A 144179-nucleotide genomic window follows, 5' to 3' on the forward strand; every position below is an offset into this window, starting at 1 on the left:
ATAACTGCTCGAGTGTGGGATATCGAGAATCAAGGAGATGACTATTTTGTGAACTATTCGATGGGAACTTTAGAACAATGGTTAATGATGGCTCGGGTATAGAATCTCGAGTAGCAAGGCATCTGAGGAGGACTTGTATCGGGTGTAGGATCCTGAAAGCCTTTGGGAAATGACTACTCAGATTGAAGATCAATGCTCGGGTGTAGAATCCTGAGGGCTAGACAACTCAATTTGGACCTGGGTTGGTGCCCTAGTTTTAAAGCAGATGTCTCACTTTGTTCTTGGGATCAGCTGCCCCAATTTCAAAGTAAATCAATTTATTCCTGAGGTTAGCTGCCCTAGTTCCAAAGTATGTTCATTTGAGTCTGGGGTGAGCTGCCCCAGTTTCAAATTTTTTTAACAACCAAGGACTGCTTAGGAAAAGGGAGTACAAAAACCTATACGAAGATAAGTATGAATGAATGATGCATATTGCTACATGTATGCATGTTGATGTATGCACTTTTCTTTTCTATGCAATGCATGGAATGCATGATAATGCATGAATTTTATTTTCCCTTTTTATGCTATGCATGATAATGTGAGAACTTTTCCAACGAGTTTGTAATCAACCAACCAAATTTTGATCTTGGCCATAATTAAGGACACCCCTGACTCGGCTCTAATGAAACTCAACACGAAATCTGCCCCAGTTACATTTATTTGTCACTGATCTTGGCTATGCTTTCAACTTGTACTCTGGCGTGAAGGCATCGGAACTGGCCACAATGACACTCAATATGGAATCTGTGTAAGAACCCGAAATATGAAAAATTGGTTTAATTATTAAAAGAGGGGCAAAATTGGAAATTTCCCTGGTCAAAGGGCTATAAAGGAAATTCTCATTCCTTCCAAGCTAAGCAAACTTAGATTTTTATCTCTCTCTCTCTCTCTCTCTCTCTCTTTCTAAACCTCTCCCTACTCCTTCTTTCTAGAATTCTTCACTGATTGTTGACGGAATCGAAAAATGGAAGCTACCACGAGGATTGTGGAAGGATTCTCTACAACTTCTACGGATCAGAATCTCGTTTCAAAGATTTTTGGGTTTCAGTGTAAAATCAAGGTAAGGCTCGATTTTCAATTTAGATCTGGTAGATTTGTAGGTAACTGTCTTGTGAACATATTATGTACTGTGATTTGTAGGTTTTGAAACTCAGTTCGCTATTTAGGGACCTTCGAGTTCGGAATTTGCTTACAGGGTTAAGGTAAGGGGAACTATGTTTATATTGGTTATTTTTGAAATCTGACTCGGTGGAACTGTGGTCCACGGCCCTGTGTGTGTTTTGGCTATTCATTTGGGGGGATCTAACAGGGAAAACTAGGCCTGGCAAAACGGGTCATGACCCGTCGGGTCACCCGGATCTGCCCATTTAAAACGGGTTCGGATTTAAAGAAGTTAACCCTTTTAATATTTGGGCGGGTCACGGGTTAACCCGTTTATAAACGGGTTCTCTGGGTTTTGGCGGGTCACTTGGCGGGTGACTCGTTATTTTGGATCCTTGCCACTACCAGGCACTAGCTTCATAGTCAAAACTCACTCACGCTATCACACACACCGCACATGCCTTCAGGCTTCACTGCTTCAGCAATTCTCAGAGTCTCAGACTCTTAATCAACCCAAAAAACCCCTAAGGGCTCTAACCCGGGCCGCGACTCTCAAGCTCTCAGCCTTTCCTCATCTCTGACCTCTCAACTCTCACTCTCTCAAATCTCATTCTCAATCCTTTCCTTTCCTGACTCCGAACTCTCCTCTCCTCTCGTCTAGATCTGGTGCGCCGCAACGTGCCAGACGGGAAAAAAAAAAAAGCCGTCTTCTTCTCCGGAAAAACCCCATGCGCACCATCACCCAACCTCGCTCGCAGACCAACACAGAAGAACAACCTTCGCCCTCTATCCCTATCAGCTCCCTCATCCCTTCATCTCCACTCAGCCATACACCCAGCAGCTTCACCCAAAACCCCGACAACCCAGCAGCCCCATGATCCTTTTTCTTCCTCACTCGCAACCCTGCTCCAGCCAGCATCACGTTTTTTTAGAGGTGTGTGTGTTTTTTTTTTTAATTTTATATTTTTTAAAAATTGAATTCATTAAAGGGAAGTATTGTTTTCACATTTTATTTTGTTTTATTTAGAAATTAAAAAATAAAATGCAGTTTTTTTTTAAAAAAAAAATGTCATTTTATATGAAATTTTAAAAAAATTTAAAATAAAAAAATTATATACTTTTAAACGGGTGACTTGTTACCCGCCCGCTTATTAAATGGGCGAGTTAGGGTTGGCATGTTTGTGATCCGTTTAACATCGACTCATTTATGACCCGGCCCATTAGTGACCCGCCCAAACCCGTCCCGCCCGCCCGTTTTGCCAGGCCTAAGGAAAACTATAGGATTTTCATTATTACAGTTTTGGGAAAAAGGGGGCAACGGGCTGAATCCCGGGTTTTGTTGAAAACCGAGTATATGTGTGATTTATACTGTGATATTGGGATGGTCGTGCCTTGACTTTGTTTAAATTGTATTTGTTTAGAAAACCATGATTTAGATTTCCAAATGAGTGTGGTTTGTTTGGTTATATGAGCATGCATGTGTGTGTGATATGTTGAAATGCTAGTAGGAACGTGGTTCCGAAATTGTCCTAGGTACTGAGAGTGTCTGACTTTATATCCTTGGGTATGAGCCTATTCCGGTAGATTAGGCTGAAGGGTATGGATCCACCATTTTAGCGCTGGTACGATGCCATGGGAGTCGAGGACTAGCCATGTGCCGATGGCGCCGTGTTCACGGGTTAGTTATGGGCCAACACCGTATGTCGCGGCCCGACTTTGGGCCAAAGAGTGTGACGACTCTGAGGATTACTGATCATGTGTATATATTGTGATGGGGCTGCGTATAAATGGCCCACGTATGTGTGCATGTATGCACTGTGTAAATTAGTACTGGAATGCATTTAACAGCGTATATGTTGTATCATGATAACACTAGAATGCCACACACCGATATAACCTCTGTTCTTCCTTACTGAGAGGTGTCTCACTCCTACTATACGTATATTTTTACAGGTCCTTCGGGTAACCGGAACTAGTGTCCTGGTGTAAGGAGCATAGTGGCCGGTGTACTGCGTTAGCGCTTGGGTAAGTGCTAGGACTGTAGTTTTGTTGGGTTGCCATTTTGAGTTGTATTTGGGCACACAATTTGTACGTTTTGTTAGAGCCATGTTTTGCTCTTGTATAGACTCTGGTAGGGTACTGCATATGTTGATATAGAATGACTTTTTTTGCTGTATATATGATTATGATTGGATGTGTTTAGGGTGCTTGGGAACCCCACGAGGTCGGACCCTCATCTTTTATACTGTATCTGTGATGATTTGTATGATACAGGGACAGATTAGATTATATTTTCACCCTCGGGTCCCATTTTTGGGTTCGAAGCGTGACAGCTTGGTATTAGAGCTAACCAGGTTACTAGATCTTGTAGACTTGATTAGGCTTAGTTATGAGTACATACCAGAGTATAGGATGTGGATATGGGTAGAGTTGGTTGAGGGTTGTTCGGTTGCTAGACCGAGAATTGTCGATGGTATTCCGTGTTTTTCCTGGTATGATGATTCCAGTAAAAGCAGGGCAAATCATTGATGACTTTCATATCGGTGTGATAGGACAGACCTAGACCTGGCAGGAAGTAGTTAACACGATTAGTGTAGATCATTATGTAACTGTATGTGTTATAGGGATACTGATAGATTCCTATTGTGTTGTGGAATGGAGCCCAAGGATAATAATCTGGGAAGTGGCTCCAAGGAGACTACGAGTGATGAGTCTCCTTCTGTGCCTCGGGGTTTGACGAGGCAAGTATTGCGGGAGATTGGGCGGAGTATGAGGAGACGTGAGCGCTCTCCTACTTCTGTGGGGTGCACCGTTGAGAGGTTCACACGTATGCATCCTACGACGTTCTCTGGAGGACCTAACCCGACGATAGTAGAGGATTTGATGGAAAAGACTGAGAGGATCTTGGAGGTCCTGCACTGCACGGATAGGCAGCAAGTTCTTTATGCTACCTTCCAGCTGTCTGGGGAAGCGGGTCGATGGTAGACTATGGTGAATCTGTTGGAGAAGCAGAGAGCTGGTCCTAAGGAGATGATGTGAATCCGATTCAAGGAGGTGTTCTTTGGCAGATACTTTCCGGTGTCCGTACGAGATGTAAAGGCAGATGAGTTTTTTGTGCTGACTTAGAGGAGTTTAACGGTGCAGGGGTATGCGGCTCGATACATAGAGCTGTCCCAATTTGCACCATCTATGATCTTGAGCAAGTATGAGAAGACTTGGAGGTTCGAAAAGGGTTTAAGGAAGGATATCCGCAGACCAGTGGATATGCTTTAGATCCATGAGTTCTTGGTGTTGGTGGATAAAGCCACGGTGATCGAGACTAGTATTCGAGAGGATGAGGTGGATCAGGAATCGAGGAAGAGGACGGTACCTTCTGGTTCTCAGACAGGATCTCATCAGGGATCGTGGAAGAAGAGGAGCAAGGGCTCGGGTTACCGCCAGAATACCGAGTGCCAAGATTCTCAGATGAGCCAGACCGATGGTCGTTGTACCAGATGTCACAGGTGGCACGAGGGAGAGTGCCGGTCATTTGGGGGTAGTTGCTACAACTGTGGCCAGCCATGCCACATGTCTCGTGATTTCGAGCACCGAGGCGAGACGTGCCTGTAGTTAGTGGGGACGGAGGGAGTAATGAGATACCTCGGGGAACCGCTCAGATGGATACAGCTCCGGCCAGAGTATACTCTCTCACTCCAGCGGACGCTAAGCATGCAGGTAACATGGTGACAGATACCTTATTATTGCTTTCAAATAAAGCTTCTATTCTGTTTGATTCGGGTGCAACCCATTCTTTTATATTTGTAAATTTTGTGGGACAGTGTGGGATTAAGACCTGAGACATGAATGAGGTATTAATTGTTACTACGCCATCTGGGAGTGTATCTTTCTATAGGAAGATGTTGATAGATTGCCTAGTGGAAATTCAGGGAAAGTTGTTACCGGTGAATCTTGTGGTATATGACATGTCAGGGTTCGACGTCATTCTGGGGATGGACTGGTTGTTCTCCAGTTATGCCGTGATCGACTGTTGTTGAAAGGTGGTAGTTTTCAGACCTCCTGGGGAGCAGAAGTACGAGTTCATGGGATCGCGTGTGCGTTCAGCGCCACAGATTCTGTCGGCACTACAGGCGAGGAGGCTACTCTTGGATGGATGTCATGGATACTTAGCTTGTGTGGAGGAACCGCCGCGGGATGAGTTGAGACTCGAGGTTATTTGGGTAGTCAGCGAATTCTCGGATGTGTTCCCAGATGATTTACCCAGTTTACCTCCGAATCGTGAGGTGGAGTTTGCGATAGAGCTGTTGCCTGGTAAAGCGCTGATCTCTAAAGCTCCGTACCGGATGGCTCCAGTAGAATTTCGGGAGTTGAAAGAGCAACTGCAGGAATTACTAGACAGGGGATTTGAAGAATCGTTATCCTTTACCTCGTATAGATGATCTCTTTGACCAGTTGCAGGGGACCCGGGTCTTTGCGAAGATCAATTTGCGGTCAGGATATCATCAGGTGAGGGTTAAAGAGGAGGATGTAGCGAAGATGGCTTTCCAAATCAAATATGGCCACTACGAGTTTTTAGTCATGCCTTTTGGGTTGACGAATGCTCTGGCGGTGCTCATGGATTTGATGAACAGGCTTTTCCATGAGTACCTAGATCGGTTCATGGTGGTATTCATTGATGACATTTTGGTGTACTCGAGGAGTACAGAAGAATATGTGGAACATTTGAGGTTACTGTTACAGATTCTGCGAGAGAAGAAGTTGTATGCTAAGTTGAAGAAATGTGAATTCTGGTTGAGTTAGATTGCGTTCTTAGGCCATATGATTAATGGGGAGGGAATATCAGTTGATCTTAGCAAGATTGAAGTTGTGGTCGACTAGGTAAGGTCGAAGAATGTGCAGGAGGTTCAGAGTTTTCTAGGACTGGCGGGATACTATCGTCGGTTCGTAGAGGGTTTCTCTAAAATGTCTAGACCTCTAACTCGATTGACCAGGAAGGGAGTCCAGTTTGAGTGGACCAATGATTGCGAACAGTGCTTTTAGGAGTTAAAGCACTGGCTGGTTACTGCTCCAGTGTTGACCATTCCTTCGGGGGATGGTGGATTTGTGATTTATAGCGACGCGTCTCTGAAGGGCTTAGGATGTGTGCTTATGCAGCAAGGTAAGGTTGTGGCGTATGCTTCTCGGCAACTGAAGGAGTATGAGAAGAATTACCCTACGCATGATCTGAAGTTAGCTGCTGTTGTGTATGCACTGAAGATTTGGCGATACTATTTGTACGGTGTGCAGTGTGAGATCTTTACTGACCATAAGAGCCTCAGGTATTTCTTCACGCAGAAGGAGTTGAATATGAGGCAGAGGCGGTGGCTAGAGTTGATCAAGGACTACGATTGCACGATCAGTTATCACCCGGGGATGGAAAATGTGGTGGCTGATGCGTTGAGTCGAAAGTTAGGACCTACAGCTGTATCTACGATTGTAACTCAGTGTCACATCAAACGGGATTTGGAGAGCTCAGGTATAGAGTTGGTGGTTGGTGATCATCAGGCTTATTTTGCTAGTTTGGTGGTCCAATTGACCCTATTTGAGCGTATAAAAGTCGCGCAGGCTAGTGATGCAGAGTTGGCAGAGGCTGTGGAAAAGGTACAGTAGTGATTGGCTACAAAGTTTAACATCTCTGAAGGAGGTGTGTTGAGGTTTGGGACCAGACTGTGTGTTCCGAACGACGATGAGATCAAAAGGACGATTCTAGAGGAGGCGCATCGTTCTATGTATACTGTACATCTTGGTAGTACAAAGATGTATCGAGACTTGCGCGAGACCTTCTGGTGGTCTGGTATAAAGAGGCAGATTGTTCGGTTCGTGGAGCAGTGTCTGACGTGTCAGCAAGTGAAAGCTGAACATCAGAGGCTGGCAGGGCCGTTGCAACCTTTGCCTATTCCGGTGTGGAAATGGGAGCATATTTCCATGGATTTTATGACCGGTTTGCCACCAGCGCTTCACGGGCAGAATGTTATTTGGGTGATCATGGATAAATTGACGAAATCTGCTTATTTCATACCGATGAAAGTTAGCTATCCTTTGAGTAGGCTAGCAAATTTGTATATGTATGAGATTGTAAGAATGCACGGGATACCGGTGTCTATAGTATCAGATCAGGACTCGAGGTTTACTTCCCGATTCTGGATGAGCTTGCAGAAGGCATTGGGGACGAAGCTTACTTTCAGTAAGCGTTCCACCCCCAGACTGATGGATAGTCGGAGAGGACGATACAAATATTGGAAGATATGTTACGAGCTTGTGTATTAGACTTCGGTGGTAGCTGGATACTGTTTATGCCACTTGTGGAGTTTGCTTATAACAACAGCTTCCAATCTAGTATCGGGATGGCATCGTTTGAGGCTTTGTATGGTTAGAGGTGTCGATCTCCTTTGTGTTGGGATGAGGTTGGTGAACGTCAGGTGTTAGAACCTGAACTTGTGCAGCTGGCGTCTGAGAAGGTGGGTTTGATTTGGGAGAGGATTAAATCGGCTCAGAGTCGGTAGAAGAGTTATGCAGATGTTCGCTGCAGTGAGTTAGAGTTTGAAGTGGGAGGTAAGGTATTTCTATGTATTGCTCCGATGAAAGGAGTGATGAGATTCGGCAGGAAGGGCAAGCTCAGCCCGAGATATATCGGACCATTCAAGATACTTGAGCGAGTGGGTCCGGTAGCCTACAGAGTTGCATTACCTCCAGCACTTTCGAGGGTTCATGATGTGTTTCACGTCTCCATGTTGAGGAGGTACGTGTTGGATCCTTCACATGTGATTAGTTATGATGAGTTGGAAATTGGGGATACTTTAGCGTATGAGGAGATACCTGTTCAGATTCTGGACCGTAAAGTTCAAAAGCTTCGTATCAAAGAGATACCGTTAGTGAAGGTATTGTAGCAAAACCACGAGGTTGAGGAAGTTTCTTGGGAACTGGAAATGGAAATACGCCGGAAGTATCCACAATTTTTTTTAGCACTTGTATATGATCCTATTGTGGGTTGGGATAGGTGGTTAGTCGTCGGGAGTGTGAATATTGTGAACTCCTGAGACTGTTGTATATGTAACCACGATATTCCTCCGCCATAAGTGAGGGTATATATGTGTATATGTAAGATGAGACTGCGCTGTGGTGATCTCCAATTCGCTCTTGAGTTGTGTCTATGTGTATGTGTATGATGGGACTGCGCTATGATGATCGCCAGTTTGCTCTTAAGTTGTGTCTATGTATTTGATTGTATGTATGAATCTGGGAATGAGAGATGGCAAATTTCAAGGACGAAATTTTTGTAAGGAGGGGAGTTTGTAAGAACCCAAAATATGAAAAATGCGTTTAAATATTAAGAGAGGGGCCAAATTGGAAATTGCCCGGGTCAAAGGGCTATAAAGGAAATTCTCATTTCTTACAAGCTAAGCAAACTTAGATTTTTATCTCTCTTTCTCTCTCTCTCTCTCTAAACCTCTCCCTACTCATTCTCTCTAGAATTCTTCACCGATCGTTGACGGAATCGAAAAACGAAAGCTACCACGAGGATTGTGGAAGGATTCTCTACAACTTCTACGGATCAAAATCTCGTTTAAGAGATTTTTGGGTTTCGACGAAAAATCAAGGTAAGGCTCGGTTTTCAATTCTGATCTGGTAGATTTGTAGGTAACTGTCTTGTGAGCATATTATGTACTGTGATTTGTAGGTTTTGGGACTCAGTTCGCTGTTTAGGGACCTTGGAGTTCGGGATTTGCTTACGGGGTTAAGGTAAAGGGAACTATGTTTATATTAGTTATTTTTGAAATCGAACTCGGTGGAACTGTGGTCCACGGTCCTATGTGTGTTTTGGCTACTCATTTGGGGGGATCTAACGGGGAAAACTATAGGTTTTTCATTATTATAGTTTTGGGAAAAAGGGGGCGACGGGCTGAATCCCGGGTTTTGTTGAAAACCGAGTATATGTGTGATTTATACTGTGATATTGGGATGGTCGTGCCTTGACTTTGTTTAAACTGTATTTGTTTGGAAAACCATGATTTAGATTACCAAATGAGTGTGGTTTGTTTGGTTATATGAGCATGCATGTGTGTGTGATATGTTGAAATGCTAGAAAGACCGCGGTTCTGAAATTGTCCTAGGTACTGAGAGTGTCCGGCTCTATATCCGAGGGCGTGTTATCGCCTGCCATGTAGGCAAGAGTGTCCGGCTCTATATCCGAGGGCGTGAGCCTATTTCGGTAGATCAGGCCGAAGGGTGTGGATCCACCAGTTTAGTGTCGGTACGATGCCATGAGAGTTGGGGACTAGCCATGTGCCGGTGGAGCCGTGTTCATGGGTTGGCTACGAGCCAACGCCTTATGTTGCGGGTCGGCTTCGGGCCGAAGAGTGTGATGACACTGAGGATTACTGATCATGTGTATATATTGTGACGGGGCTACGTATAAATGGCTGCCGTATGTGTGCGTGTATGCACTGTGTAAATTAGTACTGGAATGGATTTAACTATGTGTATGTTGTATCATGATAACACTCAAATGCCACACACCGATATAACCTGTATTCTTCCTTACTGAGAGGTGTCTCACCCCTACTGTACGTACATTTTTACAGGTCCTTCGGGTAACCGGAACTAACATCCTGGTGTAGGGAGTGTAGTGGCCGGTGTACTGCGTTAGTGCTTGGGTAAGTGCTAGGACTGTAGTTTTGTTGGGTTGCCATTTTGAGTTGTATTTGGGCACCTAGTTTGTACGTTTTGTTAGAGTCATGTTCTGCTCTTATATATACTATAGTATGGTACTGCATATATTGATATAGAATGACTTTTTCCGCTGCGTATATGATTATGATTGGATGTGTTTAGGGTGCCTGGGAACCCCACGGGGTCGGACCCTCATCCTTTGCACTGTATCTGTGATGATTTGTATGATACAAGGACAAGTTAGATTATATTTTCACCCTCGGGTCCCATTTTCGGGTTCGGGGTGTGACAATCTGCCCTAGTTACATTTATTTGTCACTGGTCTTGGCCAAGATTTCAACTTCTACTCTAATGTGGAGGCACCGAGACTGGCTACAATGACGCTCAATACGGAATCTGCCTTAGTTACATTTATTTGTCATTGATCTTGGCCAAGCTTTCAACTTCTACTTTGATGTGGAGGCATTGGAACTGGCTACAATGAAGCTCAACACGGAATTTGCTCCAATTAAATGCATCTGTAACTGCTCCTGGCCATGTTTTCAAATTCTACTTGAATAAGCAGAGGTTTAAGGACACAGGTTTTTAGAAGAAAAAGGGAGATTATGGCTTAAAAATCTCATCCCATAATGACGTTTTTTGGCCCAGTTTGTGGGGAGGCATTCACGAGATATTGACCAAACTTATCTTTTGAACAAGCTGCCTATGTACCTTTTCAGGATCAAGTGATTATGTAGTTCAGACTCAACATTAAGTCTGACAATTCATTTCAGACAACAATATGTGTATTAATCTGGTCAAGACTTTCATTTGGACCGTAATGTAGGCTTAGGGGTACAGGTCAGAGAAGAAAATGGTACAATAAGGCTCAAAATTTGCTGAACTTTAAAAGGGTAATCATTAATCAAAGATCACATATAAATTATGTCCCTTGTTTCTTTCTTCATGTTTTCTTCTTTTTACTACGTCTTTTGCTTTTCCTTTAGTGAAAAGAAAACCTCAAAAAGGAAACCCCAAGAGGAAAAGAAAACCCCAAAAAGTTTTTGAGAGTTAAAAGAAATAGTCCTTACAAATAGAATTTTAAATCCTCTTATAAATCACAAAGTTATGTCTCCTCAAGCAAAAATAGTGCAAATAAGTCAAAACCTTTATATACAAACAAAATTTGTTTATATTGTGAGAGAAAGGGCCATATTTAGTATTCTTACCCTTATAGAGGAGTTAAAGGCAAATAAAGGAAGTTTGAATGGGTACTGAAGAAGACAAATCCCTTGGCACCCAATGAAGAATGGCTACTAAAAGGAAACATATGATTTTTGAACTAGTGTTTCCTTAGAACCTAGAATTAGGAAATAGGATTTAGGTAGACCTAAGAAAAAATAAAAGGGGAATATGATGACTAAGTTTGTGCTCAAACTATAAAATCCCAAATTTTGCATTATAAATTGTTTGATTATTTTGCTGGGAACTTTAGAAGATCATGACAATATTGATGAGTTCAAATTATAAAACCGATATGATCTTTTAAATTATATATATCCTTGTTAATTGATTTATCTCTTTTAAAAAGTATTGGCTATTGCTTATGGGTTGAAATAGCATGCACTCAAACCTTATTATTTAGAAATAAATTTTATGGGTGAGAAATGGAAAAAAAACCTTTATTTTTCTCATGTGAATGTCTTAAATAAAGGATCAAAAGCATGCTATGATAGGTAAATCTATCTCTTATGGAAAAGAGATGTGTTCCTTAGTTACTTAATTCATTTTGATTATATATGCTCAAGTTTGAATACATAGTAAGATTATCTAAAGTATAGCATAACCTATCCCACACTGGAAGTTGAATTTTAGTAAAGTGAATCACACCAACAAGTCATATCACCACCATGGAAACTAATCTTAAGGGGGAGAAATTATATTAGATAAATGAATAGTACCTCTCTTTTTGATGATGATCAAAGGGGAAGAAGTTTTGTGGTGTTAGGGAGAAATGTATATGCGGGAAAAATGCATATGGTGATATGAAAGTTCAACTTGCTTATTGTTTTATCTTAAATTAACTTTCTACTATTGTTTGCATGTTGAAGCCCCAATGGATATGAAATATCTAGTTGAATGTTTTTATTATTCCTTATATGCATATAGTAAGGGGGGAGCAACTTTTAGTCTTATTTAACAATATGCATAAATTAAGGGGAGCTGTGAATTATATCCTATAAAGAACACCAATGGTTTGTCATCATAAAAAAGGGGAGATTGTTAGCCTTGGTGGCTACATGTTCTTAATATTGTCATGTTTTGATGATAACAATCCATTAGTGGTCTTAGGAAGACTAATCTTTGGTATCAAGCTATGATAAGTGCAAACTGAAATACAAAGATTAAGTAAAATATTAATAGGTTAGACATCATCAAAAAGGAGAGAGATTGTTAGTCATGGTGGTTACATAATTATATTTAATGTATTTTGATGATATCAACTTATTTGTTGTTTCAAGTGTAATCCATCTTTGCAGATCAAGTTAGTACAGGTACAAGTGACAAATATATGAAGATATTGGATCAAAGGCAAAGATTGGACCAAGTAGACGTTTGAGTAGGAAAGATCAAGATGGACACTCACTCTAAAGAATTCAAACACATCCAAGGAAGGTAATGTAGAATCATATGTAATGGGGAGTGTTTGAGGTAGTGTATATTATAACTTTTGCAGTTATGTTTCACGCATGATTTATGAGCAAGAGTTGAGCAAAATACATATGCATACTAGGACACAAGATTATATAGGATTTCACTAAGTCACAAACTCAATACTCATGGTTTTCAAAGATAAAACAAAGAGTTTGACAAAATATCCTATACTCAAATATGTTTTCAAATGGGACAGTGTTAAGTGGTATTTGTGTTATGATCTTTAATATACTTGGTACAAAACAAATTTATATCATAAAGTCTCAAGAAAATTAAGTCTATATTCATAAGGACAATTTTTAAATCATATTAGTGTTATAATCTTTTACAAACTTAGTCCTAGTTGGGTTTAAAAGATTAATTATGCACCTCTCAAATTTCCTGAATACCCTCTAGTATTTGGAGCATAACTTTTGCTAAATAATTCCAAAGAAGGCAATCTTTGTGTCTATGGAAAGTTAAGAAAAAATATCACAATTTTCATGTTGAATACTTTCAAGGAAAAATAGTCTACGGTTTCAAAAAACCGTCGATGATTTGAGACGGAAACAAAACACCAACGGGCGAAAAACGGCTAGTTTTCAAAATAGCTTTTTATATTAAACCCCCAACAGCCATAAAATAGCTAGTTCGCCCCTTTGCCTATATATACAAGTCCATATACTTGTATAGCAATGGTTTTGATGATTTTTACATGAGTTTGGTGATTAACATCTTTTAATACAAAACCTAAGTACTTTGCATTTTAGCTCTTCATATCAAGTGCTTAATTTCTCTCTTGCTCTTTAATCTTGTTTGATTCATTTCTTGAGAAAAAGGTGTGAGGTAGTATTGTAATTGATATCAGCTCAATTAAAGGAGCATTACTTTGTACTCCATCCTCTTATTGTAAGAGGTTCTTTGTGAACCAATTGGTGAAGGTTCTTGGTGAACCGATTTGCTTGCAAGGCTTCTTGGTGAACCTTGCGGCTCTTGATGAGCGTTGTGGGATTTGTTCCCATGTGAAGGCTCTGGGTGAGCGTTGAGGGATTTGTTCTCATGTTGTAAGGCTTCTCCGCCGGTGAAAGAGTTTGTTAGTAGATTGTGGAATCCTTGAGTTGATCTCAAGGCGTGGATGTAGGCTTGGTGTCAAATGACATTAAAATACCAGTTTGCTGACTTTTTGATTCCGATCCCTGGTTTTGATTATGAGAAACTGCATATTACTAATATGTGTGCCTAGTACTTGAACATGTCATTATTTCAGTACACACACATGAGAAAGGATTGTTGGAAGCCTGAAAGACTTAAAGATCATACTCCTGGCATACTCCATGGAGAATCTGAAGAGCAGAAGAAAGAAGAAGAAGATTCCTATTGTAAATGCGTTTACGTTTTAAATTTGGTCTGTAATAATCTATATCGGTCTGTAATAATCTTTGCATGTCATGCATGTAGGTAATTATAAGCTTAACATGACCATAATTTGACCATAGAGACCAAATGACCTTAGGGCACCCTTCGGTCAACCGACGTCGGATTTTTGGGACTATCTCAAAATGACTTCAGTAAGACCATAGTATGACTCTAGGTTCCAACATACACACACACACATATCATACAAAATACACGAGTGTTAAAAATGCACTAAATTGAATAATATTAGGGAATTTGAGATAGCTCGAGTGATTGAACCCCAAGAGTTCAAAGCTCCTCGGGCGACCGAACAAAATTGTGCACACCTTCCACAGGCGCTCGAACCACCTGAAAAGGACATTCCACCAACTCGGGCTACCAAGCTGTTTAGTTCAAATTGAGCCCCGGGCAACCGAACACACGAGTTCGGGCTACCGAACCTATGATTGGGCACCTGAATTTATGAAATGTTTTTTACTTTGATTTGGGCCACCGAAATGAAACTCGGGCTGCCGAACCTATTTAAAGACCTTTTATTATTGTGTCTATTCGGGCGACCGAATCACGGTAAAGCCACCCAAATTGCGCGCGGGTTAAAATTATTTAATTGTGATAAATACGGGTTATTTTGGGTTAATTTTATTTAAACATTTTGGAACTTTTCTAAGAATTCCCAACATGTCCCAAACGGTTATAATTTTACCCTAGCCTATAAATATAAGTTTATTTGTGTGGATTAAGGTGAGATTAAGAAAAATCATTAACCAAAATTCTGTTAAACCTAAAATCCCATTTTGCTTATAATATTTCCAAACACTCTCATACCTTCATTCCATTGATTATTTTTAACTTTGTGAGAGTTTTTGCTTGGGTTATTAATTAGTAGAGGTTGCTAATACTTTCATTGTTCTTGTTTGATTGATTTATTTATTTTTGGGGAGTTAGCAAAGTTTATCCCATAAATTTGAATATAATAAATCTTGTGTTGGGATAAACTAGTAAGCTTAGGATATTTGCATTGTTATTGCAAGTGTCCCATAACTTTGATTTTGTTGTGAAAAATATTTTCTACAAACTAAAATATTTTTCAAACTACTTGTGTGTTTATTTCATCGAATAAAATATTTTGAGTTAGTTTGAATATTTGATTAAGCATCTTTGAAACTTTAATTGAACATTGAGATTTGATATTAACGTGTTTCAAAGATTTAGCTTGTTTTGAATACTCTTGAGCATATTAGTGATGATACCTTGTTGAGTGTTGCTTGCACAACATCACATCACTGAACTTACATTTCCTATATTGTTGATGTGTGATTGATTGAGTATACTGTGCGTATTGTGGTACATATTTACTTTACATGAAAGTATAATCACTGTACCAGTCTTGTTGTGAAAAATACTGTTGTATTTCTAGGCGTGACCTAAGGGGACGGTAATCCAACTCGTAAGGATTGTTATAGCCTTCTCTGCCCCGCAAAGAGAATTTGTAAATATTGAAGTCAGTCCTATGCTAATTGACTTGGTTGCATTAGGTGCCGCTCCACCCGCTAGTGAAATTTTCGGGCTTGCGAGTTAGAGGCGGGCACGTAGGCACAGTTGGCCGAATCCTGATAACATTTCTTGTGCGTGCTTTTAATTTCCGCTTTTTAAATTCCAGTACATGAATGTTTATATTTTACTATTGTAAATGATTGAGTTTATAATTGCATAGACAGACGCTAGGTTGAATAATACTGCTATTAAACCGATTAACCTAGGAAGTAATTTTTTTATAACCAATTCACCCTCTTTCTTGGGAATACACCAAAACTAACAGAATGTTAAGCTTTTCTACTTTACTCTTTGTTTTACATCCTGTGCATGATTTATATTTTATATATTGTGATATAATTGTTTGTATCTTATAAAGATTTATATTTTGTAGAGAAAAACAAAAAATACGCAAAAGAATCCATTCACCCTCCTCTAGATTCTACTCTTGGGCCAACAATATATATAAAATACAAATAGTATAAAACATTTTTTGAACAAAACATATTCTTATTTTTTAAAGGTATGATCCTAGCACTATTATTTTTTATGTTGTATATAGAAGTAAGAATAATGTAAACTAATTTGTTGGCAAAATTATTCTAATCATTCAAAAGTAATACTATATATTCCTAGAAGAAATATATGTAAAAATAGAAAAATTTAAAATTATTGCATGCACAAAAAATATCTCTGTCTTTGTTAAAGTAAGACCAAAAAGGCACCAACTTCCTTCCCCTTGAAAGATTTTTTTTTACAAAATATAAAGGGAGGTTTGTGTCTTTTCGGTAAATCTCATGATAGGTTCATGAAATTCTTAAAACCTCTTAGGAGGTCTCTAGAATTTTTGAAACCGTAAGGGATGTCAGTGTCTCTTTGTCAAACTTTAGGGAAGGTCAATGACTTCTGTCCTAAATATTTTAGGTAGCAAATTAGAATTTAGAAATTGTAATAAATTTATTAATATTTTTATTAGCATACATAAATTATTTTTATGGAATAAAGATAGAAAATATATAATTTAAATTTTTATCTATAATGATATATAGATAGTAAATTTAATATTTTTCCTAATATTATTCGGAACATTCCCCATCATATTAAGTCCTATATCTTAAAGATTTTTCTCATGTATGCATCAACATAGTTTCATAATAGTATCTCTTGTTTATGCATATATTTTACAATTTTAACCAAGATATAAATTTATAGATAATTTTAAATATTCAAAATTTAATATTTTAAATCAAATTATGGCAATGTATTATTAATTTTAAAAAAAATATATATCTAAACTTTATTAAAATTCTGTTAAAAAATATTTACATAATTTTATTTATATGCAATTAACTAGTCTAATAAAATATCTTGAATAGTGTATTTAGGCATTTAATAATAAATAAGTAGCCTTCTCCTACTATCCTCATTTTGACATAAGAAACGTTTATTTATACTTAGTAATGAACTTATTAAAGTAGATTGGGTGAAATAATCTGAACAATTTAAACAAATTATTGGATAAAAAAATTAGAACTCATATTCAACTTAATTAGGTAGTGAATTTATGATTGTTTGAATCAGGTAATTTATGGCAAATGATGGATAATATTTCATTCTTATTTTAAGTTAAATTTTTTCTTTTTTTTTTACATCTGATAAATAATTGATTTCATAAAATAACTACGTTATTTTTAAAAATATAATTTGATAAAATGTTAAGTATTTAAAAAAACTATTACAAAAGTTTTATATATAATTTGATAAAATGTTAAGTATTTAAAAAAACTATTACAAAAGTTTTATATATTCTAACTTAAAATTAATTATAATTTGATTGAGATTAACAAATTTTTATTCGTATGATTTGATATAGGCTTTTAGTCTTGATTTAATGAGTAACTTTTTAATGGGAACCCCCTCGTCTCCACGCACAGCTGCGCCAACCTTCACGCACAGCCCAGTGCCAGTCCCACGCACAGCCCTCTCTTCTCTCTTCTCTCTTCTCTTCTGCGGTAAGCTACTTCTTCTTCTTCTTCTTCTTCTGGGCGGTCTGCGTTCTGTCCAGTGGCTATGTTTTATTATTATTATTATTATTATTATTATTATTATTATTTCAGATTGTGTCTCTCCACTCTGGTTTGTTATCTTCGTGCTCGCACAACGCCCTAGATCCAGTCCAGGTAGTTATTATCTTTTTCTTCTTCTTCTTCTTCAGATCTATGTTCCTCCCTTCTCCTCATCTCTCCGATATTTGCTCAACTATCACCATCATCATTATCTTCTCATTTTGTGATTCTACTACGGCAAAGATCCCTAAGCCATCGTTATCGTCGTCTCGTTTTGTGATTTCTTTACTGGTTTTCGTCAGTTCGTTAAGAGTTTTGATCACAAACACGTTAGAATTTCAACTTCATCCCTTAAACATCTGAGACGGGCGACATGAATTATTCGTGTCGTGTTTCCTTCAATTATCCAATTCAACAGTCTTTAATTGGAACATGTTTATAAGCGATTATCTGAAAGCAAGGAGCCCAATAAAGCATTATCAGTTTTATTGAAATGCTGCCAGTAGAGGTCTCACTCGACCATTAAACATGCCTTTTTTAATTCAGAATTCTTTAATTCACCTGCTTTTTTTTCATGGGGGCCATGGTGTATGCACATGAGTTCTTTGATAAAATTCCGAATGTGAACTTGGTTTCGTGGGTTGCCATGTTGGATGTGAATGCTAAGTATGGACGCCTAATTAAATTTGGTGCGGAAAGTAGTTGAATTGATCGGAGGGGATTTTCAGTCATGGAACTCCTTGATTTATGGGTATGTCATGGGGGCTGCGGATCATAGGAGGCATTGGCATTTAGAGAATGCAGGTTGTAGGATTGAGGGCAAATGAGGTGACAATGATTAGTGTGTTGTTTTATTGTGTAGGATGCTTATTCTGAAACTGATGAATGTTATTTGTATATCATGGGTAATGTTTGGGTTGCATTCTCTTCTGCTGGTTCAAATTCAAAATTTTCAATTTGCTTACCAAAAACATTTATTAAGATATTTATGCTATATATGCCTCAAAATATGAGGAGGATGTGCTCCTTGTTCTATTATTGTTTTTTATTTTTAATGTTCTGTTTTCCATAGTAAATTGCTTTTGGTAGCTGATCTATTAGTAAAAATGTGTTCCTTTTTTATTCCTGAAAATAGAGATATATTTTAGATTCACAAGGCAAGGGAAAGAATAGGAAATGGGGCTGAAGGTAGGATTTCCTTTGTAAAAGCTATGTGATGGGAATCAATTAAAGATAAGTAAACTATGTCAAGTTGTTTAATGTTTTTCTCTGCATTCTTATTGTTAAAGCTTAATATATATTGTTGGCCCACAACATAAAAACTTAAGCTTTTAGGTAAAGTGGTAATCTAATATAGTATCCAAGTTAGTTACCAGAAGGTCCTAGGTTCAACTCTTGTTGCCCGCTTTTTTTTTTTTGTTTGTTAAAAATTATCTTATTCGCTATAATGGATGTTGTTTATTGTTTGTTTATCTCTTCACATTCTGTTAGGCTGGCTTGCAAGGGAGTGTTTAGACTTGATAAATATTATTGGCCCTCAAACTAATAGCTTAAGCTTTTAGGTAAAGTGGTAATCTAACACTTATTAAGTTGTGGTCGGTTTTGAAAATGGGGCTGAAGGTAGGATTTCTTATGTCAAATATGTGTAGTGCAAAACAATTCTAATATGTAAAACTGTGTAGGGATTTTTTTTCTCTGCGTTCTTATGAAGTTATGGCTAGTTGTACCTTTTAAGAAGTTGCGTTTCTCAACATTATCTCTCTCTCTCTTTATTTTTATTTTTTTTTTCTCACTAGAATTTTGGGCAATGTGTCCCATATCATATGAAGATGAATTCTGTATACAACTTGCATTATTGATGCTCAGCCATATCATGCTACCCAAAAAAATGTCTGGAGTTGAAATGATTAGCATGGTAGAGCTCTCTATGCTTGACTTAATTTTTACATGTTTTATCAGGTAGGTAAATATTTTATCAAATCCTTTTCAAGAATATCTATGCCTCAACATGAATTTTTATTACTTTGAAGTAGGATCTGTTTTACAGACAAGCCTTAACATGATTATGCCAGATCTAGATTAGATTCAGAATTGTCGCTGTATGATGGCATAAAAGTGTGTAATTTAATGATTATTGAGCAAGCTTATTTGGAGCTCTTAGGTAGTGTTCAAATCCATGGGGAGATGTATGCCACCGTTCTTTGAACTTACAGAGCACTTCTTATTTAGTATCACTTGTCTTTGGTAAAATATATATTCTCAAATCTCAGAGGTTCTCATTTGTATTTTAGCTTTTTGGTGGTCGTTCTTTTTATTTTATGATTGTTGAATTGTTTCTTGAAGATGAAGACCTACCTCTTTATATGCATATAACAATAATCACATAAAACAATATAAAAAACACAACATTTAAGAGTTAACTTTTTCTGCTCTGGTATGTGCTGGTTGTGATATGTCACAAATATTTGAATGGTATTAATACTATATAAGTTGAGTTTCCAGCTCTTCACTTGAACCCTTCAACATCGACTAGTGCTGAACTGCTGATTCTGTAATTTGGTCGAAGCACAATTGTATTGAGAAAGCTTACACATGTTATGCATCAGTGATGTTATAATAACTCATATGTAACAATGTTTTAATCCCAAATACAAGAAACCAGCACTTGAGACCTTTTCTTTGTTTAGCTTTATAGACCCACCTGAAATCCCAAAGCAGGGTGTCTAAACCTTGAGATGTATTTTTAGACCAATTGATCAAAACTTGAGCCTATAAATAAATTTAGCTCATCTTTGGAAAAAGTTGGCAACGTGAACAATTTTAGCTTTTATTCATGCATACATTTCTAGTTATCACTATTGTTGTTGTTGTTGTTTTAAAACATGCATTTATAGTTCTGGTTATATGGATTATGGACTTGATGCAGTAATACGGAGCTATTCATTGAAACTGTATTTGATCATGATCTTTATGGCATGGTACAACAAATTATTTAAGTTCATTGGCTACGCAATGATTCTCTCTCTCGTGTGTGACTGTGATCAATTTATTGTACTTCACTAATTCAATGGTATAGTGCCTTAATATTCTTCTCACAGCATTTAGTTTTTTATTTCTTTTCAGACTGGTGCAGTAATGTTAGGAGTTATAAAAAAGTTTTTCATTGCATCAATGTTTATGTGGGTAGCTCCAGTTCTGATATTATATGGTTTTAACCACAACTTATTTCCTAGTAAGCTTATTTTAATTGCTCCCAATAGAATTGGATTCTATTTTCATTATTGCATCAATTTTACGCTGGTAGCTCCTATTGTGTTTTTTTAAGAGTTTAACCATTATATATTTCCCAGTATTCTTATTTAACCAATTTGAATACCCATTGATACAACTTCTTCCCCAATGACAGCTACTTCGTATGCAAGTGAAATTTTCACTTTTATTTGCCCAGTATGATGAAAATGCCCCTAAACGACAGTGCACCTCCATTGGTGATTTCACAGTCACTCAACCCATTGAAGCCTTGATGGATCATTTAGATTTTGTCACCCAAATCATATCTTGCCATTCCTTTGCACTTGGGTCTGTAATTTTTATTTTTATTTATTTATTTGTTAATTGATAGATGTATGTGTCTTTTCAGACATTTCCTGTGATGCCTTTTTTGGTCTTTCCCTTCTCTTTTTGGATGTGAAAAAATTGATTTAGTAGTTGGATTAAGGATCTTATGATCTTAGCCTTGACTTGACCTCCTACATAATGATGCCAACCAAAAACTTGGAGTTGTAATTTAGTAACATTAAATGATATTTTCATTGCATGAGCTAGCAATTAATGTGTCTGTGATCTTTCTTTGTTTGTTATCATGTATGGTTAAAAGTATTTTAGGTAATGCATCTTTTTTTGAAAAAAAATATTATATTAGGTACTGTTAAATATTATTATAAGTCAGATTAATAAGTAATTCAGGCTATGAACAAAAATTCCAAATAATGAAAATTTTTGGTTAGGAAGTAGCGGAGATTTCCTTTTCTCTCTCTCTCTCTCTCTCTCTCTCTCTCTCTCTCTCTCTCTCTCTCATCTGTCACTTGAGGTGGAACCTATCCATTCTTTTTGGGAGGGGGACCCGGGGGGGGGGGGGGGGGGGGGGGCGCACAAGAGGCAAGAAGCAAGAAGCAAATTGTGAGATAGCCTGGGACTAAACTAGGCTTATCAATTCTACAGCAATATTTTGAATAATGGAGTTGTCGTTGGGAGTAACTTGTTATATAGCAGCTTGTTTGTGGATAGCCAAGTGTGGTAGAGGGTAGTGTTCCAAGCTTGCTTGCAGAGGATTTCAGGTGTTAAGGAGCCCAGTGAAGCCAGCCATTGGGCGGATTGGGCCCAGTTAGAAAGTCTTTTGGGGATGTTGAGTGCAGGTTGGACCCATCATATAATCTAGGAGGTTAAAGTGCATTGAAAGAATAGGTGATCCCTGGTTTCAATCCCAATGCCGCAGAGTTTGCACATTGGATCTGAGGGTTTTCCCCCAAGCAACCATATTTACCTGTATTGTGGATCTGTCTCTTTTTGCAAGACAAGCTATAAATGAATGGCTGGGGATTCTTTTCTTGTGGAATGAAGTTAGCCCGGTCAACAGTAGCAAGATGGTCTCTGGTTGTCATAGGCAGAGGAGAGGTTGAATTTGCCAGATGGGTTAGGGGCCCAGTAGGTGAGATTCTTCTGGTTTATGGTTGGGCAGAATGTAGTGAGGTCTATTAGGTGCAGGATCTTGGTGGACAGTTTTCTTTGCCATTTCTACTGATTGATCTGAATAGTGGTCCCCAACTTTGAAGTTGGGGGGAGCTCAAGTTCAATTGGGAGGTGAGTCCCAAAGTGGTCCATGAGATGGCTAGGGGGTGCTAATCATCACAGAAGAGGACAATGTCAGATCCTTTACCAACTGTGTATTTAATGTGAGGGTAGGCAATTGCTCTTGCTTTGAGTAATCAATTGAAGGCCATCCAATTTATTTATCTCTAATTATGTATCATGACCTGTGGCTGGGATTTTGAAACCTAAATACCTAACTTGCCTCCTATATAAAAGGGTTGTCTTGTTTCTTCATGCTTTTGCAAGTTTCTAGTACGATTAGTGGTTAATTTTTTGATTGAGAATTCCATGTGATTAAGAATTACTTGTTTATAAAACTCAATTAATTACTCTCCTTCTGTGATCGATAAAAAAACTAGAATTTTTAGTTTGGCTATAGAGGAACAACTGATGGTGCAGACTCTGGTTAATGTTTTTGTTAATGGTTATTTTAGTCTTTTAGTATTATTATTAAGTGTGTTCATGCTATGTTGATTAGTGAGAGCTGGTAAGGGTATTATGGTCATTAGAATGTATTGATTTATATTATAAATAAAGGGAGAGACCTATAGTTGAGTAGGTCATTCATTTAGTCAAAAATATAAACATGGTATCAAGCATGATCCAACCTAAATCCTATCACCAATCCACTCTCAGCCACTGTCAGAAAACACCCTCCCGTCGCTGCCCTTCTCAGAACCACCACAACCCTTCATTATTTAACAAAACCAACCATATAGCCAAAAATAGAATCCTTTGAACAATCTCCCTGCAAAACCCTCACGACGGCGGCTCCAAGGAAGAGAGTTCCTTCTAGCTTCTACAACCACGCCTTCAGTTTCGTCATCTAATGATCATATTTCCCCTGATTGCTGTCCAAAAAGGTAAAGGACACGTACACAACATCCCATCTCCAACTATGTTTTCTATGACTTCTTATCACCTTCCTATTATTGTTTTGTTACTACTCTATCATCTGCTGCCATTACTAAATTTGTTTCATAAGCCTTAGCCCACTTTGGGTGGAGGAATGCCGTGGTTGAAGAGATGAATGCTTTACAGGACAATGATACTTGGGACTTGGTATTTCTTCCTCTTGACAAATTTGTGGTTGGTTGTCTCACGCATACACAGTGAAAGTCAACCTTGATAGTTCTTTGGCTTGTTTGAAGGCATGTCTTGTTGCTTAGGGGTATACTCAAGTGTATGGTTTGGGTAATTTCGACACTTTTCCCTGGTTGCCAAATTTACATCATACGTCTGTTCACCTCTTTGGCTATGACTTGTCACTGGCATCTGCATAAGTTAGATGTTAAAAATGCCTTCTTGCATGGTGATCTTGAGGAGGAGGTCTAAATAGAGCAACCACCTGGGTTTGTTGCTTAGGGAAACTTTGGCTTAGTGTCTCGGCTCAAGAAGGCACTACATGGTTTAAAACAATCTCCAGAGCATAGTTTGGTCGATTCAGTGTTGTAGTTTGTAGTACTTGAGTTTGGCCTTCAATGTTGTGCAGTGGATTACTCTGTGTTTTATTATCATACCTCATCGAGTAAGATCCTTCTTATTGTGTATGTGGATGATATTGTAATTATAGGTGATTATGATCGAGGTATCAAAGCCTTAAACATTTTTCACAAACTAAGTTTCAAACAAAGATTCGGGATTGTTGAAATACTTTTTGGGTATAAAAGTGTCTAGATCTCGTATGGAATTGTTTTGTTGCAGAGGAAGTATGTTCTTTATTTGTTACCTAATCCTGGACGATACTAGAGACTTGTTGGAAAGTTGAATTATCTCATAGTCACTAAGCCGAACATATCTTTTGCAACAAGTGTTGTGAATTAGTTTTTTTGGATTTTCTGTGGACAAGTCATTGGGATGCAGTAATTTGCATCTTGAGATATTTCAAAGGTGCACTTAGGAAAGATCTTTTATATCGAGGTTAGGGTGACACTTATATTCAGGGATATATATAGATGCAGATTGGACCAGGTTGCCTTCAACCGAAGATCCACGATTGGGTGTTGTATCTTGGTTGGTGGATAATTTGATTTCTTGGAAGAGTAAGAAACAAATTGTAGTGGCTAGGTCAAGTGCTTAGTCAGAGTATATAGCTATGACTTACACTATATGCAAACTTGTTTGGTTAAGAACATGTTGGAAGAATTGGGGTTTCCACATTCTCAGTCTGTGGAGTTGATGAGTTATAATCAAGTTGCTCTTCATATTGCCTCCCATCCGATCTTCCATGAGCGTACGAAAGACATTGAAGATGATTGCCATTTTGTTCAAGAGAAACTTGTACAGAAGCTCATTATTACAATACTACCACTTATGTGAAGTCTGACAAGCAGTTTGCTGATTTGTTTTCCAAAACTTTAGAGGGTGCTTGTGTTAAATTCCTTTGTAACAAGCTAGGAGCATATGATGTCTATGCTCCAACTTGAGGGGGAGTGTTGATCATCATTTTAGTCCTTTAGTATTATTATTAAGTGTGTTAGTGTTATGTTAATTAGTGAGAGTTAGTAAAGGTATTATGGTAATTAGAATGTATTTGATTTGTGTTATAAATAGAGGGAGAGACCTATCTCCGAGTTATGTCATTCATTTGATAAAAAATCTCTACAGTTTTTTGTAGGTAAGAGAAAAAAAATATTAATAGCCAGCGCAAAGCACAAAAATTTTGAGGACACGGTGTCCACATTGAACAATGAACAATGACTAAAAAGATTACAAAAGAGCTGCCCTCGAATTCCTTTCAAGATCAGATCAGGGAGTGATAATTCCCAAAAGAAACCTAGAGAATGATCCCAAAAGGAAGCCAAGAATATGAATTTATCTCATAATAGACGTGGAGAAGATGAACACCCCTAAAGTTATTGCATTCCTCTCAAGCCAAAGAGTCCAAATGATCAGAAAAACTGCCCCATTCCATAGAATGTATCCCTTTCTGCTTGAACCAAAACCCTATGGCTTGCTAGCAAAAGATTTGTCACATCTCAAGACACCACGCATCATGCACATGTTGGGACTCAGAGACACGTAGGGCTTTTTTATCTATAATGTCATGCATATTAATTCTATCGCACAACATAGTCCAAAGGGAGGTCCAAATCTTCAAGGGAACCTTAGCCTTCCAAATGATTTGGTTCCAAGGGAAAGAAATGGTGGAAGGGGCTTTTAGGAGATGTGAGAAAATTGATTTAGAGGAGAACAACTCAAGGAATCACCCTCCCAAATTCTCTAGTCCTCCTTATTGGAAGGATTGAAATGGTTTAACATGGAGAGCAGATTATGTGTAATGTTGGAATCATTATTCTAACTTCACATATACATGCTAGTGTTATGTTTTCTAATTTCATTGACATGCAGGGCTTTTTTATCTATAACATGTCATGCATATTAATTCTATCTAGCAACACAGTCCTGATGAAGGTCCCAATCTTCAAGGGCACCTTAGCTTCCAAATAATTTGATTTCGAGGGAAAGAAATAGGGGAAGGAGCTTTTAGGAGATTTGAGAAAAATGATTTAGAGGAGACCAACTCTGAGGAATCACCCTCCTAAATTTAGTCATTCTCCTTATTGGAATGAATGAAACGCTCCAGCATGGAAGGCAAATTATACGTAATGTTGGAATCATTATTCTAACTTTACATGTACATGCCAATGTTATGGTTTATTATTTCATCAATGGGTCTTCTCCCTCTTAACCAAACCACGACTTGAGAAACTAGTCTTTTGAAGATGTCAATTTTAGTGGTTCTGGGCCAAAAAATAGCAATGTTTTATAGCCAGTTTTTTTTTTTTTTTCCAAGTCCGCTTGTGATGCACTTAATATCCTAATATTTTCACACACAGCCGATCTCAAGCCCAAGTAAAGGAGGAGGGTTGCGTTAGGTAGCTAACAGCCACCATAAAACTTGTCAAATCGCTATGATATGAATCCTTACGAATTATTCTTTGGGGCGTTCCCTACAAGCGATATGTTACACTTATACCACCTGGGTGTAGTAAAAAGTAGGCAAGGATGGGCTAGGTCATTGCTCCGAAATGCACGCCATGTTGGCGCCTGGGTATGGTGTCAAGTATGTGAGGATTCCCCCATCATTCTCATGCCATGTTGGCGCCTGGGTATGGTGTCAAGTATGCGAGGGTTCCTCCATCATTCTGGACGTGGGCGAGTAAAGAAATTAGTTCAGGAGACTAGTATTAGATTAGCAACGTGAAATATAGGGACACTTATGGGTAAAAGCATGGAAATTATGGACAAAATGATTAGAAAAAAAACTAATCTAATCTGTCTTCTAGAAACTAAGTGGGTGGGGGAGAAAGTTAGAGAAATTGACAAATCAGGATTTAGACTTTGGTACACTAGTAAAGAAACATATAAGAATGGGGTAAGAATTATTGTTTGTAGATGTCAAAAGAGTAGGGGATAGAATTATAAAAATCAAGATGGTCTTAGGCCAAGAGATAATAAATATCATTAGTGTTAATGCTCCTCACATTGGCTTAACAGAAAACTTTAAGAGAAAATTTTGGAAAGATATGGATAGTTTTATACAAGGCATATTAGGGGCCGAGAAAAAATTCATAAGAGCAAATCTGAATGGACACATTGGAAGGGATAATAAAGGTTATGAAAGGATACATGGGTGATATGGATATGGAGACAAAAATAAGCCTGGGGAGATGATCTTAGACTTCGCTATGTCATATGATTTTATTACAATGAATATTTGCTTTAAGAAGAGTGAAGAACACTTAATAACCTTCGGAAGTGGACAAAATAAAAGTCAAATGGATTTTTTCTTAACTAGGAGGGTAAATCGTTTATCTTGTAAGAATTATAAAGTTATCCTAGGTGAAAGCTTAACCACATAACATTAAGTTCTAATGTTAGATATTTGTATTAAAAATGGAAGAGTGGATAAAATAAACCAATGTAAGAGAACTAGGTGGTGGAACCTAAAGGGAAAAATTAAATGATCAAAGATGGTGATTGAACTATAAATGATGGTGTAGAAACTAACACTCTTTGGAGTAGGATAGCTAGCTCTATCAGAAATATAGAAAAAGAGATTTTAGATGAATCAAATGGAAGATTCTCAAATAACAAAGAAAGTTGGTGGTGGGATCAAGATGTCCAAAAAACTGTAATGACAAAAAGAATTTGGTTTAAAACATGGCAAAAATGTAGAAACATGGATAACTTTAAAAATATAAAGAGGCGATAAAAGATGCAAAAAAGTTTGTTAATGAAGCTAAACGTAGGTCATTTAATAATATGTATGCTAGATTAGATACAAAGAAGGGGAAAGAGGTATATTTAAACTTGCTAGAGCTAGAGAATGAAAAAGTAAGGACTTAGTAATGTAAAATATATAAAAAGTGAGAATGATATTATCTTAGTTAAGTTAGAAGAGACATACGAAAGATGTCGAAGTTACTTTAGTAAGCGATTTAATGAAAACCAAGTAGAAGACTTAAACTTAGAATTGACAAATAAGGAAAAGACTAAAAATATGAGATTTATTTGCAAGATCATAGTTAAAGAAGTTAAGTTTGCAATAAAAAAGATGAAAAATAGAAAAGTTATGTGACTGGATAACATCCCAATTGAACTTTGGAAATGCTTAGGTGATAATGGAATTACATGTGTAACTAATTTATTTAACACAATTATAAAAAGTAAGAAAATGTCAGACTAATGGAGGAAAAACACTTCAATACCTATATGCAAAAATAAAGGAGATATTTAAAATTTTAATAACTATCGTGCAATTAAACTTATGAGTCATATAATGAAACTTTGGGAAAGGGTAGTTGAACAAAGATTAAGGCTAGAAACAAAGGTCTCAGAAAATCAATTTGGTTTGATGCTTAGGAGATCTACTACAGAAGTTATATTTTTTAAGAAGATTAATGGAAATGTTTAGGGAAAAGAAGAGGGACTTGTATATGGTATTTATTAACTTAGAGAAAGCATATGATAGGATACCTAGGGAAGTTCTACGGCGAGTTTTGGAAAAAAAAAAAAGTGTATGTAGTAGGTATATTGATGTTATTAAGGATATGTATATTGGAGTAATGACTAGTGTTAGGACTATAGGTGGAGAGACTAGAGAATTCCCAATCACAATAGGTGTACATTAAGGATCTGCTTTGAGCCCCTATCTTTTTGCATTAGTGATGGATGAACTGACTAGGAGTATCCCAAATGACGTTCCATGGTTTACGTTGTTTGTAGATGATATTGTCTTAATTGATGAAACTAGGGGTGAAGTAAAGTCTAAGTTAGAATTATGGAGAGAAGCTTTAGAATCTAAAGGCTTTTATGATAAGTAGAAATAAGATAAAATATATAAAATGTAGTTTTAGTAATAGTAGGAGGAATATTGGAGACAAAGTTAAACTTGATGATGAAGAAATCAATAGCACTAGTAGATTTCAATATCTTGTATCTATTATGCAAGCTGAAGGAGAAATTGAAGAGGATCTAATGCATAGAGTTAAAACAGGTTGGGTTGGAGAAGTGCTTCAAGTGTGCTTTGTGATCATAGAATACCCTTAAAATTAAAAAGGAAATTTTATTCGACGGCTATAAGACTAGCTTGGTTCCACTCCTCCGACTTCTTTAGCCACTTCCGCCTTTGTCGTATTTGGGAGAGATTGCTTTGTGGCAAAGCATTTAGCAATGCTAGCAGCCTAGAGGAAGGGCTTGTTGGGCTTGCTTCTCATGAGAGGGAATCGGAAAGGAGCTCATAAACTGGGTGGGGTGGGCTTTTGGGCACACGGAAAAGGGGAAGTGGATGGAAGGTGTTTATTAGCTAGAGTTGGTGGTGGGGTCGCTATAATGGATAAGGTGAGTCTTCTTACACGGCTGGATGCCCGGCTCTATATGGATCAGAATGTTGGGCGACTAAGAAACAGCATGGCCAATCTTCGTAGGTATGGTATCACACCAAACATATCAGGGTAAGTGCCTATTTGGATAGGAACCAAACATCTTTCATAAACATGTACAATAGAGTTATCAATCCAAGATATCACATAAGGATTTGGGTGAGGTTCCGGATGAAGCTGCATACTAATGACTCCATTCATGGAAACCACATACATTGGACATCTTCCATCAGTGATGATTTTGCAAACCTTTTCTCCGCATTTGATAAAGGTGTTGAAAAGCTTGAAATTACACCCAAAGTTTGGCAAATGGCATTCCCTTTTCCTATAATTTGACACAGTGTTGCTGAATTATGCATATGATGTAGCTATATATTACAACCCTTTAACACAATTTCCCACAAGCCTTTACTCCCAATTTCTCAAAAACTATCTTTAATCCACCTTGTTATTGATTGTCCTGCTGAAATGAAACAACTTCACGAAGAAAACTCTCAAATCACAGCAAAAAAAAACCAAATTTTTGATGCTGCTAGTGACAGTTTCTAGGGTTTCCTACCAAATTATTGTGCTTGCTTGAAATGCAGTGTCTCTACAATTAAAAGATCTCCTTGCAGCTCAAAATATTGCAAAAAAAAAAAAAAAATCAAAATATTGTGGCTTGGCAATTACTTGTGAGACTGGAACTCTCACTAGCAGTTGCCAGTGCGTGGGCTACCGTCAATGGTGCTTCAAAGTTGACTTTTTATGTGAGGGTAGATCAGGGGGTTGGGGAATAGATTGGTTATGGCTGTATGTCAAAAAAACTCCAGCAAGGGTGGATTTTGAAGAGGTCAGCGACTGGCGAAGTTTTGCCGGAGCGTGGAGCCACACTAATGGTTGGATGATATGATGAAATTTTGAGGGGAAGGGTTTTGGAGGGTTCTGTTTTTGGTGATGTGGGTGGTGTTGCAGGATGGTTGCTGGAAAGTAGTGTTCAAGATTTGAGGACACGTTAAAAATACTGAAATTTCAGAATAGAAATTAAGAGATGAGAGAGTAACAGAGAAGGAGAGCTCAATGGAGATAATGGAAGAAGAAGAAGAAGAAGAAGAAGGGAGAAAAGCATAACAGAGAAGGGAGGATTAATACAAAACAGAGGGTGAGAGAACAGAACAGAGAAAAGAAAGAAGAAGAAAGGAAGAAGAAGAGAAGAGGAGAAGAGTGAGGGAGAATGGGTGGACTGAAAGCTAGAGAACAAGAAGAGAAGAAAGATAAAGAAGCAGCAGATGGGGAGTGAAGTTACAGAGCAGAGGAGGAGAAGGAAAGAAAAAGAAGAAGCAGCAGCAGAGGGAGATAGAAGTTGCAGAACAGTGGTGGGGAAGGAAGAAGAGAAGAAGAGGGGGAAGAAGAGGATTGAAAGGAGAATATAGGGGAATTGAAATGGATGAAAGAAATTGTGGTTGGGCTCTGATACCAAATGATGCAGGGACAGCATCAAGGTTTTGCAGCCATGGAGAAATTAGAAGAAATAGGAGAGAGGAAGGAAAGGGAAGAGAAAGGAGATACTAGGGGGGAGCTAACATTCAATTCCAATTCAAATTCATCAAAAACTAACTACAACATGGCTTTCACATGCTATTTGTAAGAAAGCCTCTTTACATGAAATTACATATAAACTCCTAAAACTACATTATGTTACAAATATACCCCTACACAAATATTACAAACAACCCCCAAATACACATAATCCTCTTCTAATTAGTACTAAACAGACATAAACCTACTAATTAAACCCAACAATTATCAATCCAATTCTTCTTAAGTAGTCTCAAACATGGATCTTCCCAAGGTCTTGCTTCTTTTCTTACAAGAAGAAGAAGAAGAAATTAATACTAAACACATAGTGACCTACTAATTAAACCCAACAGTTATTAATCCAATTCTTCTTAAGTAGTCTCAAACATGGAACTTCCCAAGGTCTTGCTTCTTGTCTTACAAGAAGAAGAAGAAGAAGAAATTAATACTAAACACATAGTGACCTACTAATTAAACCCAACAATTATCAATCCAATTCTTCTTAAGTAGTCTCCAACATGGATCTTTCGGAGAAGAAGAAGAAGTCTCCAACACAACCCCCAAATACACATAATCCTCTTCTAATTAATACTAAACACACACAGAAGAAGTCTTCTTGTCTTTCCCAAGGTCTTGCTTCTTGTCTTCTTAGTAGTCTCTATCTTCCCAAGGTCTTGCTTCTTGTCTTACATGAGAGAGAGAGAGAGAGAGAGAGAGAGAGAGAGAGAGAGAGAGAGAGTTTGAATTATGAGAGAGAACATGAACAAGTAGGAGAGGAAGAAGAAGAAGAAGAAGATCCAATTCTTCTTAAGTAGTCTCCAACATGGATCTTCCCAAGGTCTTGCTTGAGAGAGAGAGAGAGAGAGAGAGAGAAGAAGTCTTCTTGTCTTACATTCGAGAGAGAGAGAGAGTTTGGATTATGAGAGGTGTAGACACCCTATTTTTGCCCTAACCAAATGGAACAAGGGGTCCCTTCTCATTATATTATTATTATTATTACCTTATTTTTATTTTTATTATTTTATTATTTTATTATTATTAGTACTTTTTTTTTTTTATCTTTATTTTATTATTACTTTCTTATAATTATTTGAATTATTATTTATTACTAGTAGTATTATTAGTATTACTTTACTATTATTATTTTGGATATATTTATTATTATTATTAGCACTATTTTTATCATTATTATTATTACTATTTTATTATTATTATTATTATTATTATTATTATTATTATTTTTAGCATTTTTTATAATCGGTGTTATTATTATTATTATTTACCACTATTATTATCATTATTATTATTATTTTCATATATTATTATTATTACTTTATTATTATTTCTATTATTTTGTTATTATTATTATTATTATTATTAATTATTGCTTTTAATATTTGTATTATTACTTTATTTACTAATTATTATTATTATTATCATCATTATTACTATATCTATTATTACCATAAAAGTATAAAAAAAATAAAAAAGAAAAAAGGAAAAGAAAAGAAGGATTTTTAGGGTTGGTGTTTTTATAAATAAGGAGGCGCTGCACACAGCCAAGGAGGGGAGGCGCAGCACAGCCAAAGTCAAGAAAAATAAAAAAAGTCTGCTGCTTCTTCTTCTTCTGCTTCTGCTTTTGCTTCTTCTTCTTCTTCTTCTTCTTCTTCTTCTTCTTCCTGGAGACACACACAACAGGCACCTCTCCTTCCATCTCCCTCATTCTCTCCATCCCACTCTCCCTGCTTCTTCAGCCGCCAGCAAAGTCATACTAGTTCCGAGCAATCCACAGCCACTGCTGCAACAGCACTCACGACCACCCACTAGCAGCCGCACCAGCCTTTGCAGCTCTCTCTGGCGATCACCAAGTACCAGCAAGCCCTGCTGAGAGCTTGCAAGACCACCGCACCACCGCCTTGCTGCCGAGAGTTCCCCTGCTTAGCCATCATCTCCGGCGGCCTATCACAGCAACCACAGCGTCTCTTCACTCGGCCACTGCTGCTCCGGCCAGACACCAAACTTCCTTCTCCACGGAGCCACCTGCCAGAGCCCCCTGCTGTTGTTCGTGAGCCATGAGTCCCGACGGCAAGATCTCTCCGGTAAGTCCCTCTACTCGTGCACACCGCAACACAGTCCGGTCACTTAAACACACACAAACACACGCACTCACTGCCAACACACATGCACGTTTTTTTTTTATTGTACATCTTTGTTTATTTTAATATATTCTGAGATATATAAATTGTTGTTTATTTTTGCAGGCATATATATATATGTATATATAGATACGGACATATATTTTCTGATCTTGTTTAGATGTTAATATCTAAGGGTAGTTTTTTTTATGGTTTGTGCTTGGTTGGCGTGTGATTTTGTGTATGGTTTTTATTATTGCTATTATATGTGTGTCTCCATATTATGTTCATGTTATATTCATTATAAAATTTCTAGTTTTATTGTATATTTATCTTGCAATATTATCAAAATGTGTATAAGTGGGTTCTAATATTTAAAGCTTAAGTTTTTTTTATTGTATGTGCGAGTGAACCGTGATATTGTATGTTATTAAATTTCTGTTTGTTCGTTCTTCCCGTATTGTCATATATTTATTGCTATTATAATGCGTGTTGATTGTTTTGCGCTTAGAGTTTTTGTCATAATTAAGGTTCATATGTGGGATTATTATTATTGTATATATTTAGTGTTTATTTCATATGTAGCATATTGATTCTTAGGATTGTACATTAATGATAGGGTTGATTTGTCTCCATAATTACATTAGTTGCTTCCATTATTTATTATTGCATTTTGTACGTTAATTTTAGGGCTTTATGTGTTTTCATGTTATAAATTTAGGGTTGGTTTTATTGATATTATTATTATGATATTATTGTGGTGTCTTATTATTATTAGTATCTGCTATTCAATTACTATGAAATTATTATTTGTGTAGTGTTATTAGGATATTGTTACTATGTGTTACTATTATAATATTGCATAATATTATTAATATGACATTATTATTATAGGGTTATTATTATAGTAATATGTTTTATATACGTGTTGTCATTAATGTGATATTTTATTGTTACTACTATTATTATTACTATTATTACATATTCTTAGTATTTTTGCTTTTGCTTATTTGATGTATTTATATTTTGTATTATGTATTGTGGTATTTATTTTCATTATTTATTTTCGTGTGAGTATCCCTATGACTTTAATGCTAGGGTGTGAGCTTTCGGGCTTCACGTACCCTAAGTTCTGAGAGAATATGTATATATTTATATATTACATATATTCTTGATTATTTATTTATTTATATTGCATGTATATTTGTAAATCCACTAATAGAGGAGTAATTTGAAAGACTTATTAGATTAACTTAGGGATATTCTAAATTAATTAGATACCGTTCGTAAGAACGGGTGTGTAGGGGGTGCTCGTACCTTCCCCTCGCGTAACCGAACTCCCGACCCCAACTCTGGTAACATAGACCCATTCTACCCTTAACGGGGTAGTAATCAAGTGTTCTAACTACACTAAAAGGTTAGTGGCGACTCGACATTCCTTATTTTTTTCCAAAAATTTAAATCACATTTTTTTATTTCGCCACCCCGGTGCACTCGCGCTCCGAGACGTCGCGACAGCCTGGTGACTCTATTAGGAACCTTTGGTAGTCAAGCCAATAATTAATTAGGAATTATCCAAATTTAAATTTATTAAGTCTTTTAATTACTCCACTTTATTTTGCAAATAAAATACCCCTATGTTTGAATAAAGTAATTTGTTAAAATTATAACCTGTTTGACTTAGTAAATATATATATTTCCATAGTTGTAGATATCTTGGAATTAATATGAATATTTAGTTTCCATACAGATGGATACCCTTAATTAATGTATATATTTGGTTTCCATATAGGTAGACATTCTTAATCAAAGTATATATTTAGTTTCCATATTGGTATGTATCCTTAATTATGTGAATATTTAGTTTCCATATAGGTATGTATCCTTAATTAGGTGAATATTTAGTTTTCATAAAGGTATGTATCTTTAATTATGTGAATACATAGTTTCCATATAGGTAGATATCTTTAATAAATGTGAATATTTACTTCCCATATAAGTATGTATCCTTAATTATATGAATATTTAGTTTCCATATAGGTATGTATCTTTAATTAATGTGAATATTTGGTTTCCATATAGGTAGATACCCTTAGTTAATGTGAATTGATGTTCTCATATATGTAGATATCCTTTATTAATGTAAATATTTTAGTTCCCATGTTTGAAAACATTTTTTTTTTAATTTGTTTCCATTAGTGTTAGAATAAGCATGTGACATGCATGTGGGGTAGCGGGATTAGGTTAAATATGAATTCACACTTTCACACTCTATACCCGAGCCTTCCTTGCTAAGTTTAGATAGGAGTGTAATAGCGCCAGTCCCTTCGTGGCAGAGCTTGATGAGACCCGCGAACCACTTCGCTCAGTTTAAACTTTGTCCAAACCCCTTTGGGCAAGGATGTAGGTTAGATTGGGAACCTTTTTATCAATAGGGATTAGAGCCTACCCACACATACTTGTATATAGTTTTCCTTAACTAGGATAGTGCCATGAAGAACCCTGTATATATGTACCTCCCCTGGGTCGGGACATCCTTCTCCCCATACCATCTATTGTATATATATTGTGAGATACCTGGTATTATACCATGCATTTTGCATCCATTTTAGATTTACATACTATTTAGCCAGTATTCTGAAAAAAGCTCAATAATGAGACCATAACCCATCCTTTCAAAGAATGAAGAACTTGGCCCAAGCATTTTAAAATATGGGTCGGCCCAACCCTTTTCAAATAACTCGGGCCCGACCTTTTCCTAAGCAAAAACTTGGCCCAGGCCTGATTTTCAAAAAGGGTCAAACCTAGATTTCAAAAGAAGGCTTCGACCCCATTGCCTAAAAATTTGGGCCAATATTTTTCAAATAATCCAACCTCAATTCCTTTTCAACTAGGGTCTTATCCCATCATGAAATAGTTCGAAACTCATATTTTAAAATACTTGAGGCCCAAGTGCACACTAAAGTCCACAAGTCCGCATTGAACGAATCCCACGGGTTGACTAGCCTGGGTCAACCCCAACCTCAGAACATAATCTGACCCTTCATAGAATCTGAGGTACATGGACCATCATCAAGGAAAGGAATGGTTGAAGGAGAAATTGAATTGAAATCGTGGCCCATCAATGATCGTTTTAATCTTGAAATGTTTCATTAGTAGAATTTTTCAAAAATTCTGGCAAAGTAGTCATTTTGGTTACATCGCATTCATGTACTTCATGCATAATTTCATGCATAGCCATACACGATAAGGTGCATACATGTTCATATCCCTATTGGTATATATCCGTGCACTAGTTGCATCCATGCATAAACGCCTATTGCATACCCTGATCATGCATCAAAACACTTTCATTCATGTAGTACATAATTGTGCATTCATAATTCTAAAAAGGAAATTTTTGGTTTACAGTTCCTAATCAAAGAGGTCGTTTGAGTAACATAAAGCAATAATTGAGACCACCACGCATCAGTACAATACCAGGCGAAGAGTAAGAGAAATGAGTGAATAATTGGAAAATAGGGTCCTGAGTCTGGAACAAGGACAAGAAGAGCTAAATGATAAGATAAGTAAGGTCCTAGAGTTACTGATGAACAAAGGAAAGGCGGTGCAAGTTGATGTCAGAGTAGATGTGGACCCCACTCATCCCCCAGGGTTCACCTCGGATCATGAACAAACATCAGTTCCACCACCTGGTGTCATGGGGGTCCACTGCCAAATATGTCTCCTTTTAGCCTTGCTGTGCCAGCATAGGGGTTCCCAGTGGCAGGAACTCCTCCGTTAGTACCTTCTGAGTTCTAATATGGGGATAGGCAAATCTGAGGCTGAGCGTCGCTGTGACGTATTGGAAGAGTGTTTGAAAACAATGGAAGGATCTAATACTTTCGATTTCGTTAATCCAAATGACCTTTGCTTGGTACCAAAAGTCACCCTGCAGCCAAAGTTCATATTGCCAGACTTTGAAAAGTTCGACGGGATCCGATGCCCTCGAACGCATTTAGTGATGTACTGCCAAGCAATGGTCGCTTACTCAGACGATGAAAAACTAATGTTGCATTGTTTTCAAAGAAGTTTGACCGGGTTCACTATCCGTTGGTACATTCAGCAAGATAAGGAACAGGTCCGCACCTGGAAGGACTTGGCCAATGCCTTTGTTACTCACTACCGCCATGTGATGGAAATGACGCCTGATCGAATGACTCTACAAGAAATGGAGAAAAAAACCTCCGAAACATTCAGAGAATATGCTTATAGGTGGAGAGATATGTCGATCCAGGTGGACCCCCCGGTGAGTGACCGAGAAGCCATCTCTTTGTTTGTAAGCACATTAAAAGACCCCTACCGCACGCATCTTCAGGGAGCAACTCCCCACGATTTTATGGATATTGTGGCTGCGGAAGGAAGAATTGAAGGCAATATCAAGGCGGACCTAGTCAGGGATAGTGGCGCAGAAATTGGTCCGGGCAAAAGGTGGACTAATTGGAAGAAGGAAGAAGAAACACAAATGATATAGGGACAATTTAACTGGAAGAATCAGTACCCAAAAGGTGGGAACCAATGGTCCAAGAGAAACTTTGTTTTTGAGCCCGCAGTAAATCAAATAGTGCATACGGGCATGAGGCCCCAATTCATGAATCCTAGGCTTACACCAATCCCGTCGAATCAGCAAACACATGACAGGAATGTGACTAGAAACTTCCAAAGGGTGGACCCTATTCACATGAATTATGCTGAATTATTTCCTCAGCTGCGGGAAAGGGGGATGGCATCTGCAATCCTTGGGATGCCCGTTACGAACCCTCCTCCATAGTGTTATGATCCTGAGGTTCGTTGTGAGTACCATGCTAACTCTCCCGGCCATACTATTGACTGATGTTGGGCCTTCAAGCATAAGATGCAATCATTAAAAGATACGAAATGGTTAGCGTTTGAAGACAAACAACCGGGAGTCTAGGAGAATCCTTTGTCCAAACACGAGGAAGAAAGTGGTTAACATATTAGAGAGGTTCCCAAATCAATGGTTTCAGTTGTTATCCATAGAGGCTAAAGTGCTGGAGTAGCAAGCTTTTGACTATCTAATCCTTTGATGTTCTTTTGTTTTCCCCATTGTTATTTGTCTTTTATAATCTGTGGACACCTGTGTTTCGGAAGATTTTCTATCTTTAATAAAATAAATTATGCATTTCGTTATCTCACTTGCATCATGAGTCCAGTTGCAAAATTTTGTTTGCTTATGTTTCATGCAAGAATAGGGAAAATAATATTGTCAGTATTCACAAGCCAGAAAGAGCCGTTAATTTTGAAAAATTTAACCCAAGAGGCGAAAGTAGAGAAGGATGAAACAATCATCAAATTCAAATGTTATGAAGAAGTATCTTACTTTCCAAGAAATTCAATGAAGGGGTTGCGCTGTTATGATAATTTCCTGTCAATTCGTCGCTCGTTTTTTGATCAAATGATGGATGACCCTCTTTGGCCGACTAGTTATTCCTAAAAAGAACCCAAACAATGATTTACCATTTGTTAATCAAGTTGAGGTTGAATGTTAAATCAGTTTTTTCTTAAAAGTCAGATTACTAGAAATCTAACTTAGGCATGGGTACCTTAGCGTTTGACGAATCATTTGAGACAATAATCATTACTAAAAGGATGACAGACCATTTTTTTGCTACCCAAAAGAAAGTCAAAGAAGAAATCTTTTGCAAACCCTTTTTGAGCCTGACAAATTTATTTCTTGATTAACCTATCAAAGGATCACACCCCACACTAGGGCAGTTTTAAAAAGATTGGTCCCAATTGAAGTTCAAATGAGAATAAAGTTTAAATTCCTTCATAAAAGGAAAAGTTAAAGTTGCAGTAAAAGAAAAAAAAAAAATGAAGAAAGAAAAAAAAAAAGGAAAGAGAAAGAAGAAGAAAAGGAAGAAGAAAGAAAAATATGGGACATACTACATATGTGATCTTTGACCAAATTACCCTTGATGAAATTGATAAATTTTGAGCCTTATTTAAATCTTTTTCCTACGACCAATACCCTTAGCCTACGTTATGGCTCAAATGAAAGTCCTGTTTAGATTGGTATACATTGTTGTCTTAGATGAATTGTCAGACTCAACATTGAGTTTGAATTATGTAATGACCTGATCGTAAAAAGGTACGTAGGCAGCTTGTTTAAATAACAAGTTCGGTCAATATCTTGCAAAGCACCTCAACTCTAACTTGGGGGCATAAAACATCATTTGGAGTGAGATTTTTTAGCCTTAGTTTTCCTTTTATTCTGAAAGCCTGCATCCCTAAGTCTACGTTTCGTCCTGAGTCTTAAAGACCATCTTGAGATCAAAACATGGGTTGATGAAACTGGGGCAGTTAAAGAGAAAGACAGTCGTCTAGTCTGGGAAATAAACGTTATACGACTTTTGAATACTGGTATGAATTTTTCCCTATGATTGCATTGAAACATGGTAAAACATTAATTTGGTGCGTGTGGCTTTTTGATATAGCAAGTTGATGTCATAGTAGCATAATCATTCCTTGTTCCAAAAAAAAAAAAAAAAACCCTTACTGTTTAGAGCGTTAAAAGAGGATGGATAATCAAAGAGTTTCAAAATCTCTAGTAGTTTTTACGAAGAAGATACTTATGGAGAAGGAGTAGCCTAACTGGGGCAAATGTTATGTCAGGTTTCAAACATTTGCCTATTCAACAAAAACCAACAATAGAGTCAAGATCAGTAGTTGAGTTTCAGTGGGACTCATTCAAGCGCTTTCTTATCAGATTGGAATACGAATATGGGGTCAAGATCAGCTATCGATCTATTCAATTGGGCAGATTTTGTGATTTTTATTTGAGCTGAGTCAATCACTTGCATGACCAGATGACTCAAGAAGATTGAACCAAGATCAGTTACAGACCCATTCAAATGCGGCGAGTTTTATGTAGAGATTAAAGATGAGGTCATTGATTACAAGCGCGTTGGGAGAAAAGATTAATGCATTGTCATGCATTACACAAATTTTACGCATTGCCATGCATTTCATGCATTACCTAAATTTCATATATTGCCATGCATTCCATGCATTACCATACACCTTATGCATTGCCATGTATTTCACGCATCACCTAAATTCCATGTATTGCCATGCATTCCATGCATTATCATATATTTCATGCATTGTCATGTATTTCATGCGTCACCTTACATTTCATGAAATACCATACATTTCACGCATTACCATAAGTTTCATGCACCATTATGCATTTCATGCACTGTACAAAAAATCTGCCCCAATTGAATGGATCGATAGTTGATCTTGACCATATATTCGTATTCCAATTTGATAAGAAAGCGCTTGAATGAGTCCCACTGAAACTCAACTACTGATCTTGACTCTATTGTTGGTTTTTTCTTTAATAGACAAATCTTTGAAACCTGACATAACATTTGCCCTAGTTAGGCTGTTCCTTCTACACAAGTATCTTCTTCGTAAAAACTAGTGAGGATTTTGAAATTCTTTGACTATCCATCATCTTTTAACTCTCTAAAGAGTAAGAAGAGTTTTTTTTTGTTTTTTTTTAGAATGAGGAATGATTATGCTACTATGATATCAACTTACTACATCGAAAGGTCACACGCACCAAATGAATGTTTTACCATGTTTCAATGCTATCATAGGGGAAAATTCATACCAGTATTCAAAAGTCGTATAACGTTTATTTCCCAGGCTAGACGACTATCTTTCTCTTTAACTGCCCTAGTTTCATCAACCCATGTTTTGATCTCAAGATGGTCTTTAAGACTCGGGACGAAACGTAGGCTTAGGGATCCAGACTTTCAGAATAAAAGGGAAACTAAGGCTAAAAAATTACACCCCAAATGATGTTTTATGCCCCTTAGTTAGAGTTGAGGTGCTTTGCAAGATATTGACTGAACTTGTTATTTAAACAAGCTGTCTATGTACCTTTTCAGGATCAGGTCATTACGTAGTTCAGACTCAATGTTGAGTCTAAAAATTCATCTGAGACAACAATGTATACCAATCTGGTCAGGACTTTCATTTGGACCGTAACGTAGGCTAAGGGTATGGGTTGAAGAAAAAATATTTAAATAAGGCTTAAAATTTATCAATTTCATCAAGGGTAATTTGGTCAAAGATCACATATGTAGTATGCCCCATATTTTTCTTTCTTCTTCTTTCTCTTTCCTTTTTTCTTTCATTCTTTATCTTTTTTTTTTTCTTTTACTGCAACTTTTACTTTTCCTTTTATGAAGGAATCTAAACTTCATTCTCATTTGAACTTTAATTGGGACCAATCTTTTTAAAACTGCCCTAGTGTGGGGCATGATCCTTTGATAGGTTAATCAAGAAATGAATTTGTTAGGCTAAAAAAGGGTTTGCAATGGATTTCTTCTTTGACTTCCTTTTGGGTAGCAGAAAAATGGCCTGCCATCCTTTTTGTAATGATTATTGTCTCAAATGATTTGTCAAACGCTAAGGTACCCATGCCCAAGTTAGATTTCTAGTAATCTGACTTTTAAGAAAAAGCTGGTTTAACATTCAGACTCAACTTGGTTAACAAATGGTAAATCATTGTTTGGGTTTTTTTTAGGAATAATTGGTCGGCCAAAGAGGGCCATCCATCATTTGATCAAAACATGAGCGATGAATTGACAGGAAATTATCAGAACAGCCGCTTCATTGAATTCCTTGGAAAGTAAGATACTTCTTCACAACATTTGAATTTGATGATTGTTTCATCCTTCTCTACTTTCGCCTCATGGGTTAAATTTTTCAAAATTATTGGCTTTTTCTGGCTTGTGAATACTGGCAATATTACTTTCCCTATTCCCGCATGAAACATAAGCAAACAAAATTTGGCAATTAGACTCATGATGCAAGTGAGATAACGAAATGGATAATTCATTTTATTAAAGATAAAAAATCTTCTGAAACACAGGTGTCCATGGATTACAAAAGGCAAATAACAGTGGGGAAAACAAAAGAACATCAAAAGATTAGATAGTCAAAAGCTTGCTACTCCAGCACTTTAGCCTCTATGGATAATAACTGAAACCATTGATTTGGGAACCTCCCTATATGTTAACCGCTTCCTTCCTCGTGTTTGGGCAAAGAATTCTTCTGGACTCCTAGTTGTTTGTCGTCAAATGCTAACCATCCCGCATCGCTTAATGATTGCACCTTATGCTTGAAAGCCCAACATCGGTCAATAGTATGGCCGGGAGAGTTAGCATGGTACTCACAACGAACCCCAGGATCATACCACTGTGGAGGAGGGTTTGTAACGGGCATCCCAGGGGTTGTAGATACCATCCCCCTTTCCCGCAGTTGAGGAAATAATTCGGCATATGTCATGGGAATGGGGTCCACCCTTCGGAAGTTTCTGGTCACATTCCTATCTTGTGCTTGCTGATTCGGCGGGATTGGCGTAAGCCTAGGATTCATGAATTGGGGCCTCATGCCTGTATGCACTGTTTGATTTACTGCAGGCTCAAAACCAAAGTTTCTCTTGGACCATTGGTTCCCACCTTTTGGGTACTGATTCTTCCAGTTAAATTGCCCCTGTATCATTTGTGCTTCTTCCTCCTTCTTCCTATTAGTCCACCTTTTGCCCAGACCAGTTTCTGCGCCACTATCCCTGACTAGGCCCGCCTTGATATCGCCTTCAATTCTTCCTCTCGCAGCCACAATATCCATAAAATCGTGGGGAGTCCTCCCCGAAGATGCGTGCAGTAGGGGTCTTTTAATGTGCTTACAAACAAAGAGATGACTTCTCGGTCACTCACCAGGGGGTACACCTGGATCGACATATCTCTCCACCTATAAGCATATTCTTTGAATGTTTTGGTGGATTTCTTCTCCATTTCTTGTAGAGTCATTCGATCAGGCGCCATTTCCGTCACATGGCGGTAGTGAGTAACAAAGACATTGGCCAAGTCCTTCCAGGTGCGGATTTGGGCCTTATCTTGCTGAATGTACCAACGGATAGCGAACCCGATCAAACTGCTTTGAAAACAATGCATCATTAGTTTTTCATCGTTTGAGTAAGCGACCATTGCTTGGCATTACATCACTAAATGCGTTCGAGGGCATCCGGTCCTGTCGAACTTTTCAAAGTCTGGCATTTTGAACTTTGGCGGCAGGGTGACTTTTGGTACCAAGCAAAGGTCATTTGGATTAACGGAATCGAAAGTATTAGATCTTTCCATTGCTTTCAAACGCTCTTCCAATACGTCACAGTGACGCTCAGCCTCAGATTTGCTTATTCCCATATCAGAAGGTACTAACGGAGGAATTCTTGCCACTGGGAACCCCTGTGCTGGCACAGCAGGGCTAAAAGGAGGCATATTTGGCAGTGGACCCCCATGACACCAGGTGGTGGAACTGATGTTTGTCCATGATCTGGGGTGAACCCTGGGGGATGAGTGGGGTCCACATCTACTTCGAGATCAAGCTGCACCGCATTTCCTTTGTTCGTTAGTAATTTCAGGACCTTACTTATCTTATCATTTATCTCTTCTTGTCCTTGTTCTAGACCCAGGACCTTGTTTTCCAATTGTTCACTCATTTCTCTCGCTCTTCGCCTAGTATTGTACTGATGCGTGGTGGTCTCAATTATTGCTCTATGTTACTCAAACGACCTCTTTGATTAGGAACTGTAAACCAAAAATTTCCTTTTTAGAATTATGAATGCACAACTATGTACTACATGAATGAATGAATGTGTTTTGATGCATGATCAGGGTATGCAATAGGTGTTTATGCATGGATGCAATTAGTGCACGGATATATACCAATAGGGATATGAACATGTGTGCACCTTATCGTATAAGGCTATGCATGAAATTATGCATGAAGTGCATGAATGCGATGTAACCTAAATGACTACTTTGCCAGAATTTTTGAAAAATTCCACTAATGAAACATTTCAAGATTAAAACGATCATTGATAGGCCACGATTTCAATTCAATTTCTCCCTCAACCATTCCTTTCCTTGATGATGGTCCATGTACCTTAGATTCTATGAATGATCAGATTATGTTCTGAGGTTGGGGTTGACCTAGGCTAGTCAACCTGTGGGATTTGTTCAATGCGGACTTGTGGACTTTAGTGTGCACTTGGGCTTGAGGAATTTTAAAATATTAGCTTTGAGCTATTTCATGATGGGATACGCCCCTAGTTGAAAAGGAATTGAGCTTAGATTGCTTGAAAAATGTTGGCCCAAATTATTAGGCAATGGGGTCAAAGCCCTCTTTTGAAATCTGGGTTTGTCCCTTTTTGAAAATCAGGTCTGGGCCGAGTTTTTGCTTAAGAAAATGTCGGGCCCAGGTTTGTTTTTAAAGAATTGGGCCCGAGTTATTGAAAAGGGTTGGGCCGACCCATATTTTAAAATGCTTGGGTCTAGTTCTTCATTCTTTTAAAGGATGGGCCATGGTCTCATTATTGAGTTTTTTCAAAATACTGGCTAAATAGTATGTAAGTCTAAAATGGATGCAAAATGTATGGTATAATGCAAGATATCTCACAACATATATACAACAGACGGTATGGGGAGAAGGATGTCCCGACCCAGGATAGGTACATATATACAGGGTTTTTCATGGCACTATCCTAGTTAAGGAAAACTATATACAAGTATGTGTGGGTAGACTCTAATTCCTATTGATAAAAAAGTTCCCAATCTAACCTCCATCCTCACGTAAAGGGGTTTGGACAAAGTTTAAACTGAGCGAAGTGGTTCGCGGGTCTCATCAAGCTCTGCCACGAAGGGACTGGCACTATTACACTCCTATCTAAACTTAGCAGGGAAGGCTCGGGTATAGAGCGTGAAAGTGTGTGAATTCATATTTAACCTAATCCCGCTACCCCACATGCATGTCACATGCTTATTCGAACACTCATGGGAACAAATTAAAGTAAGGATATTTTCAAACATGGGAACTAAATATTTACATTAATAAAGGGTATCTACATATATGAGAACATCAATTCACATTAACTAAGGGTATCACCTATATGGAAACCAAATATTCACATTAATTAAAGATACATACCTATATGGAAACTAAATATTCACCTAATTAAGGATACATACTTATATGAGAAGTAAATATTCACATTTATTAAAGATATCTACCTATATGGAAACTATGTATTCATATAATTAAAGATACATACCTATATGGAAACTAAGTATTCACCTAATTAAGGATACATACCTATATGGAAACTAAATATTCACATAATTAAGGATACATACCAATATGGAAACTAAATATATACTTTGATTAAGAATGTCTACCTATATGGAAACTAAATATATACATTAATTAAGGGTATGTATCTGTATGGAAACTAAATATTCATATTAACTCCAAGATATCTACAACTATGGAAATATAAATATTTACTAAGTCAAATAGGTTATAATTTTAACAAATTACTTTATTCAAATATAGGGGTATTTTATTTGCAAAATAAAGTGGAGTAATTAAAAGACTTAATAAATATAAATTGGGATAATTCCTAATTAATTATTGGCTTAACTCTCAAAAGTCCCTAGCGGAGTCGCTAGACTGTCGTGACGTCCCGGAGTGCGGGTGTCCCGGGGTGGCGAAATAAAAAAATGTGATTTAGATTTTCGAAAAAAAATAAGAAATGTCGGAGTCGCCACTAACCTTTTAGTGTGGTTAGAACACTTGATTACTACCTCGTTAAGGGTAGAATGAGTCTATGTTACCAGAGTTGGGGTCGGGAGTTCGGTTACACGAGGGGAAGGTACGAGCACCCCCTACGCGCCCGTTCTTACGAACGGTACCTGATTAATTTAGAATTATTCTTAAGTTAATCTAATAAGTCTTTCAAATTACTCCTCTATTAGTGGATTTATAAATATACATACAATATAAATAAATAAATAATACAAGAATATATGTAATATATAAATATATACATATTCCCTCAGAACTAAGGGTAAGTGAAGCCCGAAAGCTCACACCCTAGCATTAAAATCATAGGGATACTCACACGAAATTAAATAATAAAAATAAATACCGAAATACATAATACAAAATAGAAATACACCAAATAAGCAAAAATACTAAGAATATGTAATAATAGTAATAATAAAAAAGTAATAATAATAATAGTAACGATAATATATCACATTAATGACAACACGTATATAAAACATATTACTATAATAATAACCCTGTAATAATAATAATGTCATATTAATAATATAATGCAATATTATAATAGTAACACATAGTAACAATATCTAATAACACTACACAAATAATAATTTCATAGTAATTGTATAGCAGATACTAATAATAATAAGACATCACAATAATATCGTAATAATAATATCAATAAAACCAACCCTAAATTTATAACATGGAAACACGTAAAGCCCTAAAATTAATGTACACAATGCAATAATAAGTATGGAAGCAACTAATGTAATTATGGAGACAAATCAACCCTATCGTTAATGTACAATCCTAAGAATCAATATGCTACATATGAAATAAACACTAAATATATACAATAATAATAATCCCACATATGAACCTTAATCATGACAAAAACTCTAAGCGCAAAACAATCAACACACATTATAATAGCAATAAATATATGACAATACGGGAAGAACGAACAAACAGAACTTTAATAACATACAATATCACAGTTCACTCACACATTCAATTAAAAAAACTCAAGCTTTAAATATTAGAATCCACTTGTACACATTTTGATAATATTACAAGATAAATATACAATAAAACTAGAAATTTAATAATGAATATAACATGAACATAATATGGAGACACACATATAATAACAATAAGAAAAACCATACACAAAATCACACGCTAACCAAGCACAAACCATAAAAAAAACTACCCTTAGATATTAACATCTAAACAAGTTTAGAAAATATATGTCTGTATCTATATATACATATATATATATATATACATATATATATATATATATGCCTGCAAAAATAAACAACCATTTCAATATCTCAGAATATATTAAAATAAACAAAGATGTACAATAAAAAAACAAACGTGCATGTGTGTTGGCAGTGAGTGCGTGTGTTTGTGTGTGTTTAAGTGGACAGACTGTGTTGCGGTGTGCACAAGCAGAGGGATTTACCGGAGAGATCTTGCCATCGGGACTCGTGGCTCACGAATAGCAGCAGGGGGCTCTGGCAGGTGGCTCCGTGGAGAAGGAAGTCTGGTGTCTAGCCGGAGCAGCAGTGGCTGAGTGAAGAGGCGCTATGGTTGCTGTGATGGGCTGCCGGAGATGATAGCTGAGCAGGGGAACTCTCGGCAGCAAGGCGGTGGTGCGGTGGTCTTGCGGGCTCTTGGCAGGGCTTGCTGGTAGTTGGTGGTCGTCGGAGAGAGCTGCTGAGGCTGGTGCGGCTACTAGTGGGTGGTCGTGAGTGCTGTTGCAGCGGCGGCTCTGGATGGCTCGTAACTGCTATGACTCGGCTAGCGGCTGAAGAAGCAGGGAGAGTGGGATGGAGAGAATGAGGGAGATGGAAGGAGAGGTGCCTGTTGTGTGTGTCTCCGGGAAGAAGCAGCAGACGTATTTTTTTATTTTTCTTGGCTTTGGCTGTGTGCTGCGCCTCCCCTCCTTGGCTGTGTGCAGCGCTTCCTTATTTATAAAAACACCAACCCTAAAAATCCTTCTTTTCTTTTCCTTTTTTTTTTTTTATTCTTTTTATACTTTTATGGTAATAATGGATATAATAATAATAATAATAATAATAATAATAATAATAATAATAATAATAATTAGTAAAAAAAGTAATAATACAAATATTAAAAGCAATAATTAATAATAATAATAGTAATAATAGCAAAATAATAGAAATAATAATGAAATAATAATAATATATGAAAATAATAATAACAATAATAATAATTATAGTGGTAAATAATAATAATAATAATAATAATAATGATAAAAATAGTGCTAATAATAATAAATATATCCAAAATAATAATAGTAAAGTAATACTAATAATACTACTAGTAATAAATAATAATACAAATAATTATGAGAAAGTAATAATAAAATAAAGATAAAAAAAAGTACTAATAATAATAATAATAAAAAAATAATAATAATAAGAAAGATAAGGTAATAATAATAATAATAATATAATGAGAAGGGACTTTTTGTTCTATTTGGTTAGGGCAAAAATAGGGTGTCTACAAGAGGGAGCATGAACAAAGTAGGAGAGGAAGAAGAAGAAGAAGATCCAATTCTTCTTAAGTAGTCTCCAACATGGATCTTCCCAAGGTTTTTCTTCTTGTCTTCTTAGTAGTCTCTATCTTCCCAAGGTATTGCTTCTTGTCTTACATGAGAGAGAGAGAGAGAGAGAGAGCTTGAATTACGAGAGAGAACATGAACAAAGTAGGAGAGGGAAAAAATAAAGAAAGAAGATATGAAGATTAGGAATAGAGGGAGATAGAGAATGGAGATGAAGAAGAAATACACACAATCCTAGTACTAATTAAACTAAACATATGTGATTAATTAAACACAACAATTATCAATCCAATTCTTCTTAAGTAGTCTCCAACATGGATCTTCCCAAGGTAATTTCTTGTCTTACATGAGAGAGAGAGAGAGGAAATACGCACAATCCTATTACTAATTAAACTAAACATATGTGAGTAATTAAACACAGCCTAGAATTGAGAGAGAACATGAACAGAGGAAGAGGAGAGAGAAAAAAATTTGAGAAAGAAGATATGAAGATCAGGAATAGAATTTGAATTATGAGAGAGAACATGAACAAAGTAGGAGAGGGAAAAAATAGAGAAGGAAGATATGAAGATCAGGAATAGAGGGAGATATAGAATGAAGAGATGAAGAGGAAATGCACACAATCCTACTACTAATTAAACTAAATATAGCGATTAATTTAACACAACCCAGAATTGAGAGAGAACATGAACAGAGAAGGAGAGGGGAAAATTAGAAAAAACAAAGGAAGAGGCGAGATAGGAAATAAATAGAGAAAGAAGATATGAAAATCAGGAATATAGGGAGATTGAGAATGAAAAGATGAGGAGGAAATACACACAATCCTACTACTAATTAAACTAAACATTTGTAATAAACTAATTAATTAAACACGACCCTTGATCCTATTATTTTGAATTAGTCTCCATAAAGAACAGAGTAAGAGGAGAGGAATAGAAAAAAAAAAAATAGAGAAAGAATAGATGAAGATCAGGAATAGAGGGGGTTAGAGAATGAAGAGATGAAGAGGAAATACACACAATCCTACTACTAATTAAACTAAACATATGTAATAAACTAATTAATTAAACACAACCCTTGATCCTATTATTTTGAATTAGTCTCCAACAAGGGGTTTATTCATTGTTCAGCTTCTTGTCCTACATCAGGCAGCCACTTGTAATTCAAGCAGAGACGTGAAGAGTTTTAATAAATCAATTTTAGTATTTTACTTGAACTGCATTTAAATTTTTTTTTTTTGTGGAAAAACAAAATTGATTTTATCTTAAATTGAGTTTTAGAAACTTGATTATAAGAAATGCTGAATTTTTATTTTTAATACGAATTGAGTTTAAAATAATGAAGTCGAAAATATGTTGCTCCAGAATTTCTATGATGGTATCATGCCCAATGCACACACGAACACATTTCTGACACTATGAACACGAAAAATTTTAAGTGTATTTTTTAATGTTAATACATTTCATCGACACTTTTAGGCCCTCCTATTCTAACTTCTTAACATGTTTATACAAATGATGGCACATCGGAATAAGTTTTATTCTTCCATACTAGTTTTTGTCCTATTTCTTATGATAATTGTTTCAGCCTCTGAAAAAAAAAAAATGTACAATGGTTATATTTCTTTTCTTCCCCAAGTGTTGTAATGAGCATAATGACCCTATTTTAATTCATAGAAAATATAATTATGAAAGCATAACAATGAAATGTGTATTTTAAGAACGTTACAATAAATTGTCAAAATTTAGAATGAAACAAGTGAGAAATTAAGAATTTTATAAAATAAAAGAAATACAAAGATACATATGTATTTATATTTTATATTTTAAATACAAAATGTTATATAAATATTGGAAACTTACTATTTGCTATACATAATATATTTAACTATGATACTAAATAATTATTAATTAGCATCTCTTGTGTAGTGTCCTGTTTTTTTAGCATTCATCATGCCCTCATTTGTGTCATGTTTTGTCAATACCTGTGCTTCATAGAACAACTTTCTTAACTCAACTTCATGCAATTATCCTATTTTGTGAATTTCTCAATTGAAGTGATGTATTTTGTGGGGGGAAAAATTGTGTTCTTATGCACCTTTTTTTGGGCTAAATTGATATGGCGATTTGTGCGACATTGGAGGGGAAAGGAGATAGAAGAGAATTCATGGAAGATTAAGAGAAAAGAATTCTATGGTTCAAACCTCAAAGTTCCAATGGGCAATCAATAATTGAAGGTATCGATAAAAAAACAATGCAATATTTATTGGCAGAAGTGCGAAATCAATATCAAATATGAAAGCAACAACTTGAAATGTGAAAGTGCAAATACTTATAAATCAAAAGCGGTAGTTATGCCTATGAGTACTGTAAATACAAATTAGGTGATCTGCATAATGTGCAATCTAATCAATGCTTAAATGACTCTTGCAGGTTGCTTTAAATGAGCTTATTTGCCTTTTGCAATCTTTGTCTATTGCTTAGATTTGCTCTTGTTTTGTTTTTTAAGTTGACAAGTATTATACAAATTTGTGTAGTGCTGCATGTGTATGTGTATTTGTGTGGCTGTGTGTTTTCATAAGCATTGAAACTTTCTAGCTTGCTGGAATTTGATAGTGTTTCAGTTTTGGCAGATGCTAGTTCCTAATTTGGTGACTTTAATTTTCAATACTGTGCAGGGATATAGAGCCAAATTGCTCAAATACTTGGGTAGATTTTTCTAGTTTCAAAGTGAGTGAGAAATTTCATGTTAATCTGTTGGCAACCCAGATGAGTATTGTCAAAATGACAATGAGTGTTTTGAACGGAAACATATACCTTTTGTAGAGAAGTGGAATGGTAATGGAAACTAGTAGTAGCAATGAAAATCTGGCCCATCCCAAATGGAGAAAGGTGGCATATGGAGGAATGCAATTTGGATTTGATGACAACTACACAGATGAATCTTTTCTCGAAGATATGGTAATGAATGCCAATGTTGTTAAGCGGGACATGTTCAAGGTGATGCTAGACTCAGTTTCCATCTCTCAGTACATATGTATTGTTGCTCTTGTTGTCTTGGTATGGACATACACTCTTGGAACAACCATTAATGAAAGTCTCCTCTTGTTTCTTGATGTGAGTCTTTTTGTTTCAGGTTTCTTAGTTCTCCTCCTGACCGAAGAAATGTGTTCCCTAAATATTCTTTTCCGCTATTTTCTTAAATTTTCCTTTTTCACGACTGGGTTATATGTTCTGGCTCCAATCTATCAAACTCTCACACGGTCTTTTAGCTCTGACTCCATTTGGGCAGTAACTGTTTCACTTCTCATACTCCATCTCTTCTTGCATGACTATTCAGGATCTCCTGTAGGAGCAACAGGGGCACTACATAATCCAAACTTAACCAGCTTTATTTCCTTGAACGCCTCTATCGTGGCTTCAGTTTTCATTGCTTCCCGTCTCCCATCAAGACTACATGTTTTCGCTATCATGCTGTTCTCATTGCAGGTCTTCCTCTTCGCTCCACTGGTGACTTGTTGTATTAAGAAATACTCTTTTAGGTTGCACCTATGGTTCTCATATATGTTGATGATTGTGACTTTGGCTTTTGTATATATGTGGCATCAATTACTTTTTGTACTGTTGTTGGCTCTGTTGGTTTTTGTCATTGTTGTGTGTCCTTACTGGCTTATAAGAATTCAAGAGTACAAGTTTGAGATCAATGGTCCCTGGGACGAGGCTAAGCTCTGTTTTGATGTCACAGAGTGAGATACCAGTTGCATCTTTGTAAGTTCTGCGAACTTTAAAAATTAACAGTGTTATTTGGATTATTTATTTATTTATTTTGTAAGTTTTTGTCATCAAATCTAGTTAAATTCTATATTTACATTCTTGGCTCATTGCTGCCTATAGTATGATTAGTGATTGGCTTTTCATTTCTTCTTTTAGTTATAATTTTATTCATCAGGAAAATATTTGAGGTAGAGTTCAAGTTAAGATGATTGAAGTAAAGACCTGATATCATTGCCATTTGCACATATAATTTCATATTGTTTAAAGATGGTTGGCCAACAGAACTTGCACATATAATTTCATATTGTTTAAAGATGGCTGGCTTGCAGAACTTGCCTAACCCAAAAGGTTTTTTATGTGCTCAAGCTTTGGCCTTAGCTAGTGGCAGGTGAATAAATTGCTTTTTGATAAAAAACTTCGAATATATATAATTGATGGTAATACTTGTAATTGCTTGTTCTATGTTAATTTTGTGTTAATGTCATTGTTGGTTCTTCTTATTGTTTTGGTTGCGTTGAGAGCTTTATAGCTTGAGCCTTCACACAATCTTATGGCAATCAAATAAACAGGATCAATGGTCATAACATGTTTTTAGTCTCAGAGTAGAAAAAATAGAATGAAGTAGGGTATAAAAGAAATTTTGAAGTGACTATTGGTTAGAACAATGTTTAGTGAATGAATGTCTTTATATTGATAGAGGGAAGTAGTTTATATTTCTCTTGGAAGGAAATTAAGTGCATTAAATTGAGGCTTATATTAGGAAACTAAGCGTTAGTGATTGCAACTGTTCTTTATTTAAAATCATGTTTGTATAAGATAGATTATTGGTTAAAAGCATTTGGAGTTATTGTGGCTTTTTGCTTCTAAGATTGATTAATATTGAGAAGAGAATTTGCTTATCAAAAAAAATATTGAGGAGAAAATTCATTAGAGGAATTTAGTTGCCTTGTTTTATCATGCTCCAATGTCATTGTTTCTTTTGGTAACAAATATGTTTAGCTAAATATTCTTATTTTTGGTGCAAATAATCTGATATATTTGGCCCATAATTATGCTTCTATTTCAGATTTTTTTGGTTCCAGAGGGGGCTTTCAGTTCTTGGGATTTCATTTTAGGAGGAATTTGAGTGTGATAGAGTTGGCCCAACTCTTGCGGGTAATGGATACCTGTATTTGGTCTTCTCATTCTAATTGTAGAGTTTGGGCTTTGGATAGGTCAGGGGAGTTTTCTTGCATATATGTATATGTATCATTTAATTCATGATGCTAATGGTTCTTGGTTTCCTTTATATCCTGTGATATGGTAAGGTAAAGCTCCATCTAAAATGAGAGCTTTTATTGTCTCCTATTTGTGCCAAGATTAGCATTAATGATTTCTCTTTAGTACAGAACTTAGAAGACTATTGAAAGTGTTGAAGAATTGGGTAAAATTAAAGACCTAATAACAGGATAGGTCTCTCCCTCTAATTATGATATATGACAAGTACATACTAATGACTATTATACATTTACTAACTCACGCTTACCAATGTAAATTAGCACATACTAATAATTCTAAATGATTAAAATAACCATTAGTAACCTCCCAAGCTAGAGCATATATATCATGTGCTCTAGCTTGTCACAAATGAATTTAGCACGGGCATCCTCCAAGGCTTTAGTGAATAAATCAGCGAGTTGCAAATTGGACTGCACAATGAAGGGAAAATATCCCTGAATATAATTATTACCCCAATCTTTGTACAAGATACCTATCCTAGCTACACCTTTAAGATATCTCAAGATACGAATTACTACATCCCAGTGACTTGTTCTTGGAGAATCAAGAAATTGACTCACAACACTTGTTGGAGTTTTCAACAAGTCTTCAGTATTGTCCCATGTCAAGCAACAAATCACCCATATTTGACATTGATGTACTATTAGGATCCATGAGTGTATCAATAGGTTTGGACTCCAACAACCTAATCTCATCTTAAAGAACAAAAACGTACTTCCTCTATGATAAGACAACTTTCTATACAAGCTCTAGATACTTCTATACCTAAGACGAACTTTAATGGTCCCAAATCTTTGGTCTAAAACTTAGTCTATAGGAAATGCTATAGGCCTTGGATACCTTGATCATCAACATTAACAATCACAATATCATTCACATGCACAATAAGAAGAATTCTACTGGATGGAGCATGAAGGTAAAATATAGAGTGATTTACTACACACCGTTGGAGGTCAAACTAAAGTAATACAACATTGAATCAACCAAACCATGCTTTAGGACACTATTTTAAACCATATAGTGATTTCCTGAGCCAACATACTAAGCCTAACTTCCGTGAGCAATAAACCCAGGTGGTTGCTCTATATAGACTTCCTCGTGAGAATCACCATGTAGGAAAGCATTCTTCACATTTAACTGATGTGGCCAATGACAAGTGGTAGCTAAGGAGATGAACAAATGTAGGCAAGTTTGGCGACCAAGGAGAAGTGTTGAAATAATACAAATTATGAACCTAAGTATAACCTTTAGCAAGAAGGCTGGCCTTCAATATACGCAACAACCAACCACAAACTTTTCAAGAAGAATAGGTACTACGCCCAAATATCATTACCTTGTAGCGCATCTATGTCTTCAACTATATAGTCGATAAAGTACTAAGAGAACAATAATACGAGGGTGAAAAAATCATAACAAACAAAATTAGATATTGGATGTTGGGAACATGTGTGTTTGCCTTTTCAAATAGCAATAGGGATCGACATCTTTGGGAATAGAATCATCTGATGAGGGAACTAGAGGCATAGAAAGGGAAGTTGGAGGAAGCTCTCCTCCTTTGAGTAGCTGTGTGTACACTAACAAATTGAGACAATCCAAGTGATGAAGACTCAAATTGGATGAAAATGTTGGAATACTAGAAGGAGATAATATGTTAGGATCTGGAAGGCTAGGTAGAGGGAGAGATTCATCAAGGACTCAGAAAAGTATGGCGTGGACTGAAAATAGGTGTCATCAGTAGAGACTTAATTGGCATAAAGTAGGCTATAACATTGATATCCTTTTTGAGTATAGGAATAGCCCCAAAAAATACATTTGATAGCACAAGGATCCAACTTGTCCATTCTTGGACTTTAACTAGATGGACAAAAGGCTAACAACCAAATATATGAGGAGTAAAGTGAGAACAAAGGAGCTTTAGAGAATATAACTGAATGTGGGATTTTACCAATAAGAGGATGGCACTTTATTGATGAGAGAGCAAGCAATGAGCACAACATCACTCCAAAAAACTTTGGGAACATTCATTTGATACAATAGGGTTCAAGTGACATTGAGAATGTATGTTTTTTTGCTTTATAACATTTTGTTGTGGAGTGTAGGTACAGGATGACTGATGGAAGAGTTGGTCATATCAGTTTTGAATTGAGTACAAAAGTACTCCTTAGCTTTATCACTACAAAGTATCATGACTAGCATATCAACTTTAGTCCTTATTTGAGAATGTAAGGCATATTAAACAACTCAAAATGATCTTTCATTAAATACAACCAAACATTCTGGATTAGTCATTGACAAATGTAAAGTACTGAAACCCCAACTTTGACGTGACAGGACTAGGAAACCAAACTTCATAATGGTAGATGAAAGGGCTACCCACTCATTTATTGACTCAGGTTGAAAATGAAGCACGATTATACTTTCCTAATTGACGAGACTCACACTCAAGATAGACATAGAACTCAAAGTAGGTACTAGTTGTTTTAATTTCTCCAATGTTGGATGACCTGGACAACAATGGCTTTGATGTGGTGTAGCAGCAGTAGTACAAGCTATAGGAGGAAAGAGTGACTCAAAGTAGAAAAACCAACTAGCCTTACTTGGTTGGTTGTGCTTAATAAGATAAAATACTAATAAATTGTTGCAAAATAGGAGACCTTTGAAGGCTTTCTCTCCTGATTTATGTGTGCTTGGTTACAAGAACTCTGAGACAACTTCTCATCTTCTTTTGCACTGTGAATTTTCTTGGAGGATATAGAATATGCTTTTTGGCGTTATTGGGGAGAGCTAGGTATGTCCCTCGGTGGAAGACTTTTTAGATGTATCCTTCATAGGCATTGGTAGAAAGAAAGATAGGACAGCTTTATGGAAGTGTGGTTTTTTTTACGGTATTATGGGGAATATGGATTGAACATAATACTCCCATTTGTGGAAGAATTAAGTACTTGGCCTCATTGTGGTGTGTCGATTATGGATTTTTCAATGAGGCAAGCTTCTAGGAGTTTCAAAGAGATTGGAGGAACACGCTGACTTGATAATTTCCTCTCTTGGTTATTTTTATTTGTCTATTTCTGGATTGACCCAGTTTGTCTCTGGAGATATCTCATCCTCCTTTTTGTAAATTCTTTATCTATTAATGAAATCTTCTTTTGTGTTATCGAAAAAAAAAAAACCAGCCTCACTTTTGGTTCCAATGGTCTTCCTTGTTTTAAGATCTTGAATAACAAGACTCAGGGAAGACAGTTACAAAACAATTTAGTGACTTCGTAATTTTACTAATAGACATGAGATTGAATGGGGGGTTTAGGAATGTACAACACAAAAAAAGATAAGAGGGAATAGGATTTACTGTTCATATTCCTTTAACTACAATCCACTAGCAGGGTAACTTGAGGTAGATTTTTAGAATACTGGAGGGCAGAAAAGAAGTTGGTGACTCCTATTAAAGCAGTAAGATTAGATGACCTAGGGATTAGTGGGGGAGATAGCAAATGACATATAGACTATAGGATTACCTTTCTGAGCTACAATGTGATGAGATGCTTGTTGAGATGCCTGATACTACAGGAATCTCTCGGAGTCAATTATAGTATGTTGTTCACCTGAAGAAGTGATTGATGAGGAAAACATACTTTTGGGGTTTGGGGACCATCCCGACAAACACAACTTTGATATAGCAGCAATTAGATATACACATAAAATGACATGATTTTGGAATTCATGGACTCCATCCCAACACACACAACCTTTGACAACTGGAGCAAACAAAGCATATGACTGACGAATCACAAACACAAAAATGCCAATGTTTCAGGCCCCAGTGAACTCAATAAACATTGACAAACAGCTTCGGGAAGTATCAAACAATCATTCCTTTGGTGTCGCATATGAGCAACTAAAAACGTGAGATCTTTGGACAAAAAAAAATCACCAAAAAAATTCAACAATATGATATTTGAACACTATAGGAGTAATTTAGGCTAGAAACATGCTTGAAATAACCTTCGTGCGCCAATGTGTGGACTTGGCTTTGCCTGCCTTCAACTGATGCATGAGGGCACGTGGGAGGAGCTCTGGTGATGGGATTTCAGTGGGGGGCAGACTGGAAATGTCTATGGGTGTGTATGGTGTTGGTTTACAAAATCTATAGGGTTTTTGTGTTCTTGAACTGGCAGTGTCGTTTAGGAAATCTTTGGTGACTGCTGTGGCTTCTAGCAGCTGCTGGCTGTTTTTCAGGCCTATGATGGTGCTGGAAATTCTCCTATGACAGTAGACATGCAGCAGATTTAGGGTTTTAGGCTTCAATTTGATAGTGGCTATGGCAAATTAGTGTTTAGGTCTCAAAATCATGCTCTGATACCATGTTGAAGAATTGGGTAAAATGAAATACCTAATCACAATGATAGGTCTCTCGCTCTGTTTATAATATATGTCAAGTACATGACAATGACAATAACACCCTTACTAACTCATGCTTACCAACATAAAACTAGCTCATACTAAAAATATTAAATGACCAAAATAACCATGAACAGAAAGCTCTACCTCCAGTTTTGTGTTTTCTTTGTTTCTGAAACAGCGGGATGAATGCTCAAACTTTTGCATTGTGCTTTTTCTTGGAGCATTTGGATTAGGATTTTTGGAGTGTTTGGGGGATCTTGGGTGTGCTTGCCTCTTCGAATTTATTTATTTATTTATTTTAAAGATATTAGAGTTTTGGATCATTTGGAAAAAAAAAAAAAAAATACTTTGGACATGTGCTACTTTCGCTAATGCATGGAATGTTTGGTTGGTGTATGATTCTACAATTTTAAATGGGAGGGTGATGGGTCTAGATTTGGTGAGGACTAGGATCCTCTTGTTGGTTTCCTTCAAGTGCCCTGCTTTAGGTTTCTTTTTGGAGGTGGGGCTCATGAGCGTGTAACAAAATTCAAGGGCCTTGTTTTAAATTTTTCATTTTTAATTTCTATGTGGATTCAAGAGGATATCTTGTTCTTACGCCATCTGCTTGGTCTAGGGCAGTACCCTTCAAAGTTGGAGAGATGTCAAATCCTTACAATCTTGTTCCATTTTATTTTAGGTCTACCTGTCTGCCACCAACTGCCACTCACATAAACTAGCTCATGCCTTCTCACTTGTGCATTATTCATCTAATTTGCAACTATTTAAGCCATCTTAAGCCCCTCTTCTTACTACATAAATTTATTTCTTATTTTATCTTTTAGAGTTATACCTCTCATCCATCTTAACATTCTCATTTCATCGACTTTTTCTTTTTTGACATACTGCTTTATAGTTGCCCAATATTTTGATGCATAAAGCGTTGCTTGTTAGAACTTACTTATATGAGCCTGTTCAATTTTTTTTTTTTTTTGGGTGCTGCTTTTTGTCAAAATGCTTCCGCATTAGAAACAATGAACAAAATATCACAATTTCCAAAAAAAAAAAAAGTGACTAATCTCAATTAGTAGCATTTTGAAATCTGTTGGTAGTAGTACTGCTAATCATGGTTTTAAATAACAGACATTACGTAGCATAACGGCCATTATGTAATGGAAAATGAGGGGGCTGAAACCATGATTTTAAATAAAGGTCGCGACCGTTACGTGACGCTGTTATGTAACGGTTTTTTGGGTTACCAATACCATCACACACCGCAAAATAAGTGGGAAGAAAAGTCACGTTCGTAGTGGCCTTTACGGACTGCGATCGTTACGTAAAGGCCGCTACAGGACTGTTACACCAATTTTTTTTTTGTTTTTTTACTTTTTCTTCTCACTTTTTCCCTCTCTTTCATACATCATTCTCAACATACCTAGTGGCGAGAGGGGGAAAATATTATGAGGATGACAATGATACAAAAGTTACTATTTTTTTGAATACTCACAATAGATGCATTAATTAACAATTTGAATATACTAACTTGTTAGGAAAATATTTTATTTTGATAATATTAGTAATGTGATATTTATGTTTAATATTTTTCAACTTCAACCTTATTTCTTTTTTAGTTATATTATATTTGTATTATTCGTATGTCTTATGTGTCTAATAGATTATGGAGTGTATAATGTATTTTTTTTATTAATTAGTTTAGCACACATAAGAATTTATCACAGATAAGAACAATGAGAAGTATAAATATGGACGCACATAAGTCAGTTGATGCTTTTTATGTGCCAAGCTGAGTAGTTGAATATTTTTTTCAGGTAATTTTCTAATTTTGATTGTATATGCAAATATTATTATAAACTTATATGTTTTTAATTAAGTAGTAGTAATTATTAAATCTATAATTTCATTTCAGATTAATGGACAAGGTGTAATGACTTGCCTATTTTTTCATGCATATATATATATATATATTCCACATAATAACATACATAATAAATCTGCTAAGCTGTCATAGCCATGATCAACCTGGACCCATGTGTACCAGGGATATACTTGTCATACAACTCTAATACCTAAGCAGCGAGAAACATAAAATCACATACATGCCATGACACACCAGAAACTATACCAGAGTTCTATTAAATTGATCATAGACATATACATACAGTCATCCACAAAAGACCAAAAAGTACTCCTAGGGTCTCAACCTAAAAATTCATCCAACCCTAACTCATCCACTTACCCTATAGACAGGTTAACTCAAACCACTTCTACTGTTGCGGCGCTCCATTTGCCCTCCTATTTGGATTTCCTGAAATATTCGTAATGCTAGGGGTGAGACGCCTTTTAATAAGGGAGACAAATTAATATCAGTGTGTGACAACATAAGTATTTTTTGTGATATACATATAAATAGTACACATTTCATAACTGGTATAACAGTTGTATCATAATGCATAAAACATGGTATAACAGTGGGCACATAAAAATAGATTTAATAATTACTACTGGTATAACAGCGTTGTGCGGCCCGAAGGCGAGACCTAGCTATGGCTGGTCGACCATGCTAAATCAAACATAAGTTTGTAAGTACGATGAGCCTATTCCACTTGTGTTGGTCTACCAGGGGAACTACAACACTCCCACAAAGCCACATCGACTGCCATCTCTCACACTCTACATAAGATGTGTAGTAGCACTAGCATATTCATAATAATAAACATATAGTTATGGTACCGTACTTCACAAAACTAAACTAAGCTATCCGGGTTTTGATAACATATAATACATTCCATATTAAAACATAATTGTTTCGTAATTCAGAGTAATATCTGACATAAACATATTTCATAATTTCTTGCATATCGTACGTAATCACGGCATCAACGCCAGCATAATTCATAACGTAATATTCACGACATTTACGCCGGCATAATTCACAACATAATATTCACGACATTTACGCTAGCTTATTCCATAACATAAGGATTACAACATTTACGTCGACATATTTCATAATGTAATATTCACGGCATTTACGCTGGCTTATTTCATAGTATAAGGATCACGACATTTACGCCGATATATTTCATAATGTAATATTCATAATTTCTTGCATTTTCAATGTACTTTTAAAACCATAGTTCCTGTACTGTTTTTAGAGTTTTCCTAAATACTGCTATAACATACTTATCTGGGAAAACTCGTAATATTTCATTATGGCCTAATTTCATGAAAATATTGTACGCATGCCACACCAATATACATAACCTTATAAACTCATAATAAATTTTGAAATCATATTTCCATATAAAACATGCTTAAATAATTTCCCTGTTCAACAGAAGTATTTCCCAAACATAGTTATAAATCATACATATTTTCCTGAAAATAAATGCTGTATAATAATAAATAATTTCATGAAAATACTGACTTAATTTATCCCCTTACCTAACTTACTAAGAAGCCCACAAAATACTCCAAAACTACACCTGTGGTGTTTCCAGTTCAACATCTTGAAATTTTACATTTTCCTAGACAAAACTTCAGTATTATCTTACCATATATATTTCCTTAGTCCAGAAATACCAAAAATCTTATGAAACTTAAAATACCCAACTTACCCAAATTTTGGGATGGTGCCTAAATTGGCTTAACTAACAAATTACTCTAGCAGATTTGTAGAAAATCTTTCCAGGAGTAGCGTGATGGCTTCCGATCGTCGAATCAGCGAAAGACAAAGCCGTAAACTTAGAGAGAGTGTTTCTTGAAAAATCTTCATGTTGAATCCCGAACTTAGGATAGTTATAAAACATAGATTCGTCGACAAGACATATCACCTTATCGACGAGTCTATGAAGGGAGTTCGTCGATGAATACTTACTCCTTGTCGACGAGTTTTAGGCCCTGAAAACAATCCTTTGGGTAATTTCTCGTCGACGAGACAACGTCCACGTCGACGATCCCAAGAGGCCGATTCGTTGACGAGCACTCTGCGCTCGTCGGCGAGACCCTCCTGAAATCCCTTTTAAAAATTCATTTTCTCTCATTTCTTTTATTATTTAATTATAATAATTCTTCGGGTTTCTACACAAGGTGGTTGAAGAAATTGAAGAGGAAAATGTTGTCTAAGTAGTGACTGATAATGAAGTTGCAATGAAGGCAAGATGAAAATTATTAATGCAGAAAAGACCTAATCTCTATTGGACAGCATGTGTAGCTCATTGCATAGACCTTATGCTTAAAGATATTGGTAAGAAAAGTAACGTGAAGAAGATTTTAAAATATGCAAGAACGATAACCTTCTTTATTTAAAACCACACATGGACAATGAATTTAATGAAGAAATTAACAAATAATAGAGAGTTACTTTACCCTGCCATCACTTAATTTGCCATCAACTTTATTGCCTTGGAGACTATTGTTAGACATAAACAAGCATCGAAGGAAATGTTCACATCTGATGCTTTGAAAAACGTAAAGTTTGAGATGGTAAAATTAGGCCCAACATATGATGTTATAAAAATTATCTTAGGTAAAGAGTTTGAGCAAAAGGCCTCCGATATAATTAAAGTACAGGAACCCTTACTGAAAGTTCTTAAATTGGTTGAGGGTGATGAAAAACCAATCATGGATTTTCATATACAAGGCAATTGATAAGGCGAAGTTGGTCATTCAAAAAGATTGCCGGTTCTATAAAGACTATTGGAAAATTATCGACAATCGGTGGAGTTTTCAATTGTACCAAGATTTGCATGCCGCTGGTAAGTGTAAATCAAATACAATTTCTTATTATTTTAACTTTTAAATTATGCATAGTTGCATTTAAAAAACTATTATTGATTAATATGTTTGTAAATTTAATTTTAAGATATTTTTTGAACCTCTAATTTCTTTGTGGTGCCCCACTATTTCTTGAAGTTGCTAGAGAAGTCATGGATGGGGTTAAAAATGTGATAACCAAGTTGGTACTTGATATAGATACTCAAATTTCGGCTATTAATCAAGTAAGTATTGGTTCAATTAAATTGAATAATGAATTATTTTAGTATTCTATAATACTTTCTGAAATAATTATTAATATATCTAATTAATTAATTATATTTTACAATCATCCTTTTTTAGTTGTTGTTATATCGAGATAGGCAAGACATATTTGGAACCCCGTTGGCTCAAGGGGCGGTGAAACAAACAAATCTTAGTAAATATAACTAAATAATGGATGAATGAATCTATTTTCTCTCTTTATGTTCAAATTTGACTTTTGAAAAATACGCTATACTGATATAAAACTCTCTTTAATTATTCATGCAACTGAATGGTGGATTCATTATGGTATGTGTGCTCATGAGCTAATAAGTGTTCTTAGTTAGACCACATCAGTTTCGAACTATGAGCGTAATTGGAGCACCTTTAGTTTCATCCATATGAAAATTAGAATTAGATTAAAGTACATGAGACTACAAAAATTTGCTTTTATACATTATAACATGAGGTTAAAGTTAAAATATACAATGATAAAAAGTCAATAGGAAATTGAAGATAGTTTCAATCCTATCAATTTAGACTATATTTTCGAAGAAGAAGATCATTTGAGTCTATGGTTACAGGAGAGAGAGACATCATTACTCGACGGTCAAGACAACTCAAATTGGTTAGATGAAAAGGTTGGTAGTATTACAGAAGGAGGTGATCAATCACCAATAAACGTGCATGATTCAAGTTCAAGCCTTTTACATTCACAAAGTGATGACAATATTAGTTTGAGCCCATCAAGTGATGATGATGGTAATAGTGGTACTGAAGCTGGGTTGGGGGCAGCGGCGGCGGTGACAGTGTAGAATATGATTATGGGTATGACACAGAGACATCATTTATAAGAGATACATATCCTCCTAGTCATTATGGACTACATGATATACCCGAAAATTATGACTTGGGTATTCCTCCAAGGTACCAATCTTCACAACCCAGGAGGAGTGCTACTAGTGGTGACCCTAGTGAGAGTCATAGTGTACAAACTAGAAGAAGTCACCAATATCGTGATCATGATTCTGCTAAAGATTCATATGGTGTGATTCGTAGTTTTGGCGACTTTGGTTTAAATGATTCATTATCACAATCATATGAATTTCATCCAGCATATCCATCATCTCAAGATTCTCAACACTATGATCCATATTATGCGTCTCATCTTTATCCTAGTGGGTGAGGAATCTCAAGATCTAGTGAGTCTTCTTCTATACACTACCCAGCCCCAATTCCAACTTATGGATATTATTCAGGATATGGTCAAGTAGGAGATTATGCACCTCCTATATCAGTTGATTTTCACCACCAGCAAGTTTTCAGGAGTAACAACGAAATAATGTAAACATGAGTTTATTCAGCTATGTATTTCCACAAGGGTGGGGAGATAATTCCCAATCCCAATCTCAAGATGGAGATGCAGATTATGAAGACCCTCCACGTCATTCTTTTTGATGGTGACATGTGCTATGTTACAAATTTGTAATATTGTATTCATGTATTTAATTATTAATATTTGATACTAATCATTTTTCAAATTTATGTGTGTTTATATTGATTATTGACTTATTTTTAATAACTTTATGTCTTCAATTATTTGATTATTCATTTTAATTACATTTGTACATCTTTTTACCCATTAAAGTAATGCAAACTATAAAAAAAAATATGCTTTTTTTTTTTGTAAATAGCGCACTAAAATTAATATAAAAATAATATTGCCTATTAAAAAGCATTTGTAGGTTGAATAAAAGCCATCAACATTCATTAAAAATAATGTATTAATGGATTTTATGTTTATTTTTCAATTTTGGCATGGTTGTGCATGCGTGGAAAAAATTCACGACCGTTGCGCTCGCTTCCCATTACTTAACACCTGCGTCTCCCGCGTCTCGCAACCATTAAGCGATGTTACTCGTGACCGCGATTTAAAACCATGCTTCTAATAAATAATTAAGTACTTCAATCAACAATATCAAGGTGGCGTGTTTTGAATGCATGCATGATAGTTAAAAGAGGAAGCTATTGAGTCTAGATTGCTTGGGAAGCAATGGAGCTTTTGGAGCTTGTACTTCTTTTGATATCTTTCGTGGGTGATTAGTAGTATATTGATAATAGGCTTTGGGTCTAAATGGGATGTCCTGTAGTTTTGAGCCTTATTGGAAAATATAGAATATGTCCTAGGGAAGTCTCGTCTCAAAAAGCCCTTGGTAACATCTGATATGAGAAAATCCTTCTACCAGAAGGGATGGTTTGTTTTGCGGCATCTTTCAACATTCTCATGTTTGTTTGAGCATATGAATTTGACATGGGCATATCTACATACTTGGGAATGCAAGGATTTCCATGAAACATGGGCACATCCTATTCCCACGTCCTCTCATGCGTAAGTTTCATGAGAATTCTACTCTTTGAACCAAATTGCCCTTACTATTCGTCTTTTGGACGATAATGTCCTTATAATATGATATAATCACATGTTATTGTTAGATTTAAAATAATAAATTATTGATAAATTAAAAGAAAAAATTTTTGAATTAGCAAAAATATTAATTAGAAAAAAATATAAAATGTTCATGAAAATATTAATTATAAAATTTTAATTAATTATTAATAAGGAAATAATTTTAATTAGAAAATATTAAATTTAGAAGCTGTGCCTTGGTAAGATGGTAAGTGCCTCCGCTTCGGTACGGATGGTCTCGGGTTGGAGAGTTAGGAGCGGCCTCTCCAAAAATGGGGGTAAGGCTTGCCGACATCCACCTCTCCTAGACCCCACTCAAAGTGGGAGCCTTGTGCACTGGGTACGACCCCTTTTTTCTTTTATATAAAATATTAAATTAGCAATTAAAAATATTGATTAACATAAAATTTAGTTAGTTTTTTAATAGAAATAGTAAAAATGTCAATTACAAATATTAATTATAAAAATTTAATTAATATTTTAATTAGACATTTAAAATGTCTATTAGGAGTGTTAAAATTTATGTTAACGACATTGCAGTTGTCAAATTTTTTTTATTAAATGGAAATAATATTATTATTATTTTATAAAAATTTAATATAATAGTTAATATTTAGACACTAGTGCCCTCCATTATTTTGGTTAATCAATTATTAAGTGTTTAATATTTTAAATTTATAGTTGAAAAATTTTAGATATACATTTAATTAAAGTACACATTTTAGTAGGTTTTGTGTTGAAAAATATAATGTTCTTCATATATTCGTTACACGCATATCAAGGGTAAAATGGTCTTGAAATACCTACCAAGATTCCTATGTTGAACCAAACATTGACATGGAAATCCTCTATACATTCCTAAAAGTCGTACAATGGAAATCATCGTAGTCAAGATGCAAGGCGCACCGAGGTGCAAAGGGTAGTTGGAGCTGAGGTGCGAGGCATAGGCGCGCGCCTCACGAAGGTGAGAGACACAATTATTAAAATTGTGTACAATCCCTATTTGGTGGGTAATTGATATGAAAACACATCACTAGTTATTAGAATTTAAAATGCCAAAATATTCAATAGTAATTATGACAACCAAGTACCAAGTTCCAAGTGAAACATAGTTCAACATAAGTAATTACACATGCAAGATTTCAAGCTTCAAATTAGAAATTAAATAAAATTGCCGGGCTGAAAGCCCAAAAGTACCTTCAATATCAAAAGAAAATAGTACGATAGAACAGCAGCTAAATTCAGTAAAAAATGTTATATATTAATATATTTCAGAAAAATGTATAGTTTGTATACTGCATTTCCAAATAAGTTGCAAAACAGCAGCAAAATACAGTAAAAAATGTTACATATTAATTATAAAGTATGAACTTGCATTAAAAATCAGTGAAAAATGTTACATATTAAATATAAAGTATAAATTTGCATTAAACTATATAATTAATTACACATTATATAATATTAACTTAGAGGCTTAATGCAAGTAAATATTATAAGAAGCAGCCAGCAGGAGGCAGCTGAACTGAAGGATCGATTGGTCAAAGACGAACTTCTCCTGCTTGTTTCATGCTGCTTTGAAGGGTTGAAGAAGGGCTGGGGCCAGGAGCGGCTCTTCACAATATGGGGCCCTAGGTGAATAATTTAATTAGGAGTCCTTAATATTTTATTTAATTTTTATTTTTATTTAAAATTAATTTTTCTAAGTATATCAAATAATTTTAACTGCACTGCATCTGCACTCCACCCACCAAACACATGAATTCCATAAATAATGTTAATATTATTATATTAAAAAAATATTTAGGGGCCCCAAAATTTTTGGGACCCTAGGCAAGTACCTCAGTGGCCTAATGGAAGAGCCGGCCCTGGCTGGGGCTGGGGCTGGTTGCTGGTTGTTGGGGCTGGTTCTGGGGGTGCGCTTTTAACTACTAAGATGGGAATCAAATAAAAATATGCCCATAAGACAGACATCCTATACTTGATATTCTCGGGAATGTTCAATAAAAATATTCCCATAAGACGGACATCCTATTCTTAGAACTGATATTCTCAGGAATGTTCATTCTATGGGAATATTTTTGATGCCGTGAACAAAATGAGCCGTGAAAGGTTTTAGTTTCTGATGCTACAGTTGTGGACAAGTCCTCTTGTGAATCTCAAGAATCCACCTCTGCGAACTGTTCAAGAAGCTGTCACTGGTAGTTAAAGAGCAGGTCTGGGAAAAACCTAGTTTTAAAAAGGTCTCATTTAGTGTTTGGTTTGAGAAAATCATCTGCTGCAAAAGGTTTTGTTTTCAAATGGGTTTGTTTCTGATGGGCAAATCCTTAAGAGAATCAAAGGAATCAACATATATTTATAATATTTGTTTAGAGATACTTGATTATTTATTTTATCCTTTGGGAAACTGCTTGAATGGGGTGTGGACTAGGGACCATTTAATCTGGATGTTCCAGGAGTTTTGAGTTCTATAGGCACCAAATGTAATGAATTATGGATTTTCTAAGCCTTGCCATATGGCCTTTTTTCCAGTTGTGATGCTGTCTCCTTGAAAGTTTCCATTACATGGCTTATTTCAAGTCGATCATTTTATACGCTGAAAAATATTAATTCAATCCTTGGTAACTCTCGCCTGATAATTTTGTAATCCAATTATCTGATTTTGATTCTTGCTGGGGTTGTCCCATCTGTTTGCAGGTCCCCAGGACAGGAGGTTTTGAGCTACATCCAGTCCTCATGGCAGAATTTTTGGTGATGGGGGGACCATTCATGGTAAACATGGTTTTGTAGCGCCGCAGCAGCAGCTGTTGATTTTTCAACCCGGTAGAGGTTTTGCGTAAGTGGTAACATCTGTCTGGAATGGCCTTGAAACTTGAAGCTCTCTCTTGGAGGATTGGTTTTATTCTAGGTCCACAGGAAGCTCTTTTGTTCTTCAGGGGCTGAGCGTATGTCTTTGCTTTAGAACTGTAACCCCCGCATCCGTTAGATGAGCAGTTGGGGATTGCTTCATATTTGTTCTCTCTTACTCTTTGTTCCGCGAGGAGCTCTTTGTGCCCCACCTCCCTCCATCAGATTTTGTAGCCATTCTATTGTTTTCCCCTGTTAATGTCAGGCGGCTTTTTTTTTCAAAGAAAGATGATTAAAAAAGCAAACTTTTCTTTGATGAACAAACAAATAGGTGGAAGGCGGCGGAAAAGCATTTCAAATGGGGGAGATCAGCTCAAGGCTCTATATGATAGTTATTAACAGATTAGGCTTCACAGTCTGATCATATAAAATGTACTTCAAATGGTCCGTAGCTAACCTGTATTTTTACATGGATTTCCTTGAGTTGTGAAATTGTGACGCGTGCGCATTGGGTTCTCAGCTGGCGATCATTATTTTCTAACTGGTGCCGGGACCTACTAATTGGCTGCAAATGTATTACCATTTTAATTGCTACTGCTGTTTCTTTTTCAGTTCTTGCATTTCTATACTTATAATTTCAGTCGTGCAATGAAATGAGTGGACTCATTTTGTAGCTGTGCGCTTGTGAAAATAAACATTGGTTGAAAGATTTGCCCAAAATGCCAGACTAGCTTTTCATTATCATGCCCAAAAAACAAAAAAAATAATAATCAAGCTGATATTTCAGATGAGTTATTTTCATTGGCAATCCTTCATTCCTTTGCTAAACATTATAATGAAAAACATTGTATGAAAAATCTTTATGACAAAAGAAACAGCAATGTTTCTATACCAATCTGTTCTCTAAGAATTGGAGCCAATGATTTGGAGCCCTACCACAGAAAAATCAATAAATACACATCCCATATTTGAAAGCTTGAAATTTGAATTTAGATTTGTGTAGATTTGAATAAAATGTTCTACAGTATTATTCAAAGTTTCATCCAAATGCTTACAAATCCAAAGTAGGCGGCTCTCATGCTGAATACACACCCTACTCGTAATTATAGTGGGCTAAAAAATCATGCTGTACACTTTCAAATCATAGTACAATACAGGAACTTGTGGCTTTGAATTTGAAATTCAGCATGGTAAATGATAAAACTCCGTATGCATTAGTTTTCCCACTTTACATTGTTTCTTTCCAGCGACTGAAAATGCCATAAATTTGGTTGCATCTTACTCTCGTTTCTCACGGGACAGGGAAGAACCCTCCGCTTCACCTGGAGTAGAATGGTTTACACTAGCTTTTGCCACTGCAACAAGTGCAGGATTTGCTGGCTCATGTTTAGCAGCAGGTTCCTTCATTGCCATGTGTCACGGTCCGATTCTTTTCACACCATTGTGAAGGGCCGTGCGGCGCTAACTAAAGCACTCTTACTTAACTAGTCAGCCTATCGTTTACCAACATTCATCCACAAAGCACTTTCATTAACATTCATTCAGATAACAGCGGAAATAATAATCAATTCATGAAAGCCGTGGCAACCAAGCAGTAAATATTAAAGCAAACGTAATTCATTAACAAATCCTTCGTTGACATGTTGTACTTAGCGAGGGAGGCAAGTAGGCTAAGCACGTTGACAATTGCTAGTGAGTTTTACAATGACTGATGAACACTCACCCTCCCTTAAAGAGGTTTTTATGTAATTATCATCCTGATACTAGGAAACATCAAAGTGACCGAGGAGTCATACTGCCTTATTTGGCTTACAAACACTCTACTAGCAGAAAATAACCCTACACTAGTATTTACATGATGGAAATCCATCCCAAGCACACGAGATAAGCGGTCACAGGCAAGCATGATGCCCTGAACAAGCTTAACTCGTGACACCATGCATATGTAGGATGCAATTACCATATTCGCCGATACAACGACAAGGAAACCGTTCAACAATGCCAGAGAATGGTCAGACAAATGAGATGATCTTGTAGCAAAGAATTATGCTTATGTCCAACTTAAAAACGAAAAATAATAATCATCCAACTAAATCACTGGGTAGCTCCACCATCGACACCACATTATAAATTTTGCACCTCAAGGCATAGCTGATAATTTGATCAAAATATACCGCATGTGCAAAAAACTAAATGAAAAATGAAATAATAATCTGGAATCTGGAGAAACCCCCACCCCACCCCCCCCCTCCCCTCCCCTCCCCTCCCCATGGGCAATTAAAAAAAAAAAAAAAAAAAAATTCTAAGTAGAAGCACATGATGCAGCAGCCTTTAAAAGGTAGTCTGTGGAGAAAAAAGGTAAAAAGAATGGGAAGATCAGAACATGGGAAAGGATCTAATACAAGGGGGACTACCAATTTCAAGCGCTTTCATAAATTGCAAACCTACAGGCTATTTTTTTTTTGGCTTTGATCTTAAAATCTAATTATCTTGAATACCTGCTTCATAAAAAGGAGAACAAGAGTTGGCAAAATAAAAGCAAAGTAGGTTTCTTCTTGACTAGAAAAAGGGATTGGTCACTCAGCATAGAATCCTAGTAAATATACTAAAAATGGAAGTGAAAGAGTAACATAAATCAACACAAGAGAATTAGTTGGTGAAACTTGAAGGGAGAAAATATCGTAAAAATTCAAACATAAAATGATCAAATAGTGCGATTAGACAACAGAGGATAAGGTCGATGCGAATACTACTTGGAATAGAATGATTGAATTTATCATAAAGATAGCACAAGAGAATTTAGGTGAATTCAAAGGAAGATACCCGAGCAGTAAAAAAAGGTGGTGGTGGGATCAAGAAGTTCAAAAAGCTGTTAAAATAAAAATAAATTAGAATAAAACATAGTAAAGTTGTAGAAATATAGAAAACTTTTAAAAGTATAAAGAGATAAGAAAATATGCAAAATGTCATTAGTGAAATTAAACATAAAGCTTATGATACTTTATATACTAGACTAGATACAAAAAAAAGAGAGAGTTTTATGAACTAGCTAGAGCAGGCGAAAGAAAATGCAAAGATTCAAGTAATTTAAAATGAATAAACAACAATAATAATGTCTTAACTAAAGAAGAAGACGATAAAGAGACAAGCGGCGGAGATACTTTGATAAGCTAATTGATGAAAACCAAACTAAAAGTTTGAGCTTGGAAGTGATAATTAAGGAAAAGACTATAAATAGGAAATTTATTCGCAAAATTAAAGTCCTTGAAGTTAAGATAACTTTAAGAAAGATGAAAAGTGGGAAATATATAGGGTTAGATAACACACCAATTGAAGTTTGAAAATGTTTAGGTGGGGTAAAGAAAGTATATTGTTAACTAATATTTAACACTATTATAAAAACCAAGAAAATGTTGGAGGAATGGAGGAAAAACATGTTAATACCTTTACACAAAAACAAAGACACTATCATGATAACTATCGCGGAATTACGATTATGAGTCAAAAGATGAAGCTATGGAAACGGTAATTGAACAAAGAATAAGATGATAAACAAGGGTTTTAGAGAATCAATTTAGTTTTATGCCTGGGAGATCGACAACAAAAGCTATTTATCTTTTAAGATGATTAATGGAAAAGTTTAAGGAAAAGAGGAGGGACTTGCATATGATTTTAATTGACCAAGAGAAAGCTTATAATAGAATATCTAGAGAAGTACTTTGATGGGTTTAAGAAAATAAGGAAGTATACAATAGATATACTGAGGTTATTAAGGATATGTACAATAGAGAAATAACTAGCATTAGGACTATAGGAGGGGGAATCTAGAGATTTTCTAATCACAATAGGTGTACATCAAAGTTCTAGTTTGAGTCCATGTCTTTTTTACTTAAGTGATTGATGAACTCACTAAGAATATCTTAAACAAGATCCTTGGGTGTATGTTGTTTGTAGATGATATTGTCTTGATTGATGAAAGTAGGAGTGGAGTGGAATCTAAGTTAGAACTTTGGAAAACCACTTTAGAGTGTAAAAGTTTTTAGGATAAGTATGAATAAGATAGAATATATGAAATTTAATTTAAGTAATGTATGGAGGAGTATTGGAGAGAAGGCTGAACTTGATAATCAATAAATTAATGGCATTAATAGATTTTGATATACCCCACCTAGTGGGACTTAAGACTTGATTTTGTGTTGTTTAGTAGATTTCAACATCTTGGATCTATTATGCAAGCAAAGAGGGAAATTGAAGAGGATGTAATAATATATAGAGGTTAAGCAAGTTGGAGAAAATGGAGTGCATTGGGCCTATTGTACGATCGTGAAATATCCTTAAAAATAAAATTTCTATAAGACAACTGTAAGGCTAGCTATGCTTCATGGTTCAAAATGTTAGGCAACTAGGAAACAACATGTACAAAAGTAAAGTTGTCGAAATGCAAATGTTAAGTGTTAAAGTGGATGAGTGGTATAGTATTAACAAGAGCATATACACAATAAACAAGGCATATCACCAGTTAAAAAAAGATAAGGGAGGGGTGGCTTAGATGGTTTGGGCTCTTTTTATAGGTTTGTAATTTAGGATGACAAGAAGACCTATCTCTTAGCATCCTATAGTAACAAATCTATAAAGACAGGTGACACAAATTTTAGCCAAGCGTTATATTGCACAACCTAACAAAAGAGAATGTGTCGATTTATAAAGTTGCATGGAATCTAAGTCAACTTAATAAGCTTATAGTGTAAGATGTAAATTGTCTTAGTTTATGAAGAGATCACTACCTTGGATTTAGAAATATGTCATGCACCTCAAGGTAGACAAACCATCACAACTTAAAAATGATTACCTGTAACGACCCAAAAAAATAGTTATACTTGATTAGGGTTATGATCCTTAAAAAAAATTAAAATTAAAATTAAAATTAATTAATAATAATAAATGTTAATTAAATAATATAATATAATAATATATTAATGTAATATTATAATATATATAAGTAGCTGAAGGATCCTTCAGAATTCCTGAGAGCCCCCTATCTCATGCCTCTCTCTCTCTCTCTTCTCAATTTTCTAGGCAAAACGTGCACCGATTGAAAAATGAAAAATATCCTTGGGTTCCAATTTCTACCACGAACATTTTAACCGGAGTGGATTCGTTATTTGGGTATCATAGGCACCACTCCTGGGATAAGGTAATGTGACTAAATTATGTCAGCTGTTTTCAAAAATTAATCGTCTAAATTGAAAAATATAATTATATGGATATTATGTTGATTTTAATATGAGTATATGAGATTAATTAAAGTATGAATTATTGTTTAAAATGTGTGGCATGAGATTAATTCAATTTATTGTATTTTATTAAACTTGTTGGGATTTTCATGGTATGATATTAGTTATAGTAAGATTATGTGGAGTGGTATTTTATGACATATTTAAGAGATTATCTTTGGTGATATACTGGTTTTCTAGAAAGTGATGAAAAGAGATTGCAATATAACGTTGTTGATCTCATAGGTCACATCCGGTTTTGATAATGACAAATACTCAAGTATTTGATGGCTATCTAGTTTATGTGCAGGTTTATATTTGCAGATACTTTGATGGCACATTGAAATAGAGCATGAAGACCCTGAAGATCATTTTATATTGTAATTCATTATTATTCAATTTGGGTCTATAATAGTAAATATAGGAAAATGTTTGTAATAATCTCTGCATGTCATGCATATAGGTAATTGTAAGCTCAAAACCTTAGAAAGATCTTAGGGATCACTCTTCGGTCGACCGACACCGAATTTTTTCAATGTCCTCATAGACCCTAGAAGGACCTTAGGTCCTTACACAAATGCACAAAATAGTCCCCATAATCACTTATAATATTAGGGGAATTAGTTAAAGTGAAAAAGAACTAAATAGGCAACATTTGTGAGAGGTCGGGTGATCGAACCCGTTGTGTTCAAAATACTTCAGGCGACTGAACAGCTGAGAAGTCAGCGGGTTGACTTGGTTTCGGGCAACCGAACTAAATATGAACGTACCGTCTATGGGCGACCGAACCCCTAAACTGAATTTTTCCACTAGCTCAGCCAACCAAATGTTTACGTTCAAATTGGGCCTCGGGCGACCGAACACATGAGTTTGGTTAACCAAATTGTAGACTGGGTGATCGAAACGCAAAAAAAAAGATTTTCACCTTGGGTCAGCTAATCGAGCCCTGTTTCGGGCACCCGAACCTTCAAAAATGGTTTTTTTGACTAAGTCTGTTCGGGCGATCGAACCAAGGTTCGGCCACCCGAAAACTCTCGGGTTGCTTATTTTTTACCGAGGTTAAAAAGCTTAAACAGGGTTAACTTTGCTAAATTGTTTTACAACAATTCTAATAATTCCCTACAAGTCCTAAACGGTTATATTTTAGTCTTTGTCTATAAATATAAGTTCATTTGTGAGGATTAGCAAGAGATTAAGAAAAATCATTAGCCAAAATTCTCTCAAACTCAAAATCCTATTTTGCCTATAACACTTCCAAAAACTCTTATACATCCATTCTCTTGATTCATCTTAGCCTTGTGAGAGCTTCTTGTTGTGCTAGTGCGTATTATTATTGCTCATACTCCCATTACTTTGCTTGGTTGATTGGTATTGATTTTTGGGGAGTTAAGTAAGGTTTATCCCACATATTTTATTTGGTAAATCTTGTGTTGGGAAAAACCTAGTAGCTTAAGGATCTTTGCATTGTCGTTGCAAGATTCCTATAACTATATTTTGTTGTGCAAACATTTTTACAAGCTATATTATTCTTTCAAACAACTCTTGAGCATATTTTATTGAAGAAAATATTTTTGAGTTGATTCGAATATTGTTGCAGCATCTTTGAAACTCTAATTCATTATCGAGATTTGATATAACTTGTTTTAAAGAAATAGCTTGATTAGAACACACTTAAGCATTCTTACGATCATATCTTGTTGAGTGTGGCTTGCACAAAAATACACATCACCGAACTTACATTTACCTATATAGTTGATGTGCATTTGATTGATTACATTTGGTATATATCTACTTGACTGAGAAGCATAATCACTGTACCCTGTTATATTGAGAAATTTGTTGTATTCCAGGCCGTGGCCTGAGGGAGCGGTAATCCAGCCCAGTAAGGATTGGTTGTAAAGGTTGAGGTTAGCTTTGTGTTAATTGACCTTGTTGTAAAGGTTGAGGCCAGCCCTGTGCTAATTGACTTGGTTGTTTAGGTGCCACTCCACCTGTTAAGTGAGCTTATAGTGGTAATCCTTGTACTTGTTAGCCAAGGCGGGGACGTAGGTAGTTTGTTGAACCTCGATAACATTTCTGGCGTCGTCTCCTTTATTGCTTTATTGTGCATGCTTGGTTAAATTTCTATTGCAGTATAAATTCCGCTGTATATTTACATTGATTTATTTTATATGCATTAGATTGACCTTAGGTTTGTATAATACTGTTGTTAGTGGATTGACCTAGGGGATAAAACTTTTTTAAATGCCAATTCACCCCCCCTCTTGGGATTGCACCAAAGCTAACAAACGTTGACAGGAAATGGGGAGTTCGTTTATTGTCTATCCTGTAAATTGTAATATAATGTTGGTAGTGAAATGAAGAGGTCGTTGTATTGCTTTTTACGTAAACATGACCCAGTAAATGAGAAGATAGTTATACTATTTTTTATGTAAACATGACCCACATGATTAAATGTTATTTATATATGATACACTAAAACTCATTGGTCACACATTGATAATAATTTATTCCTGCTTACTGAGAGGAGTCTCACCCCATCTTGAACAATTATTTTTCGGATGCCATAATGAGTATAACAGTAATTAAAGTGCGCAGTGGAAGCGTTGGTGGGGTAGAAGGTCCTTGTTTAGAATTGTTATTATTTTATTTATGTTTTTGATGAGTTCAGAACTTTATTGTGATACTGAGATTTTTATTGTAATAAAGGATGGTTTTTAGTACTTTAGTAATTGTTATGAATATCTTCCGTTGTGTATTTATTTGGTATCAGATATTTATTTAGAATAACACTCTGAACCCCAGTTTCAGGTTCGAGGCGTTACACTACTTGGATTTGGAAATTAATGTCACATGCTTTCGAGGTAGACAAACCATCATAACTTGAAAATAACTAGTTGAATTTGGGAACTAATGCCATATGCCTCTGAGGTAGACAAACCATCACAACTTGAAAATGACTACTCAAATTTGGGAACTAATGCTACATGCCTGTAGATAAAACATCACAATTTGAAAACAACTACTTGAATTTGGGAACTAATGTCATATGCCTCCAAGGTAGACAAAACATCAAAACTTGAAAACAACTATCTGGATTTGGGAACTAATGTGACATGCCTCTGAGGCATACCAAACATTACAACTTGAAAATGACGGCTCGGATTTGAGAATTAATGTCACATTCCTCTGAGGTAGACAATTCATCATAACTTGAAAACAATTATTTGGATTAGGGAGAATCGACCCCTATACCCTAAGTAGGATGAAAACCATTCCAATCCATGGAAGACAACAAATTGAAGGTGTGAGAAGTGGAATGAATACTATTTATAAAATCTATGGAAAAAAATTGTATGATATGAACATTATGATGCATGATGTTAAGACACATCCTAACTCTACTCATGCAATGATGAAATTTTACACAGGATGCACATGAAATGTTTCCTGTTATTGATGATGACAAACAAAGTTCTGAAGCCAATCTTTGCGATATCTCCATTTTACTTTAATAGTCTTCAAATTCTAATATGTGGATAGGAGGGTTTATGCTTTGCCAGTGATGCCCCTATTAATGACTTCAAGGGAACTATGCTCTTGAGTAGAAGATATCATCAATGTCATCTAATTCGCTGCCTCTAACTCTTGGATTCTATAAATGTATCAAAATTTGGCGAAGCATTTGTCCCAAGCCACTTTAAACCAAATTACTCAAGTTTATAGCTTGACATGTTAGTCTCAATAATGTTGATTAACTAAAGCTTCATTGTACTTTTGTAATGATGACACCCTTTTAAAAACTGCACTCTTAAAGTTTAAATCATTTTGATACTCAATGAATAAACATGCAATAAAATAGCACAACCTCATTAGTGATATGAATAAAATGTTCAAACCTATCTATTTACATGGTGCATGTGCTTGCTTAGCAAGAAACGACTTACCAATACTCTGACAATACGCAACCTTGATGTCAACTTGGAGAATAAAATCAATGACCATAGACCTATGATATTCTCCGTACTTTATACTTACTAAGAATATCCTTTTTCTTCTTCGAAGAAAAAAAAAAAAGATTGACATTGCATACTTGCTGCACTTGCTTCTCCACTATTCCACTGTAAATTTAATGTCTACTTGCAGTAGTACCTTCTTGATCTATGTCCTAAAGCTCATTTTAGCCTTTCCATCCCGAATTGTAATTAGTGTCTTATCAGGTGTTTTAATCAGTATTCCAATATCTAGGTGGGCTTTAAGACACATGACAAAACATAAACTAAGAACACAAGTTTCTTCAAGAATAAGAAACTAAGGCTAAAAAACCTTTCCTTAAAATGACATTTTTGCCCTATAGTGGTGCAAAAAGTTAACCGAACTTGTTCCTCTAAACAAGCTGCCTACGTACTTTATTAGGATTAGGTCATATTGTAGTTCAAGCTTTATTGAGCTCGGTAATTCATTTGACATACTGACATATACTAATCAGGTAATAACTTTTCCTTTTGAAGTGTAATGTAGGTTGGGGGTATAGGCTAAAGAAGAAAAAGATTTAAGAAGGCCTAAAGTCATGAATTTTGTCAAGGTAGCATTTGTCAAGGATCACCAATGAAGTATGTGTTGTTTTTTGTCTCATATTGGTAGAAAAGTTTCACATTACTAGAAAAGTTGTTTTGAATTTTTTCTTTGTTTGTCCCACATTGGTGAGAAGTTTGTTTTTTGGACTTGAGGTTGAAACTATATAAAGAGTTCAACTCTCCATTTTAAAACGCACCTCAAAGTTTTACTTTGTCAAGAAGTAGTGGATTGATTGTTGGCACCTGAGGACGTAGGTAATTTTGTACCGAACCTCGTTAAATTCTTATCTTGTTCATTTTACTGTCTTTTATTATTAGTTTATGCATTGCTTTAGTTTTTTATATATTCAATAGCATTAGTTATAGTATTGGTGTTTGGCACAAGTGGGGTGCCCAACACAACAATTGGTATCAGACCTAGGTTGAATAGTGTCAATACAGAGGTGTTCCTTTGTTAGGATCCTTGATTCCACATTTGATGCCTAAGAAAGACCTTGTCTAAGCGAGTGCTTAGAGACCATTGCGGCTCAGTTGCTCATTGGAGGTTGACCCGATCAAAGTGGAATTTCATAGGATAAAACAGAGTAGACATAATTCGTTCGTACTATTCATCCTAGGCCTTTTGCTTTTTTGGTTGCTATAGCAGTAGAAGAAACTATGTCCACATGAACTCCAAACCCTTTAGCTTCGACATCATCACCAAAGACGATAGCTAATGCTCGGTTTAAGGTGGAGAAATTTGATGATACCAATAATTTTGGTTTGTGGCAATGTGAGGTGATGGACATCTTGTATCAGCAAGAATTGGATATTGCTTTGGATGATAAACTAGTGGATATGGGTGATAGAGATTGGGAAAAGATCAATCGTCAGGCATGTGGTATGATTCGTCTGTGTCTTGCTAAAAATAAAAAATATTGTGTTATGAGGGAGACATCTGCAAAGAAATTGTGGAAGACGTTGGAATATACATTTATGACTAAGAGTCTGGAAAATAGGCTTTATTTGAAAAAGAAATTGTTTCAGTTCCATTATCAACCAAGTATTTCAATTAATGACCACATAAATGCTTTAAATAAAAATTTGGCTGATTTGTTAAATTTGGGTGAAAAAGTGAAAGATGAGGATAAAGTCATATTGTTACTGAACTCTCTCCTTGATGATTATGAACATATGACCACTACTTTATTGTATGGGAGAGATAAAGTTACTTTTGATGTTGTTTGTACTACATTGATTTGTACTGAAAGAAGAAAAAAGGATCAGAGGGTCCATAGGGAAATAGCAGAAGCATTAACAATAAGGGGACGTTCTTTGAGTCATATACCTAGAAGGAGGAGTAAATCTCATAGGAGGAGTAAATCTCGTAGGAGACCTTCTAAATATGAATGTGCCTTTTGTCATGAGAAAGGACATTGGAATAAAGATAGCCCTAAATTACAGTATAAGAATAAGGGCAAAGCACATTCAAATGCCAATATAGCCAATGATGATGGAAGTGAGTCAGATTTTTCTCTTGTTGGAACATGTTTATCACATTATTTTGGTAAGTGGATTTTGGATTCTGGTTGTTCCTATCACATGTGTCTCAACAGGGAATGGTTTTCTAATTTTGAAGAATTATATGGTGGATTTGTTTGTATAGGAAATGATAATACCTGTAAAACAACTGGAATAGGATCAATACAGTTGAAATGTCAAGATGGAACTATTAAAACCTTGACTGATGTTTGGTATATTCCAAGCCTAAAAAAAAAAAAAAATCTGATTTCATTGGGTGCCTAAAAATTTAAAGGGTTCACTATCACTTTGAAAGATGGAACCTTAAATATTAAATTAGGTGCGCTGGTGGTGATGAAAGGAATAAGGAAAAATAACTTGTATTATTTACAAGGTAGTACAATTATTGGCTCAGCAGCTGTTGTTTCTGAGAAAGGCAGGTTCAGATACAACCAGGTTATGACATATGCGATTGGCACATGTAGGAGAAAAATCTTTGCAACAATTAGTTAAGCGAGGTTTGTTGAAGGGTGTAAAGGTGTGCAAACTTGAATTTTGTGAGCATTGCATTCTGGGAAAACAGATTAGAGGGAAATTTGGCACTACAATCCACTAGAATGAAGGTATTTTAGACCCCATCCATACAGATGTATGGGGGCCCACAAAAAAGGCTTCATTGGGTGGTATGCATTATTTTGTCACTTTTGTTGATAATTTTTTCAGAAGAGTTTGAGTGTATTCTATGAAACATAATAATGAAGTGAGTGATATTTTCCTTAAGTGGAAAAAATTAGTTAAAACTCAAACTGGTAGAAAGATTAAACGGCTCAAATCAGATAATGGTGGTGAATAATGTTCGCTTCAATGGTAGCTAAGGGCTACGCGCAGAAGGAAGACATTGATTATAATGAGGTGTTTTCTCCAGTTGTTAAACATTCTTCCATTCAAATTTTGTTGGCTTTGGTAGCACAATTTGATCTTGAACTAGTTCAGCTCGATGTAAAAACTGCATTTTTATATGGTGATTTGGAAGAGGAAATCTATATGACTCAGTCAAATGGATTTCAGGCTGTTGGAAAAAAAAATTGAATATGTAAACTGGGTAAATCATTGTATGATTTAAAATAGTCTCCAAGACAGTGGTACAAATGATTTCATCAGTTTATGATGGGTCACAAGTACATCAGAAATAAACATGATCAGTTTATTTTCGTAGACTACAAAATGGATCTTTTATCTATTTACTCTTGTATGTTGATGATATGTTGATAGCTTCAGAGAATAGGGAAGAAATCAACAGGTTGGAAAGTCAGTTAAATGAAGAGTTTTAGATGAAAAATCTTGGTGAAGCAAAGAAGATACTTGGCATGGAGATTCGCAGAGACAGAATGAAAGGAAGAGTTAGTTTATCTCATAAATAGTATTTGAAGAAGGTAGTATAGAGTTTTGGCATGTCTTAGTAGGCAAAACCAGCAAGCACTCATCTTACTCCTCATTTCAAACTTAGTGTAGCTTTATCTCTTAAATCAAACGAGAAATGTAAGTATATGTCACAGGTTCCTTATATAAGTGCTGTTGGAAGTCTGATGTATGTAATGGTTTGTACTAGACCTGATATTTCACAAGCTGTTGATATGGTGAACAGGTATATGCATGATTCGGGTAAATGACATTAGCAAGCTGTGAAATGGATTTTAAGATATATTATAAATACAATTGATGTTGGTATAGTATTTGAGAAAAATAATACTATTGATCAACGGGTTGTTGGATATGTGGATTCTCATTTTGCAGGAAATCTAGATAAATGTCGATCAACTACTGGATATGTTTTTACATTTGATAATGGTCTAGTGAGTTGGAGGTCTACCTTACAATCTACCTTTGCCTTGTCTACAATAGAAGCATAGTACATGGTAGTTTCAGAGGCTGTTAAGGAAGCTATTTGGTTGCAAGGTTTACTTGAAAATTTGGGAGTTATTCAGAAGCACATTGTTGTGTTATGTGATAGCCAGAGTGCTATTCATTTGGCAAAGAACCAAATCTACCATGCACGAATGAAGCACATCAACATTCAGTTTCATTTTATACGGGATATTATTGATGGAGGCAAGATACTTCCTTAGAAGATTGCTACAGCTGAAAATCTCACAGATATGTCGACCAAGATTGTAACAACAATCACGTTCAGACATTGTTTGGACTTGATCAATATCTTGCAAGTTTGAATATTTTTGGAACGCGCTGATGATGTGGAACTCTAGAGAATGTTGGTGACTGAAAAAATTGTTGAATTTATCATTAAAGTGGAGATTTGATGTTTTTTGTCCCACATTGGTAGAAAAGTTCCATATTGGTAGAAAAGTTGTTTTGAATTTTTTCTTTATTTGTCCCACATTGGTGGGAAGTGTTTTTTGGACTTGAGGTTGAAGCTATATAAAGAGCTCAACTCTCCATTTGTAAAAAGGCCTCAAAGTTGTACTTTGTCAAGAAGTAGTGGTTTGATCGTCGGCGCCCGAGGACGTAGGTAATTCTGTACCAAACCTCATTAAATTCTTGTCTTGTTCTTTTTAATGTCTTTTATTATTAGTTTCTGCATTACTTTAGTTTTTTATATATTCAATAGCATTAGTTGTAGTATTGGTGTTTGGCACAAGTGGGATGGCCAACACAACAGTAAGCCCCTGATCATTCCATCTTATTTTCTTTTTCCTTTTTTCCTTTTTTACTATATTTTTCCCTTTTTATTTTTGAAGGGATATTGGTTCCCTTTTTCACCTAGGCTTTCTTCATTTTCTTCCTTGAGATTATTCTGGGGCTTCATGTTAATATTCTTGCAATGGCCCCGATGTGAGGGGTGATCCTATGATGGTGTATTTAAGAAATAATTTTTAATAGGTCAACAGTGCTAGCAAGGGAATTTTCATTTGATTTTTTTTCTTTTGGGTAGCAGAAAGATGGTTTGTCATCCATTTGGAAGTAAGAACGCACCGTACCCAACTTTACTATTGAAGTGGGACCTTTACTAGACACCATTTGTTTTCCCTCAACATTCTTAATATTTTTAGAGGTAGGTCCACTTCTTCTTTTCAATGATTCTGCCTTATTATTTGGATTCTCCAAGCCATTCATCAATTCCAAGTCTTTCATATTGGTAAAATCATTTCTTTTATCCCTGCATGAAACATAAACAAAACAAGATAAGACTTGATGAAAGTGACAGGTAAAGGATGATGTAATGAGATGAGAAAAATGTACTGAAATGCATTTTATATCATTCAAATTCAAAATGATCTAAATAGGAGGAGTTTATGGGGCACCACCCTTTTATGAAAAAAATAATAAAGAGGAAATTTATAAACATTTTAGGGTTACATTGATCTTGCCACCACTAGATGCTTAAGTACATGCTAATTATTCAATTCAATATTTGCCAAAGTAGGGTAAACCCAATTTTCCACCATCAAGTCGATCCACCACTGAAATTGACAGCTGGTTGATCTTTCGACCCAACAAGGAACTTTACTAGCTGAGCATTCATTAAGTTTTGTAAAAAATTTCAGAACATACTACATTCCTGCACTAAAAAGTCTAGTCCTTCTTGGAAACACCATCAATGTGATCTTGTATTTGTAGAGTGCCCCTTCTTTCAACATTCCCTTGATTACGCATCAAAACTGCATAATTGGGCACTTTAACTCGGTTTTTACGGCTTATATTTTTAATTAAATATCCAAATTTGTCCCATATTTTAATAAAGTGTCAAAATTATTATTCTTGAGTTTTATTATGTAATTTACGAATTTTTGATAATTTTTTGTCACAGGAAAAATCCCGAGAACCAAAACCAATACCTGTTCGTATTTCATGTATAACTTTTCCGTTCGAGCTCTGATCGAAACGATTCAAATTTCTAGAGAAAGAGGAAATGATTATCTACAACTTTCGTATTTCATGTATAACTTTTCCGTTCGAGCTCTGATCGAAACGATTCAAATTTCTAGAGAAAGAGGAAATGATTATCTACAACTTTCGTATTTCAAGATTTGAGAGATACGGACGTTTACTAGGTCAAAATTGGCTTTGAAAATTCAGAATGGATTAGGTGTTAACAAAAAGAAGAAAGAAGAAAAAAATAAAATAAATAGATGAGTTGATTTGACCCGACCATGCAGCCGGGTCATTCTTTTGAGTGCTGGGCGCTGGTGTGTGGGTGAGTTTATGTTGTTTCTTTTTTTTTTTTCTTTTTTGCTTTGAAAAGTCAAAGAAAGGGGCTAGAAAGGAACTAGTTTTTAGGTTTTCTTTTGGGGGGAAGTCTTCAAAGGAACCGCGTGGGGGGTTGCTGCGGGCAGCGGATTGCTGCACAAGGAAGATCACAGCAGCAGCAGCCGCTGTGTTGGAGAGCTTCTCACGGCAACCTTCACTTTCTCTCTCTCTCTCTCTCTCTCTCTCTCTCTCTCTCTCTCTCTCTCTCTCTCTCCTGTTTAGATTTTTTTTTATGGTTGTTTCAATACTTTATTTGTCTAGTTTAATATTAGATTGAATATTTTTCTTCACTTTATTGTTTGAGTAGTTTATGGATTAATTAAATTCTTATTCTTTTTAGTTTGTTATTTTGAATGATTCAAAACTACTTTTAAGTTGTTTAATTTAGTATACATCGAAGCTAATGTTTGGAATGATTTTTGGTTAGATTAATTAATTCTTTAGTTTTAGTATGCAACTAGAATATTGTTCTTTTAATTCGTTTTTATTTTATTTTATTATTGCATTGGTTTATTGTGGAATTAATTTGACTCGAAAAATTGGGATTGCAAGCATGAGTGGCTAAGTTTGGTAACTCAGGTTGTGGGTCAACGTCGTTTACTTTTCATGGTTTGTTAGTTCTCCTATGATATTATTGATAAACTTTTATTTGGTTAAAACTGAAAATTGAAGGCATTGTTGATAAATCGCTGCTGGCTTTTATTTCTTGTTTTGTTGTTGACGTTAGGCACATCAAAACCTTAATTTAATCTAAGATTTTCATCAACTAATTTTTACATGACAATCGGTTGATGCTTAATGAGAGTTTTTATTTTCTTTTGTTTGGATGTGGCCAATTTACTCGAGCTTTAGTAATAAAATTTCATCTTATTAATGTCTTGATTGGATTAACAAGAAGAGGAGTAAGGCCTAGGGAATGAGTAAACGATGGAAGCAAGCAGACATTGAACCCGTAACCCGAGTATTTGGTAAATTATTTCAGTTAATCTGTTTAGTTTTTTTGCGTTAGTCGGTTTACATTTTTGGAAAATTGATAAAACTTCAGTCTCATTTTGATAGTTTTTTTCTCAAGAATCTCCCATTTTGTTTATTATTTTCAAAATCATAAAAAACCAAAATATTTTCAAACCACATTTTACAGCAACATGATTTCACTAAACTTTCACAAATACTTTGATACGTAGTGGTCCCTGTGGAATACGATCCTGGACTCATCCTTGATACAACTTGACACTTTTGCACTTGGAAGCACAACTCAGAACGAGTCATCCCTCTTGATGTAATTCTTTAAAGACCTCATCCAATGGGGTTCGGACTTGACCTATCCTTTCTCTCATATCTTCACTGTTTTTTCTTTCTATAACATTCATTACAACCCTTCCATGGTTGGGCAATGGATTACCATGCACGTTTGGCTCCTTTTCGTCATAAAAATACAACCACCTCACATCCCTCAAAGCTTGCATTTTTTATTTAAAGGGCCAACACTTTTCAATAAAATGGTCCGATGCCCCAATATGATATTCATATCAGGCATTAGGGTCGCACCCTTTTGAGTAAGGAGGTTGAAATGGTGCTCCTAGTATTGGTGCAACTAGTTGACTTTTAATTAGTTACAGGAACAATTTCACATAAGTAATTAGGATAAGCTGAATTTCCCTTCTTCTTCTCTCCTTTGGAAGTCTTCTTTCTGAGGCCTGAACGTTCTACTACCTGAGAGTTAACAACGAACCCAAAGAAATCATTTGCGATTTCACATTCTGCTGAACTACACTATTTACTATGGGGTTAAAAACTATGTTATCATTTATCCATCTAGCACTATTTTCTCTATAAAGGTGATCTTGTATTTCTTGTACTTCTCTATCCTTCTTTTTGCCCATTCTTTTCTTTTCAACCCTCTACTTAGTACCGGAGTTGCCCATCCTTCCCTTATTGAATGTTCCTTCGATTATTGCCCTAGTAGTTACCAAGTATGAAAAACTTTGGGGAGTACTTTCAATAAGATGACTAGAGTATGGATCCTTGAGAATGTTGACAAATAAAGAGATTGCCTCTTTATTCTCAAGCAGAGGATGCACTTGTGTTGCTGCTTCCCTTTATCAATAGGCATACTCTTTAAAAGAATCATTTGGTTTCTTCTCCATGTTTTGTAAAGTTAGCTTGTCTGAAACCATTTTGATTACATGTGTATACTAAACAATAAAGGCAAGAGCCAAATCATTCGACTTGCGAATCCTTGTACGATCTAGTTAGAGTCACCATCTTACGACTGCTCCAGTCAAGCTACTCTAGAAATAGTGGGTAAACAAATTATCATCATTTGAATATGCGACTATTTTTTGGCAATACATCTTCAAATGGGTAACTGGATTCCTAGACTTATTGAGCTTTTTGAAATCTAGGAATTTAAATTTCAGCGGTAGAACAACATTAGGCACCAAGCACAAATCAAATGCATCCACTGATCTAAAATACATTTGTACCTTCCACAGCTTATAGATGTTCTATTAATACCTCATATTTACAATTCACCTCAAAGCTAGAGGCTTGTTCTTCGGCAGTTTCTCTGGCTATCCCCCTTTCTTCAATGTTAAGAATTATGATTGGTGGTGATTGAGTATTTTCATTTCTAGTTTGTCAAGAACCTAGAGTTGCATGCAATCTTGACACCGCCATTACAAATGGGTGTGAACTTGGGCCCTGACCCATCATCACATTCATTGGTTGCGAGAGAGGGTGTCTATTAATTAGTGTGAACTCCAACAAAAATAAAGGATCATCCTACTTAGCTATTGGTTCTGGTGGCTATATAACTTTCCCTTTATTCATGATAGTGAGCATTTCCATTAATTTGTTCACTTGATCTTTTATCTCTTGGACATATTGACTGACTTCCTTGTAGCTTTGCTCAAGTCCCAACATTCGAATTTTTAGATGTTCCCCCATTATTTAGACTCTTAGTCGAGTATTATAAGGATGCAAGGAAATTGATTTGTTCTGCTGAAAGTTGAAACCCTAAAATTACAATTTAACTCAATGATCTTCCTAGCATTGTAACTCTGATACACTGATTCTACATACAACTGTATAATGTGAGCAGGATCCCACCAGCAATGGTTATGTATGATTATGCATGAAATACATGAATGTTTATAAATGCAATGCAACCTAAAACAACCAATTTGCCAAAACTCTTAGAGAAATCTCAACACTCCACATTTTTTTTTTATTACATCAGGTTTAAGAAAAGTACAAAGATGAATTCAAAAAGAAAGATTATTTTTTAATTATTTTTTAATTTTTTGCAACTAATTTCATTACAAAAATTAAAAAAAAAAAAAACAAACACATATTCTTAATGGAAGCATCTAAACCAACCCAACTCTTGGTGTACATCATGTATAATTTGCACTTTTAGAATCGAATTGTCTGGGATGCACTCCATGCTCAACTTGCTTCATTTTATCAGCCATGTTTCTCGCCCTATTAGCGGCTCTTTGTACTTGATGGTTCATCCCAAATGCTTGGTGATCTAGTGCCCAAAACTCGACCCCCTAATATTGTGTTTTTTCGGTATATAAGGCACTACTTCTTTTATGTTTGGCTTACAACTATTTATACTCAATGTCCCAACTTTGCAGTCGAACTTCAAATTCTTGTAGGACTTGAGACTTTCCTTTGTTCTTGGTCTCGGTGGTTCTTTATAACTCTCTGTTCATGTCTACTTATGCTTGGAGTTCCTTTCCCTTCTTTGAAAGCTACCATTTCTTCCTCAGCTTCTAGGAACATTTTTTTTTTTAATGTTCTGCTAGTACTTGAAGATTATTCCTTGAAACTTTTGTTTCATCTACTGAACATTTAATTTGACCCTTATGGCTCTTTCTTCAGCTAAGCAAAGTTTTCCCTACATGTCTACCTTTTCCTATAGCCATACTATTTCTTGAGATTCCCATCCCATCCAAAATTGAGGTGAGGCCCTAGCAACCAAAGACCCTTTCTAAAGGGTAAAAAGTACTTAAGATCGTGATGGTTAGAAGTTGGTGACTCAAAGATTAACCTGTTTAGTGCATCAACCTGACTAGATTACCCTAAACTCCTTCAAAAAATTTGATCAAATGTCAACTTTAATCCAAGTTGGCAACACCACATCAATTCCCTAAGTCAAATTGTCTCCTTTCCGACTCTGCTTGCCTTCTGAATGTTGTTGCACTTATGTTTCCTATTCTTTGTACACCACTAATAAGCCATCCATGGGGTAGTTTAGGATTAATCTATAATTTTGCCCAAGTAATGTGTACGTCTAGAATGAATGCAACAAAATTTGGTGAAATATTAACAATGTTGAATATACAATGAAAGGGAACTTAAAATAATATACAATAGAAGAATGGACTAAGTCTGCGAAGAAGGAAGAAACTCTTGTTGTAGAGACCCGAAAAATTAAATAATAAAAGAAATAGAAAAAAAATGTTTTTGGCTGAGAGAGGAGAAAATCAGCGACGGTTTTTCAGAGTGGATAGGAAACCGTCGATGGTTTAGGGGTTTTATTGCAGAGCGGTAACAGGTAAAAAGTAAAACGGGCCAATTAAATAGAAAATCGGCAATGATTTTCTGAGAGTTAGAGAAAATGGTCGACGGTTTTCTCTGCAGTGGGCGTATTAAGGAAGTCCCGCGAGCTTATTTAGTTTAACAAATAAAAATCACACACACATACACACACACACACACACACACACACTCTCTCTCTCTCTCTCTCTCTCTCTCTTCTAAACCCTACGAAGCTCCCTCCTTCTCTCTTCGATTTTGGCTCTATTAAAGCCTGAATTAACGATTAGGAACCACCACGAGGTTCCTGGGAAGATTCTCTGCAACCTACGTAGAGCAGATTTTCAATTTGGGGTTCCGAGACACCATCCCAAAACCAGGGTAAGTGGTGTATTTTAGAGTTTCTAAGATCATTTGGAGTATATGAAACCTAGGAAATGTTAAATGGAAATTATTTTTAAGTTGAGTTGAATAATTTGGGGAAAATGTGAATTTTAGGTTTTTGGGCTGCTAACGTCAAGGGATGTAGAAATTGGGTGCTTTAGCAAAATATTAGTAAGCTAGGTAAGGGGAATAAATTATTACAGTCAATTTGAGAAACACTGATTGAATTATTATGTGAAAATGGTATTATGATATTTTACCTGAAATTTATTATGGTATGAAATATCAGATAAATTTGTGTGGTATATGATTTATACTGAAATGTTTTGGAAATTGAGTTAACTGATTCATACTAAGAATATGAGATTATGAAATGTTAATTGAGATATGAGTTTTGAAATGGGGAAAAATGATGAAAGTGGGATGTACTAAAAAATGTATATCTTCTGAGAAATGATGAATATGAGATATGGAAATATTTCATTGAGAAATGTGCATTACGTGAAATGAGGTATGTATATGTATTTATGAGATGAAATGAGTTGTGAATATTGAATTGTGAAAGTTGAATTAAGAATATTGCAATGTTAATACCGCAATGAAAATAATGAAATGTGAATACTGAAATGAGAATAAGAGAATGCGAGTATTGTAATGTGAATACTACAATACAAATATTGAAATGTGAATGTGAGAAATGTGAATATGAGGAATATGAATATGAGAAATGTGAATATTGCAACGTTAATTTTGCAATATGAATATTGAATTGTGAGAATTGAAATGTGAAGTTCTGAAATATGAATATAGAAATGTGATTGATGAAGTACTAATACCGCATAATGTTTTCAGGTATGTGGTAGTAATAACCATGATGGATGGATATGGAAACCCTAATAATGGGTTGTGATATTGAGCACGATACCGTTGCTAGTGGTGTTAGTGCAGCCACACGGACTCGAGGAGCGTGTGGCATGACAGTTGACTGATCTGTATAGTAGAGTTGTTGTGCCCCCTAAGTCCGGATCAGGGCTATTGACTGGACAGTCATACTATAGATACAAGACATATGGTATGATAATTTGATCTAACTGGGTCGGCCAACCGCGGTTAGGTCCAGCCTTTAGGCCACACAACCCTATTCATGGGGGGAAGCATGACGTGAAGAGATATCCTTAGGGCAACCATGAGTACAGACACGGATGTATCGGTTACGATGACACTCATGAGCCAGATATGGAAATTGAAATGAAAAGGAAATGGAAATGGAAATGAAATGAGAATGGAAATGAGAAAGAAAATGAGAAATAAAATAGCATGAGTTAATAATATAAATAATTAAAGCGAAGTAAAACACACCGCCTGAGGACTTATTGAGTAAGGTGAGTGCTCTGATAAGTATCAGTTGTAGCTGAACCCAAGTAATCGGGCTAGGACACAAATGATATCAGGGTAGAGAAAAACTACTTATATGGGATGGTAAGCTTCCCTATTCTCGGGAACTTCGCTGGTAATTATGAGTTGCATATGTATGGTTTTAGAAATGTAAGTAAAAGCTTATAAAAGTTTGTGTTGTATATCTATATGATTGTAAGTGTGGAAATGGTATATTTTCTGAGAAGATATTATCACTAACATGGATATCTATATATATATATATATATATATATATATATATATATATATATATATGTTATGATATAATGAATCTCATACTGCCACACACAGTAGATAATTTATTCCATATTATTGAGATGTGTCTCACCCAATTATTTAAATATTTCAGGAAACCAAGATAGACTTGGTGATAGAGTTCTGAGATAGAGGGGAGTTGATATCCTGGTTAGACAGAGTGAGTATTTTGAGTTAAGGAGGTTTGATTCTTCTGGAGGTTTTTTGGTAGACTAGTATTTATGAATGGTTGGTACTCTGGTATGTGTACTCGCTATGGTATGTGTGTGTGTATATATATATATATATGAAATGACTTCTGTTGTTAAGTTTGTGTATATGAATATGATTGTGTACCCGGTACCCACTTTCAAGTCAAGTTATGTTTATGTGGTATCAGAGGTGTTGATGTGGCCGATAGGTGATATATGTGTTATTTATATGGGAAAAAAATGGTATGAAAAATCGGGGCGTTATACTTGTCCCAACCGAAGTGGATTCATTGATTAAGGGTTTTCCTTGAGGCTCTATCCTGGGAGAGAAAGCTCAAGTTATCTATGTATGGTTTAGGCTCTTTATCTATCAACAATAAGTCCCAAAATGTCCCCTATCCTTCCCCAATAAGTTTGGACAAAGTATAAACTAAGCAGAGTGGTTCACGCATTCTTGAAGACTTATGCCTTAAAGGTGCCAACGCTACTACACCATTATCTAATTCTAAGAGAGTAATGCCGAAGTATAAGGCATGTGAAAGTGTGTGTTCTCACATAAGGTTCAAAGTATAAACCCACATTCCATCACATTATCACACCCTACATACACTTGTCCATTCATTCACAACATTCATAGAAAACATAAAAATTGAATAAACAGGTGAGATATTCATATATACACAGAAATTATTCATATATACAAGTAAAATATCATGGAGTAATAAAAATTACAACTAAATTCAAATTTGGGATAATTCATAGTTACTTAATGGCTCAACTCTCTAGTGGTCCCCAGTAGAGTTGTCAAGTTATCGTAACATCTAGTAGGAGGGTTTGAAATGGGGATGGGTGATAATAATATTGATGATTTGATGGAGTTGCCACTAACCTGTTATTTTCCTAGATGTGGTTAGGTCACCTAATTACTACTCATTGATTGGTCTCTAGACTAATCCTAAGGCGAAAGAACTAGTAGCCTCGATCTACTTTTACCATAGTTGTGATCGAGAGTACAGTTTTACGAGGAGAAGGTATTAGTAACCCCCTGCATACCTGTTCTAAGAACGGTACCTAATTAATTATTAATTATCCTAACCTGAATCATATGATCCTCAATTAACTCCTAAACAAGTCTAATAAATATTGAAATTTAAAAAAAAATGCAAAATCAAGTGCTATTTAGGAATTTCTAATAAAACCTCCAAAGGAGGGGATCTTGTTAGATAAACCCCCTAGAACTGATATAAATGAGGATTGAAACACCTATTTACCCTTTGTTTTATCATTCGAACGCTGACGCACACAAAATAAGATATATAAAAATATTATACATATAAAATGATCATATAGATACATCAAACTAAAGCAAAAAGGATCTTTAAAACATTTTCAAATTTCCAAAAGAATTTCAACAATTTTCTAGAATTTTTCAATATTTTTTTTCTGCAATTTTCTATAAATTTTAAAGAATTTTCCCCATTTTATTTATCTTTGATAATTTTTTTTTTATTTTTTTTGTTCCCTAAGTAAAAAATGACTGAAAGAATTTTTATTCTTTTATTATGATTTTTTTTTTCTAATTTCTACTAATTTTATTTTACTATTTTTTCTAATTTTTTGAATTAAAAAGAAATTATTTTTTTTTTTAAAAACGGGGCGGTCTAGGGATGGGGCTATGTAAATGGATAATAGGTCTTTGATTTGACTTCAATTGAACCATGTTGGTTTGGGCTAGAACAGACTTAGTTTAATTGGGATATGGGTCAGTTGAATCTAAGCTTAGGTTGTGCTAGGGTCAAGACCAATTGGGTCCGAGGAGGTCTCGGTTTAATTGGGTAATGAGCTTGGTTCTAATGGATTGAGTTAGTTTAGGATTTTGGTTGAATAGGTGTTGAGCTCAACTTGGATTTGGGCTAATGGGCTAGGGGATATTGGGTTGGTTAACTGGGCTAAGTTAGGACAAATGGGTCTAGGTTATGGGTTAATGGGTCAGTTAACTTGGACCTCGTTCAAATTGACATGGATCCCTTGGTCGTGTATGGGGTTTCATGGATTTAGGTTCTTGAACGTGGGTTCTGGGATCGGGGTCATTGGATTTGGGTCCTCAACTTGGGTTTTCGGATCGGATGCTTCCGGTTTGGGTCAAGTTTACCCAAATTTTTGTGTCTTTCAGCTCAGGTTTGATTAAGGTATTTTGACTTAAAATTTTGGGATTGTAAAAGGCTGGGTTAGGGTCTCTGATATTGAGCTTTCAATTTTGGGTTCGAATTAGAGCTGAGGGTTTTTTTAAAGATTGAATGGAGAATTAAGTTAGTACCCGAATCAATATTGACCAATTTTCAGAAATCAATTCTAATTTTGTAAATAAAACATATTCTGAAATTCTACAAATTGATTTTATCACACAGTTCTCCCTATTCTCAACCATTCTGCAACATTTTCTTAATTAAACCCAACTTTAATTAAAATGATCATAACTACATGCATACAAGAAAAATTAAAGGTGCTTTCCTCTTAGTCTTTTTCTCTCCTGCCACTATCATTATCAATAGAGCTCTCCCTTCTTTGAATATTTCTCCTTTGGCTTACTTATGCTCTCTCTGATGCTTCTTAGCAACTCCTAGCTACTCCTTTTTCTTTGAGGACTTTCGACTTTTCTTTCCTTTACCACTTGGAAGAACCTTGCCCCATTTTTTTTAATCTCTTGACCTCACCCTTACCTTTTCTTTTCTCAAATTTTCCTCCCCCCTCACTTCTCCGGTGAACTCTTTTTACAGGCTAGAATGAAGACCACTAATTTAACTTTAATTGATCAATCAACTTTTCAATCAAATTTAAAATAAATTGATTGATTGTTTTATTTATTTACCAACTTGATTGATAATTGATTAGTTTTTTTTTATTTTTTTATTTTTGATTTAATTACTAACTTGATTGACCAATCAAATTTAAAATAAATTAATTTATTTTTTTCATTTTTGATTTATTTACTAACCTATTGCGAACCGAAATTTCTCTTGTGATGTGTGTGCATGTATAAGCATGGAGGAGTTGCCATTACAATTTTTATTTTTTATTTTCCATGTATTTTTCTAAATTTTTTTTATTGCACTAATGAATTTTGCAAGAGTTGTTTTTACTGGATGAGGTCTTGGATAAAATGAGGTGTGCAGTCAAGTTGCCACTTTACCAAAAAGTTTAAATTGTAAAGTTGTAGGCTATCAATGAGTATTATGCCTCAACACTCCCCATCACAAGCAGCCTGATTACATGTGGAGAGATAAGGAAATGATAAACACCATCCATTATGGGGAATTAGCCCATTTTAACAATCACACAGCAAATGTTGACAACAAGATTAGAACCCACTATCTTCTTGCGACCATGATTCTGATACCATTTGAAACAATCGCTTAACTAATAGTTTAAGCTGTTAGGTTGTGGATCACGAATATATATATATATATATATATATATATATATATATATATATATATATATATATATATATATATATCATGCCTTAAAAGAACCCTATGCACTGAGTGTTGCGTCTAAGCAGATGTTGTTACTACTAAATACAATTGAAGCCAAATTCCATTTGATGAAACATAGGACAAAGGATCTTCCATTGCATTGACAGTATAATTCAAATATTACTCTCCATAAATCTTCCACAAACACATACATAAGTTGTCAAGAACATGATATGTATGCATTTGTTTTTGTGATTTTAGTAAATACATCACTGTAAGAATATCTTTCGGTAGCAATTCATCAGTTGTGCATAATTAAAGGGATCCAAGCTTAATTATCCATCTCCACCCTGCTGCAAAGCCAACCCAATTTGATTTTTATGCAAAGCGTCCAGCTTGATTTTCAATGCCAACATCTTCGATCAAATGTAAAACAAAGAAAAAAACACAAATCTTATTTTTGTTTTACCCAAGCCAGTTTTCTTAGTTAATTATGTTCTAACCAAGTAAGAGTGTTTTAATAGACAACTCATGGAAGCTGCTTTGAGCTGTTGATAAAATCGAAAAATGACGTGAAAAAAAATTCACTTCAAAAGAAAATGCTCTGATATCATTTATAAGCAATGGGGAAGCTGCTCAAAAGGGCCCTCCAGCTTGGTGAAGCCAAGTATCAATTTGTGGCATGTTTGGAAATAAGAAAGAAATTTAATTTTTATATTTTTCTCACCATATTAAATATTATTAGAAATAAAATTTTATTTTGATTAAATGTTAATTATTTTATTTTTTTCCCACTTTATTTGATATCTAAATAAAAAGATGTGATTTCTTTTTCTATATATTTTGTTTTTCCTATTTTTTTAAAAATATTTTTTTCAAATTTCAAATAAGGCGAAACAAATACAATCAAGAATTTTTTAAATACATTTTTAAGAATGGCACTTCAAAAAAAATACTATTGTCACCCCATCATGTTTTCTCACATAACAAAAGGAAGAATTTGTTTAAAGTACCATTAATTTTATAATTGTAAAGTAATCTCTTTTTATCTTATCACTCAACTAATTTCAAATATGCTACTATGGTTAACAAATATTTTGATCTTCCCTGATATTTTTGAAAAAGGCAAAGAGCTCCCCTGAGATTTTAAGAATTCCAAATACCTCCCTTGAGGTTTTAAAAATGTCATAAACCTCCCTTGAGGTTTACCAAAAAGACACAAACTTGCCTTAAAAAACTTATCCTTTTGAAAATTATAAGAGGATGTTTGTGTCTTTTTTGGCAAATCTCAATAGAGGTCTTTGGAATTCTTAAAACCTCAGGAGAGGTTCCTAGAATTTTCGAAACCTCAGGGAGGTCAATTTCTTTTGCCCAAAAATAAAAAAATCAATATAATTAAGCTACATTAACATGTTTATATAGTATATACATAATAATAATATCTAAATCAAAGCATATCAAAGGACTACCACACATAGGGGTGAGCATAATCCGGGTTTAACCAAATTAACCGATCGAGTTCCGTCGGTTTGGTTCCAAATTTGGAATAATTTCGAATATTCGATTTTTGGTTCAGGTATAGGGAATTTTTAACTCAGTTAATCGAATTATTAATTAATTAATAAATAAATATAAATTAGTAATATTAGTATATGATCTATGTTAAATCTTAAATGTTTAATGTTTTTTACTTTTTAAAGGCCAGCCGCTAGGGTTCCTACTTCCTAAATCCCTCTTCGGCTCTTCCCAATTCTCCTGAATCCCTCTTACCTCTTGAGTCTTGGCTCTTCCTTTCTTAGTTCCTTCTTCATGTGATCAGTTATCGACAGTAGACAGATCGAGATCATTGTGTCTTTGGCTAAATCGGCTTTCCCCTCTTCCCGCGTGGCCTTTTCCCTTCCCTTTTCGAGTGATCGTGTCTTCGACTCTTGCTCACAAACTTTTGCTCTTGCTCGCTTGGCGACATTGAGACTTTGCAGTTCATAGACCTGCAATACTGCGGTCCTTCCGTCCTTCAAGTTTGAGGGAGAAGCTTTCCCATTCTTCTTTGCTTCACTAGGTACCTTCATTGCTTGAAATCTCTCTCTCTCTCTCTCTCTCTCTCTCTCTCTCTCTTTAAGCTCTATACCAGAAACGTTTGGTTCTTCTTCTTTTTTTGGTTCTTATTCCGCTTGTAAATTTTAGTACTTCATGCTTCGTATCCAATCATCTTTTTTTGGTTAGATTGTATGGTATTCTTGAGCTTTCGGGTGCGGTTCGGTTATATCAACTAATTCAGTCGATTCGGTTAGGGATTAGTGTTAATAGAAAATTTTGATTAATTCGGTTAATTAATCGAATTTGGACGAACCGACCGTTTGCACACCCCTAACCATACCCAACAGATATCCATCACATGGAAGCATGATATATTTCATAGGGATATCATTAGGGTTACGTCATTAATATGCGCTTAATAATGGGGATGTGCAATAACAAGGGCAATTGAGAGATTATTTTATAGATTAAATTCTTCCATCAGAGTTGGCACCAAAGGCTTGCCTAAAACAATTAAACAAATAGTATGAATTATATTTCGACTAATTGTAGACTCCTTGTAGGGTATCTAAAATAGATAAATTTTGGTTAAAATACTCGCGAAATAAAATTTCAAAGTATGCGAGGATAAAATGAAAATTTGGTTAGTTAATTTGGGATTGGAAAGTAAGTGATTTAAGCACATAACTTAGACATGATAAACATTAATGAGATTTCAAATGATTATGACATTATAAAGATTATAATAGGACATATCTCTATTGTGGCTAAACTTAAGATGACTTCAAATAGCTTACTACAAAATTTTTTGGACTGATTATATAACGCCCCGACATTTAATACGGACCCAGGTGTCACTCACTCATACAAAATACCTGTACTTGTTTAAGATACATAGATAACCCGCCCTAAACAGGGACATACGGGTGTAATTCATACATAACGGGAATGTAGATGTTGCGAAAAAATATAAACATTCATCGGGATTTCTAATAGACATATACCAAAGTTTACTGTTGTATCCTCAAATACATTTATATAGACTTAGAACATATCCTATTAATACAATCCCAAAAAGGATATTCCAACTAAGTTCAATATACACATAAACTACTTACGTATGCTACAACCAAAAACAATTCTCCCAGTCCTTTAAGCAACTAGGACCGACGTTCTGATAAACCTGAAAACAAAGGTTGTATAATGGGGTGAGACACCTCTCAGTAAGGAAGAAAGTATTACAAACAGTGTGTGACCACATATGAGTATTTCAATTTAAAGCATGTATTCATATATATAAAACAAAGGTTTTCAATACCGAAGCACTACATATATATCAATATAAACAATATCGGTTTTCCATATAAGCTTTTAAATCATGTATATGAATATAGAACGACCAACAGCTTTGTATCACATATAATGCCTATTTTACCCCGCGGCATGGGTTGTGCACTGATATCTCTAACAATGCCTTGTTCGTGCAGGCATTTGTCAAGCATCAAATATATAATCCAACTGCCCCCACCTAGTATATTATTTCACCATTGGTTTCATTACTCCTGCTAGCCGACTATCTATGTACCCACACTGATTTACATGTGTGGTTGCATTGTACCCTTCCAATTGAGGAATTCCCTACCATTGGGAGTATCTTTCACCTCTATTAATGAAACTTTTTCAACTTCTCACATTGGAGTATCTTTCAACCCCTTTTGCTGAAGTATCTTTCAACTCCTTTGGTAATAAGCTATGGTTCCATTTATCATTTATAAAATTTATAACAAAACATGATAACCTGTGTAATTCCAGTATTTTTACAAATTCAGATAATCACATTTGGTTCAAACCGGTGCCTTTCCACTCGGTTCACCCTTTTACATATATACAGCTCGATGTATACCCGACTTCTGTTTTTCACATTTTCAGTATAACAAGTTGGAACTCCGTTCCCATAATCCATATTACTAATAGCAAATGTTCACAAGTTCAATTTCGTCCACATGTCACACTAATTTAAACAAAAATCCGCTATATGATATATGATATAGGTAAATACCATTTTATATACAAAAATAAAGGATTCAGGCATCTCCTACATACATAATAATCCAAATAAAGAAGTTTTACAACATTTGGAGTCCATTCGCTAAAATCCATACTTTTACCAAAAATCCAAAAATCGCAAAACCTGGCATTTCTACTCGGTAAAATTTAGCAAATAAGCAATTAAATCATACATATAAGCATAACCTAACTTTTTAGCGGTTTAATTTTTCCAAAAATAACTGTTGTAATCAAATTCCCCTTACCTTAAACTCGAAACGGAACTTCGTACAAAACCAATCCAAATCGACAACCCGGGATCTTGGAAACCTAAAACCACATAACATAACCTTACTATAATTTCGACTACTATCCAAATATCCAATCAAAATTGAAATCAGATCCTTACCTTGATTTTTGGGAAAACCAAAAAATCTTCAAAATAACGATTCGATCTGCTAAAGTTGTAGAACTTTATCCTTTGATCCCCGCAGGAACTTCCGTTTTTAGAAACGGACGTCGAACGACGAAGAATCTTAGAGAGAGAGAGAGAGAAAGCTGCAAGTTAGAGAGAGAAAGAGAGAGCTTTTGGGAGCAAAATTAGCCCTTAAGCAACAAAAATGGATATTTATAGGGCTTTTGATTGAGTCCAATTCGTCGACGAGGTGACGCCTTCATTGACGAATCCACCACACAGCTCATCGACGAGGCCATACCTTCGTTGCCGAGCCCAGTCCAAATATTTTTACTGGCCCGCTTGATATTTCCTCATCGACGAGGCTCTGAAATTCATCGATGAGGCTTTGAAGGACTTCGTCGACGAACTTGACTCCTTCGTCGATGAACCCAGCTTATTACGGTTTGGGTCTCTACAATCTCCCCTCCTTGTAAGAATTTCGTCCTCAAAATTTACTAACAATTGCTAACATAGTCTTTTCTTATAATCCCGCCTTACAAAAGAGTTGACCGTCACCTACAAAGTGACTTTGGCCCAAATTCATTACATACCCTCACATATGGCGGAGGAATACCGTGGTTACACAAAAGATACTTCAAAAGATTACATACATAAACAAAACTCTCCCAAAGATCATACCATTTAATCTATACCATCTACACTACTATACATACTTATATACCATCAAATAAATGTGTCTACTTCTGGCATATTTCAGATTCTAATTCCCATGAAGCTTCTTCCACTGCATGGTTACGCCATAATACCTTTACGGGAGGTATTTCCTTAGTCCGTAACTGCTGCACTTTTTGATCCAATATCTGCACTGGTACTTGCTCATACGATAAGGCATCGCTGATCTCTAGAGGTTCGTAACTCAGTACGTGTGATGGATTTGGTATGTACTTCCACAGTACAGACACGTGAAATACATCATGGACTCTGGATAAAACTGAAGGTAAAGCCACTCAATAAGCAACCGAACCAATCCTTTCAAGGATCTCAAAAGGCCCGATATACCGAAGACTTAGCTTCCCCTTCTTCCCGAACCTCATCACCCCTTTCATCAGAGCGATTCTCAGGAATACCGTATCTCCTACCTCGAATTCCAACCTCGTCGACGAGTATCAATATAACTCTTCTGTCGACTCTGAGCTGCTTTGATTCTTTCCTTGATCAATCCCACCTTTGCAGAGGTCTACTGAATTAATTCTAGACCCAGTATCTACTGCTCACCTACCTGATCCCAGTACAACAGAGATCAACACCGATGACCATACAAAGCCTCATAAGGTGCCATCTCTATGCCTGCCTAGTAACTGTTGTTATATGCAAATTCAACAAGCGGTAGATATTGTATCCAACTATCACCGAAATCTAGTACACAAGCCCGTAACATATCCTTTAACGTCTGAATAGTCCTCTCCGACTGTCTGAACGTCAGTCGTTAATCCTAAGGCATCCTCAAACTTTTCCAGAAATGAGATGTAAATGCGGATCCCAATTTGAAACAATAGAAATCGGAACACCATGGAGTCGTACCACCTCCTGCACATAAAGTTCTGTCAGCCTATTCAGAGAGTAGTTGACTCTGATTGGAATGAAATGTGCAGTCTTCGTCAACCGATCCACTATAACCCATATGACATTCTGCCCATGCACTGCCGCAGGTAAACCCGTCACAAAATCCATCGAGACATGTTCCCACTTCCACTTAGGAACGTCAAGTGGCTAAAGTGGTCCTACCGGTTTGTGATGTTCTGCTTTGATCCGCTGACATGTCGGCATTGCTCTACAAAATGGGCGATCTCTCTTTTCATGTTGGACCACCAGAAAGACTCCCTCAAATCCTGATACATTTTCGTACTACTAGGATGTAAAGTGTAAAGTGAACGATGTGCCTCCTCTAGAATAACCCATTTAATCATGGCATCATTCGGTACACAAACCTTGCCGCAAAATCTCAATATCCTATCGCCAGAGATACTAAAATCCGGCTTTAACCCCTTCTGAACTCCTTCCATAATCTCAACCAACTCAAAATCCTCCTTCTGTGCCATATGGTTCCTCTCCTGTAAAGTTGGTTGTACCACCAAGCTAGCAAGGACAGCCTGATGGTTTCCTTTTACCACCTCCAAACTCAACCTTTCAAGGTCTATACAGATCTGATGTTGAACCTCCACTTCTGAGACTGACGCATCAACAAACTTCCGACTCAGAGCATCAGCTACAACATTGGCCCTTCCTAGATGATAGCTAATAGTACAGTCGTAGTCTTTAATAAACTCAAGTCATCTACGCTGTCTCATGTTGAGCTCCTTGTGGGTGAAAAAGTATTTAAGACTTTTATGGTCGGTAAAAATCTCACACCTTTCACTGTACAAATAGTGCCTCCAAATTTTCAGTGCAAACACTACCGTTGCTAACTCCATATCATGTGTTGGGTAGTTCTTCTAGTATTCTTTGAGTTGACGAGAAGCGTAAGAAACTACCTTGCTCTGCTACATTAGAACACAACCCAGACCTCTTTTTTAAGCATCATTATAAATAACGAAGCCACCATCACTGGATGGAAGAGTCAAAACTGGAGCAGTGACCAGTCATTGTTTCAGCTCCTGGAAACTCAGCTCTCACTCATCCGTCCAATCATACCTCATGTTCTTCTGCATGAGTCTCGTCAAAGGACCTGTTAAATTGGAGAACCCTTCCACAAACTGATGGTAGTAACCTACAAAACCTAGAAAACTTCTGACCTCCTGAACATTCTTCGGTCTCACCCAGTCCACTACTGCTTCAATCTTACACGGGTCCACGGATATACCTTCTTTAGACACCACATGCCCCAGAAATACAATCTGTTCCAACCAAAACTCGCACTTCTTCAGTTTAGCATAAAACCTCTTATCTCTAAGCATTTGTAGTACTAGCCTCAAATGAACTTCATGCTCCGCAGCACTCCTAGAATACTCTAGGATATCATCGATAAATACCATAGCGAACCGGTCTAGATATTCGTGGAAGACCCTATTCATCAACTCCATAAATGCTGCAGGTGCATTAGTCAACCCAAAAGGCATAACCATAAATTCAAAATGGCCATGCCCGGTTCGAAATACAATTTTTGAGACATCCTCCGCTTTCACCTTCAGCTGGTGATACCCAGACCATAGGTCAATCTTAGAGAAAACTTGCATACCCTAAAGTTGATCAAACAAATTATCGATCCTGGGTAGAGGGTATTTATTCTTTACTGTCACTTTCTTAAGCTCTCTATAGTCAATGCACATTCTCATCGACCCATCCTTCTTCTTCACAAATAGCACCGATGCTCCCCAAGGAGAAACACTAGGTCGAATGTATCCCTTGTCAAGCAGCTCCTGAAGCTGTTCTTTCAACTCTCTTAGCTTAGCTAGAGCAACACGATACAGAACTTTCGATATAGGCGCCATACTTGGAGCTAACTCAATAGCAAATTCCACTTCACGGTCCGGAGGTAACCCTGGCAAGTACTCTGGAAACACGTCAGGGAACTCGCGCACTATAGCAATTATCTCCAATTCTCATTCTTCTGCTGGCGTGTCTTTCAAAAACGCTAGATACCCTTGGCACCTTTTAAGGAGTAGCCTTCTAACTTGCATAGAAAAAAGGATTCATGGTGTAGAACGCACACATGATCTAAGGAACTAAAATTCCTACTTTCGTGGTGGTCTAAACAACACCTCCCTCTTATGGCAATCGATACTGGCATAACTAGCAAACAACTAGTCCATCCCTAGGATGATATCAAAGTCATACATGTCGTACACTACAAGATCAACTTGTAGCACCCTTCCCTGAATTTCAATCGGAAAGTCACGAACTACCTTGCTACACCCGACCATAGATCCAGACGGTGTAGCCACCATCAGTTCATAATCTAACAATTGTACCTTTAATCCACACAATTTAACAAAACCTTAGGAAATAAAAGAATGTGTTGCCCCAGAATTAAATAATAAAACAGCTTCACAAGAAAGCGTGTAAATGATACCTGTGACTACGTCACCAACATTCTCAGCATCACCAGGGGTTAAAGAATACACCCTAGCCTGGGCCATACCCCCCTACTGACCGCCACACTGTGTCGGAGCATTCCCTTTGTATAGCTTCTACGAGGCTCCACTCTTTGCCTACATCCCACAGTCTCTCGCCTGGTGCCCTTGCTTACCACACCGCATACAAGCCCTTGCAGACAACCAACATTGCCCAGGGTGTCTCCTACCACAAAAAGGGAGAGGTTGAAAACATGGGGTGTTCTGTGACATACCACCACTGTTCTTTTTCCAATTACCCTGCTTTGCCCTAGACGAAGAACTAGGAGACGCTTGCCTCTTCTTCGAAACCTGAACCTCTGCGTTCTCAAGCAAACACTCCTCTGCCACGGTGGCTTTGTCAACCAACGTAGCCAAGTCTTGTAACTGCAGAATCGCCATCTACCTACGGACCTCCTTCCTTAGACCCCTCTGAAACTTCTAGGCCTTCTTCACTTCATCCGGTATCATGAATGGAGCGAATCGGGACAGTTCCTGGAATTTGGCAGCGTACTGCTGCACTGTCAACGATTCCTGAGTCAGATTCATGAAAATCGTGGCAAAAAAATTCCATTCAAAGAATAACTCTTTGAATCGGGCCCACGTCAACATTATGGGTATCGATCGGAGTTCCTCCATCTTCTTTACAAACACCCACCATCTCTCAGCCTCTCTTGCCAACTTGAATGTGGCAAAGGTGACCTTTTGATTCTCCGTGCAGTTCAAGACATCCAGAATCTTCTCGATATCCTAGATCCAATTCTCAGCACGAACTGGATCTGCACTGCCCACAAAAGCCGAGGGTTTCAACTTGGTGAACTGATCAATGGAGCAACCCATCTCAGTTGTAGAACGGTCCTGACCTCTATTCGTTCACACTACCTCAGCTATGAGCTGCTGTGCGAAATCATGCAATACACTAGTGGAGCCTCAGGGCAGGCACCCTCACTACTACTGCCTCCCACATTGGTAGTAATATCCCTGGATTCCATCCTAAAAAATAATTGAGAAATCCATTAGAAGGATAATAGCCTAAACATCAGTCAACACTATCATACTATAAATTTAATCCCCTAAATTCATATCCTCAATATTGATGTACTCCATTAATTAGACATCCCCATTCTGACTCGATTTTCGCCCTTCTACTTGGAAACAAAACCGTCAATGGATTGCCATGATTTTCTTGAACCTTTCGATTGATCTAGAAAAACACAGAAGTCTATCAATGGATTTATGTTTCCAGGTATACAAAGCAAAACTCATGGTCTTATCCATGTCCTATACTCTGGTATATTATAGACTACCAAAACTAGAAAATCCTAAGTTCTGCACATATCCCCAACCAGGTAGCATGAATCAAATCATACTTCCGACTGGCAATGGCTCTGATACCAACTGTAACACCCCGACCCTTAATACGGACCCAGGTGTCACTTACTTATACAAAATACCCGAACCTGTTCAAGATACATAGACAACCCGCCCTAAACAGGGACATACGGGTGTAATTCATACATAACGGGAATGTATATGTTACGAAAAAACATAAACATTCATCGGGATTTCTAATAGACATATACGAGAGTTTACTGTTGTATCCTCAAATACATTTATACAGACTTAGAACATATCCTATTGATACAATCCCAAAAAAGATATTCCAACTAAGTTCAATATACACGTAAACTACTTACGTATGCTACAACCAAAAACAATTCTCCCAGTCCCTTAAGCAACTAGGACCGACGTCCTGATAAACCTGAAAACAAAGGTTGTATAATGGGGTGAGACACCTCTCAGTAAGGAAGAAAGTATTACAAATAGTGTGTGACCACATATGAGTATTTCAATTTAAAGTGTGTATCCATATATATAAAACAAAGGTTTTCAATACCGAAGCACTACACATATATCAATATAAACAATACCGTTTTTCCATATCAGCTTTTAAATCATATATATGAATATAGAACAACCAACAGCTTTATATCACATATAATGCATATTTTACCCTCTGGCATGGGTTGTGCACTGATATCTCTAACAATGCCCTGTTCATTCAGGCATTTGTCAAGCATCAAATATATAGTCCGACTGCTCCCATTTGGTTTATTATTTCACCAGTGGTTTCATTACTCCTGCTAGCCGATTATCTATGTACCCACATTGATTTACATGTGTGGTTGTACTATACCCTTCCAGTTAAGGAATTCCCTACCATTGGGAGTATCTTTCACCTCCATTAATGAAACTTTTTCAACTTCGCACATTGAAGTATCTTTCAACCCCTTTTGCTGGAGTATCTTTCAACTCCTTTGGTAACAAGCTGTGGTTCCATTTATCATATATACAATTTATAACAAAACATGATAACCTGTGTAATTCCAGTATTTTCACAAATTCAGATAATCACATCGGGTTCAAACTGGCGCTTATCCACTCGGTTCACCCTTTTACATATATACAGCTCGATGTATAACCGACCTCTATTTTTCACATCTTCAATATAACAGGTTGGTACTTCATTCCCATAATCCATATTACTAATAGCAAATGTTCACAAGTTCAATTTCCTCCACATGTCACACTAATTTAAATAAAAATTTGCTATATGATATATGATATAGTTAAACACCATTTTATATACAAAAATAAAGGATTCAGGCATCTCCTACATACATAATAATTCAAATAAAGAAGTTTTAAAACATTTGGAGTCTATACGCCAAAATCCATACTTTTACCAAAAATCGGAAAATCGCAAAACCCGTCATTTCTACTCGGTGAAATTTAGAAAATAAACAGTTAAATCATACATAGAAACATAACCTAACTTTTTAGTGGTCTAATTTTTCCAAAAATAACTATTGTAATCAAATTCCCCTTACCTTAAACTCGAAACGAAAATTCGTACAAAATCGATCCAAACCGACAACCCAGGATCCTAGAAACCTAAAACCACAGAACATAACCTTACTCTAATTTCGACTACTATCCAAATATCCAATCAAAATTTAAATCAAATCTTTATCTTGATTTTTGGGAAAACCCAGAAATCTTCAAAATAACGATTCGATCCGCTAAAGTTGTAGAACATTCTTCTCTGATCCTCGCAGGAACTTCCGTTTTTAGAAACGGACGTCGAACGACGAAGAATCTTAGAGAGAGAGAGAGAGAACTTTTGGGAGCAAACTTAGCCCTTAAGCAACAAAAATGGATATTTATTGGGCTTTTGACTGAGTCCAAATCGTCGACGAGGTGGCGCCTTCATCGATGAATCCACCACACAGCTCGTCGATGAGGCCATACCTTCGTTGCCGAGCCCAGTTTGGATATTTTTACTAACCCGCTTGGTATTTCCTCGTCGACGAGGCTTTGAAATTCGTCGACGAGGCTTTGAAGGACTTTGTCGATGAACGTGACTCCTTCGTCGACGACCCCAACTTATTACGGTTTGGGTCTCTATAGATTACATAAATGCAATTTCTGTAATATTCATTTTACTGTGCTTTCTAATTTTCTCATGCATAATTATCTTCTTCCTTATCTTCTTCCTCTCCCCTCCCTAATTTTATCTGCTTTTCATTTTCTTCTTCACTCTCTCGTTTCCCCTCCTCCTTTCATGTTCTTCATTTTCATTTTGATTCGTGATACATAATCTTCCCCTTGTTTTTTTTTTTTTTAATTGAGTGGACTAAAATTCTAATCTTTATTTTAAAGGAAATTTTCTTATGAACATGATAGTTTTAAAAAATCCCTAACTCTGTTCATATAAATATAACACATCAAACTTGATACTATAAAAAGTCACTCTTAAGAAAGAAAAGGAAAATATTAAAAAAAAATTCGTATTTTCATGTTTGGTTATCAAGGAAAGTGAAAAAGAAAATAAAAGTTACACCAAATCTATTAATAAAATTTTGATTCTAGACATCATTAATATTTAGTTTTTTTTCATATTCTTTTAATCATATTAAAACAAAATTTCATTTTTTGATAGTATTTAATATAGAAGAAAAATACAATGGAAAATGACTTTTCTCCTCTTTTTCCTTTCCTTTTATTTTCCCAAGTAAAATCCTTGATTCAAACATATATACCCTAAGAATATGTTGGAACAAACTATCGCAACATGTGATTAAAATACACTTAATATAAAAAAATAAAAAATAAAAATACACAACTAGTTTTCTCATAGGATGTCGAACTAGTCAATAAAACGTGATAAATGTGTAGTTTTTATTTGTTCGATGCCATCTTATTTTACACAATGACTGTTCTTATTTTGAGTAATGATGTCGAATTCATAATGACATCATTTTGTTTTTGTTTTTGTTTTTTTTTCATATACAGTAAATTAGAAAATAGCATAAAACTAATGAATTAAAAATGACACAAAAAATATTTTAAAAATTTTGATAATTATTTTTTAAAAACTAAAAAAACACATTGCAAACATATAAGACCATTTATAAAGATGATGATGATAATAATAATAATAATATATTATCAAAATTAAGCTGAGAGAGAAAATGAGGTACAAGTATCATCAAAGTTTGTTTTACTTTCAGTTTAAATTAATTCAAAAAGCAGAGTTGTGGTGTATACGTAAGCAGAAGATAAACTTGATTGCCAAGTTTGGGTTTTCAAATTACAGTCGGTTAGTTTCCACTTTCCAACAGGGAGCGCCTGGGGAGAAATTTTTCCAAGTTTCCATAAAATTTCCAACGGAATTAAACTAGTCGTTATGCACCGACCTCTATTTTTCATTTTACCCTTGAAGCTGACACTGACGAAGAACTGACCAGACAAGTGGACGGATAAGTGGTCGTTTCGACTGAGGCGATGTTCAAAATGAGGGTCACCGGTGGCTGGAGCTAGTCGAGGAGTTGCTCAAAAGGGAGCTAGGTGATGACGGCAAATATATATATATATATATATATATATATATATATATATATATATATGAAATGCTAATTAAAGATTTTAATGATAATTTTTTAGTTAAAATTTAGTTAATTATTGATTAGTAAATAATTAAAATTTTTATTATAAAATATTAAAATTGAAATTAAAATATTATTTTATAGTTAAAATTTATTTAGAAATATTTAAAATGTTCATTACAAAGATTAACTAGAAAATTATAATTAATTTTAAATTATATAATATTTAAATTTTCTATTAAAAGTGTTTTTATTTATGTTAATTAACATTTTAATTGACATTTTTAATTTATTAAATAAAAAGAACGTTATTATTGTTTTATAGAAATTTAATATTATAGTTCACATTTAGAGCCTATATTGTCTCAATTATTTCAAATAATCAATTATTAAGTGTTAAATGTCTTAAATTTATAATTATTGAAAATTTTAAGATGTAAATTTAATTAAGTACATATTCTTAATAGGTTTTTATATTGAAAAAATACAGTTGTTCTTCATATATTCGATACACATATGTCAAGGGTATATGGTCATTTTTTAAAAATACCTATCACGACTTCGATGTTGACCCAAACATTAAAATGGAAATCTTGTATACATTTTTGAGATTTTTTTTTTGGTAAAAGAGGACGGCACCTCCTAACTTTATTAGAAAACCCCTCATTTATGGCGGAGGAAAACCGTGGTCACAATTTTGAGACTTTGGGACAACAAAAGCAAATTCTAAAGCCCTAAAACTAACTTAACCAACATAAACCAAACCAAAAAACCAAACACCAGCAACCAAAAAAACTAAAAAACTAAATCACTAAAAATGTAATAACACAAAACATCATGAGCGCAAAGAAGGAAAATCCAACAAGTCCAATCGAATCATTCCCTTGACTTGCTGAGGAAGATCATCTTGGCAACTATATGATCGAGAAATACCATATTCACCCTGTTTTGCAAAGAAATTTGTACTTTTATTCGCCTCCTTGTAAGCATGTTCCACTTTGAACTGTATGCCTCTTATGCTAGCATAAGTTTTTTCCAAAATTCCCATAAGTTCCAAACCGAGCACTTCCCAGAATTTATCCACTGAACTAACAAAACAGAGTCACATGCAATCTCCACTTGATCAAATCTGAGATCTTTACACAAATTAATCCCTAAAATAATTGCCTTCAATTCAGCCATGTTATTTGTTCCATAACTCAATAATGAGGAAAAAGCTACTTTAAATAAACTTTTTTCATCTCTTGTCACGCCTCCACCACCACAATTCCCTGGATTACCTCTACAGCTCCCACCCAAATTCAACTTAACCCAACCTATCCCAAATTTACACCATCTAACTACACGAGGAAGACGAACCCCCACAATTTTTACTTGATATCCAAAACACGAAGGACTGCAATATCCATGCAAGAAGTAGGTGCACATTTATTTAACTTGTCTGAAATGGATCTCAACCAATATTTAATATCAAGCCACACAGTTCTAATCAAATCATGAATTGATTCCATCCTGGCTCTACATCGGCGAGTCCAGAGTCTCCAAATGATGAGACTAGGTATAAGACCTACCAAAATGCCTAACTATGAGGCCCATCTTGCACAACTAAACCAGACATTAACTTTGCCTTTTCAAGTACTCGTTGCCATACAACTAACACCCAACGCCATTGCTGCTTTTTTCCATACCTCCTGAGCAAAAGATTCAGTGCAAAACACATGATCTAGAGATTCAATCTTGGCATTTGAACAACAATCACATCGAGAGGCCATCTAGACACCTACTTCTTTAATACGAGTATCAACTGGAAGACAAGCGAACCAAGACTTCCACATACAAATTGATACCTTTTTTGGCAACATAAAATGCCAGATCCATTTTGCAACTGAGAATTCCTCTTAATGCTCCCTTATAATTTCCCAAGCACTTGCCGTGGTAAATTTCCCATCTGTTGAAGGTTCCCAAATTACTGTATCTAGACCCTCCTTGCAAGAAACAACAGAGTTCATTACTTCCTCAGCTTGATCTTCACCCAACAGATCCACTAATAAATCAACATTCCACCCATCTCTATCCCAACAATCTCGAGTTCGAAGCTTATGGTTACTGATTTCCTGAACCTTAGCACAAAGGGGGCTGGAGGCTAACCAACGATCAAACCAAAAAGAAGCCGACCCTTTTTTAATTTGAACACGGACATGCTCTAAAACTTCAGAAATCAAACGAACAATCGATTTCCAAAATATGGTTCCTTTCTCTAGTTTCATTTCTCTCAAGTGGTGTTTCTTATACAAATACTTGGCTTTAAAGAATTGAATCCACAGATTATCCATAGTTAACAATCTCCACACAAACTTCATATGCAATGATTTTTTTACCTCCTCCCAATCCCTAACACCCAAACCACCATCACAAACAGGCTTACATATATTAGACCAAGAACACCAATTTCTTTTCCTTTTGTCATTTACTCCACTCCAAAAAAATTTCGATAACATAGAATTTATCTTTTTGAAGACAGTAGTAGGAATGTCCAATACCGCCAATTGATGAACCGCCGTTGATGATAATACATGCTTAATTAAAATTAGACGGCCCCCTTGAGATAAAAGTTTAAATTTCCAACCTGCTATCTTTTTCCTCAATTTATCAACTAGGGGCTCTAAAATACGGGCCATAAGATGGCCCGATACCAAAGGAACACCCAAATATGTAGCAGGAAAACCTCCTTCCACAAAGCCAGTGGTCCTTAATAGAGATCTCTTCCGAGCAAAAGCAATTCTCTTTGTCAAAAAAATACTTGACTTTTCTTTATTTATCAATTGACCAAACCAATCCTCATACTTCTTCAAAGTCTTAATAAGCATTCGAATGGAACTTCTCTTGCCATTGGCAAAAATAAGAATGTCATCCACATAGAGAAAGTGAGATACCAAAGGCGCCCCACGAGGATGATAGTAAGCCCCTATCTTATTCTCCATAAAATTTTTCTTTAGAAGCCGAGAAAGAACTTCCTGTAAAATAATAAATAAATAAGGAGATAAAGAATCTCCTTGGCGAAGCCCTCGAGAAGGTTTAAAGAAACCTTTATAAGTGTCATTCATCATAATGGAGAACCAAGGATAGGAAACACATTCCGCCACTAAACCACAGAATCTTCGTGAGAAACCAAAACTTTCTAGAACCAAGTTTAAAAAATCCCAATCGACCCTATCAAAAGCCTAAGCCATGTCTACTTTGATCATTACATTTCCACCATTAGACTTCTTATGTAGAGAATGAACCATTTCTTGTGCCAAAGAAATATTTTCAAATATATTTCTACCAGGAATGAAAGCTCCCTATTCCGGAGAAATCAAAGCAGACAATAAACCTGTCATCCTTGTAACAATAATTTTTGAAAAAATTTTGTAGATAACACTACAAAGACTAATAGGCCTAAACTTGTCAAAAATCTGAGGATTCTGAACTTTTGGGATTAGAACAATGTAAGATGCAGAATAAAATCTAGGAAGAGGAGACCCAGCAAAAAAATCTCTAATTGCATTGATCACGTTTCTTTTACAATATCCCAGCAACCCTGGAACAAAGCCGTGCCAAAACCGTCTGGACCTGGGCTACTATTTCTTGGAATAGAAAGAATAGCATCCCTTATCTCCACCTCAGACGGTTCATGACAAAGATCAATATTCTCCTCTTCAGAAACCATAGGAGATATTATATCAACAAGGTTAGCTGTTCGATTGGGTCCTACACCTGTTAAGAAAGTTCGAAAATGCCTTACTATACCCTCATGAACAGCTTCCATAGAATCCAACACTTCTCCATTTGGAAGTTTCAATGAATGAATCATAGTCTTCTTCCTCCTTTGGATCACAAATGCACGAAAGAACTTTGTATTGTTATCCCCCGCCTCCAACCGTTTCTTTTTGGCTAGCTGAGAAATACGAATCTCCTCCCTCTTTCCCCATGGTCTTACAATGTGAACCAAACATAAATTTTCCCATTAGGCTGACATCTTATTCCCCGTTCCATGAAAATATTTTTTATGCCGTGAACCAGACGCCCCTAATCTAAAGGTCATAAGATAAATAAAAATAAGATATAATATATGAAATAATATTATAGCAATAGAACCATCTATGCTATAGGGATGAAAATGTTAGACTATTAAGAAACAATATATCTAAAAGATAAAAGTTGCTGAAATGAGAATATTAAAGTAGATGAGTGGGATAATTTAAAAAAAATTAAATAATGAACTTAATAGCAGTGAATTAGACATAACACTAGTAGAAGATAAAAGGAAGACTCAATGGTTTGAACATCTACAACATAGGCCATATAATCTATCCATGAGGAAGAATAAGTTAGTTACTTTTAGTGCTTGTAGAAAGAGTGGAGGGAGACTTCAAATATCTTAAGATGAGATATTGAGTAAAGATTGAATAACCCTTAAATTATTGTTAGAAATTGCCACAATTATGTAAATTGACAGAAGAAGATTCATCCCACCTAATGATACTTGAGTCTTTGTTTGTTGTTACTGTTGTAGGAAAAGTTATCTTTACATCCACTGTTTACAAGACTATATTTTACAAAGTCAAAATCATAGCTTTTCCTTTCCATAAACAAGAATACCAAAGTCAATCGAGAAGATTTAAGAGTATATATAAGTCAAGTCTACTAGCAAGTTACTCAATCTTGACTCACTCTATAACATAACTCAATTCTACTCGAATTTTAACTTGAATTCAAGCTACTCGAGTATCTGAACAAATTAATTTTGAGTTTTGTAATACTATTCACAAACTTAATCAAGTTTTCATTATCTTGTCATTCTTATACAAGTAATATATGTTTTATACGTATATTTCATTTTAGATATAAGCACACAACTACCAAGTTCAGCTGGACAAGTAATTTTCATTGTTTTAACCTGAGTTAAAATTGGAATTTTAAGAACCTGCCAAGCTCAGCGCAAATACAAAAATTGTCCTCAGTCAAGTTCAATTCAACTCAATATTTTGTGCCAAGTGTCAGCACAACTCGACTGAGCTCCCTTGGAAGACCTGCCCTTGACCTCCAAGCAGGTGTGGCTCTGTTCACACAATCCAGCTAACGCAATTAGCAATACTACTTACAGGTGGTTATGATTTGATTATCCAAATCAAAATTCTAAAAATTGAACCAAATGTGTCAATTCAGTGTTTCACAAACCAAAATTAATTAAAAATGTTACTTCGAATATTTTAGCTAACTCATAATACTATTCAATTTATCCAATCAAAACCAGTTCACAATGCCACACGGCCAACTACTATAAGGAAGCAATACTTAAGGGTGTTCATGTTTGATCATCCGCACAAAAGTTATAAAACAAAAAAAAAACAACAACGACCTAAATGTGTCAAATTCAATGTTCTCATAAATCAAAATTGATTGCAACACCAACCATCCATACAATTCAAATTATCCCATCCAAACCTCAATAAATCTTCCACTTAAATTTTGATTTAGTACATGTAACATGTTTTATTTATATAAACCCATCACCCAATACGAATTGGGCATATACTATTGTGCAATTGTGAAGGTGTTAGGGTAAGGGGATGATTCCAGCAACACAAACACAACACACACGATCACGAACACAAAAGAAATACGTGGTTCGGCCGAACTCGGCCTACGTCCACGGGAGAGAGGGAGTCGCACTATATAATCTTTAAGAAAAAAATACAATGGAAGAGGAGAACACACTCTGACTTAACTCTGGGCTCAAACCTCTTTGCCTCACAGACAGCTCCTTTTTCTTCTACACTCTGTATATTTTTCACACACACCCTCTGCTTTACAAAGCAATGTGTATGTATGTATGTATGTATATATATATATCAAAGAGGAGCATTGAGATAGAGCATCAATAAAAGAATTATGCATGCTCAAGGCCGCACATGCTCCACAACGCTGCGCATGCTCCATGACATTGCAACTTCCCAAGCAGAGAAAAAATAAATGTATCCATATGGGTGGGTCGACAGAAGGTATTAAGCATATGCAAATATGTTTTATGCAAATAATATATACATCATAAATATACATATATGAATTTGGTTTCAATGACCGCCTGAAGGCTCTCCAAGCCTTTCCTACGAATCCCACTTCTTTCAATGGTTTGAAGTACAGACCTTCAAATAAATATCACAATTTTAAGCTATTGGGTCATCCCATTGGAGAGGAGGACTCTTGCCATTCTTCTCTCACCCAATGTAGAATAGAAAGAAGCCCAAAATTTTAAAGCAAATAATCCATACAAATTGCAATTGATCCACTTATAGAATCCTCAATAACTAATAACTATAAATAAAATTTCCTTGAGTCTTACTCCCCATTGTGGCAACAAAGTTGGCGAACAACCAAATTTAAGAAACTATATATGTTCCAAATTATGTCCCCCAAAAAAGAAAGAAATTTAAAACAATACATTTAGCTCTAAGCATCACATTTCTACCAAATATTCATCAATGTTTCAAACTACATATTAAAACTCCATAGTAATAAAACCTTGAAGAGATATTATTAAGAAAAAATTGGACAAACAATTTGGCAACAAAAACCATTCCTCCATATGGGAAGAGTATCAAAAGTAGGACCCAGTTGGGTTAGGACTGAACTGAGGCTGTCTTCATAAAATACCAAACCGTTGACGGTTTGAAGCCAAAAAGAATACCCTGTAGCATTGCCTGAAATCGTCGATAGTTACACCCAAACCGTCGATGGTTTGCCCTCAAACCTACCATCCTCCAAACCTCTCTCTTGTTCCTCGCTTCACGATGCTTTTTCCGGTGCATGCGTTCCATTCAAATATGAGCCACATCCCCAAAAGGGATTTATGCTCCACACTGGTTATTCTATAGAACTATTTCTATGACATGACATAAGTTTTGTAAAACAACTTAATACAACAGATAAAAGGCCAATTCGCCTTAACAAAGCATGCAACGCTTATACTTTTCTCTAATTATTTGCATAATTGGAAACCCACTGAAAATCAGACACAGAGGAGACAATGCACAACAAAGGACATTTTTTAATACCAATTAGCTAAAAAAGAACTGCCTGCAAGATAACATTCAAATATGTCACAAGGGATATGTAATCAATGAGCACGAGAATTCTACTACTAATTCGAGAAGACATAAGACATTTATACTACATAAAGATAGATTCAAAGAAACTGTGTGCAGCACATACGAGAAGTTAAGTTGGTCATACATGCATGATAAAATAAACAAGATGGTTAGAACATCACGGGCAAACCAAGTAACTACATTATTCATTTATGTAGCATAGCCACTGTGAAGGAACAATTCGAAGTACACTAAGGAGAGCCACCGTGCAGGGGATGAGCAGGGGACAGTGGTTTTGTAGTAGGAGGGCTGCCATGCTGGGTTGGTCCAAGCATTTTAGGAGGTGAATGTTTCGGGTTATAAGGCATCGGAGGGGTGCCATGCTGAATAGGCCCTGACCTTAGAACTAGGAACAGGGTCAACAGGAATGTAATCTTCCAGATTTACAGTACTTGCGTTGCTATTCTTATTGGTTGGAGTATGCTCCTGCACATGAAAAAGGACAGAGTGGTCTCAATCAAAAGGAGAAAAAAAACACACAAACACACATACAGTAATTAAAGGAAATAAATTTCTATACTATTAGCCGACTCCTAGTATTTAGGATAGCTAATTGCAGAACAGAACAAAAGTACTCTCTGCCCATGAATCCTATTCAAGACCAATGACCTTCAGCTTCCTCAATCTGGTTGTCATCATTATGCTACCATGAAGACCATAGCTAGGATCAATTTCAAAATAGCATAGTGTCAGGTAAGCCATTCTGAAGATTTTGAAATCACCAGTTAGACTTGACTCACAAACCACGAAGGCCGGCTCTTCCTCCAGGTAGCTGAGGTGCTCGACTTTATTTTTTTTTTTAATATAATAATATATTTTTGAGACTTCAAATATTTTTTTAATTAAATAATATTAACATTATTTATTATTTATTATATTCTCTTTGCATACATTAACTTCTCAACTAACAAATAAATGAAATTGTATTTTTAAATATAAAATAAATACAATTTAATTCTTTTTTTTTTTCAAGTCTCATTGACTTCCCAACTAATAACTTTATTATATTTCTAACCATCTATTACTCTCATTTCTCTCTTAGCCTCTTTAAAAAAATCTTTCATCTCTCACAATTTTTCATTCTCACCTCTCGGTCTCTCTATGATTTTTATTTCGGCTCTTGTGTTCATCATCTTTGGGCTTCCGATTTTCTGTAATTTTCATCAACCCTAATTTTAATTTTAATGTTTGTATATTATTTTTCTATTATTTTTCACTATGAATTTTTTTTTGTTTCAATTTTAGTAGCTTTGAGATTAGAACGTTGTATCCGACAAGAATTCGATATCTCTAAAACCTTGCTTATCGATCAATTTGCAATAATAATAATAATCACGTTATATTATTTCAATCTATTATTTCTATAAATTTATTAAATTAATTTTTATTTGTTTACATAATTTGTCAATTTATAGTTAGTGTTAATTTTGAAATTTAATTATGTCAACGAGAAAATATGAATCCAGATATGAAAAACGAAAGAAAGAAAGAAAAATTACTAAACAAAATATTAAGAGTCCCTCATTAAATCTCGTTTAGGGCCTCATATTGTGAAGAGTCGGCCCTGCAAACCACATCAATTCCATCTTGAGTTTGTAACTCCATAAACAGGTAAGCCATTCAATAATATATATATATATATATATATATATATATATATATATGATTTTCTATAATTATTTTAAAATTAAAATTTATTTTTTATAAGGATTAAGCTACAGTGCCTATTCACTAGCCAATCAATTTAATCCATTGAGAACTGATTAGCAGCTTGGCTTAACCACGAGCATTAGAACATATGTGACATCACTGACACGAAGTCAAACAAATTATTTGCGTTGATAAAATAGTGAAATGAGATTAATGCATAGAATTAGGAAAGGTAGACATGGATGGAAAAAGGAAGAACGTGCCTTTGTTTAGTGGAATACTCTGGAAAGCCTTTTTCCAATCTCTCTCATTGCAGAGAAGGGGCATACTATTATAAATGATGGGTTACCCTAAACGTTACAAATACTAATAACTTCAAGAGAGATTGGAAGGTCCCAATGCCATTCGCCTGGCGATAAAGCTCAGCTACAGAGTCTCCGTCCTCCGGCGATAAAGCCCGCCGGCAGGGGACCCCGTTGGGTCTGTCCGCTGCCCGTGCCGGCCGCTGGATGAGCACGACGACAAGCTCAAGAAGAGCGAAAACAAGCATAGAAGACATCTGCAGTGACAACGGAATGGTCGGCATTTTTGGCCCGACCGGCTGCGGCAAAACCCGGCTCTCCATCGACCTCGCCACCATGTTCGCTGGCGAAATCATCAACTCCGACAAAATACAAGTCTACCATGGCCTCGACATCACCACCAACAAGCTGGCATTACACCAGCGGCGCGGCGTCCCCCACCACCTCCTCGGCGATTTCGACCCGGCCGACGGCGAATTGACTGCTTCCGATTACCGCTCCGTCGCCTCCTCCGCCATTTCCGATATCTGGTCTCGAGAGAGATTGCCCATTTTAGCAGGGGGATCCAACTCGTTCATATACGGTCTGCTCGCCCGCGAGTTCGACCCGGAATCGAACGTGTTCGACGGGTCGAGCTCGGTCTCCGCCTAGCTGCGCTACAACTGCTGCTTCCTCTGGGTGTACGTCGCCCCTCCGGTGCTAGACGCGTACTTGGAGAAGCGAGTCGACGACATGCTCCGCGCGGGGATGTTCGAAGAGCTCGCCGAGTTTTACGACTCGGAGGGAGTCGACACCGGGACTCGGGCTGCGTTGAGGAAGGCAATCGGCGTGCCCGAGTTCGCTCAGTACTTTAGGAGGTACTTGAACCCGAACCCGATCCGGTCGAGGGCAAAAGCACGATTGACAGTGACACGCAGCGCGAGGGGAATGTGGGGAATAGGAGGGAGGTGTACGATGAAGCGGTGAGGGCCATCGAGGACAACACGTGTCAGCTGGCGAAGAGGCAGGTAGGGAAGATCTGACGGCTGAGAGAGGGCGGCTGGAATCTCGGGCTGGTAGACGCAACGGAGGTTCTCCGCGCCGTGATGGCGTCAGATTTCGACCGGCGAATATCAGATGAGATTTGGGAGAAGCAAGTGCTGGAACCAAACGTGAAGATTGTGAAGCGGTTCTTGGAGGAGTAGGTTTTCCAGCGGGTCGAAATCGCCGAGGTGGTGGTGGGGGACGCCGCGCCGCTGGTGTAATGCCAGCTTGTTGGTGGTGATGTCGAGGCCATGGTAGACTTGCATTTTGTCGGAGTTGATGATTTCGCCGGCGAACATGGTGGCGAGGTCGATGGACAGCCGGGTTTTGCCGCAGCCGGTCGGGCCAAAAATGCCGACCATTCCGTTGTCACTGCAGATTTCTTCCTTGTTTCTATGCTTGTTTTCGCTCTTCTTGAGCTTGTCGTCGTCCTCATCCAGCGGCCGGCACCGGCAGCGGACAGTAGCAGTGGAGTACATAGGGACCCAACGGCGTCCCCTGCCGGCGGGCTTTATCGCCGGAGGACGGAGACTCTGTAGCTGAGCTTTATTGCTGTAATAGTGGTGGCTACTGTTTGGGAAGCAGAGTGATCTCATAGGTGAGGAGGTAGAAAATGGGTATAAATGTGTAATGGTTTTTTTTTTGCCCTTTTGTTCATTTTGAGCTGAGCTAAACAGAGATGAGCTTCACACGCATAGGGAAAATGGAAGAGAGAGAGAGAAAAGGGTAAGAGAGAGAAAGAGAGATTTGGGGGGAGGGGAGCGTGAGGAGCACCACCTGGGCAGAGCAACTATTTTTGGCAGGAAATGGCCTTTTGCGCAGTCAGCCAATGGCATTGGGACCTTCTAATCTCTCTTGAAGTTATTAGTATTTGTAACGTTTTGGTTAACTAATCATTTATCGTCCCTAATAGTACGCCCCTTCTCTGCCAATACAAAAACTCTCTCCCTAATGGAATATCTGATCACCACTTTATTATATAAAAAAGATAAAGTTATTTTTCATGTTATTTGTACTGCATTGATTAGTACTGAATGCAGTTAGTACTGAATGCAGGAAGGAGGATCAGAGGATTTATAAGAATACAATAAAAGCATTAACAATAAGGGAACGTTCTTAGAGTCGTATGCCTAGAAGGAGGAGTAAATCTTATGAGAGAAGTAAATCTCATGGGAGATCTACTAAAGAAGAATGTGCCTTTTGTCATAAAAAAGGACATTGGAAGAAAGACTATCCTAAATTACAATAAAAGAATAAGGGCAAAAAACATTCTAATACCAATATAGCCAATGATAATAGAAGTGAGTCAGATTTTTCTTTTGTTGGAACATGTTCTCATATTATTTTGATGATTGGATTTTGGATTCTGATTATTCCTATCACATGTGTCCTAATAGGGAATGATTTTCTAATTTTGAAGAATTAGATGGTGGGATTATTTTTATGAAAAATGATAATACCTATAAAACGATTGAAATAGGATCAATACAGTTGAAATGTTAAGATGGAACTATTAAAATCTTTATTGGGTATTAGGTATGTTGTAAGTCTAAAGAGAAAATTGATTTCATTGGATGCCATTGAATTTAATGGGTTCACTATCTCTCTCCGGGCACTCCCTGCTGGAAACTAGAAACTGGAAACTGACTGAGTGTAATTTGGAAACTCAAACTTGACAATCAAGTATCTCTTCTGCTTATTTATACAGCCCAACTCTGCTTTTTGAGTTAATTCAAGCTGAACGGCCACTTCTCCATGACTTGTCAGGTCAGTTCTCCATTGGTGTCGGTGTCAGCTTCAAAGGTAAAATGAAAAATAGAACCCGGTGCATAACGGCTAGTTTAATTCCGTTGGAAATTTTATGGAAACCTGGAAAATTCTCTCTCCGGGCGCTCCATGCCGGGAAGTGGAAACTGATCGACTATAATTTAAAAACCCAAACTTGGCAATCAAGTTTATCTTCTGCTTATTTATACACCCCAACTCTACCTTTTGAATTAATTCAAACCGAAAGTAAAACAAGAAGAAGTAGAGCAATGGAGAAGAAGGAATTAAGGCTTCTTAGTGCTGAAGACTTTGCCGGGTTTGATATTCTGACGAACCCTTTTGAGATGCTTCTAGTGGTGGCCAGACGCGTGTCCGTCGTCCGCGAGAAGTCCCTCAAGAGACCTGCTCCCTTTCCTTGCTGTGTCGGTGATCCCAGTATTGCTTCCTCATCCCACCGGACGCAGAGCTGTTGCAGACTCGAAACAGAGCAGGACTGGAAAAAGAAACAGAGGCGGCATCAAGAACAGGGTGAACCCAGCAACCCGACTGCCCTACGTCAAATTAACCCTTCGTCCGTGCATTCAACTGCGATTGTATGTGGATGGTTATGATGACACAAAACTTTTTTATAGTAGTTGTATGTGGGATACAACTATGTTCAGCGTGATGAAGAAGCTAGAAAGAATGATTCATATGTCTATTTGATAAATTACAAATTAATGTGCATGGTTCAGGATGTGGAAGTAGCTCTAAAGTTGACAGTTAGTTTTATATTATCTTACATAGTAGGTAGGCTTTTCACTATAAAGAAATTGATTTTACTGTTGAATAACAATATTTCTCATAGTTGAATGTAGAAGTTTAAGAGGTGTGATACTATATATTAGAAATCATTAAAAAATTTGAAATTGAGGACTTTAACCTTGAATTCTTCAGAAAAACGAAAAGATAGATTTAAAGTAAGATTATTTTAAGATTTTGAGGAGATCACTCTACATAACATGAAGACAATACTTGCCATTATAAAAATATAGGTCACATTATATTGATTGAGAACTTTGAAGAAAGTATCATAATTTTCATAGGCTAATTATTAATTCTAAGTATTTCTTAGTCTAATTAAATTTTCTTTCATTCTCTTTGAAAAAAGAAAGTCATACTTAATTGTCCATATCTTTTAAGTAAAATACTCAGACTTTTTTGTCATCCAACCTTCACTTTATTAAAAGATAAAATACAAGAAAACCAATAGTAAATTGGTCTGATGGAACATGAATGAGGAAGAAGAAGAAGAAGAGAATCAAGTTTCCCATTTGGTGGGCTTGAAAACCCAGTGCAGTTCAAAACAAGAACACCAGAGATGAAGGATTTGCTTGCCAAGTCCCTGTCACTTGGGTTAAAAATTCCGAAAGAGACTTCTTTCCTTAGACTTTTCTGTCATAGGCTGGACTTGCATGTACTAGACCACCTATATCATATGCATTTTCCCTAGCCACTCCCGCACCACTGCAATGGGCCATCTGCATATCATGCAAACCGCGTGGGGTCCCTCCCCATTTGGTTCATTTTTACCTCCTTTACAATGGTGCAGGCAGCAGGCCATCCCCCCCACACACATCCAATCCAAACAGGGCACTGCCCCCCAACCCAATGTGGCCTAGCCTGGAGTAGGCCCTATCCCTGTCCTAGACAGCTCTATCCTGGATTAGATTTCTCCTGCATCTTGTTTCTGTTTTTGCTTTTGTTTTGTTTTGTTTTTGATTTTGCTATTTTTGACGTCTGCAGCGATATTACTTTTTATGGGCGAAAAAAATATCCGTGAAGGTAGGTGGGCTAACCCGTGGGGCAGGGTCCAACTAACTGGTAACTACAAATCAACCCATCACATGCCCACAACGAAAAGGGAAAGGGCACAAGAAGGCCAGCATACTCCAACCAATAAGAAGAGCAGCGCAGGTACTGTAAATCTGGAAGATTACCATCCTGTTGACCTACCCAGCATGGCAGCCCTCCTACTACAAAACCACTGTCTCCTGCTCATCCCCTGCACGGTGGCTCTGCTTAGTGTACTTCGAATTGTTCCTTCACAGTGGCTATGCTACACAAATGGATAATGTAGTTACTTGGTTTGTCCGTGATATTCTAACCATCTTGTTTATTTTATCATGCATGTATGACCAACTTAACTTCTAGTGATGCACACAGTTTCTTTGAATCTATCTTTATGTAGTATAAATGTCTTATGTCTTCTCGAATTAGTAGTAGAATTCTCGTGCTCATTGATTACATATCCCTTGTGACATATTTGAATGTTATCTTGCAAGCAGTTCTTTTTTAGCTGATTGGTATTAAAAAATGTCCTTTGTTGTGCATTGTCTTCTCTGTGTCTGATTTTCAGTGGGTTTCCAATTATACAAATAACTAGAGAAAAGTGTAAGCGTTGCATGCTTTGTTAAGGCAAATTGGCCTTTTATCTGTTGTATTAAGTTGTTTTACAAAACTTATGTCATGTCATAGATATAGTTATATAGAATAACTAGTGTGGAGCATAAATCCCTTTTGGGGATGTGGCTCATATTTGAGTGGAGCGCATGCATCGGGAAAAGTATCGTGAAGCGAGGAACAAGAGAGAGGTTTGGAGGATGGCAGGTTTGAGGGAAAACCATTGACGATTTTGGTGTAACTATCGACGATTTCAGGCAATGCTGCAAGGTATTCATTTTGGCTTCAAACTGTCAACGGTTTGGTATTTTATGAAGACAACCTCAGTTCAGTCCTAAGTCAACTGAGTCCTACTTTTGATACTCTTCCCGTATGGAGGAATGGTTTTTGTTGCCAAACTGTTTGTCCAATTTTTTCTTAATGGTATCTCTTCAAGGTTTTATTACTATGGAGTTTTAATATGTAGTTTGAAACATTGATGAATATTTGGTAGAAATGTGATGCTTAGAGCTAAATGTATTGCTTTAAATTTCTTTCTTTTTTGGGGGACATAATTTGGAACATATATAGTTTCTTAAATTTGGTTGTTCGCCAACTTTGCTGCCACAATGGGGAGTAAGACTCAGGAAAATTTTATTCATAGTTATTAGTTATTAAGGATTCTATAAGTGGATCAATTGCAATTTGTATGGATTATTTGATTTAAAAATTTGGGCTTCTTTCTATTCTACATTGGGTGAGAGAAGAATGGCAAGAGTCCTCGTCTCCAATGGGATGACCCAATAGCTTGAAATTGTGATATTTATTTGAAGGTCTGTACTTCAAACCATTGAAAGAAGTGGGATTCGTAGGAAAGGCTTGTAGAGCCTTCAAGTGAACACTATTCATGAACATGCGGTCATTGAAACCAAATTCATATATGTATATTTATGATGTATATATTATTTGCATAAAACATATTTGTATATGCTTAATACCTTCTGTTGACCCACCCATGTGGGTACATTTATTTTTTCTCTGCTTGGGAAGTTGCAACGTCATGGAGCATGCGCAGCCTTGAGCATGCATAATTCTTTTATTGACGCTTTATCTCAATGCTCCTCTCTGATATATATATATATATATACATACAAATACATTGCTTTGTAAAGCAGAGGGTGTGTGTGAAAAATATACAGAGTGTAAAAGAAAAGAGAGCTGTCTGTGAGGTAGAGAGGTTTGAGCCCAGAGTTGGGTCAGAGTGTGTTCTCCTCCTCCATTGTATTTTTTCTTAAAGATTATACAGTGTGACTCCCTCTCTCCCATGGACGTAGGCCGAGTTTGGCCAAACCACGTATTTCTTTTGTGTTCGTGATCGTGTGTGTTGTGTTTGTGTTGTTGGAATCATCCCCTTACCCTAACACCTTCACAGTTGCACAATAGTATATGCCCAATTTGTATTGGGTGATGGGTTTATTTAAATAAAACATGTTACATGCACTAAATCAAAATTTAAGTAGAAGATTTATTGTGGTTTGGATGGGATAATTTGAATTGTATGGATGGTTGGTGTTGCAATCAATTTTGATTTATGAGAACATTGAATTTGACACATTTAGGTCGTTGTTTTTTTTTTTTTTTTGTTTTATAACTTTTGTGCGGATGATCAAACATGAACACCCTTAAGTATTACTTCCTTGTAGTAGTTGGCCATGTGGCATTGTGAACTGGTTTCGATTGGATAAATTGAATAGTATTATGAGTTAACTAAAATATTCGAAGTAACATTTTTAATTAATTTTGGTTTGTGAAACACTGAATTGACACATTTGGTTCAATTTTTAGAATTTTGATTTGGATAATCAAATCATAAACACTTGTAAGTAGTACTGCTAATTGCGTTAGCTGGATTGTGTGAACAGAGCCACACCTGCTTGGAGGTCAAGGGCAGGTCTTCCAAGGGAGCTCAGTCGAGTTGTGCTAACACTTGACACAAAATATTGAGTTGAATTGAACTTGACTGAGGACAATTTTTGTATTTGCGCTGAGCTTGGCAAGTTCTTAAAATTCCAATTTTAACTCAGGTTAAAACAATGAAAATTACTTGTCCAGCTGAACTTGGTAGTTGTGTGCTTATATCTAAAATGAAATATACGTATAAAACATATATTACTTGTATAAGAATGACAAGATAATGAAAACTTGATTAAGTTTGTGAATAGTATTACAAAACTCAAAATTAATTTGTTCAGATACTTGAGTAGCTTGAATTCAAGTTAAAATTCGAGTAGAATTGAGTTATGTTATAGAGTGAGTCAAGATTGAGTAACTTGCTAGTAGACTTGACTTATATATACTCTTAAATCTTCTCGATTGACTTTGGTATTCTTGTTTATGGAAAGGAAAAGCAATGATTTTGACTTTGTAAAATATAGTCTTGTAAACAGTGGATGTAAAGATAACTTTTCCTACAACAGTAACAACAAACAAAGACTCAAGTATCATTAGGTGGGATGAATCTTCTTCTGTCAATTTACATAATTGTGGCAATTTCTAACAATAATTTAAGGGTTATTCAATCTTTACTCAATATCTCATCTTAAGATATTTGAAGTCTCCCTCCACTCTTTCTACAAGCACTAAAAGTAACTAACTTATTCTTCCTCATGGATAGATTATATGGCCTATGTTGTAGATGTTCAAACCATTGAGTCTTCCTTTTATCTTCTACTGGTGTTATGTCTAATTCACTGCTATTAAGTTCATTATTTAATTTTTTTTAATTATCCCACTCATCTACTTTAATATTCTCATTTCAGCAACTTTTATCTTTTAGATTTATTGTTTCTTAATAGTCTAACATTTTCATCCCTATAGCATAGATAGTTCTATTGCTATAATATTATTTCATATATTTTATCTTATTTTTATTTATCTTATGACCTTTAGATTAGGGGCGTCTAGTTCATGGCGTAAAAAATATTTTCATGGAACGGGGAATAAGATGTCAGCCTAATGGGAAAATCTACATTTGGTTCACGTTGTAAGATCATGGGAAAAGAGGGTGGAGATTCGTACTTCTCAGCTAGCCAAAAAGAAATGGTTGGAGGCGGGAGATAACAATACAAATTTCTTTCATGCATTTGTGAACTAAAGGAGGAAGAAGACTATGATTCATTCATTGAAACTTCCAAATGGAGAAGTGTTGGATTCTATGGAAGCTGTTCATGAGGGTGCAGTAAGGGATTTTCGAACTTTCTTAACAGGTGTAGGACCCAATCGAACAGCTAACCTTGTTGATATAATATCTCTTATGGTTTTTGAAGAGGAGAATATTGATCTTTGTCATGAATCATCTGAGGTGGAGATAAGGGATGCTATTCTTTCTATTCCAAGAAATAGTAGCCCAGGTCTAGATGGTTTTGGCTCGGCTTTTTTCAAGGATTGCTGGGATATTGTAAAAGAAAACGTGATCGATGTAGCTAGAGATTTTTTTGCTAGGTCTCCTATTCCTAGATTTTATTCTGCATCTTACATTGTTCTAATCCCAAAAGTTTAGAATCCTCAGAGTTTTGACAAGTTTAGGCCTATTAGTCTTTGTAGTGTTATCTACAAAATTTTTCAAAAATTATTATTACAAGGATGACAGGTTTATTGTCTGCTTTGATTTCTCCGGAACAGGGAGCTTTCATTCCTGGTAGAAATATATTTGAAAATATTTCTTTGGCACAAGAAATGGTTCATTCTCTGCATAAGAAGTCTAATGGTGGAAATGTAATTATCAAAGTGGACATGGCTAAGGCTTATGATAGGGTCGATTGGGATTTTTTAAACTTGGTTCTGAAAAGTTTTGGTTTCTCACGAAGATTTTGTGGTTTAGTGGTGGAATGTGTTTCCTATCCTTGGTTCTCCATTATGATGAATAACACTTATAAAGGTTTCTTTAAACCTTCTCGAGGGCTTCGCCAAGGAGATCCTTTATCTCCTTATTTATTTATTATTTTACAGGAAGTTCTCTCTTGGCTTCTAAAGAAAAATTTTATGGAGAATAAGATAGGGGCTTACTATCATCCTCGTGGGGCGCCTTTGGTATCTCACTTTCTCTATGCGGATGACATTCTTATTTTTGCCAATGGCAAGAGAAGTTCCATTCGAATGCTTATTAAGACTTCGAAGAAGTATGAGGATTGGTTTGGTCAATTGATAAATAAAGAAAAGTCAAGTATTTTTTTGTCAAAGAGAATTGTTTTTGCTCGGAAGAGAACTCTGTTAAGGACGACTGGTTTTGTGCAAGGAGGCTTTCCTGCTACATATTTGGGTGTTCCTTTGGTATCGGGTCATCTTACGGCCCGTATTTTAGAACCCCTAGTTGATAAATTGAGGAAAAATATAGCAGGTTGGAAATTTACGCTTTAATCTCAAGGGGCCGCCTAATTTTAATTAAGCATATATTATCATCAATGGCGATTCATCAATTGGCGGTATTGGACATTCCTACTACTATCTTCAAAAAGATAAATTCTATGTTATCAAAATTTTTTTTGAGTGGAGTAAATGACAAAAGAAAAAGGAATTGGTGTTCCTGGTCTAATGTAAGTAAGCCTGTTTGTGAGGGTGGTTTGGGTGTTAGGGATTGGGAGGAGGTAAAAAAATCATTGCATATGAAGTTTGTGTGGAGATTGTTAACTATGGATAATCTGTGGACTCAATTCTTTAAAGCCAAGTATTTGTATAAGAAACACCACTTGAGAGAAATGAAACTAGAGAAAGGAACCAGATTTTGGAGATCGATTGTTTGTGTGATTCCTGAAGTTTTAGAGCATGTCCGTGTTCAAATTAAAAAAGGATCGACTTCTTTTTGGTTTGATCGTTGGTTAGCCTCTAGCCCCCTTTGTGTTAAGGTTCAGGCAATCAATAACCATGAGCTTCGAACTCGAGATTGTTGGGATAAAGATGGGTGGAATGTTGATTTATTAGTGGATCTGTTGGGTGATGATCAAGCTGAGGAAGTAATGAATTCTATTATTTCTTGTAAGGAGGGTCCAGATACAGTAATTTGGGAACCTTCAACAGATGAGAAATTCACCACGGCAAGTGCTTGAAAAATTATAAGGGAGCATAAAGAGGAATTCTCAGTTGCAAAATGGATCTGGGATCCTATGTTGCCAAAAAGGGTGTCAATTTGTATGTGGAAGTCTTGGTTCGCTCGTCTTCTAGTTGATACTCGTATTAAAAAAGTAGGTGTCCAGATGGCCTCTCGATATGATTGTTGTTCAAATGCCAAGATTGAATCTCTAAACCATGTGTTTTGCACCGGATCTTTTGCTCATGAGGTATGGAAAAAAGCAGCAATAGCGTTGGGTGTTAGTTGTATGCCAACGAGTACTTGGAAAGGCAAAGTTAATGTCTGGTTTAGTTGTGCAAGACGGGCCTCATAGTTAGGCATTTTGGTAGGTCTTATACCTAGTCTCATCATTTGGAGACTCTAGACTCGTCAATGTAGAGTCAGGATGGAATCAATTCATGATTCAGTGAGAACTGTGTGGCTTGATATTAAATATTGGTTGAGATCCATTTCAGACAAGTTAAATAAATGTGCACCTGCTTCTTGCACGGATATTGCAGTCTTTCGTGCTTTGGATATTCAAGTAAAAATTGTGGGGGTTCGTCTTCCTCGTGTAGTCAGATGGTGTAAACCTAGGGCAAAGCAGGGTAATTGGAAAAAGAAGAGTGATGGTATGTCTCAGAACACCGCATGTTTTCAATGTTTCCCTTTTTGTGGTAGGAGACACCCTATGCAGTGTTGGTTGTCTGCAGGGACTTGTATGCGGTGTGGTAAGCAAGGGCACCAAGCGAAAGACTGTGGGATGCAGAGAAATAGTGGAGCCTCACAGCAGCCATACAGAGGGAATGCTCTGACGCAGCGTGGTGGTCAGCAGGGGGGTACGGCCCAGGCTAGGGTGTATTCTTTGACCCCTGGTGACGCTGACAATGCTAGTGACGTAGTCATAGGTATCATTTACATGCTTTCTTGTGAAACTGTTTTATTATTTGATTCCGGGGCAACACATTCTTTTATTTCCTGAGGTTTTGTTAAATTGTGTGGATTAGAGGTGCAATTGTTAGATTATGAACTAATGGTAGCTACACCGTCTGGATCTGTGGTCGGGTGTAGCAAGGTAGTTCATGACTTTCCGATTGAAATTCGGGGAAGGGTGCTACAAGTTGATCTTGTGGTGTATGACATGTATGACTTTGATATCATCCTAGGGATGGACTGGTTGTTTGTCAGTTATGCCAGTATCGATTGCCATAGGAGGGAGGTGTTGTTTAGACCGCCAGGAAAGTAGGAATTTCAGTTCCTTGGATCATGTGTGCGTTCTACACCACGGATCCTTTTTGCTATACAAGTGAGAAGGCTACTCCTTAAAGGGTGCCAAGGGTATTTGGCGTTTTTTAAAGACACGCCAGCAGAAGAACGAGAATTGGAGATGATTGCTCTAGTGCGCGAGTTCCCTGATGTGTTTCCAAAGGACTTGCTAGGGTTACCTCCGGACTGTGAATTGGAATTTGCTATTGAGTTAGCTCCAGGTACGGCGCCTATATCGAAAGCTCTATATCGTATGGCTCCAACTGAGCTAAGAAAGTTGAAAGAACAGCTTCAGGAGCTACTCGACAAGGGATACATTCGACCTAGTGTTTCTCCTTGGGGAGCACCGATGTTATTTGTGAAGAAGAAGGATAGGTCAATGAGAATGTGCATCGATTATAGAGAGCTTAACAAAGTGACAGTATAGAATAAATACCTGCTACCCAGGATCGATGATTTTTTTGATCAACTTTAGGGCATGCAAGTCTTCTCTAAGATTGACCTATGGTCTGGGTATCACCAACTGAAGGTGAAAGTGGAGGACGTCTCGAAAACTGTATTTCGAACCGGGTATGGCCATTTTGAATTTATGGTTATGCCTTTTGGGTTGACTAATGCACCTACAGCATTTATGGAGTTGATGAACAGGGTCTTCTACGAATATCTAGACTGGTTCATTGTAGTATTTATCGATGATATCCTAGTGTATTCTAGGAGTGCTGCAGAGCATGAAGTTCATTTGAGGCTAGTACTGCAAATGCTTGGAGATAAGAGGTTGTATGCTAAACTGAAGAAGTGCGAGTTATGGTTGGAACAGATTGCATTTTTGGGGCATATGGTGTCTAAAGAAGGTATATCCGTGAACCCGTGTAAGATTGAAGCAGTAGTGGACTGGGTGAGACCGAAGAATGTTCAGGAGGTCATAAGTTTTCTAGGTTTTGCAGGTTACTACCGTCGGTTCATGGAAGGGTTCTTCAATTTAGCAGGTCCTTTGATGAGACTCACGTGGAAGAACATGAGGTATGATTGGACGGATGAGTGAGAGCTGAGTTTCCAGGAGCTGAAACAGCGACTGGTCACTCCTCCAGTTCTGACTCTTCCATCCAGTGATGGTGGCTTCGTTATTTATAGTGATGCTTCAAAAAGAGGTCTGGGTTGTGTTCTAATGCAGCAGGGCAAGGTAGTTTCTTACGCTTCTCGTCAACTCAAAGAATATTAGAAGAACTACCCGACACATGATATGGAGTTAGCAACGGTAATGTTTACACTGAAAATTTAGAGGCACTACTTGTACGGTGAAAGGTGTGAGATTTTTACCAACCATAAAAGTCTTAAATACTTTTTCACCCAAAAGGAGCTCAACATGAGACAGCGTAGATGGCTTGAGTTTATTAAAGACTACGACTGTACTATTAGCTATCATCCAGGAAGGGCTAATGTTGTAGCTGAAGCTCTGAGTTGGAAGTCTGTTGATGCATCATAAGTGGAGGTTCAGCATCAGATCTGTATAGACCTTGAAAGGTTGCGTTAGGAGGTGGTAAAAGGAAACCATTAGGGTGTCCTTGCTAGCTTGGTGGTACAGCCGACTTTACAGGAGAGGATCCGTGTGGTGCAGAAGGAGGATTCTGAGTTGGTTGAGATTATGGAAGGAGTTCAAAAGGGGTTAAAGCCGGATTTTAGTATCTTTGGTGATAGGATATTGAGATTTCGCGGTAGGGTTTGTGTATCGAATGATGTCGTGATTAAACGGGTTATTCTAGAGGAGGCACATCGTTTACTTTACACTGTACATCATGGTAGTACGAAAATGTACCAGGATTTGAGGGAGTCTTTCTGGTGGTCCAACATGAAAAGAGAGATCGCTTGTTTTGTAGAGCAGTGCCGAAATGTCAGTGGATCAAAGCAGAACATCAGAAACCGGCAGGACCACTTCAGCCACTCGACGTTCCTGAGTGGAAGTGGGAACATGTCTCGATGGATTTCGTGATGGGTTTACCTGCGATAGTGCATGGGCAGAATGTTATATGGGTTATAGTGGATCGGTTGACGAAGACTGCACATTTCATTCCAATCAGAGTCAGCTACTCTATGAATAGGCTGACAGAACTTTATGTGCAGGAGGTGGTACGACTCCATGGTGTTTCTATTTCTATTGTTTCAAATTGGGATCCGCGTTTTACATCTCATTTTTGGAAGAGTTTGAGGATGCCTTAGGATCGACAACTGACGTTCAGTATATCTTTTCACCGGCAAACGGATGGACAGTTGGAGAGGACTATTCAGACATTAAAGGATATGTTGCAGGCTTGTGTACTAGATTTCGATGATAGTTGGATACGATATCTACCGCTTGTTGAATTTGCATATAACAACAGTTACTAGGCGAGCATAGAGATGACACCTTATGAGGCTTTGTATGGTCATCGGTGTCGATCTCCGTTGTACTGGGATCAGGTAGGTGAGCGGCAGATATTGGGTCTACAATTAATTCAGCAGACCTCTGCAAAGATGGGATTGATCAAGGAAAGAATCAAAGCAGCTCAGAGTCGACAGAAGAGTCATGCTGATACTCGTTGATGAGGTTGGAATTCGAGGTAGGAGATATGGTATTCCTGAGAATCGCTCTGATGAAAGGGGTGATGAGGTTCAGGAAGAAGGGGAAGCTAAGTTTTCGGTATATCGGGCCTTTTGAGATCCTTGAAAGGATAGGTTCGGTTGCTTATCGAGTGGCTTTACCTCCAGTTTTATCCAGAGTCCATGATATATTTCACGTTTCTGTACTATGGAAGCACATACCAGATCCATCACACATACTGAGTTACGAACCTCTAGAGATCAGCGATGCCTTATCGTATGAGGAAGTACCAGTGCAGATATTGGATCGAAAAGTGCAGCAATTACGGACTAAGGAAATACCTCTCGTAAAGGTATTATGGCGTAACCATGCAATGGAAGAAGCTTCATGGGAATTAGAATCTGAAATACGTCAGAAGTACACACAGTTATTTGATGGTATATAAGTATGTATAGTAGTGTAGATGGTATAGATTAAATGGTATGATCTTTGGGAGAGTTTTGTTTATGTATGTAATCTTCTAAAGTATCTTTTATGTAACCACGGTATTCCTCCGCCATATGTGAGGGTATGTAATGAATTTGGGCCAAAGTCACTTTGTAGGTGACGATCAACTCTTTTGTAAGGCAGGATTATAAGAAAAGATTATGTTAGCAATTGTTAGTAAATTTCGAGGACGAAATTCTTACAAGGAGGGGAGATTGTAAAGACCCAAACCGTAATAAGTTGGGTTCGTCGACGAAGGAGTCATGTTCGTCGATGAAGGAGTCATGTTCGTCGACGAAGTCCTTCAAAGCCTCATCGACGAATTTCAGAGCCTCGTCGATGAGGAAATACCAAGCGGGCCAGTAAAAATATCTGGACTGGGCTCGGTGACGAAGGTATGGCCTCGTTGATGAGCTGTATGAAGGATTCGTCGATGAAGGCGCCACCTCGTCGACGAATTGGACTCAGTCAAAAGCCCTATAAATATCCATTTTTGTTGCTTAAGGGCTAAATTTGCTCCCAAAATCTCTCTCTCTCTCTCTCTCTCACTCTCTCTCTCTCTCTCTCTCTCTCTCTCTCTCTCCAACTTGCAGCTTTCTCTCTCTCTCTCTCTTTCTAAGATTCTTCGTCGCTAAACGTCCATTTCTAAAAATGGAAGTTCCTACAGGGATCAAAGGAGAAAGTTCTACAACTTTAGCGGATCGGATCGTTATTTTGAAGATTTTTGGGTTTTCCCAAAAATCAAGGTAAGGATATGATTTTAATTTTGATTGGATATTTGGACAGTAGTTGAAATTATAGTAAGGTTATGTTCTGTGGTTTTAGGTTTCCAAGATCCCGGGTTGTCGGTTTGGATTGGTTTTGTACGAAGTTCCATTTGGAGTTTAAGGTAAGGGGAATTTGATTACAACAATTATTTTTGGAAAAATTAAACCGCTAAAAAGTTAGGTTATGCTTATATGTATGATTTAACTGCTTATTTGCTAAATTTTACCGAGTAGAAATGTCAGGTTTTGCGATTTTTTGATTTTTGGTAAAAGTATGGATTTTGGCGAATGGACTCCAAATGTTGTAAAACTTCTTTATTTGGATTATTATGTATGTAGGAGATGTCTGAATCCTTTATTTTTGTATATAAAATGGTGTTTACCTATATCATATATCATATAGTGGATTTTTGTTTAAATTAGTGTGACATGTGGATGAAATTGAACTTGTGAACATTTGCTATTAGTAATATGGATTATGGGAACGGAGTTCCAACTTGTTATACTAAAAATGTGGAAAACAGAGGTCGGGTATACATGGAGCTGTATATATGTAAAAGGGTGAACCGAGTGGATAGGCGCCGTTTTGAACCAGATGTGATTATTTGAATTTGTGAAAATACTGGAATTGCACAGGTTATCATGTTTTGTTATAAATTGTATAAATGATAAATGGAACCACAACTTGTTACCAAAGGAGTTGAAAGATACTTCAGCAAAAGGGGTTGAAAGATACTCCAATGTGAGAAGTTGAAAATGTTTCATTAATGGGGGTGAAAGATACTCCCAATAGCAGGGAATTCCTTGGCTGGAAGGGTACAGTGCAACCACACATGTAAATCAGTGTGGGTACATAGATAGTCGGCTAGCAGGAGTAATGAAACCACTGGTGAAATAATAGACCAGATGGGGGCAGTCGGACTATATATTTGATGCTTGACAAATGCCTGCACGAACAGGGCATTGTTAGAGATATCAGTGCACAACCCGTGCCACGGGTAAAATAGGCATTATATGTGATACAAAGCTGTTGGTCGTTCTATATTCATATACATGATTTAAAAGCTCATATGGAAAACCGGTATTGTTTATATTGATATATGTGTAGTGCTTCGGTATTGAAAACCTTTGTTTTATATATATGGATACATGCTTTAAATTGAAATACTCATATGTGGTCACACATTGTTTGTAATACTTTCTTCCTTACTGAGAGGTGTCTCACCCCATTATACAACCTTTGTTTTCAAGTTTACCAGGACGTCGGTCCAAGTTGCTTAAAGGACTAGGAGAATTGTTTTTGGTTGTAGCATACGTTAGTAGTTTATGTGTATATTGAACTTAGTTGGAATATCCTTTTTGGGATTGTATTAATAGGATATGTTCTAAGTCTATATAAATGTATTTGAGGATACAACAGTAAACTTTGGTATATGTCTATTAGAAATCCCGATGAATGTTTATGTTTTTCTGCAACATCTACATTCCCATTATGTATGAATTACACCTGTATGTCCCTGTTTAGGGCGGGTTATCTATGTATCTTAAACAAGTACAGGTATTTTGTATGAGTGAGTGACACCTGGGTCCGTATTAAAAGTTGGAGCATTATATAATCAGTCCACAAAATTTTGTAGTAAGCTATTTGAAGTCATCTTAAGTTTAGCCACAATAGAGATATGTCCTATTATAATCTTTATAATGTCATAATCATTTGAAATCTCATTAATGTTTATCATGTCTAAGTTATGTGCTTAAATCACTTACTTTCCAATCCCAAATTAACTAACCAAATTTTCATTTTATCCTCGCATACTTTGAAATTTTATTTCGCGAGTATTTTAACCAAAATTTATCTATTTTAGATACCCTACAAGGAGTCTACAATTAGTAGAAATATAATTTATACTATTTGTCTAATTGTTTTAGGCAAGCCTTTGGTGCCAACTCTGATGGAAGAATTTAATCTATAAAATAATCTCTCAATTGCCCTTGTTGTTGCACATCCCCACTATTAAGCGCATATTAATGACGTAACCCTAATGATATCCCTATGAAATATATCATGCTTCCATGTGATGGATATCTGTTGGGTATGGTTAGGGGTGTGCAAACGGTCGGTTCGGCCAAATTCGGTTAATTAACCGAATTAATCAGATTTTTCTATTAACGCTAATCCCTAACCGAATCGACTGAATTAGTTGCTATAACCGAACCGCACCCGAAAGCTCACGGATACCATACAATCTAACCAAAAAAAGCTGAATGAAGCATGAAGTACTAAAATTTACAAGTGGAATAAGAACAAAAAAAAAAAAAAAAAAAAAAGAAGAACCAAATTTTTCTGTTACAGAGCTTAGAGAGAGAGAGAGAGAGAGATTTCAAGCAATGAAGGTACCTAGTGAAGTAGAGAAGAGTGAGAAAGCTTCTCCCTCAAACTTGAAGGATGGAAGGACCGGAGTATTGTGGGTCTACGAACTGCAAAGTCTCGATGTCACCAAGCGAGCAAGAGCCAAAGTCTGTGAGCAAGAGTCGAAGACACGATCACTCGAAAAGGGAAGGGAAAAGGCCACGCGGGAATAGGGGAAAGCTGATTTAGCCAAAGACACAAGGATCTCAATCTGTCTACTGTTGATAACTGATCACACGAAGAAGGAACTAAGAAAGGAAGAGGCCAAGACTCAAGAGGTAAGAGGGATTCAGGAGAACTGGGAAGAGTCGAAGAGGGATTTAGGAAGTAGGAACCCAAGTAGCTGGCCTTTAAAAAGTAAAAAACATTAAACATTTAAGATTTAACATATATCATATACTAATATTACTAATTTATATTTATTTATTAATTAATTAATAATTCAAATAATTCGGTTAACCGAGTTAAAAATTCCCTATACCTGAACCAAAAATCGAATATTCGAAATTATTCCAAATTTGGAACCAAGCCGACAAAACTCGGTCGGTTAATTTGGTTAAACCCGGATTATGCTCACCCCTAGGTGTGGTAGTCCTTTGATATGCTTTGATTTAGATATTATTATTATGTATATACTATATAAACATGTTAATGTAGCTTAATTATATTGGTTTTTTTATTTTTGGGCAAAAGAAATTGACCTCCCTGAGGTTTCGAAAATTCTAGGAACCTCTCGTGAGGTTTTAAGAATTCCAAAAACCTCTATTGAGATTTGCCAAAAAAGACACACATCCTCTTATAATTTTCAAAAGGATAAGTTTTTTAAGGCAAGTTTGTGTCTTTTTGGTAAACCTCAAGGGAGGTTTATGGCATTTTTAAAACCTCAATGAAGGTATTTGGAATTTTTAAAATCTCAAGGGAGCTCTTTGTCTTTTTCAAAAATATCAGGGAAGATCAAAATATTTGTTAATCATAGTAGCATATTTGAAATTAGTCAAGTGATAAGATAAAAGGAGATTACTTTAAAATTATAAAATTAATGGTACTTTAAACAAATTCTTCCTTTTGTTATGTGAGAAAAAATGATGGGGTGACAATAGTATTTTTTTTTGAAGTGCCATTCTTAAAAATGTATTTAAAAAATTCTTGATTGTATTTGTTTCGCCTTATTTGAAATTTGAAAAAAATATTTATAAAAAAAGGGAAAATAAAATATGAAGAAAAAAATCACATCTTTTTATTTAGATATCAAATAAAGTGGGAAAAAAAATAATTAACATTTAATCAAAATAAAATTTTATTTCTAATACTATTTAATATGGTGAGAAAAATATAAAAATTAAATTTCTTTCTTATTTGCAAACATGCCACAAATTGATACCTGGCTTCACCAAGCTGGAGGGCCCTTTTGAGCAGCTCCTCGACCGGCTCCAGCCGCCGGTCCCTTGAAAAATACAGCTCGGTGCATAATGGCTTGTTTAATTCAGTTGGAAATTTTATGGAAATCTGGGGAAATCTCTCTCCTGGCACTCCCTGCCGGAAACTGGAAACTGGAAACTGACCGAGTGTAATTTGGAAACTCAAACTTGACAATCAAGTATCTCTTCTGCTTATTTATACAGCCCAACTCTGCTTTTTGAGTTAATTCAAACTGAACGGCCACTTCTCCATGACTTGTCAGGTCAGTTCTCCGTTGGCGTCGGTGTTGGCTTCAAAGGTAAAATGAAAAATAGAACTCGGTGCATAACGGCTAGTTTAATTCCGTTGGAAATTTTATGGAAACCTGGAAAATTCTCTCTCCGGGCGCTCCATGCCGGGAAGTGGAAACTAACCGAATATAATTTGAAAACCCAAACTTGGCAATCAAGTTTATCTTCTGCTTATTTATACACCCCAACTCTGCTTTTTGAATTAATTCAAACCGAAAGTAAAACAAGAAGAAACAGAGCAATGGAGAAGAAGGAATTAAGGCTTCTCAATGCTGAAGACTTTGCCGGTTTGATATTCCGACGAACCCTTTTGAGATGCTTCTAGTGGTGGATAGACTCGCGTCCGTCGTCGACGAGAAGTGTTGGGGTTTTACAGATCAAGTAATTAATGGAGAAAAATAAACAAAGCACACACACACAAATATTGACACCAGAGTTACGTGGTTCGGCCAAATTCCGGCCTACGTCCACGGGAGCGAGAGATTACTATGTACTGGGAAAAATACATAGGAGGAGGAGGATACAATCACTCAACTCTCACTTAACTCTTACAGCTCTCTCTCTCTACACAATCTCTCTACTTCACGCAGCTTACACTGCAACACACTCTCTCACACTCTGCACTCTTATGCACGCTGCAACACACCACACCACCACACACAACTCTACACACACGTATATATATATATATATATATACACAAGGGGGAGCAAAAGATCAACGGGCGGTGGCTAAATGTCAGCATGGCCAGCAAAGTAGGTGGAGCAGCAAAGGGTGACGGAGGAGCAGCCGGGGCCGAAGATGTTGAAGGAGCAGCAGCCGTCTGCTTTGACTGGGTATGGATCCATCAAGAAGTTCCTCAAGTGACCTGCTCCCTTTCCTTGCTGTGTCGGTGATCCCAGTATTGCTTCCTCATCCCACCGGACGCAGAGCAGTTGCAGACTCGAAACAGAGCAGGGTTGGAAAAAGAAACAGAGGCGGCATCAAGAACAGGGCGAACCCCAGCAACCGGACTGCCCTGCGCCAAATTAACCCTTCGTCTGTGCATTCAAATGCGATTGGGATGCCTTATTATTTGAGAAATTACATATCAAGAATCAGCGGCACCGACATGGTTCTGGTTATTCGGAAGAGGCTTTTCGAGATGGACGTTAATCCCAATCACAACCGCCTCTCCATACCCTTCCGGCAGGTGAGTGCGGAGTTTCTTACGGCACAAGAGAAACAGAGTCTCTTCGAACGCTCCCACGACGGGAAGAAATTGAAGGGAATGGAGGTGTCGATGATTGTTCACCCGGTGTTGGGTGAGTTTGTGTCTGTGAATTTGAAGAGGTGGGATATGAAGAAGGGGAATGGGAAGACAAGCTCCTCCTACGTGCTGGTCTCCGCCTGGAATAATGTTGTCACAGATCACATGCTTAGGAGAGATGACGAAATTCAGCTTTGGTCTTTTCGCCGCAATCGCCAACTCTGCTTTGCTTTGTTTAGGTTTTGATTCATTGAGATGGCTGAAAACAGAGTCAAGAAATTAAGATGCAACATTTTGCGTCTTCTATTTTGAGATTCAGTAGCACTGGAAGTCCTAACTCCGCGTTAATTGTAATCAAGTTGCAATTTAGCGTGAAAGCAGTATGTTTGCCATGATAATTGTTTCTATGTAGTACAAAAATAAAATAGACTGTTTACATATAATTGTGTTACTGGGTATATTAAATTTTTAGGGTTCTTCAGATTGATACTATTGGATCTTATCAATTGTGTGATATGTGCGAGAGAAGAGGTTTAATTAATTTTACTCCGCTTATCCATCATAATATTCTCATGGAGGTGTTATATAATAGTGTTGAGAATTTTGAAAAAATAAAGTGGAAGAGGAATGCTTATATATACATATGACTAAATGCGAGACCCAATAAATTTAAGTTTTTGGATTATGTTGGTATTCAAGTCCCATCAACTCCCCCATTGCTAATACATGATATCAGAGCATTTTCTTTTGAAGTGAATTTTTTTTCACATCATTTTTAGATTTTATCAACCGTTCAAAGCGGCTTCCATGAGTTGTCTATTGAAACACTCTTACTTGGTTAGAACTTAATTAAGTAAGAAAACTGGCTTAGGCAAAACAAAAATAAGATTTGTGCTTTTTTCTTGTTTTACATTTGATCGAAGATGTTGGCATTGAAAATCAAGCTGGACGCTTTGCATAAAAATCAAACTAGGTTGGCTTTGCAGCAGGGTGGAGATGGATAATTAAGCTTGCATCCCTTTATTATGCACGACTGATGAATTGCTACCGAAAGATATTTTTACTGTGATGTATTTACTTAAATCACAAAAACAAATGCATACATATCATGTTCTTGACAACTTATGTATGTGCTTGTGGAAGATTTATGGAGACTAATATTTGAATTATGCTGTCAATGCAATGGAAGATCCTTTGTCCTATGTTTCATCAAATGGAATTTGGCTTCGATTGGATTTAGTAGTAACAACATTTGCTTAGACGCAACACTTAGTGCATAGGGTTCTTTTAAGGCATGATATATATATATATATATATATATATATATATATATATATATATATTCGTGACCCACAACCTAACAGCTTAAACTATTAGTTAAGCGATTGTTTCAAATGGTATCAGAATCATGGTCGCAAGAAGATAGTCGGTTCTAATCTTGTCGCCAACATTTGCCGTGTGATTGTTAAAATGGGCTAATTCCCCATAATGGATGGTGTTTATCATTTCCTTATCTCTCCACATGTAATCAGGCTGCTTGTGATGGAGAGTGTTGAGGCATAATACTTATTGATAGCCTACAACTTTACAATTTAAACTTTTTGGTAAAGTGGCAACTTGACTGCTCACCTCATTTAATCCGGGACCTTATTTAATAAAAACAACTCTTTTAAAATTCATTAGTGCAATAAAAAATTTAGAAAAATACATGGAAAATAAAAAATAAAAATTTTGATGGCAACTCCTCCATGCTTATACTTGCACACACATCACAAGAGAAATTTCGGTTAGCAATAGGTTAGTAAATGAATCAAAAATAAAAAAAATAAATTAATTTATTTTAAATTTGATTGGTCAATCAAGTTAGTAAATAAAAAAAAAAAAAAAAACTAATCAATTTGTTATAAATTCGATTGATCAATCAAGTTGGCAAAATAAAAAAAAAAATCCACATGTAATTAGGCTGCTTGTGGTTGAGAATAAGGAGAACTGTGTGATAAAATAAATTAAAGTTGGGTTTAATTAAGCAAATGTTACTGAATGGTTGAGAATAGGGAGAACTGTGTGATAAAATAAATTTGTAAAATTTCAGAATATGTTTTATTTACAAAATTAGAATTGATTTCTGAAAATTGGTTAATATTGATTTGGGCATTGACTTAATTCTCCATTCAATCTTTAAAAAAATCCTCAGCTCTAATTCAAACCCAAAATTGAAATCTCATAATCACAGACCCTAACCCAGCCTTTTACAATCCCAAAATTTTAAGTCAAAATACCTTAATCAAACCTAAGCTGAAAGACACAAAAATTTGGGTAAACTTGACCCAAACCCGAAGCATCCAACCCGAAAACCCAAGTTGAGGACCCAAATCCAATGACCCCGATCCAAGAACCCATGTTCAAGAACCTAAATCCACGAAACCCCATATGCGACCAAGGGATCCATGTCAATTTGAACCAGGTCCAAGTTAACTGACCCTTTAACCCATAACCTAGACCCATTTGTCCTAACTTAGCCCATTTAACCAACCCAATATCCCCTAGCCCAATAGCCCAAATCCAAGTTAAGCTCAACACCTATTCAACCCAAATCCTAAACTAACTCAATCCATTTCAACCATGCTCATTACCCAATTAAACCGAGACCTACTCGGATCCAATTGGTCTTGACCCTAGCTCAACCTAAGCTTAGATTCAACTGACCCATATCCCAATTAAACTAAGTCTGATCTAGCCCAAACCAACATGGTTCAATTGAGGTCAAATCAAAAACCTATGATCCATTTACATAGCCCCATCCCTGGACCCGGTCCGTTTAAAAAAGAATAATAATTTATTTTTAATTCAAAAAATTAGAAAAAATAGTAAAATAAAATTAGTAGAAATTAGAAAAAAAAAATCATAAAAAAAAGAATAAAAATTCTTTCAGTCTTTTTTTACTTAGGGAACAAAAAAAATAAAAAAAAAATTATCAAAGATAAATAAAATGGGGAAAATTCTTTAAAATTTATAGAAAATTGCAGAAAAAATATTGAAAAATTCTAGAAAATTCTTGAAATTGTTTTGGAAATTTGAGAATGTTTTAAAGATTCTTTTTGCTTTAGTTTGATGTATCTATATGATCATTTTATTGTATAGTATTTTTATATATCTTATTTTGTGTGCGTCAACGTTCGAATGATAAAACAAAGGGTAAAGATGTGTTTCAATCCTCATTTATATCAGTTCTAGGGGGTTTATCTAACAAGATCCAATCCTTTGGAGGTTTTATTAGAAATTCCTAAATAGCACTTGATTTTGCATCTTCTTTTAAAATTTCAATATTTATTAGACTTGTTTAGGAGTTAATTGAGGATCATATGATTCATGTTAGGATAACTCATAATTAATTAGGTACCGTTCTTAGAACAGGTGTGCAGGGGGTTATTAATACCTTCTCCTCGTATAACTGTACTCTCAATCACAGCTTTGGTAAAAGTGGATCGAGGCTACTAGTTCTTTCGCCTTAGGATTAGTTTAGAGACCAATCAATGAGTAGTAATTAGGTTAACTAACCACATCTAGGAAAATAACAGGTTAGTGGCAACTCCATCAAATCATCAATATTATTATCACCCATCACCACTCCAAACCCTTCTACTGGATGTTACGATAACTCGACAACTCTACTGGGGACCACTAGGGAGTCGAGCCATTAAGTGACTATGAATTATCCCAAATTTGAATTTAGTTGTAATTTTAATTACTCCACGATATTTTACTTGTATATATGAATAATTTCTGTGTATATATGAATATCTCACATGTTTATTCAATTTTTATGTTTTCTATGAATGTTGTGAATGAATGGACAAGTGTATGTAGGGTGTGATGATGTCATGGAATGTGGGTTTATACTTTGGACCTTATGTGAGAACACACACTTTCACATGCCTTATACTTAGGCATTACTCTCTTAGAATTAGATAATGGTGTAGTAGCGTTGGCACCTTTAAGGCATAAGTCTTCAAGGGTGCGTGAATCACTCCGCTTAGTTTATACTTTGTCCAAACTTATTAGGGAAGGATAGGGTACATTTTGGGACTTATTGTTGATAGATAAAGAGCCTAAACCATACATAAATAGCTCCAGTTTTCTCTCATAGGATAGAGCCTCAAAGAAAACCCTTAATCAATCAATCCACTTCGGTTGGGACAAGTGTAACGCCCCGATTTTTCATACTATTTTTTTCCTATATAAATAACACATATATCACCTATCGGCCACATCAACACCTCTGATACCACATAAACATAACTTGACCCGAAAGTGGGTGCCGAGTACACAATCATATTCATATACACAAACCTAACAACAGAAGTCATTTCATATATATATATATATATATATACATACCATAGCGAATACACATACCAGAGTACCAACCATTCATAAATACAAGTCTACCACAAAATCTCTAGAGGAATCAAACCTCCTTAACTTAAAATACTCACCCTGTCTAACCAGGGTATCAGCTCCCCTCTATATTGGAACTCTATCACAAGGTCTATCTCGATTTCCTAAAATATTCAAATAATTGGGTGAGACACATCTCAGTAATACGGAATAAATTATCTATCGTTTGTGGTAGTGTGAGATTCATTATATCATAACACACACACACACACACACATATCCATATCAGTGATAATATCTTCTGAGAAAATATACCATTTCTAAACTTACAATCATATAGATATACAACATAAGCGTTTATAAGCTTTTACTTTCATTTCCAAAACCATACACACGCAACCCATAATTACCAGCAAAGTTCTCGAGAATAGGGAAGCTTACCCTCCTATATAAGTAGTTTCCCTCTACCCTGATATCATTTGCATCCTAACCCAATTACTCGGGTTCAGCTACAACTGACACTTATCAGAGCACTCACCTTACTCAGTAAGTCCTCAAGCAGTGTGTTTACTTCGCTTTAATTATTTATATTATTGACTCACACTATTTCATTTCTCATTTTCTTTCTCATTTCCATTCTCATTTCATTTCCATTTCCATTTCCTTTTCATTTCAATTTCCATATCTGGCTCATGAGTGTCATCGTAACTGATATATCCATGTCTGTACTCATGGCCGCCCTGAGGATATCTCTTCACGTCATGCTTCCCCCCATGAATAGGGTTGTGTGACCCAAAGGCTGGATCTAACCGCGGTTGGCCGACCCGGTTAGATCAAATTATCATACCATATACCTCGTATATGTAGTATGACTGGCCGATTAATAGCCCTAATCCGGACTTAGGGGGCACAACAACTCTACTATACAGATCAGTCGACTGTCACGCCACACGCTCCACGAGTCCGTGTGGTTGCACTAACACCACTAGCAATGGTATCATACTCATTATCACAACCCATTATTAGGGTTTCCATATCCATCCATCAAGGTTGTCGCTACCATATACCTGCAATCATTATGTGGTATTAGTATTTCATCAATCACATTTCTGTATTCATATTTTAGAACTTCACATTTCAATTCTCACAATTCAATATTCATATTGCAAAATTAACCTTGCAATATTCACATTTCTCATATTCATAATCCTCATATTCACATTTCTCACATTCACATTTCAATATTTGTATTGTAGTATTCACATTACAATACTCGCATTCTCATATTCTCATTTCAGTATTCACATTTCATTATTTTCATTGCAGTATTAACATTGCAATATTCCCAATTCAACTTTCACAACTCATTTCATCTCATAAATACATATACATACCTCATTTCATGTAATTCACATTTCTCAATAAAACATTTCCATATCTCATATTCATCATTTCTCAGAAGATATACATTTTTTAGTACATTCCACTTTCATCATTTTTCCCCATTTCAAAACTCATATCTCAATTAACATTTCATGATCTCATATTCTCAGTATGAATCAATTAACTCAATTTCCAAAATATTTCAGTATAATCATATACCACACAAATTTATCTGATATTTCATACCATAATAAATTTCAAGTAAAATATCATAATACCATTTTCACATAATAACTCAATAAGTATTTCTCAAATTGACTGTAATAATTTATTTCCCTTACCTGGCTTACTGAGATTTTTCTAAAGCACCAAATTTCTACATCCCTCAGCGTTCATAGCCCAACAACCTAAAATTCACATTTTCCCCAAATTATTCAACTCAACTTCAGAATAATTTCCATTTAACATTTCCTAGGTTTCGTATACTCCAAATGAGCGTAGAAACTCTAAGATACACCACTTACCCTGGTTTTGGGATGGTGCCTTGGAACCCCAAATTGAAAATCTACTCTGCGTAGGTTGCAGAGAATCTTCCAAGGAACCTCGTGATGGTTCCTGACTGTCAATTCGGACTTTAACGGAGCCAAAATCGAAGAGAGAAGGAGGGAGCTTCGTAGGGTTTAGGAGAGAGAGAGAGAGAGAGAGAGAGAGAGAGAGAGAGAGAGAGAGAGAGAGTGAGTGAGAGAGAGAGAGAGAGAGTGTGTGTGTGTGATTTTTATTTGTTAAACTAAATGAGCTCGCAGGGCTTCCTTAATACGCCCACTGCAGAGAAAATCGTCGACAATTTTCTCTGACCCTTAGAAAATCATCGCCGGTTTTCTATTTAATCAGTTCGTTTTACTTTTTACCTGTTACCGCTCCGCAGTAAAACCCCTAAACCGTCGA

At 36.2% G+C, this 144179-nt stretch overlaps 2 protein-coding genes and 1 pseudogene across 15 annotated transcripts; all 3 read left to right on the plus strand.

Moving 5' to 3' along the window:
- The first annotated feature begins 17350 nt into the window (after positions 1-17350).
- Positions 17351-68741, plus strand: LOC131146637 (phosphatidylinositol N-acetylglucosaminyltransferase subunit C-like). 14 transcript variants are annotated; one of them, XM_058096353.1, is made up of 6 exons: positions 17351-17483; positions 17589-17651; positions 20661-20716; positions 50967-51018; positions 51115-52056; positions 67919-68741. In XM_058096353.1, exons 3-5 carry the CDS (start codon positions 20673-20675, stop codon positions 52036-52038), a joined length of 1020 nt encoding a protein of 339 aa, XP_057952336.1. In that variant the 5' UTR covers positions 17351-17483; positions 17589-17651; positions 20661-20672; the 3' UTR covers positions 52039-52056; positions 67919-68741. The 14 variants fall into 14 exon arrangements, 13 of the variants coding, with proteins under 13 accessions (XP_057952336.1, XP_057952346.1, XP_057952348.1 ...); XM_058096363.1 differs by lacking the exon at positions 67919-68741 and having other exon boundaries at positions 51115-51288; positions 51629-51764; XM_058096365.1 differs by lacking the exon at positions 67919-68741 and having other exon boundaries at positions 51115-51288; positions 51425-51564.
- Positions 68742-116949: 48208 nt separating this feature from the next.
- LOC131146430 (adenylate isopentenyltransferase-like) lies at positions 116950-117867 on the plus strand (annotated as a pseudogene).
- Positions 117868-137042: 19175 nt separating this feature from the next.
- LOC131145800 (putative B3 domain-containing protein At3g24850) lies at positions 137043-137699 on the plus strand. The gene has a single exon (XM_058094984.1). It carries the CDS (start codon positions 137043-137045, stop codon positions 137697-137699), a length of 657 nt encoding a protein of 218 aa, XP_057950967.1.
- Positions 137700-144179: the final 6480 nt, after the last annotated feature.

This window comes from Malania oleifera, chromosome 13, assembly GCF_029873635.1.
Source record: "Malania oleifera isolate guangnan ecotype guangnan chromosome 13, ASM2987363v1, whole genome shotgun sequence".
Taxonomy (NCBI): domain Eukaryota; kingdom Viridiplantae; phylum Streptophyta; class Magnoliopsida; order Santalales; family Ximeniaceae; genus Malania; species Malania oleifera.

What these genes read in the sequence shown, in the direction of transcription:
- LOC131146637 (XM_058096353.1), top strand. Translation starts at nt 20,673, where the DNA reads ATGTTAGGAGTTATAAAAAAGTTTTTCATTGCATCAATGTTTAT. An exon ending in TTCATTGCATCAATGTTTAT is followed by an intron (nt 20,717 to 50,966) that starts GTGGGTAGCTCC and finishes AATACTGTGCAG; the next exon opens with GGATATAGAGCCAAATTGCT. An exon ending in TAGATTTTTCTAGTTTCAAA is followed by an intron (nt 51,019 to 51,114) that starts GTGAGTGAGAAA and finishes TACCTTTTGTAG; the next exon opens with AGAAGTGGAATGGTAATGGA.
- LOC131145800 (XM_058094984.1), top strand. Translation starts at nt 137,043, where the DNA reads ATGGATCCATCAAGAAGTTCCTCAAGTGACCTGCTCCCTTTCCTTGCT.